The sequence below is a fragment of the Drosophila guanche genome, unplaced genomic scaffold (genome assembly GCF_900245975.1).
Source record: "Drosophila guanche unplaced genomic scaffold, DGUA_6, whole genome shotgun sequence".
NCBI lineage: Eukaryota > Metazoa > Arthropoda > Insecta > Diptera > Drosophilidae > Drosophila > Drosophila guanche.
In genome coordinates, this window is record NW_022995748.1 from 6,428,561 (window position 1) to 6,550,456 (window position 121,896).

General features: G+C 44.6%; 23 protein-coding genes across 31 annotated transcripts in view; 12 read left to right on the plus strand and 11 right to left on the minus strand.

The window, feature by feature from the left end:
• Positions 1-14,759, minus strand: part of LOC117584191 (carbohydrate sulfotransferase 4) — a 32,100-nt gene extending 17,341 nt beyond the window's left edge. The window contains exon 1 of the mRNA XM_034272958.1: positions 13,582-14,759. Within this exon, the coding sequence (XP_034128849.1) occupies positions 13,582-14,516 (935 nt within the window). The 5' untranslated portion in view covers positions 14,517-14,759. The remainder of the gene's footprint in view (positions 1-13,581) is intronic.
• A 3,798-nt stretch (positions 14,760-18,557) lies between these two features.
• Positions 18,558-20,006, minus strand: LOC117584519. Its single transcript, XM_034273464.1, has 3 exons — positions 19,290-20,006; positions 19,064-19,240; positions 18,558-19,006 (listed from the first exon to the last, which is right to left on the minus strand). The coding sequence occupies exons 1-3, from the start codon at positions 19,877-19,879 to the stop codon at positions 18,679-18,681; spliced, it is 1,095 nt and encodes a 364-aa protein (XP_034129355.1). The 5' UTR covers positions 19,880-20,006; the 3' UTR covers positions 18,558-18,678.
• Positions 20,007-20,486: 480 nt separating this feature from the next.
• LOC117584141 (coiled-coil domain-containing protein 102A) lies at positions 20,487-26,254 on the minus strand. Of its 3 annotated transcripts, XM_034272899.1 has the most exons (8): positions 25,932-26,084; positions 25,796-25,866; positions 25,693-25,732; positions 25,084-25,604; positions 24,485-25,025; positions 22,238-22,404; positions 21,446-22,091; positions 20,487-21,302 (listed from the first exon to the last, which is right to left on the minus strand). In XM_034272899.1, the coding sequence occupies exons 1-8, from the start codon at positions 26,082-26,084 to the stop codon at positions 21,294-21,296; spliced, it is 2,148 nt and encodes a 715-aa protein (XP_034128790.1). In that variant the 3' UTR covers positions 20,487-21,293. The 3 variants fall into 3 exon arrangements, with proteins under 3 accessions (XP_034128790.1, XP_034128791.1, XP_034128789.1); XM_034272900.1 differs by lacking the exon at positions 21,446-22,091; XM_034272898.1 differs by lacking the exon at positions 20,487-21,302 and having other exon boundaries at positions 21,389-22,091; positions 25,932-26,254.
• Positions 22,929-24,399, plus strand: LOC117584142 (glutaryl-CoA dehydrogenase, mitochondrial). Its single transcript, XM_034272901.1, has 2 exons — positions 22,929-23,459; positions 23,521-24,399. Exons 1-2 carry the CDS (start codon positions 22,997-22,999, stop codon positions 24,312-24,314), a joined length of 1,257 nt encoding a protein of 418 aa, XP_034128792.1. The 5' UTR covers positions 22,929-22,996; the 3' UTR covers positions 24,315-24,399.
• Positions 26,255-26,348: 94 nt separating the features above from the next.
• Positions 26,349-27,061, plus strand: LOC117584265 (PHD finger-like domain-containing protein 5A). The gene is made up of 4 exons (XM_034273076.1): positions 26,349-26,478; positions 26,544-26,734; positions 26,799-26,884; positions 26,946-27,061. Exons 1-4 carry the CDS (start codon positions 26,427-26,429, stop codon positions 26,950-26,952), a joined length of 336 nt encoding a protein of 111 aa, XP_034128967.1. The 5' UTR covers positions 26,349-26,426; the 3' UTR covers positions 26,953-27,061.
• On the minus strand, positions 26,983-28,060 carry LOC117584263 (coatomer subunit epsilon). The gene has a single exon (XM_034273072.1). The coding sequence runs from the start codon at positions 27,986-27,988 to the stop codon at positions 27,062-27,064; it is 927 nt and encodes a 308-aa protein (XP_034128963.1). The 5' UTR covers positions 27,989-28,060; the 3' UTR covers positions 26,983-27,061.
• A 268-nt stretch (positions 28,061-28,328) lies between these two features.
• LOC117584264 (ras-related protein Rab-30) lies at positions 28,329-29,690 on the plus strand. Of its 2 annotated transcripts, none has more exons than XM_034273073.1 (2): positions 28,329-28,719; positions 28,771-29,690. In XM_034273073.1, the coding sequence occupies exon 2, from the start codon at positions 28,814-28,816 to the stop codon at positions 29,498-29,500; it is 687 nt and encodes a 228-aa protein (XP_034128964.1). In that variant the 5' UTR covers positions 28,329-28,719; positions 28,771-28,813; the 3' UTR covers positions 29,501-29,690. The 2 variants fall into 2 exon arrangements, with proteins under 2 accessions (XP_034128964.1, XP_034128966.1); XM_034273075.1 differs by having other exon boundaries at positions 28,329-28,607.
• A 670-nt stretch (positions 29,691-30,360) lies between these two features.
• On the minus strand, positions 30,361-31,763 carry LOC117584252 (mitochondrial magnesium exporter 1). Its single transcript, XM_034273055.1, has 4 exons — positions 31,407-31,763; positions 30,920-31,352; positions 30,682-30,858; positions 30,361-30,603 (listed from the first exon to the last, which is right to left on the minus strand). Exons 1-4 carry the CDS (start codon positions 31,515-31,517, stop codon positions 30,434-30,436), a joined length of 891 nt encoding a protein of 296 aa, XP_034128946.1. The 5' UTR covers positions 31,518-31,763; the 3' UTR covers positions 30,361-30,433.
• Positions 31,764-32,063: 300 nt separating this feature from the next.
• LOC117584251 (putative mediator of RNA polymerase II transcription subunit 15) lies at positions 32,064-34,117 on the plus strand. The gene is made up of 3 exons (XM_034273053.1): positions 32,064-32,666; positions 32,741-33,150; positions 33,207-34,117. Exons 1-3 carry the CDS (start codon positions 32,613-32,615, stop codon positions 33,787-33,789), a joined length of 1,047 nt encoding a protein of 348 aa, XP_034128944.1. The 5' UTR covers positions 32,064-32,612; the 3' UTR covers positions 33,790-34,117.
• Positions 34,118-34,939: 822 nt separating this feature from the next.
• Positions 34,940-43,940, plus strand: LOC117583879 (trifunctional purine biosynthetic protein adenosine-3). The gene is made up of 7 exons (XM_034272531.1): positions 34,940-35,409; positions 39,628-39,875; positions 39,938-40,587; positions 40,645-40,870; positions 40,952-41,373; positions 41,431-42,486; positions 42,548-43,940. Exons 1-7 carry the CDS (start codon positions 35,233-35,235, stop codon positions 43,852-43,854), a joined length of 4,086 nt encoding a protein of 1,361 aa, XP_034128422.1. The 5' UTR covers positions 34,940-35,232; the 3' UTR covers positions 43,855-43,940.
• LOC117583881 (pupal cuticle protein) lies at positions 36,194-37,041 on the minus strand. Its single transcript, XM_034272534.1, has 2 exons — positions 36,931-37,041; positions 36,194-36,863 (listed from the first exon to the last, which is right to left on the minus strand). The coding sequence occupies exons 1-2, from the start codon at positions 36,940-36,942 to the stop codon at positions 36,342-36,344; spliced, it is 534 nt and encodes a 177-aa protein (XP_034128425.1). The 5' UTR covers positions 36,943-37,041; the 3' UTR covers positions 36,194-36,341.
• On the minus strand, positions 43,927-45,345 carry LOC117583880 (dnaJ homolog subfamily C member 28). The gene is made up of 2 exons (XM_034272532.1): positions 45,044-45,345; positions 43,927-44,982 (listed from the first exon to the last, which is right to left on the minus strand). Exons 1-2 carry the CDS (start codon positions 45,140-45,142, stop codon positions 43,993-43,995), a joined length of 1,089 nt encoding a protein of 362 aa, XP_034128423.1. The 5' UTR covers positions 45,143-45,345; the 3' UTR covers positions 43,927-43,992.
• Positions 45,346-51,597: 6,252 nt separating this feature from the next.
• Positions 51,598-83,759, plus strand: LOC117584780. Of its 2 annotated transcripts, XM_034273885.1 has the most exons (13): positions 51,598-51,851; positions 62,419-62,583; positions 69,751-69,832; positions 71,887-73,317; positions 73,382-73,584; positions 73,639-75,129; positions 75,190-80,511; positions 80,579-80,954; positions 81,015-81,140; positions 81,279-81,374; positions 81,802-83,189; positions 83,250-83,360; positions 83,432-83,759. In XM_034273885.1, the coding sequence occupies exons 2-13, from the start codon at positions 62,469-62,471 to the stop codon at positions 83,461-83,463; spliced, it is 10,773 nt and encodes a 3,590-aa protein (XP_034129776.1). In that variant the 5' UTR covers positions 51,598-51,851; positions 62,419-62,468; the 3' UTR covers positions 83,464-83,759. The 2 variants fall into 2 exon arrangements, with proteins under 2 accessions (XP_034129776.1, XP_034129777.1); XM_034273886.1 differs by lacking the exon at positions 81,279-81,374.
• A 1,141-nt stretch (positions 83,760-84,900) lies between these two features.
• On the plus strand, positions 84,901-87,764 carry LOC117584258 (DNA repair and recombination protein RAD54-like). The gene is made up of 6 exons (XM_034273063.1): positions 84,901-84,971; positions 85,027-86,332; positions 86,388-86,541; positions 86,604-87,012; positions 87,071-87,234; positions 87,297-87,764. Exons 1-6 carry the CDS (start codon positions 84,969-84,971, stop codon positions 87,601-87,603), a joined length of 2,343 nt encoding a protein of 780 aa, XP_034128954.1. The 5' UTR covers positions 84,901-84,968; the 3' UTR covers positions 87,604-87,764.
• Positions 87,765-87,907: 143 nt separating this feature from the next.
• Positions 87,908-89,347, minus strand: LOC117584259 (protein ABHD13). 3 transcript variants are annotated; one of them, XM_034273065.1, is made up of 4 exons: positions 89,124-89,347; positions 88,468-89,051; positions 88,226-88,377; positions 87,908-88,171 (listed from the first exon to the last, which is right to left on the minus strand). In XM_034273065.1, the coding sequence occupies exons 1-4, from the start codon at positions 89,260-89,262 to the stop codon at positions 88,045-88,047; spliced, it is 1,002 nt and encodes a 333-aa protein (XP_034128956.1). In that variant the 5' UTR covers positions 89,263-89,347; the 3' UTR covers positions 87,908-88,044. The 3 variants fall into 3 exon arrangements, with proteins under 3 accessions (XP_034128956.1, XP_034128955.1, XP_034128957.1); XM_034273064.1 differs by having other exon boundaries at positions 88,226-88,404; positions 89,124-89,345; XM_034273066.1 differs by having other exon boundaries at positions 88,226-88,404; positions 89,104-89,321.
• A 453-nt stretch (positions 89,348-89,800) lies between these two features.
• Positions 89,801-97,571, plus strand: LOC117583875 (chromodomain-helicase-DNA-binding protein 1). Of its 2 annotated transcripts, none has more exons than XM_034272525.1 (7): positions 89,801-89,995; positions 91,394-91,978; positions 92,070-92,182; positions 92,244-92,420; positions 92,494-97,095; positions 97,163-97,285; positions 97,343-97,571. In XM_034272525.1, exons 1-7 carry the CDS (start codon positions 89,987-89,989, stop codon positions 97,539-97,541), a joined length of 5,808 nt encoding a protein of 1,935 aa, XP_034128416.1. In that variant the 5' UTR covers positions 89,801-89,986; the 3' UTR covers positions 97,542-97,571. The 2 variants fall into 2 exon arrangements, with proteins under 2 accessions (XP_034128416.1, XP_034128415.1); XM_034272524.1 differs by lacking the exon at positions 89,801-89,995 and adding an exon at positions 90,050-90,124.
• A 960-nt stretch (positions 97,572-98,531) lies between these two features.
• Positions 98,532-99,398, plus strand: LOC117584588 (EEF1A lysine methyltransferase 2). The gene has a single exon (XM_034273565.1). The coding sequence runs from the start codon at positions 98,582-98,584 to the stop codon at positions 99,233-99,235; it is 654 nt and encodes a 217-aa protein (XP_034129456.1). The 5' UTR covers positions 98,532-98,581; the 3' UTR covers positions 99,236-99,398.
• Positions 99,362-100,728, minus strand: LOC117584580 (three-prime repair exonuclease 1). Its single transcript, XM_034273556.1, has 2 exons — positions 100,385-100,728; positions 99,362-100,323 (listed from the first exon to the last, which is right to left on the minus strand). The coding sequence occupies exons 1-2, from the start codon at positions 100,674-100,676 to the stop codon at positions 99,527-99,529; spliced, it is 1,089 nt and encodes a 362-aa protein (XP_034129447.1). The 5' UTR covers positions 100,677-100,728; the 3' UTR covers positions 99,362-99,526.
• A 420-nt stretch (positions 100,729-101,148) lies between these two features.
• Positions 101,149-103,020, plus strand: LOC117584576 (C-type lectin domain family 4 member M-like). Its single transcript, XM_034273549.1, has 2 exons — positions 101,149-101,272; positions 101,336-103,020. The coding sequence occupies exons 1-2, from the start codon at positions 101,207-101,209 to the stop codon at positions 102,944-102,946; spliced, it is 1,677 nt and encodes a 558-aa protein (XP_034129440.1). The 5' UTR covers positions 101,149-101,206; the 3' UTR covers positions 102,947-103,020.
• LOC117584578 (tubulin gamma-1 chain) lies at positions 103,016-104,927 on the minus strand. Its single transcript, XM_034273554.1, has 3 exons — positions 104,675-104,927; positions 104,420-104,622; positions 103,016-104,356 (listed from the first exon to the last, which is right to left on the minus strand). The coding sequence occupies exons 1-3, from the start codon at positions 104,721-104,723 to the stop codon at positions 103,193-103,195; spliced, it is 1,416 nt and encodes a 471-aa protein (XP_034129445.1). The 5' UTR covers positions 104,724-104,927; the 3' UTR covers positions 103,016-103,192.
• A 334-nt stretch (positions 104,928-105,261) lies between these two features.
• Positions 105,262-107,737, plus strand: LOC117584574 (recombination repair protein 1). 2 transcript variants are annotated; one of them, XM_034273545.1, is made up of 4 exons: positions 105,266-106,434; positions 106,499-106,570; positions 106,652-106,851; positions 106,920-107,736. In XM_034273545.1, the coding sequence occupies exons 1-4, from the start codon at positions 105,375-105,377 to the stop codon at positions 107,577-107,579; spliced, it is 1,992 nt and encodes a 663-aa protein (XP_034129436.1). In that variant the 5' UTR covers positions 105,266-105,374; the 3' UTR covers positions 107,580-107,736. The 2 variants fall into 2 exon arrangements, with proteins under 2 accessions (XP_034129435.1, XP_034129436.1); XM_034273544.1 differs by having other exon boundaries at positions 105,262-106,434; positions 106,499-106,851; positions 106,920-107,737.
• A 614-nt stretch (positions 107,738-108,351) lies between these two features.
• LOC117584582 (thymidylate synthase) lies at positions 108,352-109,513 on the plus strand. Its single transcript, XM_034273558.1, has one exon. The coding sequence runs from the start codon at positions 108,414-108,416 to the stop codon at positions 109,422-109,424; it is 1,011 nt and encodes a 336-aa protein (XP_034129449.1). The 5' UTR covers positions 108,352-108,413; the 3' UTR covers positions 109,425-109,513.
• Positions 109,514-114,832: 5,319 nt separating this feature from the next.
• On the minus strand, positions 114,833-120,566 carry LOC117584573 (ELAV-like protein 4). Its single transcript, XM_034273543.1, is given in 8 exon segments — positions 114,833-115,872; positions 115,933-116,110; positions 116,261-116,540; positions 117,279-117,536; positions 117,605-118,122; positions 118,258-118,288; positions 118,366-118,526; positions 120,115-120,566. Coding segments are annotated over 5 exon segments (2,229 nt in total). The 5' UTR covers positions 118,107-118,122; positions 118,258-118,288; positions 118,366-118,526; positions 120,115-120,566; the 3' UTR covers positions 114,833-114,861.
• Positions 120,567-121,896: the final 1,330 nt, after the last annotated feature.

A 121,896-nucleotide genomic window follows, 5' to 3' on the forward strand; every position in this document is an offset into this window, starting at 1 on the left:
TGCTGGAATTCAGGAGTTTCTCTGCTGTAATTGAAAGAGATTCGCTTGGAAGATATATGTAAACATTTCTCTTAAAGAATCAACTCTTTTTCCCCCTTTTTTCCCACTCTCTTTTGTCGTATCAAGATATCGATCAAATATTTCCGCTGACTACAGAGTATTTTTGTAAAATAATGAAATCACACACAGGAAAAAATAACACACCAGCGGAAAGCGTTAGACAAGTGTCCTGTCCCCTCTACCGCAACAAAAGGACGTGACTGGGAGGCGGCTGTGGGGAGCAACATCCACAGCGGCATTTGAGGATTTGGAGATACTCTCGGAGCGTAGGTCGTAGAAGGTGGAGCTGGGGAAGGAGGACAGGACGCAGTGCATATTGTGCGGCTGTGGCTGTGGCTGTGGCACTGACACGTACTAACGAGCTACGCCTGACAGAGCGTCATCGCACCGCTCGACGATGCTTAAAACTTAATTTGAAGCAACAAAAGACGGCAGGAGCAGGTCTAAGAGTTTTTGGGGCACGGGCACAGAAGCGCCATTATGCAATGCCATGTTGAAGGCTTATATAATGAGTGGCGGAACTAAGAGATATGAGACAGCGACCCCATATGAAATATCGCTGGAGAATCGTAGCCTGTCAGCAGCTCACACAGAGTGCAAATGAGACAAGTACAAGCCCCACCAAAAGTCCAAAGATGGTTCGCTCTCTCTCTCTCTCTCTCTCTCTCTCTGTCTGTGTGACCCATTTTTGGCCCAACTAATTATACACAAATATAGTATTTCATTATAGAAGCAATAGATGGAAAAGCCGCAGCAACCACACAACTATTTCTGTTTCTGCTAAGAAAAGAAAGAGAAGAGAATTGTAGCTGAATTCATGGCATGAGGCCCATACGTAAATTAACCCTATAAAATAATGCCATAAATACATGACTCTTATAAACAATGTGCTGTTATGAATGTGTATTAAAAGCAGGCGCTATAGAGCCAGACAAGGCCAAGACATGAAGAACTGAAGTTTTGATTGATGATTAATGGAAATAGTTCACGCCAGAAAATGTAGATTTTACAAGGAATATAAAGCCTACAAATAAAGTTATAATTATTGCTGATATTCCTGATTTGAATATCATTATATCATATCTCATTATTTTATGGATCACACATGTCTTTTGCATTATAAAGTGTGTTGCCCAACCTTCAACTGTTGTCTAAATTTGGTTTATATCTTTATTACAATATGATTTGTGGCACTATCTTTAAAGCATCATTGTCACTCCTTAAGACGTCTTGCATATAATCTATTATTCAGTTTTCACTGGGTTTAAGCAAATAATTGATAACTTTTTATGGAGAGAGGATAACATAATTATCATCATACACATTTTCACAATTCAACCATAAAGATATAAAAAGAACGATAAAAAGATGCACTAAAAAAACGTACACTAAAAATTGGACAAAATATATGTATGTATGTATGTATCCTTGATGCAAATCCCTTGTATCTTTTTTAATATTTAATAAACAAAAAGCGTAAAACTTTGCGACATGTGAGAACAGATGGAGAACACAAAACGGACTCACTGGCTGCTAATTCAGTTAACCGTGCGTAAAGGCAAATAAATTAGAGAACCGGCCTTGGGGTTAGGTCAGGTTCTACACACGTGCGATCGACAGATGTACATCCGAAAACCCCATACACACACACACACGAGCATATGGCGGGGGAGGCGAGCTTATAGTTATGGGAATTAGTTCCTGGAGTAGGCTGTGGCCCCATCCCTTACCTTCCTGCTTTGCGTGTGCCACAAAAAAGAAACACAAGAGAAGGAAAAAAACTAAAACGCAAACGAAATGAAATATGTATGGCATGGAATTCGGGGGCAGAGTTGTTCAAGTGCGGGTTTATAGACAGAGAGTAACGCAAATGTCCGTGTTAGCCACACACACACACACACACACACACACACACACACACAGTAAGACACCAAAGAAAGAGCAAAGAAATGAGGAAAAAGCGAGAAAACGTGTGGCAAAGACAACATTTTCTTTTTGGCCAAGAGCCAAAAAGCCGAGAAAAAATATAAAGGCCACGGCAGAGAGACGGGGGAGGCATACAACAACCCAGAAGACCCCCTCGGCATTTTTATTATTTTATAACAATATGTATTACCCACCGCCGGCGTTGACAAACCAAATTCCACGGAAACTAAAGCAAAGAATATTATGCCTTTTTTTACATCTTCCGAGGAAATGGAGCAGGTGCCACTCTGGAGAGAGTATCTGGAACAGGTAATCATTGGTCTCCACGTCTCTCCTGTTTGGAGGTTGAATGTTGACAATCTGTTCAACAAATCCGCCAGCTAAATGGAGAACAGCTTGTAAAGTACAACAGAAAAATCAATTTATTGCTTGGCTTGCCGGGATTGGGGAAGGTCAAGGATGATGTGAGCCGAAATGGAGAGTACTTTTGTAGAAGTTTGTAAGGAGCTTCTTGGTTTCGTATTGAACGACGAGTTTCAGAGTTATCAGAACAAGTTTAAGCAGAAGTCTGGTATAGTATTAAGTGTGAAGCAAAGTAGTTTAAAATGGGTTTGAAAGTCGAAACGTGCAGTAAAAACTACGAAAATGTACAGACAATGCATTGCAATGCTTGGAGTGAGTAAGGGGAATAAGTAACTCCAAAAAATTAATAGCTACCAAGCTTAATCTTCCCAACTATCTAAAGATATTATAACTCTACAAAAATACCGTAATTTAATGGGTTCCTTCAATTTTTAAATGGCATATCCCTTGCAGAGAGCTTCTTAAAAAGTAATCCAAATTAATTAAGTTATTTTACATTACAATAAAACTGTTTTGACAAAAGAGCAATGGAATTCGATGCTCTGGAGGAACGCAAAAACATAAAAGGCATTCTTTGTCTCAGTCCCAGGTGTTTCATCTCCCATTGGCACCCACCCACCCCCTGCGCTCATCCGTGAGCAAAGCACTTCCTTGAGAGCAGAGTTTCCATGCCATCCATCGCGTTCTGTTTTTTTGCCTTCTCTTCCGTCCGTCCGTCCGTCCGTTTGTCGTTTTTTGTCGTTTATTAATTTAACAAGTGCTTGCCCATTTGCATTTTAATGATCATGGCGACATACTTTTGTGTGTCACTGTGTCTGTATGTACATATAGGAGATGCCAAGCAGAGTGACGCGAACAGACTACAAACAAACAGAGCGCGCAGCGCCCCTACTTCCTCCGATGTTATTCTTCTATATCTGTATGCTTCTTGAGCGTAAGTACATGAATAGGGATCTATGTGCATGTGTATGCAAAGACACTGGCGCAGGGGTGGGTAAAGAAAAAATTAACAGCAAGCATAAAGAGGAATGGCATAAAAATATCTAGAGCCGTTACAACGGAAGTTTCTCAATGTATTTGTTGTGCTTTTTGCTATTGTGATTTTTTGAGTACCCAGCAACTGTTGAGGATATGCCAGGGTATGCTGTATTTGTCGTTTGAAAGATTTATGGAGAACACGAAGACGGAATCGAATGTGATCAAGGGATGCCCACAATAACTCAGACTTTTAATATTTAAGCCTGTACTATCTTCCCTATTGGATGTGCATTTTACATACATTTACACGTGTATTGTAACTTATTTTTGGTATATTCAAGAGTTACTTTTTAGATTATAATACTTTTCATAATTTAAATTCAACGATATATGTATAATTGCCAACTTTTCAATGGGTATCTCCATGATCGCAACATCAGCCAGAATATCGCTCTCATGATAGTTAAGTTCTGTTGTGTTTTGTTGTGTTGTGTGTTGTGCCCCTCCGTTTGATGCTCTTTGCTGTTTGATGTAAGCGGATACACACAACGAGAGTGCAAAAAGCATCTAAACAACAATGGAAAACGAGCGCGGCATGACAATCTTTAAAGTTGGTAATAGGAAAGCAACAGCAGCAGCACAAGCAACAGCTACATGGAAGATAAAAACGAACCGGACCACACATACCGCACTCTCTCGCGGCAATGGAAAATGGAAAAATTAAAAACAAAGACAGCCGCTGCCGGAGCAAAGAAGATTTCACATGGCTGCTGATGCTGTAGCTGGGGCTGCTACTCCTATCACCATAACCCAGTTTAAAGCTCGAGTTAAATTGTGATTAACTGCAGAGGAAAGACAACAGACATTTGACAGCAGGGCAGAAGGTAGAAGGCAGTCAGAAGTCGTACGAAGAGTACACGAGAGTGTGAACGGAATTTAATGAGCCCGGGCCTAAAACGAACAGCTCCAAAAGAGAAAGTCACGCTCCCTCACTCCCTCACTGTTTGACTGACTGACTGATTGGAGGGATAAGGTAACTGCAGTTGTAGGCAGAGGCAGCGGCAAAGGCAGAGTCAGAAATGCGTGTCATGACTAGAAACAATTTATAATGCGGCCTGTGCAGTTGGCCTGGCTTTCAATCGAAACTGGGGCCTTCTCCTCCGCCTTCCCTTAGTTTTTTCCCTTCACTACCTCAGACTCCACTCCACGCCACTCTACGATCCACACTCCCCACTCAATCATTAACAGTCATGGACGCTCAAATTGCCTAGCCATTGAGAGAGACTTGGGTCTCCCCTACCTGCCTCCCTCCCAACAACGGACGGAAAACTTTCGCGCATAAATTAGGCTAATATATCTCCCCCTGCCCAAAATGTACGAGAGCCAGAGCGGCAAAAATAGTGCAGCCAACAGATTACAGTCTTTAACAGCGGCTTTGCTGGGTGGCTGCAGGGGCATCTAGGGGGGTGGAGATGGTGGAGGCTGGCTGCTGCTGCCAGTGAGGGAGGTCAGGATCTATACCTTGTGCTAATGATAGCCACAAAGCTGTCAAAGAACAGAGAGCCACAAAGGCTGGAGAGACTGCAGAGCATCTGGGATTTGGTGGTAATTTAGATTGGTAGCTCTATGAAATGAGTGGCTCCAGGGGCCAGGCAGCTTTTAGAGCACCTATTCTTGCCTTTAATGTGTCTACGGAAAACCCAAGGAATTTGTTGGACGGCATAAAGAGCTTTCGGGGTCAGAGATAAGTGTATTAGCTCAAGAGCTTCAAAGAGAATGTTGCAAAAAAACAAGGTGATATACCATAACGATGATGTTTTAGGGAGAGAGAGAGATTACAGAGGTGGAGATACCTGAGTAAGAAATAGCTGCATTAATTTAGAGAAACAATAAAATGAAGCCACAGCACACCACTTTCAGACATTTCCCTATCAAAGTGTAGAGCTCTTAAATGAAAATGGTGCTCCACTGGCAGTTTATCCATAATCAAAGACCCTTGGAAGCACCTAAAGTCCATGCACAGTCTGGGCACACACATTGTTCAATTATTTCATTTAGTTTATGGCAAGAGTAAAATTCAGCCAGTGGGGCTATAAATCTTTGAGCAACTTTGCTCGACCTTTCCCTAGTTCCTGGCCCAACCTCTTTCCTGCTGCTGCTGCTGCAATTCTCTTGTTTTAACTATGGTCATAGGAAACGGAACAATTTACCCAAGGGAGGAAAACAGAGAAAATGTTCTTATGCAATCAAAGCACTTCACAACGCTTCACTTGCTTCGACTACGGCTCGACTCTTACTTACGTAAAATTCAGTCGGAAGCCTGCCACAGGAGACGCCCACAAGGCGGACAGGACATCCCATCCCAACCCATCCCTGCCCCCACTCAGACAATGCCGATTCGGATTTTTTTTTTGCGTCTTTTTCCCCTGACTGCAAGGATCATTTAAAAAGTGGAAGAGCGAGCAAAAACTTGCTCCACATGCATAAATAAATGGCCACAGACTCGACTTAAAATGGTCCAACAACAGAGGGGAGTGGCGTGGTGGCTGGCGGGGATGGGTTGTGGCTGTGTGTGTGTGTGTGTGGGTGGGTGTAACCCGAATGCAGCGGACTTCCGACGGAAGAACCTCCAGCACAACAGAACACAACCTCCGCCAACACTGGGCTTTAGTTACCAAAAAACGAAACTGAAGACAGGAAATTTGTTTCGCGTTTCGGCTCCTTAAAAAGTAAAACAGAGGAGAAAAATACTCGTGTAAAGGCATAAAACAACAACAAACCAACGAAAACTGGCGCTTAGCTAAAAAGTAACGGAAATATGGATAAAGTCACGGCAGGGCAAAGATTATATAAAGCCTGCCACCACCCGCCCACCAGAATAGAGTCAAGGAAAAAACAGAAATAGAAAATGTTTTCAATCGGTAAAAGTGCAAAAATATTTATGCAGCTGAAAATGTTTATTCCAATTGTTTTGTTTTCAATGTGTAAACAGAGAGGGTGGTGGTTGGACTGAGTTGATCGATGGGTAGAAATGAGTATAATCTATTGCTAATTGGTTGTTTAATTCCCAAGTAATACCCAAATTAGGCCACAGCATGATTTATATTCGCGTTTTTAAGCATATGGGGAAAGCCACATGGCAGGACACTAAAAACATTATTTATTAGCGTACGAAATTAGATAGTATTACAGCATGTAATAAATTCCAGTGTAACAACAAAAAATGATAAATTAAAATGGTACAAAAATGTTTTTAATGTCCCACAAAATGAAATTGTTGGTGGACACTGTTAAAGCTGCCTGCTATGCCACTGCTACAGCTGTCTGCTCTCGAACTCTAGTAGATTTTATATGACTCCAAGTCGAAGCCGTGTTTTAGTTACATGGCAATTAGACACTAATTTCCCTGCATACAAATCATCGTTAACTTTTGAATGCGTTTCTTTCTACTTTACCCACTTCACTTGCGAATCTTGAAAGGAACCGAAACAACAGTTCTGCTACTGTTTTTTTAATGGCCCATTAAATCTTACCTAACCGAAACCCAATTGAAAAACTTTCCCATAGGCCCCCCCACAGTTAACCGACTTTAAAAAACGAGAATAAAAACTGTCAATTTCCTCAAACAGAGAACCAGCGATAGACACCGTCCAATAGAGACAGAGAGAGAGAGAGCTGATAAACGATGCAAACAACTTTTGAGAGAGTGAAAATTGTTAGAGTTGCTGGCAGCAGCAGAAAGGTAGAAGAGTTCCGGCTTTGGCTTAGATAGATTTAAAAGAAAACTTTGCGAGACTCTCTGCGAAAACTCACACAATTATTAAAAGGAAAGATACCAACAAACAGAAAAAAAACAGAAAATAACAACACATCCAAAACAGAAAGAAAATCACAAGCTTGGTACACAATGACACTGACGATTGCAATTTTCCCGCTAAAAATTTCCACAGAAAAGAAATTAAAGACTTTCTACGGCGCTGAGTTCTCTCTCGCTCTCTATCTGCGATTAAAAGCAAGCGCTAGGTAAGATATTAAGCAGAAAAGTAAAACAGAGCTGCACAGAGCTTTTTCCCGGTCATTAAAAGTAAAACAAAATACTTTTACTATCCAGTGCATGGGTTGAAACTCACGTGTTTATAAATCGAATGTGGCAGCTGTGTAGCAGCCTCAGGGATAAAGGGAAAAGGAAACGGAAACGAAAAGGAAAACCAATGAAACTTTAGGAAATGAGGTTTAAGAGGAAATGTGTCCTGCAAGTTTATACGAGTCTAAGGATTGCAGTTGAAACTCCGATTAAAAAGTGCTTACACTAAGAGAAAGATTTAATTAAATATTTTAAAAAAATATTCGACTATGGAGAAAACCTTTCTAAAAGCTCACTTTAATGCACAATATTTAATTTAAACACAAAACACTTTAAAATTCATGAAAATAATATACTTGTAGGAAGAATTCTAATCTAAATATTTAATTTAAATTTTAATTTTGTTGTAATTTTAATAGTACATGCATTAAAACATCGAGGAAGAAACCCACTCGTAAATTCAATTTCCTATTCACGTTCAACAAAAATGCATTACAAATTCCACAAACAAACTTTGTAACAAAACAGAAACATGGTTGGTGTCCGTCTACTGTTTTTCCACCAAATTACAGATTTATAAAATCACACACAAACCCAGAAGCTGTGTGTCAGGGGGTAGATAATCCTAGGTGTGAAAATAGCATCGACACAGCTTTAGTGGCAAGGGCTAAGGTCACAAGCGACACAGTTTGTATAGAAGTTTTGTGGATTTACAATGAAATCACAGGAGCAACGAAAAAATTGTTAAATATCTGTTTATGGGTGGATTACAAAGTTTTTTTGGTTTTATTTCATTTAAGCCAAGGCCAGGGTGAAGAAGATGGTTCAAGGATGCTCCTTAGAATTAGGTTTTCCCCCAAAAGTTTACTTTAAACCTTTCCGCTCTTAAATCTTAGTTTTCTTAAGTTTCCTAATTGAAACACCTGTTAAACGCTTCTTGTTGTCCCCCATCAGTCATTTTGCAATCATTAATTGTTTGTCAAATATAGAAAACTTCTTTTTGTAGACCCATTAGATAATGTGCCAACATTTTTTTGTTGTTGTTTGGGGCATTACCACACTGCAAAAACAAACCAAACGCCGTTTGTTTGGTTATTTTTAAATGCTGACAGAAAAATAAAAACAATCTAAACGATACACACAGAGTGTGTGGCTAAAGAAGTATCTCTAAATATCTTTATTCATTCTGTAGTCTGTAAGCCAGAACTCCGATCAGCCTTGAGGAGAACTATTTGGTTTGCTGTTGGTTTTTTTCGGATTCCGTTTCTGTTTCTTGGCGGTTGTTTTTCTATTTTTTGCAGCACAATTACCAGGCAGAATTTATGGTCGGAGCGTTGCGGTGTAAATCTTTAAGTACTCATGGCAGTAGCCCATACCCATACCCGATGCCGCATACCCGATACCCCATAGACAAGGTTCGCATCGCCTAATGCGATTTGGCCCTCCACTTCTTCGGACGGTGGGGGGGGGACAGACCTCACTGCAGCTTTATGACATTCGTTTTGGTTGTGGTTTTGGGACTGGAGTGGAGTGGAGTGGAGTGCAGACTGTAGGCCCTCTTCCATCTATGGTTCATCAATTTGCGGTGCGTTTCGGGGCATCAGAGGCTGCCACTGCCACAGCGACTGCCACTGCGACTGCGGCATCGTTAGCTGCATTAGACGGATCGATGCCATTGATCGATGGGTCTGCTTTCAGCCACTAAATCATTGTAATTTTCACACGCTCCCAGAGCACAAGGGGGGAACCACTCGTACACAAAGATCACAGAGTTATTAGAAGAGTCTGCGGCTCCAGCTTCGACTCCGGTTCTGGCTCTGGCTCTGGCTCTGACTCCCCGAAGCGTTGAAGATTGGACTGTGCCTTTGCCTTTGTTCTGGTTTTTATGAGGGTAAATGTTTATGGCTGCACGAAAGCAGCAACACAGAATAAAGGCAAGAAAGGAGCAGCTTTAGATTGGAATTTGAGTTTCCTTTAAGAGTTTTCGACTTTAAAAAAATAAACAAATAATTTGTTAGCCATTTTAACAAATGCTTTCTATAATATTTGGTGTATTTTCAAAGAGTTTATTTGCCAAACTATTAAATGCACAACATTGTACCAGCCATGGCAGCGACTTTTTCGACTCGCAACTGGTTTTCTGGCTTAACTGGTTTCCAGCCAAATTTCTATACTTATTTATCATTATTATGCGCCATTATCATCCAACCAACGCCTCATCAAACTTCCACCCCGAGATCATAGAAACAAACCCAAAAGCCATGTTTTTAGAAATTATTTGTACGTCCAAACACCAAACAGCGAACAGCGAAAAAAAGCGAAACTTCAAGTACGAGCAGCAGCTGGTGTTTGCTGCTGCTGCAGAAAGAGCTACGAAAAAAAAAAATCAATCACTTTCACTGCCGGCTCAGCCAGGCCAAAGAGAGTTTTGTCATAGTCGTTGGAGGAGCCTATTCGGGGTTGGCTTTGCTCCTCTCTCTCTCTCTCTCGCAGTCTGGTCGCGCGCTGCCGACAATTTTTTATTGCTGCTTTTCACCCATTTACGCGATCACCCGAAGCGATCTCTAACACGTACCACAAACAGAAAACAAATAAAAATAAATAAATAATACAAATAAATAAAAGAAGGCCAATTTTTGGTAAACTCAACTTAAAGATGTATTCCAATTACTTGCTCAAATGAATAGTACCCTCACTGGTTAGGGTATTGCAACGTAAAAGAAGTTTAACTGAAGCCACAACCGAAACCAGTTTCGGTTTTTTATTTCGAATGCAAAAGGCAGACAAAGTCAGAGACACCCACCCGCACCCGGCGCTGGAAAATTATGCTACTTGAACGTTCACTGAACCCACGATCGCACTATCTACGAAAGCTATATACGAGCTCCTACTACTGGTATATCTCTGCTGCTTTCTGGTTTATTGTCAAAGCTGTCAAGTCAAAAGTTCACCAGCGAAAAAACAGTTAAACAGGCCACAGTCAGTCTATGCTGCAATAATCGCCTCAGAACGCTTCAAACGAAGTTTTTGGGGTGTAGGTCTCGACATCCAGCGGGTTAGTCTCTTTCTGGCAAACGCAGCTGAGAAAAGTTTTCGACTTAATGGCCACTTTGCTCATTATAAGCCAACTAACGGCCGACTGAGTCGGGGGCCAAATCTCTTTGTGGTTTCTGCGGTATTTACGGCCTTTGTCGCTGCAGTTTCTATGGCAAAAGGCAAAAGAAGGAGGAGCCCTGCCATTGTGTGGGTCTGCCGCCTGTGGGTGCCTTTCAATTTTCACAAATTGTAATCTACTTCAAGCCGGAAAAGCCGCTCAAAGTTAGCGGCCACAGAAACCAGAGCAGTGTCGCTGTGTCGGGAAAACTAAATGGAAAATAAGCCAGAGATACGATACAGTGCGGATTAGTTTTGATTAAAGCCGGAGGTTAAACAAACATAAAAACAGTGCAAAAATATTCCCCTAAATTAGGGGTTTCCATTAATAAAGTTCTGTTTGATTTTCTTTAATAAAATATATAAAAATAAAACATTGATTCCGCACATAGGCCAAAGGAAAAACCTTCTCCTTTTACCATTCCATTTAATTAGCCCACGCAAGTCGCTTCCTTATCGCCCCCATGAAAAATCACATAAAAATAATGTGTGATTTATAAATAAAATGCCTATTTGGCATTAAATTTAAGAGCCTGAACAGGGGATTTCTGTGGGCACACCCATCCAGAACCCAGAGCTAACAGAGCTGCCAGAGGCCGAGCGACCAATCGACAATTAGAGGCCCAGTTAGAGCGCCGAAGTGTTTGAGCGAGTGACTCAGCCAACACTCGGAGGTCCACCACAAAGCGCGCACTGACCCAAATTGTGGCCAAAAAGAGTGTGTAAAAGCACTGGGGCAGAGGCAGAGGAACGGTAGAACGGTAGTGGAGAAGTTAGGGCCATAAATCTAAAGTGCTGGACAACATTTCCGGAATTTTGATGCATTTCACTCTGAGGCTTGTGAAACTGTGGCAAAGACTTTGCGTTAATAGAGTGTGAAAGAATGTTGGCTGCTGACGTTGCTGCTGCTGTTGCAACCGGAGAAGAGCCAAGCTAACAATTAAGTGCCAGACGAAGCTTAAGTGCCCTTTCCAGAGCTACTTACTGGTCATCTCTTGTGAGAAAATGAGTCAAGAATAATGAGAAATGAGAACTAGATTTAAGTGGAATCAGCTGTGGAGAAATGGTTAGGAATTTAGGGTAAAGCAGTGCAAGCTTGGCATAAGGAAAGATATCATTAATTTTAGAGCAAATATTAGACATTTGCAGTACTGACATCCATGGCATAGGCTAAAAAGCCCACAAGAAAAAGAGAAGAGATTCCGCATGCTCTATTTTCCAGTGTCTGTTAATTGGCCTCCGTGTTAAGTTACTCTTATTCTGTACATGTTGATGATTTAGTGTGTTAAATGTTTCTCCACAAAAGTGAGAAAGGAAAGCACAAGCAAAACAAGCCCCGGGAAGGCACATATGCCCCATAAATGACATCTCCATCGTTTGGGGTTTCTATTTATTTATTGAAGCGAAATTCTGTGTACAAAAATGTCAGTTTGTGTCTCTCGATTTGATTGAATTTTGTTTAGTAGGGTAAATCTTTTGCATAACATTGACACAATCCACACGACAAGGCAAAGCCACAGAAGCCAAAACCAATACATAGTATTGGACCCTAATGTCCTTACAGAGAGAAAAAAGGCACAAAGAGGGAGCGCTGGAGGACCATTGACAGTTCTAAATGTAATCGAAACCACAGAGCCAGCAGCAGCTGGGCTGAGAGTAGGGGCTGGGGCATAGTAGGACCGAGCCACCATCACATCAATCAAATACATTTTCCTTTTTCTGTTTGCTTGGCCAGAGATTGTTCTTTCTATACACTAATTTTATCGATTTCTGCCGCAGTTCGTTGTGGTTCTTGTTGCTTGTTTGTTTGGCTTACATTTTAAATGGGAAATTATGTAAATGAAACTTTGGGTTGGATGGAATTCGATTTTGTCGACTATTGCCGGAGGATTTGCTTTGCTCTCTCTGTGTCTGTTTGCGTGTGTGTAAAAGGGTTTTCCGCTCTGCCAAATGTAAATAGCTTGTAGGGGGCTTGGTGATGCGATGAAACTTGATCCTTCAAATAATGAAGCCTCAAAATAACAAGTGTTTGAACAGCAATAAATGTGGCAAGTGATTTGCATGCAAACCCTACGATTCGGGTTTATTAATTCATTAATTTTTGTGCCTCAAACAATTACTTAATTACTGAAAAACTTATTTTGCCCCTGAAGCACCAGACAAACATTGGCTGTTTTCCCAAGTATTTTTTCGAGTGGAAATGGAAGCAAGAGTCTAAGCAGTCACTTGAGAGTAAACATACCGTTGATAACACAGTTTACGTCATACGTGTATATCCGCTTGGAGTAACCCAGTGAGCCAGTAGCCGTCGCATAATCTCTTACTGCCTCTAATTTATGTTGCCATCTGGTTTGAAAGCGTTCCACTAATCTCTAAGACCAATTGCGGCAATTAATTAAATAGATAAGCGAATGTGAAACTATTAAATGTCAGCAGAGACAGATACCAAACAATTTTATCAATCGATTCAGACTGAGAATAGTTGGTGATAATGAAATGAATTCATAATTGCATTAAAATCACTTTTAAAATCTTCTTTAAGTAACTTCTAAATTAGTTTCTGATAAATGATCAACAATTTATTTCAGTTTTAATAAAGTTCCGCAACATTCTTGATAAGCTTGCAAGGGTTCTTCCAAGTTCCCAGAAAATATTCGAACGATAAGCGAGAGTAATAATCCAACTAAAAGTTGAGCAAAGAAACGTAGAAAAGAAACACCACAACAATACGACGACTACGAGTACGAGTGTATGCCTCAGTAATTATCACAAAAGGCGAGAAGCCTTGGCCTGCTCCAAGATAAATGCAAATGAAATGTAGATGAGCAAAAAATACACAAAGAAAACTGTGAGGGCAATTGCTGACAATATGTTAAGATAAGTCAACCAAGCTATTGTTTCATTTATCACGAACTTGGACACCGCATAAACGCAGCACGACATTACACGCCTGCTTGTCTGTCGCCGCCGCCGCCTTTCACTTTCTACACCAACAAATGCATTCGTGGAGCACTCACCTTTGATCCTCCAGCAGTTTCTCGGCTTGTGCCAGGCGCAGGCGCACCGTCTTCATGCTCTGAATGGGGAAGAGGCGACAGAAGCGCGTGAGGAAGGTGGGACGCCAGCAGAAGCGCGGATATTCGCGACAAACGTCCCACAGTCTGGTGTTGTGCTCGAAGAGATATGTGTGCGTCTTCCCGAAATTCAGATAGTCCGTCATGTCGGCGTAGTCGCAGTTGAGGAGATTCTTGAGATTCTGCACGGCCAGATCCTGGTCGTCGGGATCGCGCACCTGCTTGATGCCAAAGTCGAGCAGCGGCTCGTAGTGGTAGTAGTTGCCCGGAATGGAGTTGAGTATGTCCCCCAGGAAGGTGGAGCCAGAACGCCAGGAGGTGACCACGACACTACGAACGGGCGTGCCGTTGGTGGCCGGCGTCATGTCGCTGAGACGCTCGGCACCGCCGCGAGGATACTCAAAGTTCTCCATCTCGGTGAGGATGCGCGACCGTTGAGCCGACAGGACATCCACTAGAGTAGCTGTCAGGTTGTAGATGACCGTCTGCGAGGGCTGCTGCTGCTGCATCTGCTGCTGCAGGCGCTCGTAGAAGGAGTTCCTGCCCAGGGAGTTCGAGGGACCGCCATCGATGCCATAGGCGGCCGCTTGGTTGAGAGCGGCAGCCGCTGCCGCCGGCCCACCGCCCGATCCCTGGTTGAAGGGCGTCGTGAGTGGTCGATGCTGGGTGGTGGCTATCAGCAGCAGGATGCACAGACTGCCCACGCCACAGATGCCAATGAGATTAGCCCGGCGCGACATTCGGGTGCGTCGACGCTTCGAGTTCAAACTGACGCGCTGCTTAGCGCGTGTCCTGCCAGGATCGACGGTGGTATCACCAGCGTTGCCGTTGAGTAGCGCACACGACTCCAAGTCCGCATCCACTTCCTCTGTGCTCATTTGTGGCTGTTAATGCTCCACTAATTGCTGGCAATGTAACACTTTGCACTGTTTTGCTTCCAAACGCTTTATACATTCCCCCTGACACGCTCGCACTCGCACATACCGCACCACCACTTAGCTGGAGGACATTGCAATTGTTATTGTTGCAGACGCTGACCGTGTTTTTCGCGTTTATTGTGTTTTTTACGCGCTATTGACAAAAGTTTCCGCAGTACGCGTCCGGCCGAGTCCAAAATTTGTTAGTGATGGTCACACGACGATGAAACCGCATTGACCAGGTACTTCTGTTCGATGACGGGGCTATCGATATTTTCTTGAAAAGGGTAAGTCATGAAGCAATTATATAAGGAGGTCTCGTCGACTGCGCGTCTTCGTTTGTTTTATATCCCGTATTTCAGTGCTTCTGTGCTTGTCGAAGAAAACTTAAACTCACCTGCAATTTGCAAATGTCAACCCCATTCCATCAAGGTGTTAATCAGCACACTTCATTGTCGTTCCACTCACATTTACAGCGCTCAGCCCTTTCACTCCCACTTATTGACACCATTGTTAGGGAAGAAATTTTGGCGTCGGGACATCCCTATATCATTGCTTCATGGGGTAAGTTCTTCGATATTTGTTGATTAGTGATGCTATCGATGATTGTTGTTGAGGGACTCTTAAATCATATTCCTCGACTCTGATGTTCTATTTGATATTACCGCTTGCAAAGACAATTTAACACTGCAAGAATAATATAATCCGATTGAAGAATCAATTTGGATTATTATAAATACTCCATTTTATTGGTTTGCATACTTTAAGACCTTATATTTTACAAATTTTTATTTCAGACACCTGTATGTTAACTGATATAATGAACATTTTTGAAAGATAGCGCGTGTAACAAAAAAGTAAAAGAAATTCTATTGTTTTCCTGTAAGGGAAAGTTTGGGGGAAGTTTTTCTATCTTTGCAATTAATTGGGGCTAGACTCCGGTTTCTATGTTGGAATTACTCCTTTATTTTGCTAAGGAACACCGGATAATGATATAAATATCATCCTTATCGTCTTACTAATCACCGATTTCTTTGATTTTATTTATTTTCTTTTATTTCTATATACTATCTTTATTTTCTATTTTCAAATATCAATATATTTAATTTTATATTTTGCTGTTCGACCTTTCAAACACAATTCGCAAAGCATATTACTAGCTTGCAAAGACTTTTAACTCTGAATTAATAATTTAATCCGATTGAAGAATCAATTCTGTTTACTCCTTTTTATTGGATTGCATTCCTTATAACCTTATATTTTACACATTTGTATTTGTTGATGGTCAGGGAAATTCTCTGCTGTGTCTAAACGGTCAGGGAAATTCACTCTACCCTGCCCTGCCTACACACCATGCGCTTCTGCAAAAATTTATCGATTCACCACTTCAAAAGTTAATAATAAACGAGAAGGGACTTGTGAGACGCTTCTTACGCGGTACAACTTTTTTTTTTTTTTTGGGGTTTTAAGTTACCGCACTACCCTTAGGTAGAGGGGAATTATTTGGCCACCCGCCTTTCAAGGGGGAAATCGCCACGTCGTAATATGTAACTTGTTACAGGTTTGCTCCAATACTTACCTGGCGTAGAGGTTATGTTCCCCACGTGCTTGCAGTGTGCCCAGACACACGCTTATTAAGTGTGCGGTACAACTTTTAAATTTTCGTCATTTGGTCGCTTCCTCGTTTTAAATTCATTATTTTTATTCAGTTTACATTCGTTTCTTTAGTTAACACAGCATTTAATATTCCAAATTGTTTTGCTGTGAGGCAAAATATTCCTACTGTGAGGAATTGAGCCATTGAAACAGAACAAACTCAAGTCACTGCTCTCAGCAAGGGCAATGAGGGAAAGACCGCAGACAAATCTACCGGTAATGTTCGCCGGCTCCCCAAGCGCCTCTGCTCGAAGAAGAATACCACTGCAGGAGGCGTCAATCGTCTCTCCCGCAAGGGAAAGCCCGCTGGAGAGGCCACTGGAGGAGTCTTAAAGCGCAACGCATCGCAGGGGAAGGCCACTACTGGTAGACTGGGAAGACCACTGGAGGAGACTCGAAGCGCCCCTGCCGCAAGGCAAAGGCTACTAAAACATGCCATCTTCCAGATTGTCCTGCGCAGCGCCAACTCCAACCAAGCCTTTGCCAAATTCTAGCTGAATGATCTGGCCGGCAGCGGATAACTTCAGTACGGACAGCCAGACCTGCCGGGATGCGGCGCTGATCATAAAGTTCCTGTTGGTCCTCAAGGAGTGCATCCGTGCGCTGGAACACAAGGAGGCTTCCATACCCTTTACCTGCTCGTTCATTGGAAAAATAAATTAAAGCCCTGCATGATAGCCACAATATCGCGGGTCTGCGCTCAAAATTAGATTTTGTTTATCTTGGCTAGTTAGTTACAACTTTAGTTACAATTTAGTTGGAAATATATCACGAAATTTTAATTGTAACTAAAAATTTTAATTTATGGAAATAAATGCCCTGACAGGCGACTACACGAAGGTTTGATTCAGACTGATTCTACCTACTACCAATAAATAGGATTTCAAGGAACAAAAACACAATGACTTAAAACTCGAAGCTCACTGGTCTCCAGTAACATACAAAATATTACATTTGGGATTTGTGGTATCAACCCACCTTTGAAATTGTCGTCAGTTGCTCGCTTCGTCGTTTTAAATTCATTTTCTATTTTCATTCAGTTTACATTTGTTTTTATAGTTGAACACATATTTAAATATTCCAAATTTTAGCTCCGCATTATTATTATTTTTTTTTTTTTAATCGCTATAGCATTGGCCTGGTACTTCACTTTATGTTGAATATTAGAAAAAACTCACTGAAAATTTTGAACTCATAAAAGAGTTGTTTGCCGAGCGAACACCAGAAATGGAATGGCTCCGTATTAAATTTCTTGTAAAATTTTGTTAAAATTTGTGTTGTAAAAATGGATTTGCTTCCATAGCGCAGACGGTGACCGTTCAGCGATCGAACGGAGAAACCCACATGGCGTCCACCATTAGGCTGAATGGAGAGGATGATCTCGACTTCGTGACCGTGCAGTGGACTGATTCGGATGGCGACAAGGGCAAGGACGAGCATCTGGACCAAAGAATTGAAATAAATCCCCAAATATTTGCTCGCACGGAGGCCGTTCCGCCCACAGCTTCAGATGCAACGTCAGACCCACAACACGCATGCTAACGGAAGGAAATCCTGAAGCGGTACTCCATCATGGACACAGCGACTTTGGTTTGCTTCTTTCCCTGGAGATCCGTTCGTGTCGCCGGGCGGGACCCATGAAGGCCAACGGCATTATGGTCTGTGTGCGGAAGCATCGTCTCAGCCCAAGAGAGCTGGTCAAGCGGCAGGTGGACGTGATCAGAATGCAGCCGCCAAATATGCTGGTGGCGCATGCGCCGCGCCACCACGTGTACCTGGAGCGCACTTTTTGACGAGGATTGCTCGAATGTCAGCGTCGTCCACTGATCCGCTATCGGCGGCTATGGGTAGACGGGCAGCGGCAATACTCACACCATGGGGGGAATGTTCGAGGGAGAGAATCAGAACGTAATGGGCTGCACCAATGACATGACCGCCAACGGGGTGTTTTCTTTCTGCAGGAGGCAGGTAGTACCCGACGGGACCTGCACTTCGCCTGCAGTTTCTTTTAAATCTACAATACGACCACGAATCCACGACCTGCTTGAGCTAGGCAAGAGGCAGCAGCTGTGCATCCAAGAAGTATTACATCAGCAGGACGAGGTGAAGGACCGAGGTCCCGCCCGCGCCCTGGGCAAGACCTCGGCCAACGCCAAGTCCTCCAGCTCGCGGCAACTCCAACCAAGCCTTTGGCAAATTCTAACTATAGTACGGACAGCCAGAGTTGCCAGGAGGCCGCGGAAATCATCAAGTTCCTGGTGGTCCTCAAGGAGTGCATCCGTGCGCTGGAACGTAGGGTGGTTTCCATACCCTTTCATTGCAAAAATAAATTAGCCACAATAAACATCCTAAACAAGTTCCTTTATTTTCCTATATAAATGCAAATACTTATTCCCATTTCGATACTACCGCCACAAAAGCTGATTCCCTCGATAACATTCTGGCGCGTAAATTTCCAGTTTTTAACTCAAGGATTGTCGAGCAACGGCTGAAAGGTCTCGGGCAAGAAGCCTTCAAAGTCTTGTACCAGACGATAGCGCCACATGCTCATGGCATCCTTGCAGACACTCTGAATGGCTTTGATGTCCTCCGTCTTCATTTTGTACATCCAATCGAACGCCGGCTCATTGGAATGTCGCCAGGGAAACTCCCAGCCATCGACATCACGGTGAGCGCTGCGTGGATGAACACCGCGTATCACCTCCTTGGAACGCTTCATTGGCAGGCCATAAAAGTTGAAAATTGTCTGCATGGTCTGCTCGGGTTTGCTGACGAGGTCCTCGTATCGTGCGACGCTGTTGGACATTCGGATGAGGAGATGCGTAGAAGAAATTGGAGAGTTATTAACATACCCAAATCGATGTGGAAAGAGCCTCATGAGACTCATAGCCGTCTTGTAATCACTGGCCATATCGCTGCATAAATTTACCGCCTGGCAGTCCGGGCTGCTGGCACACCAGGCGCTTTTGGCGCGTGAGTACATTATGCCGCGGGGATCACGAATCAGCAGCATGATCTTCACATTGAGACTGGAAGGGAAAAGAAATAATGAATGAAGAATGAGGAAAGAATACTTACTCTTTTCGCTCCAACAGGGCACTCAAATACTCCAGCCTCAGATTGTACACGGCCATGTTGAGGAATGGATGAATTTTGCAGATATCCGCCATAACTTGTGCGTCCCAGCAGACATTCTTTGGATAGATCAGGCTGTTCTTCCACTGCACGCCATAGAAGCGTTGGAAAGTGGACGATTTCATGCCCCAGCTGAGCATTGGCGCCGACTTGTTGTAGTCGCATTTGTACAGCGCCAGAATCTCCTCCAGCGCCTGCTCATGCCGCTGTGCCGCATTCATGCGGTTCAGGTAGGCAATCAGTGGGGCATAGTGCTGATAGCAGCCCGGCTGAAAGGACAAATTATCCAGCAGCTTCAGAGCACCCGATCCCCTGAATGTAACCAGCAGCGAGCGTATGGGCTCACCGCCCGTCTCCAGCGTGTACTTGGTCAGGTTGCCCAGGTGGCGGGTCTTATAGGCGAGCATCGACCGTTGCAGCGTCACCGGATCGGGCATCAGCAACGGCAACAGCAGGAATATGAACACCGCATACGACACATAGATGCCAAAGCAAATGCAGGTAAATTTTGTGCTACGCGATAGCTGAACCATGATCGAAAATTTCTATTGGAAGTTTTATTTCTGTGCTTAACTGAAAAATTTGGTGTAAATCTCAAACTGTTTGCTGGTTTTGTGTTCTCACGAATGATTTACGTAGAAAACTAAATGTAAGGAACGCCTGGATATGAGTCAACTGTCAACCCAGACATTTTTCTCAAAACTTATACATACAAGAAATGCAAACTGGAGAGCGGGAAGTGCCTGTCTAACGACCGCAGCAATGGGTAAATAAATCCTCAACCTCCTCAACCAAAAAAAAAATAATAACAAAATACCTTAGCCTGAAAAAAGCGTTACTCTGGCTTTAAGAATTAATTGAAATGTATAATTAATCTAAGGCTACAATTTGGCAATCAAAATAATATACCTGGATGACATATAAATTCTTCATTTAAACAACAATTAATATTGTTTAAAACTCCATGTAAATGTTGTAAATTAGCCAACCGAAGCTCAATAATCTAGCCTTACAGAATATACTTAATAAACTCTATAAAGGAGCTGCTTAAATCTAATTTTAGAATTAAGAAATTCCTGACATAAAATAATTAAATATGTAGATTCAATGTTAACATCCAAAACTTTATTGGAATATCAGTTGTAGCTCGTTATATATGTATATTTGTTATATGGTTAATTGTATAAATTGATATTAATAAAACACTAGAATACTAATATTGCTAAATTATAATACGTACATTATAATATTTTATCTCAAATATTTATTCACTATGAGATATTCCCAACATGCTGCTGCTGCTGCGAATCAGAGTGCAATCCTTTTTGGAAAAATAAACAAAAGGTAACTGGGGGACTAGAAAAGAGTACACAGATCTCGAGAATTGTAATAAATATTCAATTGATTTCGATTCGCAACCAGCAGGCAGCAGCATACTGGGACTTTGTTCCGAGTAAATTTTGTAAAATTTCTATGGGATTTCTGGCACTGCAGAAAAATCGAACCTGTATTATGAGTCAATCAATACGTATAACTGGTATTAAGTCTGTTAATGCGGTTTAGTCTGTGTCTTTTACGCAAGGCAAGGGATGATTATGCTCATAGAAATGGGGGCGATGCGAGATATGGCCAGCTAAAATGCCAGCTAATAATGCTTACTATAAATGGAATATTTTTGAAGATAAAAAGCTTATTAAATGACATAGTCTACTGCGATCTATGGGTATTCCCGAGTACTTAAGTAAACTTATGCATCAACTAAGGAACAAGTTGATGGTGGGCCCCTATGATCATGAACTGCTGTACCTTGGGACCCCTGGTGTTGGGTGAAATTAATACTAACTGTTAATACCATAAATCTTCAATTGAAATGATCCTCCAATCCTCAATGCTCAATCGCTATTGCCTTCGGTCTCATCGTCCAGCAGTAAGCTTGTCGAACCATAGCTACGGAGTCTGCAAACACACAAAATACAGAATATGAACTATTTTATTTGCACAATATCGAAATTCAGAATAAATACCACCAAAAATAATAATACCAGAAATGAAAATAGTTAGTAAAAGATGCGAAGAGAACTGGGTTCCGTGCGGCTCACCTCATCGTCGGATACCTTGAGACCATCCAGATTGATGCTGTTCCTGGCATAGCCCTGCTCCTTCTCGTGCGCCTCGTACAGCTGCCGGTTCATCTCGTCCTTGCCGGACCCCGACGAAGGATTCCCCCCATTGGTCATGCACTTGAGCGGCAGCACGAGATTCGAGCGATTGGCGCTGCTGCAATTGCTGCTGCTCCCGGCACTGCCGTATCGGCCGTGCCCGTTCCCCGACCGCTGCCTTTGGTGGTGGTGATGGTGCGATCCATGGGGATTGTCGAACTTTTGCTTGGCCCGCTCAAACTCCAGATTCCGCGACTTTGACTCGAAAATGTTCTCCTCCAGATGCGTTGGTTTGGCATCGTAGAAGGCCGCTGCTGCCGCCGCTGCAGCTGCTGCCGAGGCGGCTGCGCTGCTCTGTTGCTGCTGCAGCAGCGTGCGTTCCGTATGACTGGAACGCTTCACAGAAGCCGCATGATGGACAGCCGCATCGCTGCCGTTGTGGGAACTGCGCATGCCCGCCTGCGAATCATCAAAGATCTGGCGCAGGTCATTGATATTCGGCAGACAATCGTTGGGCAGCTCTACGGCTATTTTATTCCTCAACTGAACACCACCCATGCCGCGCAGCTGCGGACTGGGGGCTCGTCTGTGGTTTAGTTTCGAGGGGTTACGAAGGGGGTGAGTGGTTAGCAGTGGATTAGCAGGCACCAGCACCAATGAAAAGTTAGTTTTAGTAGTTGAGTTATAGAGTAAAGACTTACTAATATGTACATGGGCAAGTGCGAGTCTCACCTGTTTTGTAAATGTTGAATTTGCACCTGAAACCCCTCTGTCTGGCCGACTAGTTCATCGTTGGAGCGCTGCAGACGCCGCACCTGGTTCACCGCTGAATCCAGTTCATCTTCGGCACCCGCTAGTTCCCGTTTCAACTCCTCCACACGCTGGCGTAGACGCTTAACCTGGCAGAAGAAAAGAGATGGGTAATATTTGCCATTATAGTTTAATTTGCTTCCATCCAGTCTACACACACACACACACACACGCCCTCTATCACTCTTCCATTCATCCATTCCAAGATTCCCCCCGCTTGGAAATAAGCACAATGGGCGTGCGCAGATAAGCTGCCGACCCCCGCCAGGCAAGATGCGATAACAATTGGAAACTTTTCCAGCTCCACTTCATGTTTATGTTCTATCGTCAAGTCCAAAATAAAATGTGTGATAATGTGCGGAAATTTAGGGGCCGCAGATTATGATCCGCGAGAGGACAAAAACAATTTTTGTGAGGTAAACAAGCACCATGGTGACGGGGTGGCATACTTTAGTGTCACTCTCTCTCGATTTGTACCAAAAACAATATTCCACTATCGAGTGAGAGCACATTCTGGGCATGTCCCACCCTATATTAATACACGTTGAAAAACAAAAGAGAGTAAACCCGTTGCAGCTTTGGAGCTTCTTGGGAGCTTTTCTCATTTCTCTCACAAAAGCCAAACGGAGAACAGCTGTAACTGCGAATTTCGTACGAAAAAGAACGCAACACACACGAAAAATGATTGCGCAAAGTGTGATAAGCAAACTGGTGAGTCCTTGTGCTCGCCGCTTGGCCAGCAGCAAGGCAGCGGCGCCCAAATTCAACTGGCAGGATCCCCTCAACCTAGAGAGCCAGCTGACCGAAGAGGAAGTGGCCATTCGTGACGCCTTCCGCGGCTACTGCCAGGCGGAGCTGCTGCCCCGCGTGAAGATGGCCAATCGACTGGAACAGTTTGACAAGAAGATCATGGAGGAGATCGGCAGTCTGGGCGTGCTGGGCTGCACCCTGAAGGGCTACGGGTGTGCGGGAGTGTCCAGTGTGGCCTATGGCCTGCTCACCCGCGAAGTGGAGCGCGTGGATTCCGCCTACCGTTCGGCAGTGAGTGTCCAGAGTTCGCTGGCCATGGGCGCCATCTATGACTATGGTTCGGAAGAGCAGAAGCAAAGATATTTGCCCAGCATGGCGCAGGGCAAGCTGATAGGTGAGTGGGCCCAAACTGCAAGCATCTGTAGCACCACCTAAAATGTGGTTCCTCCCCCCAGGCGGCTTTGGCTTGACCGAGCCGAACCACGGCAGCGATCCGGCTGGCATGGAAACCAATGCCAAGTACGACAGCAAGACAAAGACGTACATCTTGAATGGATCCAAGACGTGGATCACCAGCGCACCCATTGCAGATGTTCTGGTTGTGTGGGCGAAGTGCGAGGATGGTAAGCTGCGCGGCTTCCTGGTGGATCGCAAGATATCCGGCAAGGGACTGGACACGCCCAAGATCGAGGGCAAGTTCTCGCTGCGTGCCTCGCCCACGGGCATGATCCTCATGGACGATGTACGTGTGCCCGAGGAGCAGCTGCTGCCCAATGCCATTGGCTTCAGTGGACCCTTCAACTGCCTGAACAATGCCCGCTATGGCATCGCCTGGGGTGCCCTGGGCGCCGCCGAGTCCTGTGTGGAGATAGCACGTCAGTACACACTCGATCGCAAGCAATTCGGACGCCCACTGGCAGCGAATCAGTTGATTCAGAAGAAGCTGGCCGATGCCACCACAGAGATTGCCTTGGGGCTGCAGGGCTGCCTGCAGGTGGGTCGCCTCAAGGACCAGAAGCTGCACACACCCGAGATGATCTCCCTGCTGAAGCGCAACAACACGGGCAAGTCCCTGGACATTGCCCGTCAAATGAGGGACATGCTGGGCGGCAATGGCATCAGCGATGAGTATCATGTGATCAGGCATGTAATGAACCTGGAGTCGGTCATCACCTACGAGGGCACCCACGACATTCACGCCCTGATTCTTGGACGTGCCATCACCGGACTGGCGGCCTTTGCCAATTGATTTTGGCCAGGCGCTTGGGGGGAGAATTGCATTTACAGAAAGTGTTGTGTCCTATGAAATAAATGTCTAAATCTTGGTCTAGAAAGGTTCTCTTGTTCCACCATCAAAGTTCTTGCCATTGATAAGCTGATATGCCTAATCTGCTGGTGGTACAGATAAGATCTACTCACCTCTGCCTCGTATTGCTCTGCCCGACGCACTGCGTGGCTCAGCTCTGTGTTTGTCTCCGCCAGCAGTTTCTTCAGTTTGGCATGCGACATTTTCACCTCGCTGATTTCCTTGTTGCGCTCCGAGAGCTCCTGCTGCAGCGCGCGCAACTCAACATCGTTGGCCTGCATGGGGCGACACTTGCGATCCGAACGCTCCTGATAGTCACGCAGTTCGGCGCGCAGCTTTTTGTTGTCACGCTCCAGGGCCAACTTCTCAGACTCCAGGCGCTCACGCTTGCCCCACTCGGAGGCATTCTCCGCCTGCAAATGCTCCAGTTCGGTGCGCAGTTCCGTGAGACGTCGCTCTAGATTCTCGCGTGCGGCTATCTCCTCCTGCAGTGAGTTGTTTACGATGCGCATCTCTGCGCGATGCTGCTCCTGCAGTGTCAAGAGCTCGCGCACTGCATCCTGCTTGGCTGAACGCATCTCCTCATGGCGTCCGCGCACATCCTGTATCTCCAGCGTCAGCTTCTCAATGCTCTTGTGGAGTTCGTGCTTCTCACTGTAAGAAATCAATAAATTTAGTAAACAAAAAGGAGGGAGAGAGACGTGGCACTCACTCCCTTTCGGCCTGCAATGTTTTCTGCGCTTCATCGAGTCGCAGCTGCAGCATGGATATTTTTTGCAATAAGTAATCCTCGTCAAAGTCATCCTTCGATAACTGCTGTATGAGACGCTTCTCCTCGTCAGCAGCGGCCTCATCCAGCTCCGTCAAGTGCTTGGGCATGGCTCCCTGCAGGGCAAACTCCTCAATGTCCAGATCTTTGACATCGTTGGTCAATTTCGTGACCAAACCATCCTCGCTGTTGATATTCTTCAGCCCGTCCGAAGAGATGTCCGGCGAGCAGTTGGCATCGCGACCATTGGCCTCGGCATCCTCATTGGTATCCGAGCGATGAAACTGGCCCGCATGCTTCATCATCAGCGTGTGCACCTTCTCCATTTCCTTCTTCAGCTGCGTGATCTGCACCTCGAGATCATTCTTCTCGCGCTTCAGCGAATGTGCCTCCTTCATGGCGACGTCCAGTTTAACGCTCAACTGTTTAGATTCCTCTCGAGCCTTGTTCCGCTCGTTGCGCACCTGACAAAGAGATGTTTTTGTTATCAAACAAAGGCAAATTCCTGCAGCAAATCGATTCAACTGTCGCCATGGCAACCTGCCAGCTTACCTTACTCCATTTCTCGCGCCAGTTGGCTGTGCAATCGGACCTGCAGAACAGAGTTTAGTGATTAACAGACGGTCGACTGGTAGCTCTCCTGCTCGCTACTTACCACCACTTCATGGTCTTCTCCATCTGCGCCGCCCTGGCACGCGCCTCATGTAGCTCGCGTTGGCGTTGCGACTTTTTCCATGAGAGAACGTAAACCATTAATATGGAGGAACTTGTTATTATTGAACTGTACTTACCTCTCGTGCCTCCCATTCAGTTTCACCGAATCGCGCCGACATAGTGGTCCCCATGACGCCAACGCCACCCACGCCATCGCTGGGCAGCCGTCGACTTCCGCCCCCCACCGGTGCAGCAGCTGCACTCTGCGTTGTGGACGCTGCCTGTGACATGTTCTAACTTTGTTGCAGCAAGTACTTTCAATGTCTCTTATTTAGCACACACGCCTAACTAAGCTGTTGCATTTTGAAGTTGTTTCTTGCACTTTTCATTTAATATCTTTTTCACTTTTTATAAATTCGGGAGGAAATCCGTGGTCTTTCTTCAATATATGCGTTTTCTGCATCAATAAAATATCCCGCAACACCCTCCAAAATATACCAAAATATACCTTTTTTGGTATTTGCTATTTAATAAATAACATAGAATTTTTGGTATATTTTGTAAATAAGTCCGCACTAACACTTATTTCAATTGTTTTAAAATTGTTTTATTCGGCAAAACTGAAATAAAAAATGGCCAAGCATCATCCCGACTTGATTTTCTGCCGCAAACAACCCGGCGTGGGTAAGTTCTATTACAAATACAGTGTTTTCCCAAGTAATTCCAATGTTTTGTGTCACACGCGGCAGCCATTGGACGCCTGTGCGAAAAGGATGATGGAAAATGTGTGATTTGCGACTCCTATGTGCGTCCATGCACTCTGGTGCGGATCTGCGATGAGTGCAACTACGGTTCCTATCAGGGACGATGCGTAATCTGCGGAGGACCAGGAGTGTCCGATGCGTACTACTGCAAGTCGTGCACCATGCAGGAGAAGGATGTGAGTAGCAGAGCTGCCATTTGTGGGATTTTAATTAATTTATTGCATGGTGTGTTCTTTCCAGCGTGATGGCTGCCCCAAAATCGTGAATCTGGGCAGCTCAAAGACTGACTTGTTCTATGAGCGCAAGAAATATGGCTTCAAACAAAAGTAATTATCCAAAACCACGAAAAACTGTTTTGATTTTAATTAAATTTCTTTCCTTTTGCAGCTACTAATGTGCTCCTACTCTGGACCCCTCCCTCATATACATTTCTAATCAATTTTTATTGTAATTTAATGAATATACATAGAAAGTATTGATATAAACATGGAATTGAAGACGTATTAGATGGCCAATAGCTTCTCCTCGCCACCACCCAGATCATACTGCAGGCAGAGGCGATCAAACTCTGTTGACTTCTTGTCCAGATCGGTGATAAAGTCGCTCTTTGGGTAGAACTGACGCAGCTGCTCCAGATAGCGCGTTATGTTCTCCGTGGGCTTGCCCGTCAAATGTGACAATACCATGAGATTTATCAGAGTGTCGTAGTCGTTGTGCTTCTTTATCAGCGACTCGCGCAGCACGGCATCGGCTTCTTCGTAGCGCTCCAGGCCCAGGTGTACCACCGCCTGGCCATTCAGCAGTGCTGGCGTCGGTTTGAACTTCTCACAGAACTCCTGGTAGATGTGGAATGCGTCTTGCATCTGCTCCGTGCCCTGTGCCAGAGCCACCCAGGCCTGCGCCAGCTGTGTTAGTGTGGCATCGTCGCTGATCTCTTGCATTTTGGCCACCAGCTGCTTGGCTAGATCGACACGCTGCAGGCGCAGCAGGCATTGCACAGAGAGAGCCATCGACTCGAGATTAGTGGAGCCGTGCAGGATTTTCAGAGCGTTCTCGAACTGCCCGTCGTAGCAGTACACAATGGCGGTGGCAATGTGCCAAAGATTGGTCTCATCCTCTTCGCCGGCCACCTTATCGGTCAGCTTCTCCAGCACTTCCTCGCACCGTGACGGCTGCTCAAAGGCTTCGTGGACAAGACGCAAAGCCTGCAGCGGTGTCGAGGCGCCTTCTTTGATGTCCGAGGCAATGATGCGGCCCGAGTCAATGGCCAGGTACGACAGGTACATGTAGGACAGCAGCTCGGCTCCAGCCGTTCCTTGCTCGGGCAGCACAAAGTTGATGGATCCCATAAAGTTGCCAATGTAGTACTCGTTTCGGGCATCGAACAGCACCGCATTGGTATCCTCATCGTTTTGCTGTCCACGGCTCATACTGATGAAGTTTCTTTTGATTTAATTTGACAGAAAATTCGACAAAAAATAAATATCAAAACCTCTGAGTTGGCTTTTAGAGGTGGGGTAAGAACGATATAAACATCGATACCAATTGCCATCCAGTGCTGGCACGAAATATAGAAATTGAAATTTCATAGATTCTAAGAAGCCAAAGTTTATTTTGGGAAAATTGTCATTGAAATCTTGCAAATGTTTGCCCCATACTCCATATTGAATAAAACTAGCCATGCACGCAAAAATATCGGTAAGCGCTGCCACCTGGGTTGCCTGTGCGATACCTGCCGATAACATACCTGTGTGTCGTCATCTAAATCGATTTGTTTATATTTATACAGCAGTAGCGGAATTTTTCTGAAAAACAAAGGACTGGCCATTAATGCAGCAGCATGCACACGGCTCATTTCAAGAGCGAATAGTTTAAAGCTAGCCAAAAAATCTTCAATGGATTTCCAGCCTCCGTGCAAAAGCAAGTGTACGGGGCCATCTAATTGTTGAGTCATCAACAATTAACAAAAAAAAACAATAGCAGCAGCTCAAGCAGAAGCAGTAGCAGCCTTGGGGGCGAGCATTAACACCACCAGCCAAGGTGCCACAGGTGAGACGAGACAAGGCGTAGTCTTTCGCCTTGATGGCGTAAGCTGATCCAACAAACAACCCCAACATCTTCGCCCATCAACCACACCAGGCGTTACGCGTCGTTGACTAAGGTGTGTCTAAACTGTGCTTTGAAGTCAACTAATGTCTGTCTACGTTTGCAGAGCACGCACACAGGCAGACACGCGCTCACCCAAAAAATACACTATGGAGGACTACAAATTTCTATTCAAAATCGTGCTCGTTGGCAACGCGGGCGTTGGCAAAACCTGCCTGGTGCGTCGCTTCACCCAGGGCCTTTTCCCACCCGGCCAGGGTGCCACCATTGGAGTGGACTTCATGATCAAGACAGTAGAGGTGGAGGGTGAGAAGATCAAGCTACAGATATGGGACACTGCCGGACAGGAGCGATTCCGATCGATCACCCAAAGCTACTATCGATCCGCTCACGCCCTGATCCTGGTGTACGACATCAGTTGCCAGCCCACGTTCGACTGCCTGCCCGACTGGCTGCGCGAGATACAGGAATACGCCAACTCCAAGGTCCTCAAGATACTCGTGGGCAACAAAACGGATCGTGATGACCGCGAGATTCCCACACAAATTGGCGAAGAGTTTGCCAAGCAACATGACATGTACTTCCTGGAGACATCCGCCAAAGAGGCGGAGAATGTGGAGCGTTTGTTCTACGAGATAGCCGCCGAACTGATTGGCCAGGCACGCAGCAAAGACGGCAGCAGTGCTGCAGCTGCGGCGGCCGCACAGCGGCAGTCGGACGGCAGTTCCATTGGATTAGCCAGCTTAGGTGCCAAAGCAGCGCAAAGCAATTGCTGTGGCGGTCTGGCCAATGCTGGCGGTGGATCAAGTGCTTCGAACACTAGTCAAGGCGGCTGAACAATGGATGGCCAAAACAAATAACTAGAAACTGAGCAGCTAAACTGAAATTTGTAACTAGTTTAAGGGCTTAATCGTGATATTCAATTTGATATTTTGATAGAAAATGAGACACACATTCAGCTGCAATCCCCTTGACTTCCCATGTATTTATTTTGGTTCAAATCACGATTAAGATCTATCAAAACTAGCCAACAACTTGACCATGGATGCTAAATATTTGTGTTAATTGAATGCGATTTTCTTGAATTAGTATTATACGTATACATATAGATATTGTAACAAGTGAGCATCACATCACAGCCCTTAATTTATGATACATCAATATTGCAATGCACATAACTTCGGAGTATTTTGTATATTTTATACATTAATTCTAAACCCAATCCTTTTTTACAAGCCTGCAATATGCGTATCTATTTATTTGAAATTATTTTTGTAATGTGCAATCATTTGAAATGCAATTTTTAAACTGGTAACTCGTATTTTAGTGTTTAAGGTGATTTTATGACATTCCAAAAATTAAATATGTAGTCGACAAAATATGAGATAAATGGAGGAAATGCTGGATAAAAGAAACTAAATAAATAATAAATACATTTGTAATTAAACTGCTGCTTATAAAAACATCAAGAATTAATGTGCAGATTATGAAACAGCAGCGCCAATTGATGAAACTCCTACATGAGGAGCAATTATTTCAGCTAAAGAACCCAATCTTTGAACCATGGTGAAATTACAAGCAAGGTGACGTTATCCGCTAAGCGAGGACCACTAACTTATTCACCACGCTCAAAATTAGAAGCACTGGAAAGGGATAGAGAAAGAGTAGTGGCCTCCCATCGCAAAACCCACACACATTCACTTTGTTACAATTATTTATTAACTACTAACAATAGCCTCTCTCTCTTAATAACTAATATCATTTGCCTATTAATTCAAGAAATCGTTGGCTAATTCCACGCCAAAGAAAACCGCTGCTGTGGCTGGAAAGGCACGCAGGAGTATGGGCAGGACACCACGAAATAGCGCTGTAGGACCTTCGGTGGCCATGAGATCCCTGAAAACACTGCGTATGCCGTGCTTATAGGTGCCCTCCGGTGCTGTAAAATGCATCAATAATTTATAATTAATTGCCGATACTTGGCAAATCGATGAGGTTGATGATGATGATGACTCACCCGACTGTAGACGGCTCTTGAGTACATCGAAGGGCACGGCCAAAGTCCAAAACACAATGCCAGACGTGCCGCCAGCTAAAATGGTTGAGGTGGTGCTAATTTGTCCTGTTTTTGATTTACGTCTTGCCAAATCCTGAAGGAATTCGTAGGTCACGAAATAGAAGCCAGTGGGGGAATCTAATGGAACACAAATTAGATTTAATTCCCACTTTATGGCTGTCTGAGACTGAACACTAACCTCTCAAAATGCAGGCACATGTTCCCTTGAAGAGACTCCTGAATCCGCCCTGCCGGTACAGCTTCACAGCTGTGTCCAGCGTCCCATTGTACAGCAGAGGACCACCACCCACAGTCTGCGTCTGCAGCAGGACCTTAATCCGATCCGTGGGCACCGTAACCAAGGCGGAACACACACCAGCAAAGGCTCCGGCGGCAAATATTTGTGGATAGGTGAGGCGTATATGGTCATCCGTTTGGAACAGACGCTTGCCCGCCGCATAGACAGCAAAGTCCACGGCGTAAATGGGAGTAACTCCAACAAGGGGTGCGGAAATTCCTCTGTAGAAGCCACGGAGTCCCTCCTGGCGAAACGTTTTCACGGCACAGTCGATGACGCCCTTGTATCTGGGCGACTGGCCAGGCGCCGCCAGTGGCATTGTCTGGAGACGAACCTGCCGATAAGAAAACATAAGAAACACTTTCCAAGTGGAATTTTTGTGACAAACCTTAATTGTGTCGAGTGGATGGCCGGTGATGACATTGCACATGCCGCCAAAGCCTCCGGCAATGAAGGATTTCACGGGATTGGCCTTCTGCTGTGTTACGAGCTCCGTCATGGCGTGTTTGCAACTATTTACGTAAACGAAACCAGGAAAGTCGTCAGCTCTTGGCCGGTTCGAACGCACGTGCGGTTTTGAAGCGTGTGTCTGGGTTGCGTTATGTTATCTGCAAAATTTGGGGCTGCTGACCTATGCTAATATTGTAGATTTTTGTAGTGGGTGCGAATTCCATCTCCAAATGCTGATAGGCCTTATCTAATTTAAATATTTCATTTGATTTTGAGAAATTGCAGTAGTGTGACCGCGGATTTATCGATTCATCGCCTGACCCTCAGAACTATACCGAAATATAGCTTATATCGTATAACATTATCCTCGATTTTGTATTCTACTTAAAAAGCTATTTTTGTTAATTTCAGTTAAACATTTATAATCATTTTGAATGGTGGGAGGGCGAACCACAAAGGCTTGTGAGTAAAATGACTTATGCACACTGCAGAGAGATTTTGTTTGGTATATTTTGAAAATGCAATGGTATATTTTATTTTATTTATGAGGGTCATGAGGGATATTTGATCGATACCTCCGCGGTCACACTGCTTTCGATACACTTTCAATAAAAAAATGTTTAAATAATTGTTATTTATTTTGATAAATTACTCAAAAACGATTAATAGACGCAAACACGGCACTTTTGAAACGTATGTTGGTCATAACAGCTTTCTCGTCAACTCACAGCTGCTGTAAATAGCAGCCATTTGCTGCTGCTGACACAACAAGAAGAAGCAGAGGCTGGCAGGCAGGCAGGCAGCAACAACAACGACAACAGCATTTCGACAGAAAATTGTTGCGTATCGTCTTTTTTAATTTCTTTTGGCAGCAGCAGAAGACACCGTACCATTTTCGTACAATCAGAGTGAACAAATCATATGTATAACTTATGTCTGATAAAAGTGCTAAGGAATCCTGTATCAGTCGTAGTGCGAGCTGCAGCAGCAGGCGAAAGAGAAGAAAGTGAATTCGAGCAGCAGGGAGGAGTCGTCACCCCAAGAAAGCAACAAAAATCTATTTCCCATCGGCCTTAGGTGCGCGCAACGTGTTCCGCTCTGCGATTCCACAAAAGAGAAGTCAAATAATCAGCTGTGTTAAACAATGTCCCATGGCGAGGATGTGCTAGACAATTGGGAAGAACTTGACGAGGCGGGGGTACGTAGTCCAACTTACCTAGAGTCTACACATATCTAATTACATTTTCACCCCACTTGCTCTGTCCTGGCCAGCTCTCGATGACTCTGCAAACCAAGCTGCAGACGAGCGAGGAGAAGCCTGTTATCAAAATGAAACTTCTACAGCGTCCGCAGAGCCTGCAGGACAGCCCTGGCAATGCTGCACCCAAGCAAATCACCATTGCCAAGAAGCCCTCGCCGCCCGAGGCCCAGCCTGAGGGCGAACCAGTCATGATGGTGCTGCACAAGTCGACAAATGACTATGATCCGGCTACCTATGCCACGCCCACCATCAATCAGACCGTGAAAATTCTGCGACGCCCCGCCCAGGCCGAGGAGCGACGAGATACGAATGGCATGAAACCCAAGCAGCCCATCAAGACACTAAAGCAGCGCGAACAGGAGTATGCAGAGGCCAGATTGCGTATCCTGGGTGCGGCCAAGAATCCCGAGGATGATAAGCCGTAAGCATGACAATGGAACTTTCTTCTCCAAAATGAAATATTTAATCCTTTTGCAGACCAACGCCCCCAACACCAACTGGTGGCAGCCTTTTGGCCACGCCACAGCAGGCTACACCTGCGGGAAACCACTCAACTCTACCTGCTGTCAGCCACAACAATAACAACAACAATAACATTAGTAATCCTGGTCCTGGTGCTGGCATGCATCGCTCTAGTTCGGCCCCAAAGATGTCCCAAGTGTCGGCCATGTACAATAACTACAACAGCTACTTCCAAGGGCCTCACAATCCGGGCCTGAACTATTATTACCAGCATGCCGGACCCCTGCCACCACAGCAGCAGCCGCCAAACATGCCGCCGCATTTCAACCAACGCATGCCACCGTATGTGGGTGGAGGCATGGGCATGGGTGGAATGCCATCCCAACCTCCGCCACAGTCGGCGGTCAATCAGCAGCAGAGCTGGTCGCCCGTGGTCGGAGGCAGTGTTTCCGCTGCCCTGTTGCGCCAGCAGTCAATGCAGCAGTCACCGCAGCAGCACCAGCATCAGCCACCACCGCAAGCCTACAATGACAACGTCTTGCGCCTGCCGAGGGGACCCTGTCCGAATGGCTCTGTTGGCTTTCAGATGCGCCGGTAACAGATTGCATGAGCAGCAGCCGAAGCAGATGGAACGATGGGATGTGGTTTAAATATATTTCAATAAATTCTACTCATCCTGGTGTATAGATTCCGAAAGTTTGTAAAAAGAAATTCAAATGCGAGCGTGTCCCATCTGAGATTTATGTGTCGTCATGCATGTGCGGACTCTGTGGTTCGTCCGCAGGCGAAGCAAGCATCAAACAAAAACAAAACAAAATTATATAAAACAAATTTTATGACAAAGTATGGAAGATATTTTCTAAACTTACAACTCCCCCCAACCCCCAATTTTTGTATAATGTCATACTAATAAAAGGAAATCCTTATTTTAAAGTGCGTGCGATGCAATTGTGAGGGCTGGGAATGGGAAATTACAAAATGGGGAATGATTGCCAATATATATACCCAATATACTGGCGGAGAGTGCAATGATCGCTCAACAACTGACCTCAAAAGATGATCTTGTTTATCGGTTAGCCAGCTTTCTGGAATCGAATTAATCAGCCAGCAGTCCCTTGTTCTCAAAAAGTACATCGAGTACATGAAATTCGAGCCGTATACAAACAAAGCTCACTTTATCGATATATAAATAATTAGCAAAAGAGTTAACCGAAACCATATTTTCATTTATAAACAGCTGAATTATACGTAACGTCCACTATTCCACTTTAGACTGGTAGACCATAAATATTCTATGAACAGCAACATTTATTCAGTTGTTTGTTTGTTGTTTGTTTTCTCCATTGTGAATCCATTTCGTCTTAGGACGATGTCCAGTGTGTACCTATCATAACATTTATCTAATTTATTCAGGAGAAACAGCTGTTCTCTCTCACTCTCTCATTTGCGACTGATTTATATTCACTTTGGATCATTTGACGGAATAACAAATACAACTGATAAGAAGTGCAATTTGAGTTACAGTTACATTTACCCCCAGCAGGGGTCTTGAAAGGCTATCGCCAACGTGTTTGTGTTATTTATTCGAGCCAAAAAAAGCAATTACCGGCAAAGCGAAAAAAAAGTGCAATGAGATCGGCTTCTGCCGCCGCCTAGCTACGCGTCCCACGGAGGTTTCCTTATCGCAGTTGCGGACGTCATAGTTGATTTTACCTAGGCCTAGGGCCCCACACATTAAATATTTAATTCAAATTCAAGATTTCAGTTGAAAACGAGGCGTCGTGCGGTGCGGTTTAACGAATCTGATCAGACAAATAAAAAATAAACATAAAACACAAAGCATAGAGCGCAAACCTGGCTCTCTTTCTACCTCTCTCAAGCTCTCAAAAAGTGCTGTCTGTCGCGTCATCTAAACATATTGTGCTCTCACTCTCACCTCTCTGGAAACGCTGCTGCTGCTCAACACGTGGGCGAGAAAACAGAGAAAGAATTCTAAATTCTCGAAAAACGTGATTAGTTTTTGTTCTTATCGGCCAGAAATATGTCACACAGCGTCTTGGTCATTGGCAGCGGCGGGCGGGAGCATGCTATCTGCTGGAAATTATCGCAGTCGCCACTGGTGAAGCAGATCTACGCCCTGCCTGGTAGCTTTGGCATCCAGCAGGTGGAAAAGTGCCGTAATTTGGAGGCCAAAGTCTTGGATCCAAAGGATTTTGAGGTGAGTTGAATGATTCCCGCAGCGACCTTGAGTTAACCTTCGCGAGTGGCTTACAGTGACAGCGAGTTTATTTGCATGTGTGCGTGCAGTCCATTTGGGGTGCAGCTTAAGCGTAATTATTTTTGGTTATTTTTATTGCTCTCTGTGATACATTTTTATGGCTTCTTGAAGATCTCTGGAATCCCAATGTACATACATATACTTTTATGATGCCCCAGAACGTTTTATATTAATCGCAATCGAAAACGATCTTAAAGCGGATCATTCAGTGCACTACGATCGCAGCTAATCGGTTTAACTTTAACCCTTGTGCGCTCCTTGGGGCTGCCATTTGGCGCTGACGAAAATCGTGGCAAATATTGCAATTTGAGATTATTATTTGTGTGTAATGCGAAACTGTCAATAAGTTATCAATTGCAGCTTGGCTCTGCATGTATTAGTCGAGGTCTAGCAGCTTAACATATTTGTATTGCCTCTAATTGGATTTCAATCATATTCGTGGCTGCCTTGCTGTGTGGTAGACTGATAGATTAAGTTTAATTAACACTGTTGCTTGATGTGTTGATTATATTCTGGGATTGTTTACAAGCTCTAAAGCCATTATTCTACTCCAACATTTCAATATCTCTCTTGAAAACTACACCCAAGGCCATCGCGATGCCTTTTGTAGGAATTACCATATCTAATGGTAAATTAAACAAAGACTAAAATAGCAACAGATTACTCCAGCATGCCCAGACATTGCCCAACTTAGCGCCTTCTTTTGCGACAGAAAATTGTGTCCTTTGTTTTCAGTTTCTAACTTACGTTGTTTCTATATTTATTGTTTTTGTGGCTTAATTAATTGTTAAGTTTGAAATTCACAGATTTTTGCATTGTGTTCTATTGAGACCTGCTCCCCCATTACCGATCACCAATCACCGATCCACGTATCACCGTCGCTGTCGCAGAGGTTGGGTGGTGGGTGGATGGGTCAGATAAATGGTCTTTGGTGTGGAACTTGGCCGGGAACGTGGTGTCGTCTGTTCGTGAATGTTTCTGCTGTAGACATTGAAAGCGGCAGCATCGTGGGCCACTGGCCTTAGCTCGCCCGTGTAGTAATCCTTCACCTGATACGGATGCGTGCGAATGTACTCCAGGGCGCGCAAAATGTAGTCCGGCACTTTGGGTATGTGATCGCCAACAGGATGATAGCCAGTCTCATCGGCCACATAGCTAACACTGAACACAGATCCTTCGGGAGAGGTGTAACTGGAGCCGCCCTGAACGGACACACCGCCTAGGCCGCCCTGGGAGGCGGAAATGCCATTGGATGTTTCGTATGAATAGCGATAATTGCCATCCCGCTCCACCTGCAGATCGTTCTGTAGAGTTTTCGTGTTCCTATCCGAATCTGGGATGTATGCAGCCTCCAGCTGCTGCTGCATCACCGCCAACACTCCAAAGAGACTCATCTGCGGGGTGGAAGATTGATCGATTATAATCCATTCTGGGTTCTGGGTTCGCCTGCCGTTGACTTACAAGCAAATACATGATGGGACTTGAAGCACTTCTCTCTCTGGGTTCTATCGCCTGGCGAGTATCAAGTGGAACTGTTTGTCTGCTTCTCGTACGCTTTCGTTTTTATATCCATCCGCCGCGCCAGCTTGGATTTTGTATTTTTTTTTTGGCAATATTTTTTCGTCTCGGAAACCCAGTTCCGAAACATCAACGGCGCGACGTTGCTCGTCATCATCGGCGGGGCTGCTGCTGCCTTAGTCAGTCATAAATAAAATGATTTTATTTCTTATAAGTATTATTTTATATAGGTATCAACGATGTTATTTGTCGCTGCTGCAATTCCCAAAGTGTGGGATGGTATAAAATACATATAGACAATATTCGTGAATGGCTGTGCCGAAGGTTGGGGCACTTGCACTTGCATTTTGTGGCTGATCTTGAAATACTTACAGTCTCAGGAAACACACGAAAATACCACGGCGATCGTTGACATTGCATGTGTCCTCAAGCGGGGGCTCCATTGTGTAGGAAAGTACTCCTACGATCGAGTGTATAGATCATCAAAGAGTGTAGGATAAGACCCACCTTATGGCTTCCTTCTTTCTTCCCATTTGTCTATGCTACTTTCGGCTCAAAAGCTGTAATAAAAGATGCACAGGAAATGGCATTCCAATTAAAGAAAAATCTCTACAACAGTCCATTTATAGAACACCCCCCAGACAACCCATAATCTTGCTCAATTAATTTAATCAGACAAAGTTATTCTTAGAAAATTGCATAGCACCATAGCACAAATGATGAATGAAGTGTTTGGCAAGTATTTAAGCATAGATTTTGATCATTAGACACGAACTTTATCAACATTACTCTCAACTCTACGATATTTTGATGTGATTTTTTTTGCTTGCTTATTCCCAAAATAAAAACCCGTCCAACGTTCGACTAATTCACCAAAGCGTATCTAATTCCCTCACCAAACTTTTATCCGCAAACAAATGTATCAGCATTCTTTAGCCATCCCCCCACAGTTCCCTCTCGTTTCCCGATTCGCTGGCTTCATTTGCATATAATACAGTAAATCATGAGCGCACTCTTTAAAGCATTAAGACGAAAACGTTCTAACCAAATTTGGCAAGTAGTTCGGGACGCTCGCTCAGGTCAGAGATTCCAAAAGGTCTTCCAAGACTTCTCTTGCTAGGTTTATGCGGCGTCGATTTAATGAAAAGCTGCCCAGTCCGTACTTGAAACCAAGTGGCAACTCCAAAAACAGCTGATCAGCTGTTAAAAACGCATAGATATAGATCGGGTATGGGATATATATGGAAATGGCTAGTCAGTTTGGAGGGAAAACATTTCAAAAATAAATTATAATTATTTAAAATAATCATTGCTGTCTCTATCAACTTCTATATCATAATTATCATGAATTCAGCCACGCATAAACATATCTGAGTCTGTCTGTCATATGCCTTCATCTTCATCAACGAGCTAGATGGTGTTTAGATGTTGCCCCTGCCTTTCGCTTCATTCTTCTTGTTTCGCCGCTTAACCTTCGTTACGGGAAATTAAAGCCTTGACCAGCTTCGCTCTTAATTTGGAAAGCCAAAATAGCTCTTAAAAGACTTCATATTTAGAGCTGGAGCCGCAGTCGTGTGAACGTTCTTGAACTCTCAGGAGAGGATGATTCTTTTGCCAAGTGCTAAATGGTCTGGAACGCAGACGACTGCAATTTCGACTCTCTGGTGATTGTGGGGGTAAACCGAAAGTTCTGCGTTGGCGCCAATTCAAATTAGAACTGAGAAAACCGGACGAGAACAGCCAGCACCGGGATTACTGTGGTTGCTTGACATAGCTGGCCCCTTAGTCAGTCGGAGTCGTTGGATTTTGCTCGCTCACGTTTGCCCGATCGAAAGACAATGCACCCGAACCAGTGAGAGACCCAGTTTAATGGCAAAACAATTAGGAAGGCATTTAGTATTTTGGCGACAAATTGGCGAATGGAACCGGTTGAGTACTTAGAGGAGTGTTATCTTCCAATTTTGTGGAATGTTGTTACAAAAAGAAGAGAGCGAATCCCCCACCAAAGAAGCTGCAATGTGATCATGACCCGGTTATATGTTAGATGGGGAAAATCCAATTATGATCTCTGTTGATTGGGGGAGATTGTTTTTTTAAATGCAAATTCTGAGATTCTTTGAGGGGAGATGCAGCTGAAGGTATTTTTTATCTAAACAAATCTACAGAAACAAATTTCGCAAGAGAAAGATGTCACATTTTTCATCAGTGTATCGTTTTATAAAGCGTAAAGCCGATGTCTAATAAATAACTCGATTTAGTGTTAAATTCAAATTCCAATCGAACGAATTCCACGATTATAATCATCACACCAAAAATGTGTATTGCAACTTAATTAATTTGTAATTTTAAATTGCATTATTGCGTCGTGGATAATGAATAACTGGAAATATTTTAAATCAGTTGAAAGAATTAAATAGAACGAAAATGTGCTGATGATTTTTCAAATATAAATTTAGAATCTGCAAATGTAATATTCGATTGCGTTGTATTAAGATGCTGTCTAAATGGATTGACAATTTAAACATATTTTTAGATGAGGTAGCCTTAACTACAGCGTTTTCACAGATCATCAATAGATCTTTTACTCCATATTTAAATCCAATATAATCCTCATTTATTTATTCCGTTTTCTGCCCGTAGGCCATTGCCAAATGGAGCAAGCAAAATGAAATCTCTTTGGTGGTCGTTGGACCCGAAGATCCCTTGGCCTTGGGTCTGGGCGATGTGCTGCAAAAGGAGGGCATACCCTGCTTTGGACCCGGCAAGCAGGGCGCTCAAATCGAGGCAGACAAGAAGTGGGCCAAGGACTTTATGCTGCGCCATGGCATACCAACGGCGCGTTATGAGAGCTTTACGGACACGAACAAGGCCAAGGCGTTTATCAAGAGGTGAGCAATGAAACGAATCCTGGTGGAAAATAAAGCTATAACTTCTTTCTTCTCTTTGCCAGCGCACCCTATCAAGCTCTGGTGGTGAAGGCCGCTGGTTTGGCTGCCGGCAAGGGTGTTGTGGTGGCTGCCAATGTGGAGGAAGCCTGCCAAGCGGTGGATGAGATACTGGGAGACTTGAAGTACGGACAAGCTGGCGCCACGCTGGTCGTAGAGGAGCTACTCGAGGGCGAGGAAATCTCAGTTCTTGCCTTCACCGATGGCCAGAGTGTGCGGGCCATGCTGCCTGCCCAGGATCACAAGCGTTTGGGCAATGGAGACACAGGACCCAATACGGGAGGCATGGGCGCCTACTGCCCGTGTCCTTTGATCAGTCAGCCCGCATTGGAGCTGGTGCAGCGTGCCGTGCTGGAGCGAGCCGTTCAGGGTCTGATCAAGGAGCGCATCACCTATCAGGGTGTGCTCTATGCGGGACTCATGCTGACACGCGATGGTCCACGCGTGCTCGAGTTCAACTGTCGCTTTGGTGATCCCGAAACGCAGGTCATACTGCCGCTCCTCGAAACGGATCTGTTTGAGGTGATGCAGGCCTGCTGCAGTGGACAGCTGGAGCGGCAGCCCCTCCAGTGGCGCAGCGGTGTGAGTGCTGTGGGTGTGATCCTCGCAAGTGCTGGCTATCCAGAGACCTCCACCAAGGGTTGCCTCATCACGGGTAAGGTTTGGCCTCTGCTCTTTTCTGATGGAAATATAAATTTCACCTTTTTTCCAGGCCTTCCTGATGTCAACACGCCCACTCAGCTGGTTTTCCACAGCGGTTTGTCGATTAACAAACAAAACGAAGCCCTCACCAATGGCGGACGTGTGCTCATTGCCATTGCTTTGGATGCCAGTCTCAAGGAGGCGGCTGCCAAGGCCACAAAACTCGCGGGTACAATCACTTTTGCCGGCACTGGTGCTCAATATCGCACGGACATTGCACAGAAAGCATTTAAAATGTAAATTGAAAAGAGGCTTTGGCTTCCATGCCTCAAATAAAATACTTTCTATGCACACAACTAATATATATTCTGTTCTAGTGCCACTGCCACGGCGCCTGGCCTCAGCTACAAAGACAGCGGCGTGGACATTGATGCGGGCGATGCACTGGTGCAACGCATTAAGCCTCTGTCGCGTGGCACACAGCGGCCTGGTGTGCTCGGCGGTTTGGGTGGCTTTGGTGGTTTGTTTCGCTTGAAGGATCTCAGCTACAAGGAGCCCGTGATTGCCGAAGCCACGCAGGGCGTGGGCGCCAAGATTCAGTTGGCGCTGCAGAATGAATTGTATGAGAACATTGGCTACGATCTGTTTGCCATGGCTGCCAATGATCTGCTGGAGTTGGGCGCCGAACCGGTGGCATTTCTGGATTACATAGCCTGTGGCAAGCTGCATGTGCCGCTGGCCGCGCAGCTGGTCAAGGGCATGGCCGATGGCTGTCGTGATGCCAAGTGTGCTTTGGTGGGTGCGTAACTGATTGATTGAATTGTGGATTGTTCTTCACTAAATCTGTTTCTTTCAGGTGGTGAAACCGCGGAGATGCCCTCGCTCTATGCACCGGGACAGCATGATATGGCTGGCTATTGTGTGGGCGTCGTGGAGATGTCTCGTGTCCTGCCACGCTTTGATCTGTTTGAAGAAGAGGATCTGCTTGTGGGTCTGCCCTCCTCGGGCCTGCACTGTGCTGGTTTCAACGAGCTGCTTACCCAGTTGGCCGCCTCGAATGTGAATCTCAAGGAATGCTCGCCGGTTGGCGGTGGCAAGCATGGCCTTAGCTTGGCCCAGGTCTTGGGCACACCGACACGCCTGTACGTGCAGCAGCTGCTGCCTCATTTGCAGGCTGGCAATCAGATCAAAGCTGTGGCCCATGTCACGCATGGCCTGCTGCACGATGTCCAGCGAGTGCTGCCCGAGGGCTTTGAGGTCACACTGGACTTTGGGGCAGTGCCCGTGCCGGAGGTCTTTGGCTGGCTGGCGGGCAAGCTGCAGCTGAGTGCCCAGACCTTGCTGGAGCGGCACAACTGTGGCATTGGCATGGTGCTGGTCCTGCCGCAGAGTAGCCTGCTGTGGCGCACATCCCTCCCGGGTGCCAAGGTGCTCGGCGTGTTGAATCGCCAAGCTAAATCCGCCGGCGATGCTACACGCGTTAAAGTTCGAAACTTTGTGGAGCAGCTGCAGAAATTGGCCGCACCCTTTGGTGGATTGGGGGAGTCCCAGCTGCCGCAGGAAGTCAGGCAACTGCCCGCAACGGAGGTGAAGCTTACGCCTCGTGAGGAATGCTTTGAGAATGCCGTGGGACGTCGCCTGACACGCGTGCCGAACCATTACCACGATCCCATACTCATTTTGGGCACCGATGGCGTTGGCACAAAGCTGAAGATCGCCCAGCAAACGAACCGAAACGATAGCGTGGGCATCGATCTGGTGGCCATGTGCGTCAACGATATACTCTGCAATGGCGCCGAACCCTTTAGCTTTTCCAGCTATTATGCCTGCGGCAAGTGGCAGTCGGATTTGGCTGCGGCAGTCAACGCTGGCGTTCAGGAGGGTGCCAGTCAGGCCAACAGCAGTTTTGTGTGTAAGTTGCGAGGGGATTTCTCTGCTGCAAATACTAATTCCAATCTCTATTCTATTGACAGCCTCACACAGCGCTGCCCTGCCACTGCTGTACGAACCGCAGGTCTATGATTTGGCTGGCTTTGCTTTGGGCATAGCCGAACGCTCGGGCATACTGCCGCGGTTGGAGGAGATTCAACCCGGAGATGTGCTCATTGGCCTGCCCTCGTCGGGTGTGCACAGCAATGGCTTCAGTCTTGTTCATGCTGTACTCAAGCGTGCTGGCTTGGGCCTCAACGATCGTGCGCCATTCAGCGAGAAGACATTGGGCGAGGAGCTGCTGGTGCCCACCAAGATCTATGTGAAGGCATTGTCCTCGCTGCTTTCGCGACCCAACCATGGGGTTAAAGCCCTAGCACACATCACTGGCGGTGGCCTAAGCGAGAATATACCCCGCGTGCTGCGCAAGGAATTGGCCGTGCGATTGGATGCCAACAAGTACCCGTTGCCCCCGGTGTTTGCCTGGCTGGCTGCTGCTGGCAACATCAGTTCCACGGAGCTGCAGCGCACCTACAACTGCGGACTGGGTTTGGTCTTGGTGGTGGGCGCAACGGAAGTGGATGGCGTGCTCCGGGAACTTCGCTATCCACAGCGCGCGACTGTTGTGGGCGAGGTGGTGGCCCGAAAGGATCCGAAGAAGCCGCAGGTGGTGGTCCAGAACTTTGAGGCATCGCTGGCGAGAACCCAGCGGATTCTAGCTCAGCCACGTCGACGTGTGGCCGTGCTCATCTCGGGAACAGGCAGCAATCTCCAAGCCCTTATAGATGCCACACGTGACTCGGCTCAGGGCGTGCACGCGGAAATTGTACTCGTGATCAGCAACAAGGCGGGTGTCTTGGGTCTGGAGAGGGCCGCCACGGCGGGCATACCCTCGATGGTCATCTCGCACAAGGATTTCCCCAGTCGCGAGGTCTACGATACGGAATTAACGCGCCATCTGAAGGCCGCTCGCGTGGAGTTGATCTGCCTGGCGGGCTTCATGCGCATCCTCAGCGTTCCCTTTGTGCGCGAGTGGCGTGGCCGTCTGATCAACATTCATCCCTCGCTGCTGCCCAAGTATCCGGGTCTGCATGTCCAACGACAGGCGCTGGAGGCAGGCGAAACAGTTTCCGGCTGCACGGTTCACTTTGTGGACGAGGGCGTCGACACGGGCGCCATACTCGTGCAGGCAGCTGTGCCCATTCTGCCCGGGGATGATGAGGCGACGCTCACCCAGCGCATACATCATGCCGAACATTGGGCTTTTCCACGCGCATTGGCGCTGTTGGCCAGCGGTGCTCTGCGTCGTGTGTCCGAGGTGAAGAAGGAAGCGCCCAAGGAGGGCCAATGAACCCATTTAACCATTTAGTTTGATAAGTTTTGATGCCCTGCAAGGGATTATTATTATTAGATCACATAACAAAATTATTCCAAGTATTTCAACGATTTTCTACACACTAATATCACGGGTTGGGGGGTTCCTTTAGTATCACAAGAGACGCGCAAAAAGTTCGGATATCAAGCTCTTCAATGGCTTTTCCGACTGCTCATCCTTCGCTTTGTATTCGACTGCAGGGCGCTGTTGGTTCCGCTTCAAAGTTGCCTCCTTAAACACAACTGGCGCCTCGCGATCCAGCCGATAGCGAAAGAATTGATTCTTGAGTATGGGCACAATCAGATTGTATTTGTCAATCAGCTTGTTCAGCTCCTGCACTTCATGCTCTAGGTTCAGGCTGAACCTTTGCCAGGCGTCCTGCTCGTCGGGACGCTGAAGTGGCCAATCGCCGTAGTAGATGCGCTCCAGGCGCACTTTCTGCAACAGCTGCTGCCGGGCATCGCGTATCTCCTTGCTGAGCGTGATCCATTCTGGCATGAAGCCATTGTCGAGCATTATACTATTCAGTTTGTGTGTGGTAAAGTCAAGGTAGGGATTTTGCGACTGAGCAGAGGACAGCGGCTTGCCGGAGCCATTCAGATTGTTGAAATCGCCCTTGGACATGGACTCCTGAATGAGATCCTCCACCACACGATCGATGCCGTATTTGGTTTTAATGGCGTGCTTTCGAAAGTGATTTCCCTCCTTGGACATAAGCGTGCTGTCGCCGGCGGCCGCCTTATCAATGCGATGCTCGAGCACACGCTCCTGGGCCTTCATGGCGCGCACCTGCTGGTACTGCTTCTGGCGCTGAAAGGGTGTGCCCACGCCAATGCCCTCGTTGGACAGAAACTGTCGGTGCTGTGGCGCCGTGTGCTCGATGTCAAACTCCATGGCCTGCTCCTCGTCCTCCTGGATGTTGCGGCGACCCTTGGCGAACTTCTCCTGCAGCGTCTTGAAGGCCTCGTCCACCTGCTGGAAGCGTTCGGCACTGGCCTCCTCGCACCCAGAGTCCGGATGGACGCGTTTCACCAAATCCAAGTACGCCTGACGCACGGTGTTCTGGTCCGCACCCTCGCACACTCCCAGGATGCGAAAACATTGCTAAAATTGATTATTATATAAGTTAATGCAAATAACATGGAAAATGCAGCCAAATAAATACCAAATAGACTTCACGGCGTTTCAGGTGCACTCCCCGCAGGCAGCTTCGTCCACTCAGGGATCCAATGTAGCTTCCAAATATTTTGCCAGCATTCAACATTTTGTAGCTGTGAAAAGCAGTTTCCCAGCTGTAGCTTTGTCGTTGTGACTTTTGTAAGCAACTTTTCTGCCAACTCTCTGACGGTTAATTCAATCATACTATTTATTCCATTTATTTGCGTGATGTGTGCAGTACAACTTGGCCACACATACACCAACCTGCCGCTTCATTTCTGTGTAAGCGAATTTCATGAAAAAGTAACGACTGTACAGAGATTTTACCCTTAAATCGACCAAATTTTAATATTTAAATATTAGCTTTTGCAGAGTGTGACCGCGCAATTATCGATAAAATGTACCGACAGACCCTCAAAAATATACCGAAATATACAGTTTAATTTTTTAAATACACTACAAATATACCATAAATCATAAATCATTTTCATCGACTTTGATCTTCTGTTTAATATTACCAGCTGGTTAGGACTCTCAGCTTAAAAAATGTAATTTAATTCAAACCACCATTTTATTATCCCAAGATTGGTTAGCCTTAATGACTTCTCTTTCTTGGAATTTTTTTTTAATTTGGTTGAAAAATAGCTTGTCAAATTAAAGACGCATATAAAAATACCGAGAAATATCGATAAATGTCGTGGTGTTTTGCAAGACTGATTTTCATTTTTACTCTGAGCACGTGTGGTAACACTTTGTGGGCGCAAAAGGTGAGTGAATTTTAACTAAATCTATTTTACACAGAAATAATTGCAATTTGCACGAATAAGTTAAGTGTATGTTAGGTAATAAGTCAAATGTGAATGATATGGTATGAAATGAATGCAAATTCGAAGGGTTTGTCTGTGCCAAACGCAGACCAGGCCAGCCATTTACACAGATGCCCGTATGTAAATTTGTACACACGAAACCGTATTTATCTCGACGACATTATTAACATTCTGAATATAATATGGTGTGAAATGCCATGGAAACTATACGCAAATATACGCAATCTATGATTTTCAAAACTAATTTGTGTTTTTTTTGCAGAGCGGACAATGTTTGGCAGTCACTACACGGACAATGTTTACCGTTGGAACGGACATCCATGTGTGCATATGTAAGTATGAACATTAACGTAAATTCGCAAGGCGCATTTTTATTGATGAAAGATAATACTAAATGTGACAGAGGATTAATATATGATATTATTTACATTATTTGCAACCAATTACTACACATCTTGCAGATATTACCCCCCTGCCCATTAATCAAAAGAAATGTTACACAGTTTACTGTGCAGAATGTGTGTGCGCATACAGAATGGAATGAAGAAGAAATGTGGAAATGACTGGAATCGAAGCTCCAAATTCCAGTCCAGCACGTGGCAAGGCGGACCAAATGGAGACTGCAGGCGCCTACAAGCTGTTAGAGCTATAAAAAAAGGGAATCTTCCAGCCTAAAAACGCAGTGGTACGTATAAAATGGCATACAAATCAGACAGCAAATCAAAGGCCCCTGCTAAATAGCTAAATGTTGTACGTTCTGAAGCGCGAAGAAGAATTCATTGAAAGAAATAATTGTGGCAATATGAATGAGGCACTTTTTACATGAATATAAGCTCACCAATACTCAATCATATTGTTACTTTGCTCGTTTTGGAAGAAAATTGTATTTGTAATTGTAATAATACTCTCTGTAAGAGTACAATCATATTGAAGCGTGTGTGCCTCAGTTTTGTAATGCGTGTCTGCCCCCAATCAATGCACAACCCACAACCCACATGCATAGCGAAGCGGTCTTTCGATGCATTCATAGCTATGAACAACAATCTACTCCTAAACCCCATTGCCGTGGAGCTAAATCTAAAAATGAGCGAAACTCATCTGCAATTAAAAGTACCCTTTCATGCTCTATATCGATTGGAAAATGAAATTAGTTCTCGCTCATAAATGCAGCATAAATATTTATATTTTCCAAGCCAAATAAATCAAAACAGAACTAATTTCAGAGTCCAATTAGCGCCCAAAGAATTGTTCTAAATATGAAATCAGAAAATGTGAAATCTTACGACTTCCTTAGAACTAATTGAATAGATTTTCCACACTAATTTGTTTAGAGCCAAAGTCCGGTCTGGTTTGCTCTGGTCTGGTCTGCAAGCATCCTGTTTGGCTAGTTTCGTGGATGTGGCACATTAGCATATATTCTTTGCATACACGAACAGGATATGGGGCACACATTCAGGCTGAGACTGAGGCGGAGATCTGCTCCAAATTCTCGTTGTTCAATCTGTGCCTCAGATTCTGGTCGTTCTGGTCTACTCATCATCGTCGTCTTCCAGTAGATCGGGCGCAAAGAGATCACTGACTTCCAGAAAATATGCTAACTTCTTTGCAGCATAAATGCCCAACATTACTCCTGGTACAACATTCACCAGTATAAGGACCAGCGCCTTTGGTTCCTGTTCTGGCTTCGGTTTCACCCCGCCGTTTCTGTAGTAGGACCGAGACACGTCTTTGGGCCTACCTCTGAAGGCAGGATTTCGAAGACGATGCAGTAGCTGTAGCATTCCCGACTTCAACAATTTCAACATTTAAATCCGATGTAAATACAAATTTTGAATTTTTATAGCAAACATTTCTGATGGAAATATCAAAAACTTTCACCAAACCAAAATGGTTCGAAGTCACTCAAGAACCTCCTCCTCATTGGGCATGCGCGGCGTTGTCGTCGTCGTTGGAATACTTATTTGAGTGCGTGTACCCAATATGGCACTTCCGTTCTGTTGGCCGCAACCAACAACCAACAATTGGATTTGGTCAACCTCTCGCTCGCTGTCTGATTGTCACTTCTACACTTGGCCTACGTTTACCTCTTTTCGAGGGATGGCTGTGTTTCCAAATTTGGGTTCCAATTTTACCTCAAGAAGTATATTTTTATGATAGTTGTTTGTCAGAGCGTAGAAAGGATGAGTTCCTGTGGGGGTCTGTTAAGTTTCCCAGGGTTAAAAGTATTTTAAATGTAATTATTACACTTAAACTGTTGTACATTTTCACAGAAACTTTTTTCTAATAATCTATTCTTAAGTGTCTTCAATTATTCATACAATATTTTCAGAGGAATTCCTTGCCCTGCTCTAGCAGTAGCATGTCCGAGTTGAGGGAACATTAAAGTCGGCTGGGGGTGGCGATGGAGGCATTCTGGTGATGGCTAATTGTAAGTATGCACATCAGAAATTCATCATCCAGTACCTCTAATCATCTGGAAAAACATCCTCTTTTTAGGCACTCTCCCACATATGATGTATTGCTGTCGATCTGAAGCTGCTACCAGAAGCAGATATCCATCTAAAACACCTAAATTATACCCTAAAACCCTCTTTTAGGCACTCACCCATGACAAATTATGATGAGCATCTGTGCCAGAAGAACCCTAAATCAAAGGAAGTGGAACCCTAAGATCCCACATTCAACTAGAGATTGATTGATGGGCAGGGTTTCTAATGGAATGTTATGCATATGAACCTATAATTTGGAACGGCTAGAATAACCCGAGATTAAAGAGGGATAAACAGCACACAAAGTGCACCGAAATGAGTATAAAATATGTGCTAGCACCTCTTTTTAGGCACTCAGCCTTAACAAATGGTTATGAGCAATGGCAAAGGAAAACTAAATCGAAGGAAGTTTAATCGTAACGCCTATCACATTCAAAAGAGATTGATTGATGAAATCTTGAGCCTTAAGTTGCAGTAACAGACAGGAACTAGAAAGGGAACACACAGAGGATACACAAAGTGCCGTTAAATGCTTTTAGAATATATTCCATAATAATTATCGTGCTTAATAGGTGCCCTAAAACCTCGTTATAGATGTCTTCTCATCAAGAGTTGTGTAATGGAAATGAAAACAAAATATTTGATTGTTGGAAGGTTACGACCCGAAGGCCCTATAATTTCCCCTGGCGTCAGAACACTCTATCTTCTGAAGGACACAAAAGGAATAACAAACAGCCAGAGTGCTCGGAAAGGTATCCCGCTATGAGTAAGTGTAACATTCCTGCTTTTATGATCGCTACTTTTATTACTTGCTGCCGCAAACCCTTTTCGGCAAGGGTGCGTTGGCCAAACCCTTTTAAAAGTTTGTTGCTTAAGTCTTTCGCTTTGGTGCCCTAAGTAGATTCCGCTTCCGTTTGCCATTTCGCACATTTTGCGCCGCTTTATGGCCACTCGGGGTCTTCGGTGTAGTAAATATTTGAAAACAGCAACAGGCTGGCCGAAGTAGGAGGGTAAAACCCCGGATCAAAGGCACATGTGCCATCCGTGCAATTAGCTGAAAATTTCTCAAGAAAGAAAAGGACATCTAATCCTCTGTCCGCTTTTGAGCCCACGTACAGACGTACTCAGACGTTCGTTTGGCATTATTTGCGGCGAATTCGCCGGCATTTCCAGGCCGTGTTTTTGAGCCAACGATCGGCATGCCGGTTTGCTGCTATACTACGAGAAATCGGAAGCTTTTTCAGTATGCTTTCAACTGTGGCGCGTTGTGGACCGACGTTTGAGGCGCTGCGGATCGGCACAGTAAAAACGATTTAGACAAGTGTATGTATCCCTTATGTGTGTGTGTGTGTGTGTGTGTGTGTGCGTGAAAGCCGTTAAGAAGTCTGAGAAGGCCAAAAGAAAATCTGTAAAACGGGCGAGGGGGCAGGCACTGTTTTATTTTCCTTTCTTGTCTTACATTTCTACCTATCGGCTGCTTCTACTCCTCCTTCTTCGCTGTCTTCTTATTTATTTTGCTGTCGTGTCTTGTGGTAGTTGTGTCTGTGTGCGTGCGTGGTCTGAAACTTCAGGTGCAGGCGGTGGCCCGTCGTTGATTTTTCTTGAACAAGTTTCAGTCTGAGTCTGGCCTTCGTGTGGCATGGTACAGTAAACGGAATTTCTTTACGGATACATAGATCTCTCTCTCTCTTTGTCTTACTCTCTGTCTCTTAAGAATCTCTCAGTGTTTGTGCATTTTGTGAATGTATTCAACCTCGAAACTGGATTTTATTCAATTGTTTTCTTGCAATTTCCTCGTCTGTGTGCATGGGCAAAAAAAATGCAAGGATTTTTAATGGAAACGCGTGCTGGGATCTTGTGTGCTCTATGATCTTTAAATTTCCAACGTTTAAAAAAAAAACGAGCAATTTAAATGGATTTAGTGATTTATTGACGGATTAATAGTGTTTATAATTAAGGAACAGAATGAAACGTGAACCAAAATAAATCTACGAGGATTCTTATGAATACAATTTAATACAACCAAACAAAAACAAATTTACAGAGATTAAAAACTTTAAAACATAAATAGTTCCATCAGAAACTAGTTTAATAAATTTAAAAAATAAATATTTTGTAGTAAAAGATTTTAGACTTTAAGACTTTAGAAACTTTTAAAAGTTTGAAGTTATAAATTCCATTCCAGATGATGGCTACAGGTTCAATGGTGTAGGAATATCTGCAATAAAACGAACAGCTAGATCCTCCATATCAACTAAAATATATGCATAATTTTATATATGTAAAAACATAATCACATAGGAAGACAAATTCCAAGTGGCACAATATTTCTTTCATAAACCGTTGCTGGCTACCGTGTGGCGTATTTTCTGTGGTGTTTAGCCATCGCAAGTTAGTTGAACTTGTCTTGTAGTAATTTTGCCATCTTCTTTTTTTGCGCTCTCTCTCCATATGCTTCAGCATACGATATTGTTGCTCGGTTTTTACCACTCCATTAACTTGTCCGTGCCTTTTGCACTTTACTTTTTTTTTTGCTTTTTTACTGGCATTAGAATAGCGGCAGCCAAGAAACAGACACAAACATAAGGAGAGACTTGTATGTGAGACACCACTCCTGGTACTTGTACTCTTGTGGTACTTCTTCTCATGCCAGCTGCGCATTTACGCTCCCATTAACCGGGGTAGAAACAACCGACATACGGTTGAACAACAACAACAAATAATAAGAAGAAGGCAACATTAAACGCCAGCGCAGGCCAGCAAGTGTTTTGCGCAATGGCCAAAAGAAATGGAGCTGCCACAAAAAAAAAAAACAATAAAATAAGTGCCCAAAAAGTAACAGCGTTGGTTTAAAAAAAGTGCAATAAATCGTTGCTTTAACTTAAACTCTTTTGTGGCTTAAGTCATTTGTTTTGGAATTCTATCTAGCCCTCCTTTTCATTAGCATAAATATTCCCCAAAGCCAAAAACTTAAATGTTCCCCACACATTTCGTAGACGTGCTCGGATTTCTTAAATAGAATTATTTCTGGTTTCTTTTACCATCGCATGCATAATTAAACAGAGACCCAACCCCATTAGAGAAACCTATAGATAGATAGATAGTCGAACCATAGCCGAAGAACCAAACTGAACCGATCATAAATTATGTTTATGGTGACGCGCTTCAGCTTTGCTCCTTCTTTTCTTTTCTTATTTTGGGACTCTTTTTTTTAAATTATCTTTTGAATATGTATCTCTCTTTAGTGCAACGTTGGCCTTGTCCATATAGTTTTATAAATAAAAACCAAAAAAAGTTGCCATAAAAACAAAAAACAAAAGCTAAAGAAACGACACCGCAGTTGTCCGGGAAAAAAAGGGAAAGAAACGTTGTGGAAGCCCCAAGGATAACCAGCTGACATGCCACATAAATTGGATTATTAAAACACTCGCGAAAACAATATATAAAACGATACATAACTATACATACAGATATATCTACATATCTGCATCAACACGAGGTGAGTTGCATATTGAAATGGCCACAGAAAGAGTGGAGAAGCGGAGAATGACTAATAAACGAAACTGGTAAATTGAAGGGGCAAAAAAAGATAAATAAACATGTGGAAGCAAGGAATTGTATATATAAATGTGGCATAAATTGTAACCCATTTTTATCCGCTGTCAGCTTCGATTTACCTGGTAGCTTATTAAAAGAAAATAATTAGATCTTCGCTGCGTGTCGTGTCTGGCAATCATTAAATAATTACAAGCAAATCCGATATTGGAGCCATCATTTTCTAATCAACAACTCTTTCTTCAAAATAAACTTTCATTCACGTTTTTATTTTCTTAAAATTCTGAGCATCCGTCCGAGTGGAAGGGAAAGTGGTTTAAGAAGATTAGTGTAGAGGGTTTCTTTCCATAGATATTAATGAAGCTTATGATACACTCGACTCCAACCAACGATGACGATATGTCTACGCTAGCTGGCTGACATCATTATTCGCCATCACATCAATCAATAAATAATTCAATAAACACTCAATATGTTGCCACGCCCCAGTCATTGCGCAAATATTCGATATAAAAACAATGGCAAGCTTTCGTTTTAGCCATACAATTTACAATTAAAAACTTTGTTTAAATAATTGATTGAGCAGACAATTGCTGGTTATGCTGCGGGCCATGCACGATGCCCCTTTACTCTCCATAAACTGGCACACAGAACACAATTTCTTTTACTTTCTATTAAACAAAACAAAAAACACAACACAAAAAATAACTCAAAAGACGAAAGACTGTGTCTGACGCACCTTTGTTGTCGCATTTCATTCAATAAAGGCCAAGTCTAGTGGAGGAGGGGTCGCCCCTGACGATCCCCCATATAAAGCTGTGGTCTCCCCCTCTCTATCTCTCACACGAAAAGCGAGAGCTACCAAAACAGTTAACCTCAATTTCAAAACGCACTCTCCCGCGCGTTCTCCCCCGAGACATACCAGACAGAAGTAGAAAGAAATTTCACTGAAACTTCAAGTGAAAAGCAGAACAAATGACGTACCCAAGAGGCCTCACAGAAACCCGCACAAAAATCCCACTCATCCGATTTGTCTGTTTGCCCTTTTTTTTGGCAAAGCTACTTGCTAAATACTAAAACAAACTCGTTTCTTTATGGAATTTTGTGCCATGATTAAAGAATTCATCTCTAAAGAGTGGAGAGTTTTGGTTCTACTAAATTCATTTCCATAAGAATTTTAAAAACGTGTAAAACTTGTTTGAAGCGCGTGCTTTATGGTTCAGGATGGGCCATGGCTTATGACTTAGTCATAAATTGTATATTGATGATCAGCCAAACGGAAGTAGAGGGTCGCTAAGCTAGCAAAAATGATTGCTGCTCAAGTTTTTACATCAAGTTTGTTGGCTAAGTCTTTGGATTTGAATGGTTTTTGCAGTCAAATGAAATGAGTCATGAGCTAGGAAATAGTTGAGTGATTGATTGGAATGTTTACGAGCATTATTAGTGTTGTTTTTTGCTGTAGAAATTGTGTGGTTTTGTACAGAAATTCAACAGTAAGGAGTATATATTTGAAATGTGATCACAAATTCTATACTTTTAAACATAATCCTAAGGAAATTCTCGGTCTTCATATTACCCTCAAACTATTCTGTCTGTTATCCTCTTAAACATGTGATACTTTGTTCTCTAAAAGATTACACAATATCCCACAAAAGGTAGAATTAAATCCTTCATTCTTGGCCACTTTTGCCGTACACATAGATTCCATTATATTAGGCACGCATATTCCAACTCGATTTCAATAGAGAAAACTAAGTTTCGGGTTTCTGGAAACTGTTGCGCTTAGATCATCTATAATCCCTACATTTCAAAGGAATTAAGCAACAGAAAAAAGTCATCTAGGAGTTACCTTTTTTGTCCAAGGTTGGATGGATAATTGCCAGCCGCAGGTAGAGCGTCAGACACACAAACAAACCCTCAGGAGCCTAACAAAATATCTAGAATCAATTCAAAAATTTCACAGGTAACACACACATCGAATCCGAGATACTCTAATACCTGCACTGAAAGTGCGAGAAGTCAGTGGAAAAATCGGATACACCTTTTTGGAGCCAGAATCCTGGACCCAATAAACAGGAATGACAAATCTCTGGCCACATATAAAATGTCAGTTGTACCATAAAAAGAGAAAAGTAAATTGAAGGGCGTGTCTGAGTTGATCTTTAGAGGCATCCATCAAAGTGTTGATGCCAAAGGAATGTCCATTGTTAAGGTTAAGATCTCTACCGACGAAAATGTAATGTTTTAGTGCGGATTAATATTATATTATATGATATAGTACAAGATTTACTCGTACTATTTATGTAATTATAATTTTGAGTTGGTCTAGTCCTACTTCCCCAGATCTTTCTCGTTATTTTACGTTTCTCCTTTCCATTCTGCTGCCTTCTATCAGGTTCATTTTGACATAGAAACTGGTGTTCATTCATGTATGACATTAGTCTAGGCGGCTGCAGATGTGGCATTGTGAGAATTATAATTATTATTATTGTTTTTCAAGTGGTGTATGTATGGAGTGTCAACTGTTGGGATTGTATTTGTACGTAGAGGAAATCAAGCGGCCTGTCTGGTTTTTATTTTCCTCTCAAACTCTTTGCTTTCAACGAAAGTGTCTTTTTGGATTTTGATTTCAAACTATTGTAAATTCTCAACTTCCGTCTCAGTGGCGCAGTGAAAGTGTTTAACAATTTCCAAACTCATTCTAAAAGCGAATTAATGGACATCTTTTCTCTGTCTCTATGGGAAAAAAAGCAGCCTAATCATGTTGAAAAGCAGTTGACAATTTCATAAGTTTTCCAAGGTGGGCGCTTTCACGGCGCCATCTGGCAGCTGTCTGTCCGTTCGTCGATTAGTTACAATTGCCACACATTTTCTTTATTTTTCTACGAGTACTATCTCTCTCTCTATTTCTACTTTTCACCATCTTTGTGTGCGTTTTTCCGTTTTCTTCTTATAAATATAATTGTGAGAATTGTATGGAAAAGTGGAGCTGAAAAAATGAAAGAAACATTTGACGCTGTCATTGTCGACAATTGTTGCAGCGTAAAAGAAAAATGATTAAGCTTTGTGCGACGAAGGGAGACACGAGAGAGGTAAAGCCAAGAAAAGAAAACAAAGTGATGCAGACTGGATTTGATCAGAATGTGTCTATTTATAAGTCGATTTTCTGTGAATATTTTAAGCACCTTTTCGCGAGTCGCACTGAGAGAGATCATACGTAAGAGGCAGTGACTTTTGCTGCTCTACCACACTGGAAGAGAGAGTTTCATTTTAATGATTGCCAAAAATATGGACTAAAAAGTTATTATTTTTCAAACCATTTGGTGTTGTATATTGTGTTTGCATTTTTGGAATATTTCCTAGTACACATCAGTTACCTCGCAGCATAGTTTTCTGCTACCTTAGTTCATTCTGAAGCCATCGTTTCTTAACCAACAACTTTATCCACAAACTTTGGCATTTTCACATTTTTCCGCTCAGCTCCGTCGCCCTCCAGCATTCACTTTCAAGATTATCTTTAGGTTTTTTTCATCCAAACAAATACTGTCTCAAAAAATATAATTCACATGACTGCTTCACACACGAATACTAATAGGAACCCAGCGAGCGAATACAATGATCTCTCGCCTAACTCTTGAGCAGACTGTCTGACTCTTGACTCTGTCTTCGTCTGTCTCTCATCTCTACGGTGTGCATATTTTTGTGTTAACCTGTTTTTGGGCCTTCTCTTACTTGTTGTTTTTGCCTTTTTGGCTGCATTCTTGACGGCTTGAGCCACGCAGCAGTCATCATCTTCAATTTCAAAAGTCACTAACAAACAAAAAAGAATACCTTGGTGGTGTGTCTGTGTGATATTGATACTCTCTGTGTTTGTTTTGGGTCTTCTTTTTTAGGGCAGCAGTTGGAAGATTTTTCCATGCAGTTATAGAGTAGAAAATGGAAGCACTTTAATTAAATATATTTTATTAGCTAATTTCTTGGCATGGAACGTTGAGACTTTGATTGGGCTTTTAAGAAATATTCTACCATTTCTTTATGAACCTTTGCCTTGTAGTAATTTTTTGTTGGCAAAAGTTGCATTTATGTGTAGCCCTTGGTTTAATCATTCAAAACTCTGCCTTTCAGCTGTACTCTAGCGCTTTCTTAGAGCCTTTCCACTTGGCAGCTTTCTGATGATATAATTTCGGCGCCGCCGCTCATTGTTTTGAATGATGTCTCTTTCAAATATTGCGGGCGTGTCTTCAATTCACTTCTCAGTGTTTTAACTGTGTGTATTTCGGTTTGACAAGAGCCGCTGACTTCATTTTGGCCACTCGACTGTTAAGGTGCGGCCCGGGCCAATGCATATTTTAGCATTTCAGCGGCATCTTCTTCTGCTTCGTTTTTATTTTTCAGTTACAAAATCTCCAACTTGAGACAAAAGAAAAACATACACAAAACTTTTTCCAAGTCCATTTGGGATTTAATATTAATTGCAGTCGAGCGGGGGGCACCCACTGCCCCTACTTTTGCTTCGCATTTTGCAGCTCGTGAAAGTGTTGGCCAGTAGAAATCACTTGAGCAGCTTTCGACGGGTTTTGCTGTTCGTTCGAGTACACGAAAAACAAATGAATGTTGTATGTGGCAGTGGCAAGTTACCCAAAACAAAACGAAATATAAATACTCGTACAAATATGAGTTTTGGCTTGGCCATTGCTTGCTCGAGGAAAACAGTTTCCAGTGAATGAATTGCTTAAAAGGAAAATCAACCAAGTAGCTGTTATGGCTTACACTTGGAGTATATATATGTTTTAGTGGGTTTTCTGACCATATAAAATATAAACGTATTTATGGATTGAGAGCTTTCAGTTCAGGCATTAATTGTGGACTTATTTCTACCCATAAAATAAGTGTTTCCATAACTCGTAAGTGGCCTGCAAACCGCACGACAACCTTCATAGCTCATTAGGCCCTTTTATTTTGCTGCCCTATTGAAAGCCCATTATCCAGCCGCAAAACTTTTGGCCACAAACAATTCATGTAACCCAAATACCAAAAGCATTCACAAGAAAACTTACATGCCACAAGCCCGAAACTAGTTCAATGGGTCTCTCCGCTGAGCGGGCAGCTGCCCCAGCTGGTTTTGCTCTCCACACTCCGCTCTCAGTGCTCCCCGTGGCTGCTGCAGCAGGCTGCCTACCTGACCATCGAAATTAAAGACCCAAATTTGCTGCTTCAAACCCCAAAGATCAATAGCAAACAGCCCAAAGGGGGGAGAAAAGAAATCACGAAGCCTCCAAGAAAGAACATAAATTTACATATAAATCTGGTTTTGGTTTCTGTCTCTCCCCACTGGAGGGAGACTCATAACGGAATGGATACGTTTGGATTATGCTGGAGCGGGAGTGAGAGTGAGTCTGATGCGAGAACAAAGCAAAGCCGACCCCTGAAAGAGTCGCTCTATCTCCCTGGGGTTCTTCTTATTATTCGATATTATTGGGATTTTTGGAGCACTGAAAGAGCCATTGAATTGATTAGAGATTAATTAGTAGAAATAGTGATAGATCTACCAAGAACAGCTCATTGAACATTTATTATAATTCCGAGAGAAACCTCAGTCAATCAATGAATGAATTCGATTGATCTAGACAACAAAATGATAAAATTGCCCATGATTTCTCCATAAGATTCAATTAAGTTAAAAGCAAATCTCAGCTGTCTAAGTGGCTTAGATTGTAACGATCTGAATGTGAGTGCTTTGCCACAATTTAAATACTTCTTTAAGTGATCTTTAACTGATCCTGAAACTCAAAGAAATTTCTCTTAACCATTTGATCTTCAAACTACTCAATACTCCATGGGTGGTGTCCCAGTTTCTCTTGCAATAAAAACTTCCTCGCCACTCTCCACACTCGACTCTCTCGATTCGATCTCCACCAATCGACTGACACCAAAAAATTAACTCAATTTGTGAGAAATCCCATAAAAAGCAATTGACCTTCAGGCCAAGAAAAACACAACAAATAATCAAAGTAAAATAATATTTGGTCATTAGTTGGGCAGACACTAAACATAAAGAAAAAAGTGGAAACGTGTTGGCTTGCTGTTTATGTTGTGTGTTGGTTGTGTGGCCAAAGAAAACACGCCAAAAGAAAACACACACCAAAGGCTGGAGGGAAAAACAAGCACTGGAAATGCTCCCCAGCAAGACAAGTGCACAAGTGAAAGTCTCCTCTGGAAAACTGTGGGATGGAATGAAAATGGAAAACTGAACGCAGTCCGTAAATGGCAAGCCGGCAGGCAGCAGCAGCTGCATTTCCAATCACCAAAATCGACAACAACAAACAACAAAAACCCAGCAGCAGAAGTTAAAGTCGAAGCAACAACAAGAAGTTCAACAGAAATTATGTACCCCCGTTTGACTTTTACCATTTTGTGCGGCGGGTTAGTCATCTCTCTATAAGGTTTTGATTTTGATTTTGCTTTTCTTTGCTTTGCTGCTGGCTAAATGTCGAAGGTGTCATCAATAACGTAGAGCTCTTGGAAGCATACAGAGGAGTTAGGGTAAACCGGTTCCACGTTCCGCTTTGCATACAGGAAAATATTTGAATTTTGATTGCAGTTTTTCAATTCCGATTGCGAAACTTTCAGCCGCCGATGCAAAATGGAAAAAGGTTTTTTCGTTTCGTCGTTGCACAAGTCTTTTGTTGTCTTTTGTTCTGTTTGAAGGCTCTGATCATTATGCAGATGGTGCTGATGATGATGCCCCAGCTGGTGCTGCTGATGATGAGAGGTTCGTGGTTCGTTCTCTTGTCTGCCGCGCTGTTAAGTTTCGTTGCAAAGTGTTGACTGTGCCACTGGTTGTGCGGTTTGTGATTGGAAGATTTATTGCCATTTGAATGGGCATAATAAAATCAACTTGAGCAATAATTTAGCAAATGTTCTGGCCATAAATGAAGGCATAATTAAGCTTTGGGGGGGGGGGGTGTTTGGTGATATTTAAATAGAAGAACGCCTGCAACTGCTTTAACTTTTAAGGTTTTAGTTACTGTAACGAATTTGTCTTGGTTTCGTGTATTATTAGATCCATAAATAAAACCTTAATCAACGTTTTAAATGGTGTCAGTCTTGGGAATTACGAAAATCCACTGCGCCTGCCTTTCTGCCGTTGGCGCTGGCTTCCCATGCCGCCCATTTTCATGCAAATTAATTTTGTGAATCTTTTGAAATGTTTGCTTAACCATTCGATGGGTGTCTGTCTCTGCATAATGAAGATACATAATCAAAAGTCGAATCAATGGCCAATAAACCGAAGCCACTAAATCAACACACACCCAAGAGACGATCGCTGATCGGTTGGACCTTTCACTCTCGTCACTGGCTTACATTTTATTTACATGCTAAATAGCTTTTAATTTTCCTTCCATTTTGTATTTATTTATTGGCCAACGCTCAAAACATATTTGCATATTGTGCAGTATGCATTCATCGCTTGCATTTCTCGACTTTCAGTAGAGAATTCGAAATTGTTTTGTTGGCCAATTTTTGTGAGCCTCTTGGCTTGGTTCGTGCTTGAATCGATTTTTGGTTGTTTTGTCATGCTGTCGGCTGTCAGTCTCTCAAAATGCTCATTAGCTGTGATTATATAATGCCCTGTCAGCCGAATATTCGCCAGGGTGTTGACTTCCAACTGTTTTTGGCCAAATTAATAGGGCAACGCTGGCGGCAATCAATCAAGAAAATTAGAGAAAATTCTCTGGTATTAACGGTTGTGAACAGGGAAAGGAAAGTGAAATAAGTGGAAGAACAGTTTATAATTGTATAGAAAATATAATTGTGTGAATTTAAATTATTTATTCTATAATTAAATGCTAGCTTATTTTTCTATGTTTTTTAATATATTTTAAAACCCAAATTTAAATTAATTTGTACCAAAAGCTTATTTGTGACTGCAGATGCCATCTGACCTTCAATGAATTCACAAATTCACAGATTTCACAGTCAACTTATGGGGCTAATGACAATGCTGTCTACGGGTCTATGGTTTTGGGTAGGTCATAGCCTCCACAACGCCCACCACACCATCCACGCCCCCCCCTTTTCCGGTGTGCTCCGGCGGCGCTTCATTAAACAGCAAAGTAAATACATTTTGCAGGCAAAATGTGTATAATTTTTGGCGCCTTTCCGCCGACTACTGTCAAGAGTTTCGACTTGACTTCGCTACGGGCTTGACTTGACTCTATTTGTGTAGAGTTTATCCGACTTTACACCAGACTTTACTTTGGCGTTTTGCCTAAACAATGCTTTGGGTACACATCCCACACAACCCACACGAATATTTCTGCGGTCGGGGACAGGTAGATAACACACAAACGCAGGTGTCAGGGGGGGGAAACAGTTAGGTATCGAACATGTTTGTTGTTTGACGGCTGCTTTGGCTTCGACTTCAGCTGCTGCTGTTGCTGCTGCAAGTTGCTTTCTGGGCCAAACCGCATAGCCAGCTAATTGCACAAAAAATGCGGCTGGCTCTAAGCCTGCGGCTTTGCAACTTGTGGCAGCTGCAACAAGAGTTTCAACCATAATATAAACTGAGAAAATTCCACGCCAAAGAAAAGAGCAAACAACACAAACGCATTGCATAACTCAATGCCCTTTTTGCCTCAATTTCAAATAAAAAATTTACTAAAAACAAGGGGAGGTCAAAGATTTAGATGCTCTAACAGGTGCAGGTATTTTTTATTAATTAATTAATTATGTAAAATAATATTTTAAGTGTAATCTGCAATACTTCCTCAGGCTATCCGTTCTGAAACTCTTTTTTATATGTTACCAAGCTTTTTTTCACTGCACTACAAATATTTCTTAAAAATCCTAATACCCTCTTAAAGGGTATGCCTTAAGTAGACAGGAGCTCTGGCCTGGCATCTCTCTATTTTTCTTAATTAGCGCTGAGTGCCAGTGCTGCTGGTGCGTGCGTGCAGGCGCTGGGCTCCCTTGCAAATTATTTTTCCCTCAATAAAAAGCCGCCAAGACCAGATTAAGGCCCCGGGCCAAAGCCGCTTTATTCATTTATTTTCATATACATATTGTATGTTTATTTTTTGTTGCGGGCTTGAGCCTTTGGGTGTTCGCATGCAACAAAGTTATCTAACAATTTGCTTGAGAGCTGGCGGGTATCCCATTGCAAATGAAACATGTGGCAGGCAGGGCGTTTGCCTTCGCGTTTGACTAAATTTTAAGCTGGGATTGAAATTTCTTACAAACTCAATTTTCGGAAGTTGGAATGGACAGTGTCAGATTTGTTGTCCGACTTACTGTTTGGATTGCTTTGAAGGTTTTGCATTACAAATAAAGTGGGAAAGAAAAACTTTACACAAAAAACTGTAACGAAAGAAGGGAAATTTAGTGTAGAAAATTATTCAGTGGCAATGAAAATTCAAATACGAAATTTAGTGAAGAAAAACCTAAAAAAATTAGACTTAGAGTCTACATTCTACCGCCCAAAAAATGCCTTGACTTAAGCCAAAAACAAATTCAAATGCAAACTTTAACAAACTGGCAGGTAGGAGGCGGCACTCGTAACAGTGCATCTTGTGTGTTGGCCAGGCTATAATTACTTGACAATAACGGCAACCTTGCGCCTCGATCTCCGTTTACAAAAAACGGTAGAAGGTGCCAGGGGCAAGCCGCACGAACAGACCCCGCCCCAGGCAGACAGACAGACATTATTTAGTGTAGCTTTGGATATGAATGAAAAGAGACTCACACAGTCAGACAGACACAGTGACTGCAAAAAAGTTCAGACACACAAACACAAATAAACAGAGAAGAAAAAACCTTAAACTTTGTCATATCTTAGCCACATTTTGACTCTTGACTTTTGTTGTTAATATATTTTTGTGTGTTTGTTGAGTGTTAAACAAGTTCATGATGAAGCTGGCAATTGAATTAATTCATTATGACTCATTAGTGTTCAAAGAATTTAATTTAATGCCGATTTTCAAGTGGAATAAATATAAAATAAAACAAATTAATCTACAGCTAAGCTATTCCCGGCAATGCCACGACACAAAATTCCCCAATAGCAAATTTTCACTCGCCTGAAAGTCATCGCTCAGAAACTGCATACATAAAACGAACATTAGTTAAATTAATGGCTCACCTTCAACCGAAGAGTAAGCTAAAATATAGTATGCAAAATTCTTTGCGCAAACTGCGGTCTAAAACTTTCTAAAACCGCATTCAGCAAACGCGACGACAGGCCGCAGAGAAACACGTGCTCTCAGAGAAGAGACTCAGGCTCAGAAGTGGACTGAGTCAGTGGGGGGAATAAATTTGCTAATCATTTATGTTGTGTGTGTGTGTGTGTGTGTGTGTGTGTGAGAGGTGTGAATGAAGCAACCAGTTTTTTAATTTTGGCCTCGCCCATAAACAAATTTCCACTCGATTATTGTCTGTTCGATTTGGGAGCAGAAATCGAACGAAAAATGTGAACCCAACTGACATTACTTTTCACTTTTATTTTTTTGCAGATTGTTGAGCAAACTTTGGGCGGCTCAATTGGTCATTTAATCGGGCCAACATGAAACATTCGACGGCAGCCAATTCGCATTGGCTGGCCGCTTTGCTGTTGTCGCTACTGCTGTGCCAATTGCTGCAAACAATCACAGCCGACGAGGCGTTCTCCTGTCCAAATGGTAAGTCAAATCCCAAGCCAAAAATTACCTAAATTCCGTATTGCATGGCGGACACGTGTGCGTGGTTATAAGCGGACGCAGGTGTGGCATAGAAACCAAAGCCAGATCTTAGCGCATAAATCAAAAGCGAATATAATTATACCAAATGGCAAGTGGGTACCAATTGGTTTTGGTTTGTGCGGCGTTTGTAATTGGCATTTGTGGAGCGAAGAAATATGTAGCAGGTAGAAAAAGGATAAAGAAGAAATGGTGTCCAGGGTTTCAGAAATATAAGACAGAATATAAGGTATCTCTTAGTCGATATTTCTTAGTCGTCTTGGCTGTTTGGGTGTGCCTGAACTTGGCCTGCCAATTATGTCTTTAATTCTCGTATCTCTCTGCAGTTCTAAGAGTTTCTAATTGTACAATTAATTGTCTTTGGACGGCCATTAATGATTTCCGGTTGTTGAATACTCAAGACTTAAAAAAAGAACACTTCAAAGCATGCAATCCGAATCTCGTCGCTGACCCAAATTTAGAATAAAAATTAATGAAAAATCTTCCTAAATCTTGTGAACCATGAAAAATGTGTTCCAATTTGTTTCATCTACTTTTTCAACCAATTAATGTGGATTTCATGGTGTTTAACAGGCGCTTAAATGCAAGAAATGATCAAACGATGATGACTGGGAGTATTTCTTTCCAATTTCCTGAATGATAAGCCAAGAAAAGGCTGCACAGATCAATCAAAAGTAGATCATTAGGCATGTAGGAAATCATGTTCATTGATGACTTGTAAAGCTAAGAATTTCGATGATCTATGCCGATTTCAATGTAATTTTCATCATTTATCAAGCTTCGGGGCTAAGTAAAATGCATATTTCATGTTCATATTCTCACTGCCAGCTCTTTCAGTCATTAAAACTTGTGTCATAAACACAGCCCCACACCCGACCATAAAATAAAAATTCTTTAGCTAATGACAAAATCCACAAAAACCAATAAGCAACCTGCTAAACGAGTTGGCACGCAAAAAAACGACTCAAACTGAAATGAAATACAATTGAGGGAAGGCTGAAAAGTGTGCAGAAACTGGAGAATATGACGGAAGTTATGACAAAAGTTAATCAATCATCATGCAGGAGAGTAATACATATAATATAAACATATATAGCAGCCCTTCACTTGAGTCTTTTGCCACCTACAACCATCTATCTATTTGTATGTGTGGAAGAGTGCCAGAGACCGATAACGGTTATTACATATGCCAAAACTTGTTTAAGCCTTCCTCCATTACCATTCTCTCCCTGCTCCATAGAATTCCATGCCATGACAGCATATAGAATACTCGCTGGGTAGGGGCATGTGCGGGGTACTCCATAAAAAGAATTTCCAACTCCAGACATGGGGCTTTGGAAACGAGATTTCTTAACGGTTATTTGGCGTTGCTGTATTTATTGTGCGCTGACTGACTGACTGACTGACGAGCTCCTGCCTTTTGCCACTGGATCTACCTACTGGCTCTACCCGCTGTGTGCCACTTGCGGCGGATTCCACGCGTCCATCCATCTCCTAACTAGCTGCAGGTACTGTGTGTGTGTGTGTGCGGTGCTGATTAACACTTGCACACCATAAAGACACACCACGCACACACTCAGACCCTGGCCAGCAAACAAGTTCGTTGCCTAAGTCTTTTATTTTGATACCCTAGAAGAGGGTATTTTGGGGACTTGCTTGGTTTAATATTAAAGTGGTAATTTAATTGTATTTGTATATCTTTAAAACGTGTACAAAATGTGCAGCGAGGCTGTAATAAAATTCAATTTATAGATTTCATACAGAAATATCGATAGGGTATCTATTACTTCATTCCTTTTCATTAAGCCTTCCTTTCGTTTGTTTTTTCATAAACACAAATGCTTTTTTTCTTCTGCTGTGCATTGCATTAAAGCTTTTACCATATGCAGGTGTCTGTCGGTGTGTCGATGACTTGTTTTAGGTGCAGTCTTTCGCTTTGGGTTTGGTTACAGACACACGCTCACACTCGGGCTCAACAAAATAGGCCAAAGTGTTGCCAGTTATTGCAGTTTTTACCCGCTTTTCCCCCTCAGTTTTCCCTTCTATTGATGAATGTTAATAAACCAAAAACCACGACACAGATATGGGCCAAAAATATGTAGAAATCTTTATCATTTTTATTTTATTTCTTCTTTTTTTTTTTGGTCTTTTATGACTCAACTAATGGCACTGTGATGCTCAGACATTAGCTTAGCTGTCACACAGAGATGTCAGAGATCTTAGAAGCAAGTATTTTTGGTGTCAAACCAAATGGTGATGAGGATGGGGCTATGAGGGTAAACCAAGGCTAGATGGGTTTGGGTTTGGTTTAATTAAAGTCGATTTCATGGATGTGTTCGTTAAGATAACTTTACAAGAACAAAACTGAATAAGAGATTAAGAGAATTTATTCTTTTTGGGGAATTTTCGGTCTCTAAAAAATGTAAATAATAATTGTTACATTAATTCATACAAATTTCACAAACATTCCAGACCAAACGAATCAATTTTCCTTGCGTGTCATGCAACATTTCCAGTAAATACAGCCACAACCCAAAGATAGAGCTACAGCAGCGCAGACCCAAGAGTCAGTCAAAAGTTGTACCGCCACTGGCGTCCACTTAGGAATCACGCGCCTGCGCCTGCCCCTAACTGTAAATGTCTCAAATTGATGAACCAAACGATGAACAAACAACCCGACTTTGACAGACTGACACAAACACAGATAGAAGAGTTCTGTGAGTTCTGAGAGCTGAAGAAGACCTAGAACAGCAACTTACACATTTTTGGACACGCTTGAGTAAAGAGCGTCGAAGAGGAGGCAACAGCTAATTAAATGAGCAACTCTCTTGGACAGTTCTTTGGGGCTTCCTTTGGCTTCTACTCAAGCAAGAAACTGCAAGAAAAGTGGAAGTATTTTAAAGGGGTAGATACAACTTTCTGGGTCGTCAAGCACCACACGTGGTATGCTCATGTGATTTATGAATCAAAAAATAAAACATTAAAACATCTTTGGTGTTTTTTGTGTATGATAAATATTATGTATGTTATAGAGGCATTTAGTTAATCACAAAGCGTGAAATGCGCGTGTGTTTATAACGAATTAAACAAATTTTTGTACATTTTCCGGTGGCTCATGTGATGGTTGAGGGAAGTCAACACTTTGCCACTTGACTGTTTTCTGTGTGAACAGAAACCAAGAAAAAAATCAGCTAGACTAAACACTAATAAATGCTTGATACAAGCACTAATTCCCAGAAACTTCAAAGAACTTTTGTACTTGATTTTGGTCTTGCTTTCAAGCTTTCTACGCACTCGCCAGCAAATTGAGTTCTCTGAGCGAAGGCCTCTGCTTTCAGCTTCTTTTTCGAGAAAGATTTTATGCTCAAGATACGAGTAAAACATCGCTGGAAATGCACAACGAATGGGGTTAATGAAATGAGCACAAAAGTAAAGAAGATTTATGGCAAACCGCAAGCAAGTTTTCACTTTTTCTTCAAGCCAAAGAACTAAAGGGAAAAAATATACAAAATGAAGATTTTGAAACAGGGCTTGGGCTTGAGTTTGTTTTTGAGGGAAGTGGGTAATTTTTTTGAGGTTGAGCAGAGATAATTATGTGCCAAGAGTATTACGAAATTGGGCTACAAAATTGGGCTAGTGGTGGAACCACAATCTAATACGTGACTTGTTAGCGTTTGTGGAAGATTTTTTGAAGGCGATTAGAGTTCATTTCAGGCAATTGAAGCAGGGAATAAGTTGTAAGTTCATTTTTTATGGATTTATACTTTATTTTAGATTATTTCAATGAAATTTCATTCCCACCATACCCGCAAATGTAAGACTTTTCTACCATAATGCATATATTCATTGCAAAATGTATTCCCATGTCCAATAACTCGCAAAGACAAGCTCAGATTGTTGTGGTAACCAGCTAATAAACCAATTAAAAGTTCTCACATGTTAACTTGACATTTCAAACATCTAGTTCAAGTCATTCAAGCCAGAAAACTCTACACAAACCATTAACTTTGACAAAGTGTAAAAATACATGGAAATAAATGCAACCGCATATGCATATATATTTTATATACTTTGGCTTAAGACTCCTCCACCGATACATAGTTTGTTTTTACGTAAGAAATTCTCACATTTTTAATGAATTAATTAATGTATTGTATTCACACACAAGATCTTTTCGTTTGTAGTAAATATGCTGCAATCGCTGTGAGTGTGAGCTTCGCCCTGCAAATTATATAGACAATGATCAGGCAGACAAACAGCTCTGCAGCTGGCAGCAGTCTTATATACCTATCAGAGTATATTCGAAGACAAAGATACGGAGCAACACTTGGCCAAGTCACGCAGTAAAAACATTTGCATAGCGTCAAGAAAGCTTCCTGGCAAAGAATTTCAAAAATCTGGCACACAATTCAATAAAAGTCGAGGCAACAGGGAGAACACAGACAGAAAAAGTAAAGCCAAAGCTTAAGCTAAAGCCAGTACAGAAAACCGGCTAACCTTGTCGGATTTGTGACTCTGTGACTTTGTGGCTGCACCCAAGTCGAAGAGCAAAAGAATTTCCAAAGCCAATTGGCAGTTACGTGGCTTTAATTGCTCTCCTCTCCCAACGTTCAGACTGAGATTGAGGCTGGGTTCTCTCTTGTGACTGTCATGGTGACATGGCCATCGGTAGGTGGAGTAGAACTCTTGAAAAAGTAACAGAGGGAATAAATCACCACGCATTAAAATCAATTACTTGAGACCTCTTCTTGTAACTCCAATTTCAATTGTTGCCTATGTGTGTTGGGTAACTCCAAGACTTTCTTTCCTGCTGTTAAAGTAGAACATCTTACAGTTAACTTTGTGTCTGTGCGGGGCTTATTTCGGGCATTGAAGCATAAATTGTGCGGTAAATGGTCAAACAATAAATAAATTCGAACAAATTGTGTGGCAAATAGCGGTTCACTTAGCCACAGTCTGCACAGTCCACCAGTCGACCAGTTAGGTAAGCAAATAAGCCGCGAACAGAACGTTAGCTAACTGTACCCCTGTAGCTTGGGTGGGGTTTTATTTTTGCTTGGTGGATTCTTCATTCTAGCAAATGGAATGGGGCTACGACTGGCCATGGATTGAAAGATGCAATTATAGATTGGGTTCCGGTCCAGGAATTGGGCTAAGAGAAAATAACAAGATTGGGAAAGAGTTTAATGGGGGAAAACCCAGAGAAAATTATAGACTCTTTTGCTTGCTGAACTATTAAAAAGTATTCCCTTAAAATCCTTAATAAAAAGAGTTTTAATGGGTAGGGAAAATAATAATATATTTAAATAAAATGCTTAAAATTATGTAAAGTTTGTGTGAAAGGTGTGAGTAATGTCACCTTTAAAAGTTCACTTTTGCTGCACTTTAATATTATTATATAAACTTTATGTGAGTCTTGTGTCATTCTTATACAACACCTTCATCAAATTGTATGCAGTAACCAGGGCGAAAGGCTAAAAAATGAATTTAATGCCAAGGTGTTGGGTTCAGGTTGCAAATCAGAGTTGAAAGTTCAAGGAGAATGTGTAGACAAGCCTTGTCCGGCTCAAGCCCCCTATGACACCTTAATTGAAATAGGAAATCTTGAACTTTTCATCTCTCAAATAACGAAAGCCATTTCCAGTACATATCCCCAACGCCTTATCGGCAGGATGCAGTGTGCCATCTATCAGCATGAAAATGCAATGCATTTTAAGGCCATAATTGCAGTTGTCTCTCAATCGAATTTGAGTCTCAAATTGGACACGGAAATCGTGAAAGTCCATGACCAAGCAACACCCATACTTATCGGGTTGGATTGTTTTTGGATCAACTTTACCCGCTCCGACCCACAAGACAGCGAGCGCATTTGTGTCTCTTTCTGACTTTGAAATGTTTGCGCGTGCTTTGAGCAGAAAAATGGTTGAAATACTTTTGCTTTTTGTTTCGATTTCGATACACACACACACACAAGGAGTGCAGCAGCAGCAGCAGCATATTTGAGTCGATTTGATTTTAAATGAAAGCCGTCAATCAAGCTGCCACGAGACAGCACAAGACACAAGGCGGTGCTGCTTATTTTTTCGCCCGGCAACTTTCCCATTTTACCAGGAAAACTTTTAGCAGGCGGCGGAAAATGAAAGCGCCACAGATCCAAACACGGATCATCTCTAAATACCAGTCACAGGGTCACATCTGTATCTCAATTAGCTTAGCTACCTCTTGATGTTCTTGTTCTGAAAGTTTGCCAAGATCTTGGGCCATAAATTATGCAAAACGAGTTAAATTGTTCGATTGGGGTCACATCTCAGCGCTGTCTCTCTGCCTCTCCGGGGTGGAATATTTACAGCTTAAGACAAACCACAACATTAATTTCCATGAAACTTCCATGTCTCCGGCGGTTTTTTTGTAAGCGGCTTAAGCTATACAGCAGCGCATTTACATATGTAGAAATGTTTAATTAAATTATGGAAATAGGCGAAAGAAATTCAAGAGATTTATTTAGTAAGTTTCTTAGGAGAACATTTTCCTCAAATCAAAGTAAACTTATTTATGTTTGACAGGCATTCAGTTGTTGTGGCATTTAATCCATTCAGTATTATATATTTAAAAATTCAACGACGAAACAGTTTAGATAAATTATAACAAACAATTCTATGGTTCCATTTAGCGAAGTGTTGCCCAAACAGAGCTAAAGAATGTTCTTTCAATGTCTGTAAAGTCGGGCTTTATAAAGCAAAGACTAGGCCATTATTGTGCTGCCACAGAAGTGACTTCCGCAAATGAAACGGTTCAAGTTCGTCAGAGGAGGAGGAATCAACTAGTAATCAATCATTAAGTAGGGATATCTCTGGCAGAAACTGGTGATTCTGGAACGAAACCTTCAATTTGGGCTGCATTTTTATTACAATTATGTTCAGAGTTACTTAAATAAATGTGCACTATATATTATATATATTGCAAGCCAAAATGTTATATTTTTTTAGTGTTAAAGAACACTCCAAACTTCTAATTATATGCCCAATTCTTATGCTACTTTAATTATAATTAAAAATCTTATATCTAAACCATCTCTGACCTTGTGTAATGTGTTTTAAATTTGTATTTCAGGTTGGGAACTGCGCGGCTTAAATTGTTATAAATATTTCAATATCAAACATTCGTGGGAGAAAAGCGCCGAACTGTGTCGAAGGTGAGTGGGAATCATAAGACCATAACCACATGCATATTTATATTAATTTCTAGAACCCATGCCCCGCTCTCTATATGTCTGTGATGCTACGATTTTTGAGAGATTTTTCTCTCGCTCGCTCTCTGTCTTGTGAGCGATTGAACCGAGAAACTAATCAAGTTTTTGCCAGCTCTACGCTTGAGCGAAGCTGCTACCTGTTGTTCTTGATGGATAGAGAGAGAGAGAGAGAGAGCCGGTTGGGTTGTGTTTGGTTTTGCAGCTAGAGAGATAAATATGTACTGATTCCCCATCAATTGCCGTTACAGCACCGCATTGCATTTCCGTTCGCCGACAGTTAACTGTCAATGCCAAAGTGGTCTTCAGTCAAAAATGTAAACCAAAGAAAAGAAAAAAACAAGTTACCAGCCAGCTATGGCTTATGTCTATGGGTGGCACTGTCCAAGTTTGTAAATTACTTTTGCAGTTGCCGACAGGGCGGGGCAGAGCCGAATCGATACGCGAATGATTCATACAATAATTTCTTATGCGCCGCGAAGCGAAAAGAAAGTCGCGCTGGAACGCTTCCGGCAGAGTTATTCCCGACTCCGACTTGTTTTTTGGGTGTTAACCTGTGCTGATGACCCAAATACCAAATGGTATAGCAATCACCTGACCAACAGGAGGAATAACTTGAAAAAATTGAGAGTGTTTTGATAAGAGAAAGAGAGAGAGAGATGGAGTCGGAGTCGAAGCTCCTCTTTGGGTCTTTGTTTTAATGAACGTGAGAATCACGAGACACCGCTGACCCACAGGGCATGCAGAGGTGAAAGTTTCTGCTCGCTGTGTGTTTGTTTCGGTTGAACTGAAAAATATTAATAATGTTATTGGCTGTACGATTAGCTACTGAATGAACCGCTGAATGTCAATGCCCTACGCAGCAATTTCTCTTTGCCAGCCAGCAGCGGCGTTAAATGCCACTTAAATATGCCCGGCACATGGTCAACTATCCGCTACGACTGCTGCTGTTGCTGCTGCTCCTAATGTGTGCGTCCAAGTAATTTACATGCCATAGACCTCGCCCCAGAGTCAGTCAGCCAGAGTCCCATTTGAATATGCCTGAAACGTGTCTTTCAATGGCTGGAGGAGGAGCCACTCAGTTCAACAATTGTTTCACTATTTTGTTCGTTGCCAAAAAATAAAATAACACATGCGTTGACAGGTGTCGTTGCCCATCAACAGACAGAGACAGAGACTGTAAAATATTTCTCGATTTTATTTGTTTCCCTCTTTCTTTTTTTTGTTTTGGTGAAATTTCTTTTTTGGCAGCGTGTGCAGCATGCGAAATGTGGTAGAATGAAGCAAAGCCCTCCCCTGACAAGGCGTTGACACTTTCAAGTTAACAAAGTTGTTAACAAAAATTGCAACAAAAAACCAAAACAAGTTTAACATTTTTAGCTTGAGGGAAAAGTCTAGAAAATGAAGCAACGTTTGGGAAATTTAATTTTTTTTGGGGTTTGTATTGGCTTTGCTTGCAGCTTGCGAAAAAAATATTTGATAAGTTTTTGAAGCTTTTTTTTTATTCCCCAAACTTTTACATAAACCCAAAAAAAATTGAAGACAAAATATTCATGTCGTTGCGTTTGTAGTTTTCACTCTTGTGTGTGGCATGCCGCACGTTACATGCACTCTCAAGGGAGTGTCTCTCATGCATGTATAATTTTCTACGATTTTTTTGGCATATGCCACAGCTGCAAGACAGCCAGGGCCCACGCGTTGTATGCGTAATGCAATGGCTTGGGGCTGGGGAAAAACTTGTTTTTCACACTGAAATAATGGCAGAACTCCGAAAGAGATGTGGAGAGATAAGAAATCAAAAGAGAGCTAACGATTGGAAATGAAAGTTTCATGGAATAATCGAACTCAGAGTCTGGTAATTGAGGTAGAAACATGGAAAAAAATAGAAAGTAAAGCGCAGTAGCATTAACGAGTAATAATTGAAACTGCATCAAAACGGAAGTAGCCGTTTGCCATTTGTGATAATTAGCTACATCCTTTTCTCTATTCTTTTCTTGCAGATACGGCGCCGAGCTGGTGGCCATCGATAGTTATGCGGAAAACAATGATACGCTGTCTATTGCGCGTGCCAGTGATCCCAATCAAAGGGCCTCAGACAAGTACTGGCTGGGCCTGGCCTCACTCGATGACTTGAGAACAAATACGCTGGAGTCTGCTTCGGGTGCGCTGATCTCTCAGTACTCGGGCTTCTGGTCACTGCATCAGCCCAGTGCTGAATCCGGGGAATGTGTGGCCGCTGCCTTTGCTGGCAAATCACAGAGCTGGGATCTGGGCACCTGCGAGTCGCTGCTGCCCTTCATGTGCCGCTCGCCAGCGTGTCCCCAGGGAGCTTTGCATTGTGCCAATGGCAAGTGCATCAATCAGGCCTTCAAGTGCGATGGCAGCGATGATTGTGGCGATGGCACGGATGAGCTGGACTGTCCCGCACAGTGCCACTTCCACATGCAGTCGGGTGGAGATGTGATCGAGACGCCCAACTATCCGCACAAATACGGAGCGCTGAGCAAGTGCAAGTGGACGCTGGAGGGGCCGCTGGGCAGCAACATCATCCTACAGTTCCAGGACTTTGAAACGGAGAAGACTTTCGATACAGTTCAGATTTTGGTGGGCGGCCGCACCGAGGATAAGTCCGTGTCGCTGGCCACACTCAGTGGCAAACAGGATCTGACCACGCAGCCATTTGTTTCCGCCTCGAACTTTATGATTGTCAAATTCACCACCGATGGCAGCGTGGAGCGCAAGGGTTTCCGTGCCACCTGGAAGACGGAGGCCAAGAATTGTGGCGGCACGCTGAAGGCCACGCTGCAGCGGCAAATCCTCACCAGTCCCAACTACCCCAAGCAATATCCCGGCGGCCTGGAGTGTTTGTATGTGATCAAGGCCCAACCCGGACGCATTATCTCCATTGAAATGGACGATTTGGATGTGGCCGAGGGACGGGACTATCTGCTAATTCGCGATGGGGATACGCCCATGAGTCGCACCATTGCCAAGCTTACCGGCAAGACAATGCAGAACGAACGTGTAATCATCTCCACGGGCAATGCGCTGTATCTCTACTTCAAGTCGAGTTTAGGGGAGGCAGGCAAGGGCTTTAGCTTGCGTTACATTCAAGGCTGCAAGGCCACCATCTCGGCAAGGAATGGCACGGTTACCTCGCCCGCCTTCAGTCTGGCAGACTACCCAAAGAATCAGGAATGTTACTTTACCATAAGGAACAGCGCTCGTGCGCCTTTGTCACTGAAATTTGATAAGTTCACAGTCCACAAGAGCGACAATGTGCAGGTGTTTGATGGCTCCTCAACCTCCGGTTTGCGTTTGCATTCCGGCAATGGGTTTACGGGCACAGCGGCACCCAAATTGACTCTGACAGCTTCATCCGGTGAGATGCTCATTAAATTTACATCGGATGCGCTGCACAATGCTGCGGGGTAAGATATTCCCTCCAATATTTGAAGGTTTTTCCACTCATTTTTGCTGTTTTTCTATTGCCAGTTGGTCGGCTACATTCTCCGCTGATTGCCCGGAACTGCAGCCTGGCATTGGCGCCTTGGCCTCCAGTCGCGACACCGCTTTCGGTACGCTGGTCAGCTTTACATGTCCCATTGGACAGGAGTTTGCCACCGGCAAGACGCGTCTGGTAACAGAATGTTTACGCGGTGGCAACTGGAGTGTCTCCTACATACCAAAGTGTCAGGGTGAGTGCCACAAAACAGCTCCTTAAATGCCTTACTAATGTTCGCTTTTTGCAGAGGTCTACTGCGGTCCTGTGCCACAAATCGACAACGGATTCTCCATTGGCTCCTCGAATGTGACTTATCGCGGCATTGCCATGTATCAGTGCTATGCGGGCTTTGCCTTTGCCTCGAGTGCGCCCATTGAGAAGATTTCCTGCCTGCCCGATGGCCGCTGGGAGCGTCAGCCCCACTGCATGGCCTCGCAGTGTGCGCCACTCACAGAGGTGGCACATGCCAATGTCACCCTGCTGAATGGCGGCGGACGCAGCTATGGCACCATTGTGCAGTACGAGTGTGAGCCGGGATACGAGAGGAATGGACATCCAGTGCTGACGTGCATGTCGAATGGCACCTGGAGCGGGGATGTGCCCAAGTGCACGCGCAAACGTTGCCACGAGTTCCCAGAGATTGGAAATGGTTTTGTGGTGGATGCTTCTCGCACTTATTTGTTCGGAGATGAAGCCAGGGTGCAGTGCTACAAGGGCTACAAGCTGATTGGCAGCAACATAATGCGCTGCAGCGAGGCCCAGCGCTTTGAGCAGCCACCAACCTGTGAGGACATCAACGAGTGCAGCTCCTCGCAATGTGATCTGACCACAACCGAATGCCTGAACACGAATGGCTCGTTCCATTGCCAGTGCCGCGCGGGATTCACAGCCACCACAGAGTGCCGTCCAGTGGCAGATTTGGGTCTGGGCAATGGCGGCATACCCGATGACAGCATCAGCACTTCGATCAGCGAGCCGGGCTACAGCAAAACTCAACTAAGATTGAACACAATGGGCTGGTGCGGTGGCTCCTCGGAGCCGGGCGCCAATTGGATATTGATTGACCTCAAAGCACCCACCATACTGCGTGGATTCCGCACCATGTCCGTGCAGCGACCCGATGGCAATGTGGCCTTCAGCTCGGCCGTGCGTCTGCAGTACACCAACGATTTGACGGATGTGTTCAAGGATTATGCCAATCCCGATGGCACTGCTGTGGAGTTTAGAATCTTAGAGCCAACTCTTTCCATATTGAATCTCCCCCTGCCCATTGAGGCGCGTTATATACGCTTCCGCATTCAGGACTACGTGGGTGCTCCGTGTCTGCGCATGGAACTGATGGGCTGCACGCGCCTCGACTGCGTGGACATCAATGAGTGCAGCAAGAACAATGGCGGCTGCGATCAGAAGTGCATAAATTCCCCTGGTGGCTATGCCTGTGGCTGCAACACGGGCTACCAGCTGTACACATCGAACGGCACCGCCGGCTATCACATTGAGCGCTCGGAAACGGGCGAGCGGGATGGCGACTCCTATCAGCGCAACAAAACTTGTGTGCCGCTCATGTGTCCCGAGCTGGAGGCACCCGAAAATGGACAATTGCTGAGCGAAAGGAATGAGTATCACTTTGGAGATGTTGTGCGTTTCCAGTGTCATTTTGGATACATTATGAGCGGCAGCTCGGCGGCTGTGTGCCTGTCCAGCGGTCAATGGAATGCCACGGTGCCCGAGTGTAATTGTAAGTAGCAAAAGGAGGAGCTCTCTTTAACTCTCACTAATTCCCTTTCTTTTTTTGCAGATGCCAAGTGCGTCTCTCTGCCCGATGACAAGCTGGAGGGTCTGACTGTGGCCCGTCCTGATCCCGAGTCCGTGCTGGTGCCCTTCCGCGATAATGTGACTATTACGTGTGGCTCGGCGGGTCGTCAGTTGCGTGCCACCGCCTCCTCGGGCTTCAGGCAGTGTGTGTACGATCCCAAGCCTGGTCTACCAGACTACTGGCTGTCCGGCATGCAGCCCTCTTGCCCGCGTGTCGACTGCTACACGCCCATGCCCACGCCTGGCGCTGAGTACGGACAATTTGTGGACACACGCTTCCAGAGCAGCTTCTTCTTTGGCTGCCAGAACACGTTCAAGCTGGCGGGACAGACGGGCCGCCACGATAATGTTGTGCGCTGCGGTGCCGAGGGCATTTGGGACTTTGGCGATCTGCGCTGCGAGGGACCTGTGTGCGAGGATCCAGGCAGACCGGCCGACGGACGGCAGATAGCACGCAGCTACGAGCAGTCTTCGGAGGTTTACTTTGGCTGCAATCGTCCTGGCTATATCCTCATCAATCCACGACCCATAACCTGCATACGCGAGCCAGAGTGCAAGGTGATTAAACCCCTCGGATTGAGCTCTGGCAGGATACCCGACTCAGCCATTAATGCCACTTCGGAACGCCCCAACTACGAGGCCAAAAATATTCGCTTGAACTCTGCCACTGGTTGGTGCGGCAAGCAGGAGGCCTTCACTTATGTGAGCGTTGATCTGGGACAGATCTACCGTGTCAAGGCCATCCTCGTGAAGGGTGTTGTGACCAACGACATTGTGGGTCGACCCACAGAGATACGTTTCTTCTACAAGCAATCCGAGAGCGAGAATTATGTGGTGTACTTCCCCAACTTTAATCTAACAATGCGGGATCCAGGCAACTACGGAGAACTGGCCATGATCACGCTGCCCAAGTACGTTCAAGCGCGATTTGTGATCCTCGGCATTGTCAGCTACATGGACAATGCGTGCCTGAAGTTCGAGCTGATGGGCTGCGAGGAGCCAAAGAATGAGCCCCTGTTGGGCTATGACTATGGGTATTCCCCCTGTGTGGACAATGAGCCGCCGATCTTCCAGAATTGCCCCCAGCAACCGATTGTAGTGCGTCGCGATGAGAATGGCGGTGTGCTGCCGGTGAACTTTACCGAACCCACAGCTGTGGATAACTCTGGATCGATAGCCAGGCTGGAGATTAAGCCACAGAACTTCCGCTCACCCAGCTACATCTTCAAGGACACGGTGGTCAAGTATGTGGCCTTTGATTACGATGGCAATGTGGCCATTTGTGAGATCAACATCACAGTGCCCGATGTAACGCCACCGCTGCTGCAGTGCCCACAGAGTTATGTCATCGAGCTGGTGGATCGTCAGGATAGTTACAATGTGAACTTCAATGATACACGCAAGCGGATCAAGGTCTCGGATGACACGGGTGAAGTGCGTCTGCAGTTTATCCCGGAGCGGGCGCTCATCAAAATTGGAAACTTTGAGAATGTGACAGTGACGGCCACAGACAAGTACAACAATCGTGCCAGCTGCCATTTCCAAGTGTCGGTGAAGGCTTCGCCCTGCGTTGACTGGGAGCTACAGCCACCGGCGAATGGAGCCATCAATTGTTTGCCTGGGGATCGTGGACTCGAGTGCATTGCCACCTGCAAGCCAGGTTTCCGCTTCACGGACGGAGAGCCCCTGAAGACCTTCTCCTGTGAGACTTCACGCCTGTGGCGGCCCACCTCGGTGGTGCCCGATTGTGTGTCAGAGAACACCGAACAGGCTGCGTATCATGTCACCGCGACCATAACCTACCGCGCCAATGGAGCTGTGGCACAGTCATGCCTTGGCCAGTATCAGGATGTGCTCTCGCAGCATTACTCCGGGCTGAATGCTTTGCTATCGCAGCGTTGTTCGGCGGTGAATGTGAACATGAATGTGACATTCATCAAGTCGGTGCCGATGCTGCTGGAGGAGAATGTGGTCAAAATGGACTTTATACTCTCCATTCTCCCCGCTGTGCGACAGCCGCAACTGTACGATCTTTGTGGCTCCACGCTGAACCTCATCTTCGACCTAAGCGTGCCCTATGCCAGTGCTGTGATCGATTCGCTGCTGAACATCTCGAACATAGGCAACCAATGTCCACCGCTGCGTGCTCTGAAGTCGCAAATCACTCGAGGATTCAACTGCAATGTCGGAGAAGTGCTGAACATGGACACCAGCGATGTGCCGCGCTGTCTGCACTGCCCAGCGGGCACTTACGTGTCCGAGGGACAGAACAGCTGCACCTACTGCCCAAGGGGCTACTACCAGAATCGCGATCGACAGGGCACATGTCTGCGCTGTCCGGCGGGCACCTACACCAAGGAGGAAGGCACCAAGTCGCTGAATGATTGCATTCCCGTCTGCGGTTATGGCACCTACTCACCCACTGGCCTCGTGCCGTGCCTGGAGTGTCCGCGCAACTCTTTCACCGCTGAACCACCAACGGGTGGCTTCAAGGACTGTCAGGCGTGTCCTGCGCAGAGCTTCACGTACCAGCCAGCCGCCTCAAATAAGGATTTGTGCCGTGCCAAGTGTGCAGCCGGCACTTACTCTGCCACAGGTCTGGCGCCATGCTCGGCGTGTCCTCTCCATCACTACCAGAGCGCACCAGGATCACAGAGCTGCAACGAGTGCCCGAGCAACATGCGAACGGACACCGCCGGCTCCAAGGGCAGGGAACAGTGCAAACCCGTCGTCTGTGGCGAGGGAGCCTGCCAGCACGGAGGATTGTGTGTGCCCATGGGCCATGACATTCAGTGCTTCTGCCCCGCCGGTTTCTCGGGCCGTCGCTGCGAACAGGATATTGATGAGTGCGCCTCACAGCCTTGCTTCAACGGTGGTCAGTGCAAGGATCTGCCGCAAGGATATCGCTGCGAGTGCCCCGCCGGCTATTCGGGCATCAATTGCCAAGAGGAGGCCAGCGACTGTGGCAACGACACCTGCCCCGCCCGTGCCATGTGCAAGAATGAGCCTGGCTACAAAAATGTGACCTGCCTGTGCCGCAGCGGCTACACGGGCGACCAGTGCGACGTCACCATCGACCCTTGTACGGCAAATGGAAATCCTTGTGGCAACGGAGCCAGCTGCCAGGCGCTGCAACAGGGACGCTACAAGTGCGAGTGTCTGCCCGGTTGGGAGGGACTCCATTGTGAGCAGAACATCAATGATTGTGCTGAGAATCCCTGCCTGCTGGGTGCCAACTGCACGGATCTGGTCAACGATTTCCAGTGCGCCTGTCCGCCTGGCTTCACGGGCAAACGCTGTGAGCAAAAGATCGATTTATGCCTCTCGGAGCCCTGCAAGCACGGCACCTGCGTGGATCGACTGTTCGACCATGAGTGCGTCTGCCATCCCGGCTGGACGGGTGACGCTTGCGAGGTGAATATCGACGACTGCGAGAACCGACCCTGCGCCAATGATGGCATCTGCGTGGACCTCGTCGATGGCTACAGCTGCAACTGCGAGCCGGGTTACACGGGCAAGAACTGTCAGCACACGATCGATGATTGCGCCTCGAATCCCTGCCAGCATGGAGCCACCTGTGTGGATCAGATTGATGGCTTTACGTGCAAGTGCCGGCCTGGCTATGTGGGCCTCAGCTGTGAGGCGGAGATCGATGAGTGCCTCAGCGATCCTTGCAATCCCGTGGGTACCGAACGCTGCCTGGATCTGGACAACAAGTACGAGTGCGTCTGCCGGGATGGCTTCAAGGGCATTCTCTGCGAAACGGACATCGATGACTGCGAGGCACAGCCCTGCCTTAACAATGGCATTTGCCGCGATCGTGTCGGTGGCTTTGAGTGCGGCTGTGAGCCCGGCTGGAGCGGCATGCGCTGCGAGCAGCAGGTGACGACTTGCAGCCTGCAGGCTCCATGCCAGAACGATGCCAGCTGCATTGATCTGTTCCAGGACTACTTCTGCGTGTGCCCCAGCGGCACCGATGGCAAGAACTGTGAGACAGCGCCCGAGCGCTGCATCGGCGATCCGTGCATGCACGGCGGCAAGTGCCAGGACTTTGGCTCCGGCCTCAACTGCAGCTGTCCGGCGGATTACGCGGGCATTGGCTGCCAGTACGAGTACGATGCGTGCGAGGAGCATGTCTGCCAAAATGGTGCCACCTGTGTGGACAATGGCGCTGGCTACAGCTGCCAGTGTCCCGCTGGTTTCACGGGCCGCAACTGCGAACAGGACATTGCCGACTGCAAGGACAACTCATGTCCGCCCGGTGCCAATTGTGTGGATCTGACGAACGGCTTCTACTGCCAGTGCCCCTTCAACATGACCGGCGATGACTGCCGCAAGGCCATACAAGTGGACTACGATCTGTACTTCAGCGATCCCTCACGCTCAACAGCAGCGCAGGTGGTGCCGTTTGCCACGGGCGAAGCCAACAGCTTGACGGTGGCCATGTGGGTGCAATTTGCCCAGAAGGATGATCCCGGCATCTTCTTTTCGCTGTACGGCGTGGAATCTGCGCGCATGACCCAGCGACGTCGTCTCCTGCTGCAGGCACACTCCAGTGGCGTGCAAGTCTCCCTGTTTGAAGATCAATCAGATGCATTCCTCAGCTTCGGGGAGTACACCTCCGTTAACGATGGACAGTGGCATCATGTGGCTGTTGTGTGGGATGGTATCAGCGGACAGTTGCAGCTCATCACCGAAGGTTTGATTGCCAGCAAAATGGAGTACGGTGCAGGTGGCAGTCTCCCAGGATATCTCTGGTCAGTGCTGGGTCGCCCGCAACCCTATGGCGGTGTCAGCCATGAGCTGGCCTACTCGGATGCCGGCTTCCAGGGCACCGTGACCAAGACCCAAGTGTGGGCGCGTGCGCTCGACATCACCTCGGAGATTCAGAAGCAAGTGCGCGACTGTCGCTCGGAGCCTGTGCTCTATCCCGGACTCATTCTTAACTGGGCTGGCTATGAGGTCACCACTGGCGGTGTCGAGCGAAATGTACCCTCGCTGTGCGGACAACGCAAGTGTCCTGTGGGCTATACCGGTGGAAATTGCCAGCAGCTGGTGGTCGACAAGGAGCCACCAGTAGTCGAGCACTGTCCGGGTGATCTGTGGGTCATTGCCAAGAACGGTTCGGCCGTTGTCACCTGGGATGAGCCGCACTTTAGCGATAACATCGGAGTGACAAAGATCTACGAACGCAATGGACATCGCTCGGGCACGACACTCCTCTGGGGCACCTATGATATCACCTACATAGCCTCGGATGCCGCTGGCAACACGGCCTCCTGCAGCTTTAAAGTTTCTCTATTGAGTGAGTCTCGGAATCCTTCCTTCCTTTTGGGAAATCATTTCTAAATCTGTCCAATTTCTTCTTCCAGCCGACTTCTGCCCTGCGCTGGCTGATCCCGTGGGTGGCTCTCAGGTCTGCAAGGACTGGGGCGCTGGCGGACAGTTCAAGGTGTGTGAAATTGCCTGCAATGCGGGTCTACGATTCTCCGAGCAGGTGCCTGAGTTCTACACCTGCGGTGCCGAGGGCTTCTGGCGTCCCACTCGCGAACCCTCCATGCCTCTGGTCTATCCATCCTGCTCACCCTCGAAGCCCGCACAGCGTGTGTTCCGCATCAAGATGCTCTTCCCCTCGGATGTGCTGTGCAACAAGGCGGGACAGGCGGTGCTCCGGCAAAAGGTTACAAACTCTGTGAATGGATTGAACAGGGACTGGAACTTCTGCTCGTACGCCATTGAGGGAACGAGGTTTGTTTTTGGGATACACTTTAAAGCTTTAAACAGTGTTTAATCCTCATTTTTCCTCAGGGAGTGCAAGGATATTCAGATCGATGTCAAGTGCGATCATTATCGTGGATCGCAGAACAATCGCGTGCGGCGCCAGGCCAAGGATGGTGGTGTCTATGTGATGGAAGCGGAACTGCCAGTTGTCAAGTGAGTCCAGAGTCAAGAAGTCCTAAAAAGTAGAGTAGAAAGTTCATAAATAGCATGTCGTGTACCCATGTGTTTTATGTATATTTTATGTATGTTTTATGTATTGTTTGTATCCGTTAACCCCACACAAATTTACAGCGAGGCTGATGACGATCTGGCATTGACGGGTCGCCAGGGACGCCAACAAACTGGCGGTGATACATACACCCTGGAAATAGCCTTCCCGGCTGTAAAGTATGTCCAATAATGCACTTAGCATTCCATTCGTTTTGCCGTTCATGCACCCTCGATATCGATATACATATTTATCGATACATATCTGCCCAGCACCAATCCACCAATATCCAAACCAATCGCCATGCCAAAACCACTTTCTAATGCTTTAGCTAACACCATAATTTACATGTCTATGCGTGCTAACCCCCAATTTTAATGGAGATTTACAGTTATATTTAAGGTTTAGAGGATACCTCTTGCTTGCACAACGATATCTGAAGGAAAAGCTTGTCGATCCGACAGATAGCTGCGTACAAGCGATAGTTTTGTCTCTTAAACTTTTAAATAGAAACAGAGATGATCCTTAATTAACATTAATTTGATTGACAAAAAAATGAAACGTAAACATAAATAATTTTAACCAATTTTCCTGCTCATTCTTTAGCGATCCTGTGGTGCATACATCGACGGGCGAACGCTCCAGTGTTAAGCAACTGCTGGAAAAGCTCATACTTGAGGATGATCAGTTTGCCGTGCAGGAGATCCTGCCCAACACAGTACCCGATCCGGCCTCCCTGGAACTCGGCTCGGAATATGCCTGCCCCGTGGGCCAGGTGGTAATGATACCCGACTGTGTGCCCTGTGCCATTGGCACCTTCTACGACAGTGCCAACAAGACGTGCATTGCCTGTGCCCGAGGAACCTACCAGTCTGAGGCGGGACAGCAGCAATGCAGCAAGTGTCCGGTGATTGCGGGACGTCCCGGTGTGACAGCCGGACCTGGCGCTAGGTCGGCGGCCGACTGCAAGGAACGCTGCCCGGCTGGCAAGTACTTTGATGCGGACACGGGTCTGTGCCGCTCCTGCGGTCATGGATTCTATCAGTCGAACGAGGGAGCCTTTGGCTGCGATCTGTGCGGCCTGGGACAGACCACACGTTCCACGGAGGCCACCTCGCGCAAGGAGTGCCGCGACGAGTGCAGCTCTGGCCAGCAACTCGGAGCCGATGGTCGTTGCGAGCCCTGCCCGCGCGGAACCTACCGCCTGCAGGGCGTACAGCCCTCATGCGCCGCCTGTCCACTGGGACGCACAACGCCCAAGGTGGGTGCCAGCTCCGTGGAGGAGTGCACTCTGCCTGTTTGCTCGCCTGGCACCTATCTGAATGCCACCCTCAACATGTGCATTGAGTGCAGGAAGGGCTTTTATCAGTCCGAATCTCAGCAGACCGCCTGCATCCAGTGCCCGCCCAACCACAGCACCAAGATCACCGGCGCCACCTCCAAGAGCGAGTGCACCAATCCCTGCGAGCACATAGCCGAGGGAAAGCCACACTGCGATGCGAATGCCTACTGCATCATGGTGCCAGAGACCTCGGACTTCAAGTGCGAGTGCAAGCCCGGCTTCAATGGCACGGGCATGGCCTGCACGGACGTGTGCGATGGCTTCTGCGAGAACTCTGGTGCCTGTGTCAAGGATCTGAAGGGTACACCATCCTGCCGGTGCGTTGGCTCCTTCACCGGACCCCATTGCGCCGAGCGTTCAGAGTTTGCGTACATTGCTGGCGGCATTGCCGGTGCAGTGATCTTCATCATCATTATTGTGCTGCTCATCTGGATGATTTGTGTGCGCTCAACCAAGCGCCGCGATCCCAAGAAGATGCTCACACCCGCCATTGACCAAACGGGCTCGCAGGTGAACTTCTACTACGGCGCCCACACACCCTATGCGGAGTCCATAGCGCCCTCGCACCACAGCACCTATGCACACTACTACGACGACGAGGAGGATGGCTGGGAAATGCCCAATTTCTACAACGAAACATACATGAAGGATGGTAAGCATTGAAACGTTTTTGAGTTAGATTTATTTGTCTAATTTACATTTGATTTTGTAGGTCTGCATGGTGGCAAGATGAGCACACTAGCTAGGTCGAATGCCTCGCTGTATGGAACTAAAGAAGACTTATACGATCGACTGAAACGTCATGCCTACACGGGCAAGAAGGGTGTGTTTTAGCTTGTGGCTTATGTGGTCTTTAGCCTTATTCATTGTTTTCTTTTATTTATTGTATTGCAGAAAAGAGTGATAGTGATAGCGAAGTGCAGTAAACAATAAACAACGAACAAGGAAGACGCATATTTATGTAATTAAAAGCTGCTTTAATGTAAAATGTGGTCATACAAAATACAACACTTAGATCAAGGGAATTTTCCAACACTGCCCATCCCGAAATACTCATTGGAGGAGAGCCCCAGAGCCTTGCATTGAATCAACGTAATTGCTGGTGAAAAAATCATCCACGAGTATCTTTCCGAATCCAAATGTCAGCCACGGCAACAATTACGTAGCTTAATGCCGGGCTTTAAAAGCTAGAGAGCTGCTCGAAACGAAACAAAGCAAAAAAGATAAATCTAAAATCTTGACTAAGTAAACTCCAATATGTGCTCTTTAGGTATGCAACTAAATGAAATTAAGTCGAACTTATATGCATAATATAATAATAATAATAATATAATAAAGAAATTATATTGTTTTAATGTTAAGTATTATTTACCTATACCACAACTCGAATCGAAATCATCTTTGCTTGACAGACAAGCCACCAGATTGCAATACATACTATAATATACTTTACTTATACACTTAAACATAGATTTTTCCAACCAATATTGATTGTGTGTCCAAACTTGTTGAACAAATTCCGCGAGTGTAAAGCTGCAACAAGCAAATCAAATATAGTCGTTATTTTGTAATTTAATAAAAACAAAAATCAATTTAATTATTATGTATTGTATGTATGACAATTAATTTTACAAATTCTCGTGTATAAAATAAAAAAAACAACATCAAAACTAATTAAAATCTGTGCAATTTATTTGCATTTCCTTACTATAAACCAACAATGACATCTCTTGAAATCAGTTCGATTGCTATTGGAGTGATTCATGCATAAGATATGAACAACGTGGAATCCTGAATTCTTCCAGTCGATTCTTCCATCCTAAAGAAAGTTAGCTCTCGTGGTTCGGAGCACTGTTGTGTAGATGAGAAAACAACTTACGCAAGAAGATGAGTCCAAACAACACAAATCGTACCAAGAAGACTTCAGAAAAGTCAGTTCCAGGTGATCCTATTTCATTTCAGTCGTTGACCAGCGTGACAAATGGCTTACAGTTAGCCGGAGCTGTCCCTTGCGTTGCGTAGCCATCACTGTCTCCGGTCAGTTTGTGTTCTGTGTGCATATTGTACAGACATTCAGCAGCCCATACTTCTAATGAAGATCCCCTGAAAAAGTGTAAACACTCGATCGAGGATCGGCAAGCCAGAAAGCGAAGGTGCCAACGAAGAAACGCTCTAAAAGAGCGTATATAAACCATATATTAGTTATTAGTTTAGCTACATATGTGTGTATACAAAAACGATATTTCTGAATTTATGAATCAGGCGGGAGAAGTATGTAAACACGGAATGTCCAATTTAGCACAATCTACACGTCAAGTACACAGGGATGATGCTGACACAGAGACACCTGCAGCTGATGTAAAAGTAAAGTAAAACACAATGTAGAATACGCAGCTGATCTGTTCGCGCTGCAACCTTTAAACATCTGAAAATGGTAATAATGAAAATGGAAGAAACAAATGCATTTTTAACCCGTTTTTCAATTGTAGCGTCGCAGCCTGGCTCCCAGTCAACGGGTGGGACAACGACCCGACTCCCGGAATGATTTTACGCCACCACTGCTCAAGAAAAACAAACGCGCTTGCCAACAGCAGCTGGAACAGGATCGCATACGCCAGAGCGCCTTGCGGGATGCCACCAACACATCGGACATACCACTGCCCATACGCTTCACAGCCAATAGCGAGTATGAAAGGGCGATTGCCAAAGTGTTGGCCAGGAAATTCCAAGTGCCCATTGACAACTATGTGCCAGACTACGGCGGGAATCGTTGTCTCGGCGTGCGTCGCTGCATCGTGAGACGACCTCTGCACGACCCGCTGGCCTGCAATGCCTTAGTTTTGTACCATGCACCCAACTACACCGAGAACGAACGGTTGTCGATGGATCCTACATCAATTAAGGTACACGTCGTGGTGGATCCCCTGCTGAGCAATGTTTTGCGTCCCCATCAGCGCGAGGGCGTTCGCTTCATGTACGAGTGTGTGGAGGGAAAGCGAGGCAACTTCAATGGCTGCATAATGGCCGATGAAATGGGCCTGGGCAAGACCCTACAGTGCGTGACCCTTGTGTGGACGCTGCTGAAGCAGAGCGCTGATTGCAAGCCCACTATCAACAAGTGCATCATTGTGTCGCCCTCGTCGCTGGTTAAGAACTGGGAGAAGGAGTTCACCAAGTGGCTGCACGGCCGAATGCACTGCCTGGCCATGGAGGGTGGCTCCAAGGAGAACACCGTGCGAGCCCTCGAACAATTCTCAATGAATGCCTCTACGCGACTCGGAACGCCCGTTCTTCTCATCAGTTATGAGACCTTCAGAATCTACGCAGAAATCCTCTGCAAGTACGAGGTGGGCATGGTCATCTGCGATGAGGGACATCGGCTGAAGAACAGCGACAATCTCACCTACCAGGCCCTAATGGGCCTCAAGACAAAGCGACGCGTCCTGCTCTCTGGCACGCCCATACAGAACGATCTCACGGAGTACTTCAGTTTGGTGAACTTTGTCAATCCGGAGATGCTTGGCACGGCAGCGGACTTCAAGCGCAGTTTTGAAAACTGCATTCTGCGTGGCCAGAACGCTGACTCCACGGACAAGGAGCGGGAACGGGCCTTAGCGAAAACCCAGGAGCTGATCAAGCTTGTCGATCAGTGCATCATTCGGCGCACCAATCAAATACTCACCAAATATCTGCCCGTCAAGTTTGAGATGGTAATCTGTGCCACGCTGACGTCCATCCAGCTGCAGCTCTACACGAATTTTCTCAAATCAGATAAAGTTCGGCGTAGCCTGGCAGGTAGGTGGTTACCTTCAGTAGCACTTTCGCTTTATTTCTCTGACTTTCCTTATAGATTGCAATGAGAAGGCTTCTCTCACGGCTTTGGCAGACATCACAACCCTCAAGAAAATATGCAGCCATCCAGATCTGATCGCAGAAAAGATTGCAGCAGGAGAAAAAGGCTTTGAGAACTCGCAGAATATACTTCCCAGCAACTACAAGACCAAGTATGATTATTTTTGATATATATAGAGGTGCTAGCTAATGCCCTTCCATTTTCCATTCACAGAGGAGATATCAATCCAGCGCTGAGTGGAAAGTTCATGCTGCTTGACTTTATGCTTGCCGCCATACGTGCCAGTGGCAACGACAAGGTCGTGCTCATTTCAAACTACACACAGACTCTGGATCTATTTGAGCAACTGGCGCGCAAGCGCAGGTATGGATTTGTGCGGCTAGACGGCACAATGTCCATAAAGAAACGCTCGAAAGTTGTGGACAGATTCAATGACCCGGACTCTGATTGTTTCCTCTTCATGCTGAGCAGCAAGGCGGGCGGCTGCGGACTGAATTTGATAGGAGCCAATCGCCTGTTCATGTTCGATCCGGACTGGAATCCGGCAAACGATGAGCAGGCCATGGCCAGAGTGTGGCGTGATGGACAAAAGAAACCCTGCTACATCTATCGTCTGGTGGCGGTAAGTAGCTGAAATATTTTCCCAAGAATTATAAATGGATAACTGATGATATTTTCAGAGCGGCTCCATAGAGGAGAAAATTTTGCAGCGGCAGACCCACAAGAAATCTCTGTCCAGCACGATCATCGACAACAACGAATCGTCCGAGAAGCATTTCACGCGCGACGACCTCAAGGATTTGTTTAGTTTTGATCCAAACATTCTGTCCGACACGCACGACAAGTGAGTAGGAACAAGCTGAAGCCTTCTGCATCGTTTCACCGCGCAATCTTTGTTCTTTGCAGACTTAAATGCAAACGCTGTGTTGGCAATGTACAAACTAAGCCGCCGCCGGAGGACACGGACTGCACCTCGCATTTGTCGCAGTGGTATCATTGTTCCAATAACCGCGGCCTGCCAGACGACATACTCGCCCAAGCCTGGACGGACAGTAAATGCGTTTCGTTTGTGTTTCATCATCGATCACAGTCGCAGGCAGTTGCAGCGGAATCACCAGTGGAGGCAGAGGTGAAGCCGGAGAGCCAGCGACGAAAGCGTTCAGCGACGCCACTGAGCGATGACAGTGCTGATGAGGATTTTGTTGGTTTCTAGCGATTGTTTCACATTTATTTGTTTCTCTCAATCTGCTGCTCCTCGTTCTTAACAATTAAAATTACAATAGTTTTAACATTAAAAAATGTGGAGCTGCCGCAAAAGTTCAAACGTGCTAGGGATAAACCTTCTGCCAGAACAATCAGTCAGGAAAATTTGTATTGTTCTTTTGTTAAAATACTGATTCTTGTACTTTGGATAACTGAATTTTGTTTATGGATGTGGCAGACTGTTTTCTGTATGCAACTATCCGCCAGCACGTTCTGGCATATTCAGCAAACATACAACATAGATTAAAGCAAAGTTTTAGATTAAAATCTTGTTATATAAAGACATATATAGTAGACTATATAATAAGATGTATAAGTATTAAACCATTCGCAGTGCTAACACAGTCAATAGAACACGTTGTTTGTGCTCCAGGAGTGGCCAAGGAGCCGCCTACACATCAATGATTTTATGCTCCTGCTCTAGCTCGACCCACACATTGCTCTTCTCAGGAGGTTTCTGCAGTGGCAATGGCACCTCTTGTAACTCGGACAAATATTGCCCAATTGCTTGATAGTACCTGGGAAACGAAAGCAATTAGGATTTACAAATATTCGTTCTTCCCTCGCCATACCCATCCACTATCCAGGTGTCGTTGTGCGAGCCTCCAGGGAACTCGAGCAAACGCTTCAGGTCACTGCCACATTTGGTATACAAGGCACGCATCATACGCGGTGGCACTAGGTTATCCGCAAGGCCCGATATAAACAGAAATGGTACCGAACACTTGCCAATCTTATTCAGAGAGTTATACTAAGGAAGAAACAAGAATTGAGAAGTCAATGACCATTTTGTAGGCACGAAAAATGAACCCACCTTATTCTTATAGAGTAAATTTGGTATGTACTTCACAGACGGATGCACCAGCTCCACAGCCATTTCCGGTATGCTGCTGAATGTGTTCTCCACAATGGCGCACATCAACTTCTGGCCATAGACAGCATCGGCGGCCACATCGACAACGACGGCGCCGCCTAGAGAGCGCCCAAAGAGGATAAGTTGCGAGTGATCCAGATCGTGGCGTGTGTGGAGATAGTCAATGGCAGCACGCGCATCGGTGACCAGGCCGCGTTCCGTGGGTACGCCAGTGGACAGGCCATAGCCCCGATACTCTACCATCAGAATGTTACAATGGAGATGGTGATAAATGCCCCAAACATTTTGCATGCGATGTCCCATGTTGCCAGCATTGCCGTGAAAGTAAAGCAATGTGGGAACGGACTTGCAGCGCTCCTCTGGTTGGCTTATCCAAAACGCGTGCAACGTAACATCGTCGGGCGTTTTGATGCTGACTGTGATGTGCGGCAAGTTGTGAATCGTCGGAATGGGTATGTAAATGCGAGAATGGGTTGGCAAGTCCGGATGATACAGTAGCAAGTCTTGGGCGTAGTAGAATATTACTGCAAGAGAAACAAAACTGTTAGTCGTTGACTATCTTTTAACATTACTTACTTGTATATTTGTGTACGCACACAGGAGAATGGAAGCAAAGAGCAAAAAAGTCATGTAACCGCCATAAAAGTAGTAGAAAATGAAGCATAACAAGAGCGCAGCGACTATTCCTACACCCACGCCTCGAGACTTGGGCAGAGATATGCCCACTTCTTTCATATTGCGTTTTTTGTCCAGCTTCGCTACATGTCAAAAAGATAAAGAAATTAGTTGACTTTTTGTATGTGGCTAACTCCAGCACAGCTGACTGGCACCACTAGAGATGTTGAATTTACCTATCGATACACGAGTATTGAATTTAATTTTAAACTCTTGTGAACGGGTTCACGATAGTTTTAAAATTAATTTATTTTACTTTTTAATTTTATTATATATTTTTAATTGCTATGTGCTATAGGATATGCGAGCTTTGTATTAAATTTACAAGGAGAATAGGTGAATAGTATTTTAAATGTACTGAGAAAATGTCATGATCAGAGTATGTAACAGGTGTCTCTGAAGAAATGCAGGGAAGTCACCACAGGAAAACAAAATCGTACTAAATATAATGGCTTTTATGTAGTTTTTTGTTGTAAGTAATTATTAATTATAAATTGAACCAATTGAACCGATATATTCTATGCGATATAGAAGGAAGCCTGAACGAGTGCAAATGCAACTCTAAAATCGCAATTTTGCCAGCCCTTAAAACAAAATGGCGTATTTTTTATTGAAAGAAAGACGAAGACGACGTGATATTTTATGTGTTGAAAAAACTGCATTTAAAAACAAGTGGCTTGCTGCAAGGACCACATAAACATTTGCCCAGCTAAACGTATAAAAGTGTATTGCATGTATTTAATGAGCGCTGCACGGCAACTCTGTGTGCTACCACAAAAATATAATGAGCCAGGTAAGTAGGCCTTGAAAAAGTAGTGACAGTGAACGTCGGTGTGTGTTTGAAAAGTGGGAAATCGAAAATATGAATTTGGTACATTATTCTCAGCAAGGCGGTTCAAGTCAGTGTAAATCCGGTCGTCTAGTGAGTATTAACTAAAACAAAAGTGAGATTTTCAAAAAATATGCTCCGTGCTGTGGGTGTGGCTACACGCCTGGCCTGGGAGTCGGCCCCCGTAGGAGCCCCCTCGTTCCGAGACACCCTCACTTTGCTGTCGATTTATGTGGCTGCAAGTTGGACATTTGGTGAAAATTCACTTTTTAACCATTATACCGTCAATGTTTCACAATTTTGACGATGCCAAACCCTTCTTGAGGCTTTGACGTGGCAGTGAGAGTGGATTTTATGCGAATCCATTGGGTACCCATTTTCGCAAATTTTGTTTAAATTTTACCATTTCGGTTTGTTTTCATCGAATCCGGCTATCAAAATCCTTCAAAATGTCTGCATTTGATTGTTTTTCGCATTAAATTGAAAATTTTCATCGATTACGTAATCAAAATTTGTTGGGTGCAAAGTTGTTCCAACTGGATCTCTGGCCAAATTCCTTGGGTTTTCACCCCGCCAAAAGGTAGCCGGCTAATGAATTCCTCAAATTTCATCCAAATTTGTTTAAAAAAAATAGATTCGAATTTATTTTACTGGAATAAAATCCATTTTTCGGACATTTGGAAGGTTTCTGTTGGGAAAGATCGTGCCATGAGTACCAAAACCCGCTGATTTTGCAAGGATTTCCCCGTTTTTCCTACAAGGATTTGTGTCTGCTTGGCACTGTCGCGTTTTCCTGTGCATAACCCATAAGAGATCTGCTTAAACCTCCAAGGAACCCTCACAGTTTGTTGCTATTTTGCTGTATTCCTTACAAATCGAACGTCTAAGCAGTTTGAAGATTTCTGGACAGGATTAGGTGCACTAATGCAAGTAGAATACCCCCTAACCGACCTGTGTTCACTCGGTTTAGGCTAGCTACAGGCTATATCTAGCTGGATAAACAAAAATTCTGTAGAACTTTCTGCATTTTAGATCGGTTTTTGGCATTACAAGCTTGGGCCGAGTTCTGAAGAGGATTTGGGTGGGTGTCGAGCGCAAGTAAGGCAGTAAAGTGTAGCTGGAGAGTGGACTGTGGGCTAGAAGTGCACTTTGGTCTGCTGCTTTCCAATCTCAAATAGTTTCAAGTACAAATTGCATAGAAACGAATCTTCCCAGTGTAATTCTGGGCAGGATTAGCGGTTGCAGTTTGCGTGTCCTTGCTCAATTCATTACTTTTTAGTTTCCCGAATGTATGTCGTGTCGTGTCGTGTCGGTTGATTTGCTAACTATTTTGTGTGCTTTTGTTCCTGCTTGTTCCTTCAGGCACTCAATGAATCGGCGAATAGTATTGGCTCAGACGAACACGATGAACCACGTGATGAGGCAAACGGCACGGACAACAGTGACAGTGGCAGCGGCAGTGGCTCCTCCGGATCAGACTCAGATACGGATAGTTCCTCGGGAAATTCCAGCGATGGACGAAGCTCTCCGGAGCCGGATGTCAACAAATCAACAAGTACATCGGTGGCGGGTTTTCCACCAACAGCAGCTGCTGCACAGGCGGACAGTAAGACAAATGGCTTCACAGACGATCAGGAGGAGAGTTCCAGTGGCGGCTCAAGTGGCAGCGACTCCGATTCGGAGCCGGAGGAAAACAGAGCACGCGGAGACCAGACAGCAACTGGCGGCAAGCTCAGCGCGAACACGAGCACGAGCACCAACAGCAGCAGCAGCAGCTCCACAAAGCCGCCGCAGCAGAACGAAGAGGAGGAGAACGACGATGACGATGAAGAGACTGAAACTGTACAGCAACAGCAGGAGCAGGAGCAAGCGGATGCCTCTGCCGATGATGATGATGCCAGTGATAGTTCTGCCAATGCATCGCCCACATCCTCAAGCAGCAGCAGCGTAAGTCGGGGCCTGCAATACACACAAACACACACACAGAATGTTGACTCTGTAGTTTCTTGAATATTTCTCTTGGCCTTAATCCGCACAGGAGGATGAGGAGGAGGACTATAGACCCAAGCGTACGCGCCAGGCGCGCAAGCCACCAACCGCCGCACCCGACAAATCGAAGCGAGCGCCGCCACCCAAGAAGAAAAAGAAAACGTACGGCTTTTTGCTTGTGGATTGCGGAGCCTTTTGTGATATTTTGGTTTGTCGTTTTTAGCTGGGACTCGGACGAAAGCGATGAGAGCGACGACAGCGATGATGAGTCCGCCCATAAGCGCAAGCCGGCGCCAGCCACTACCTCGAGGAGTAAATCAGTGCCACAGCTGCAGCCACAGCGACGTCGTGTAAAGTCCTTCAGCTCTGAGGACAGCGACGATGATGACGCCAGCAAGCGGTACACCAATTTGCAGTTGCAGTTGCCTTTGCAGCATTAAAACTAATATTTCCCTTCCCCGTTTTTTGTGCAGCTGTGCCACACGTCGCACAGGTGCCGCGGTTAGCTACAAGGAGGCGTCTGAAGACGAGGCCACCGACTCGGAGGATCTGCTGGAGTGCGAATACGATGAGACACAGGCGGCAGCATCCGCCGCAGCTGCCGTGGAAGATGAGAAATGTGAGACCATTGAACGGATCCTGGCACAGCGCATGGGCAGAAGGGGCTGCACGGGTAACAAGACGACAATCTATGCCATCGAAGAACCCCAAGCAAAGGCAGAAGAGGTGGAAAAGGTGGCTGAAACGGACGCCGATGAACAGGAGGAAGAGGAGCAATTCCTGATCAAATGGAAAGGCTGGTCGTATATCCACAACACATGGGAATCGGAGCGCACGCTGCGCGACATGAAGGCCAAGGGCATGAAAAAGTTGGACAACTTCATCAAGAAGGAACAGGAGCAGGCCTACTGGCGACGCTACGCTGGCCCCGAGGACATTGACTACTTTGAGTGCCAGATGGAGCTGCAGCACGAGCTTCTCAAGTCGTACAACAATGTGGACAGGATCATTGCGAAGGGATCGAAGCCGGATGTCGGCACCGATGAGTTCCTTTGCAAGTGGCAATCGCTGCCGTATGCCGAGGCCACCTGGGAGGATGCCACGCTGGTGCTGCGCAAGTGGCAGCGCTGTGCCGAGCAGTTCCACGACAGGGAGTCCTCCAAGTGCACACCCTCGCGTCACTGTCGCGTCCTCAAGTATCGTCCGAAGTTCTCGCGCATCAAGAATCAGCCAGACTACTTGGTAGCGGGCCTGGTGCTCAGGGATTATCAAATGGACGGCCTCAATTGGCTGTTGCACTCATGGGCCAAGGAGAACTCTGTCATACTAGCCGATGAGATGGGCCTGGGCAAGACAATACAGACCATATGCTTCCTCTACTCCCTGTTCAAGGTGCACCACCTGTACGGGCCCTTCCTCTGTGTGGTGCCCCTCAGCACGATGACTGCCTGGCAGCGGGAGTTCGATCTGTGGGCGCCGGACATGAATGTGGTCACCTATCTGGGCGACATCAAGTCCCGCGAGATGATCCAGCAGTACGAGTGGCAATTTGAGGGCTCCAAAAGACTGAAATTTAACTGCATCCTCACCACCTATGAGATTGTACTCAAGGACAAGCAGTTTCTGGGCACACTGCAGTGGGCAGCGCTGCTGGTGGACGAGGCGCATCGCCTCAAGAACGATGATTCCCTGCTGTACAAGTCGCTCAAGGAATTTGACACAAACCATCGACTGCTGATCACGGGCACACCGCTGCAGAACTCCCTCAAGGAGCTGTGGGCTCTGCTGCACTTCATCATGCCCGAGAAGTTCGACACGTGGGACAACTTTGAGCTGCAGCACGGCAATGCCGAGGACAAGGGTTACACGCGACTGCACCAGCAGCTGGAGCCGTACATCCTGCGGCGTGTGAAGAAGGATGTGGAGAAGTCACTGCCCGCCAAAGTGGAACAGATACTGAGGGTGGAGATGACCTCGTTGCAGAAGCAATACTACAAATGGATTCTCACCAAGAACTTTGATGCGTTGCGCAAGGGCAAGAAGGGCTCCACCTCCACCTTCCTGAACATAGTCATCGAGCTGAAGAAGTGCTGCAATCATGCGGCACTGATCCGGCCCTCGGAGTTTGAGCTGATGGGCCTGCAGCAGGACGAGGCACTGCAGACGCTGCTCAAGGGTTCCGGCAAGCTGGTGCTGTTGGACAAGCTGCTGTGTCGACTTAAGGAGACGGGTCATCGGGTGCTCATATTCTCACAAATGGTCCGCATGCTGGACGTCCTGGCCGACTACCTGCAGAAGCGTCACTTTCCCTTTCAGCGCCTCGATGGCAGCATCAAGGGGGAGATGCGTCGCCAGGCGCTCGATCATTTCAATGCCGAGGGCAGCCAAGACTTTTGCTTTCTCCTATCCACCAGAGCCGGCGGTCTGGGCATCAATCTGGCCACAGCCGACACGGTCATTATTTTCGATTCTGACTGGAATCCACAGAACGATCTGCAGGCCCAGGCTCGGGCACATCGCATTGGGCAAAAGAATCAAGTGAATATCTATCGTCTGGTCACGGCCAGATCTGTCGAGGAGCAAATTGTGGAGCGGGCCAAGCAGAAGATGGTCCTGGATCACCTTGTCATTCAGCGGATGGACACCACGGGTCGCACGGTTCTGGATAAAAGTGGCAACGGTCACTCATCGAACTCCAATCCATTCAACAAGGATGATCTCTCTGCCATACTGAAGTTTGGCGCCGAGGAACTCTTCAAGGACGAGCCGGAGCACGACGAACACGAGCTGGTCTGCGACATTGATGAGATTCTGCGTAGGGCAGAGACCCGCAACGATGATCCAGAGATGCCGGGCGATGATCTTCTGTCCGCGTTCAAGGTGGCCAGCATAGCGACCTTCGAGGAGGAGCCAAGCGAATCGAACAAACAAGATACGGACGCTGGGGATGATGCGGAGGACGACAGCAAAGACTGGGATGACATTATTCCTGAGGGCTTTCGCAAGGTCATCGAGGATCAGGAGAAGGCCAAAGAAATGGAAGATCTCTATCTGCCGCCCAGAAGGAAGACGGCGGCGGCAAATCAAAACGAAACGAAGCGCGGCGGCGGTAAAGGTGGGCGTGCCAAGCAGGCCGACGACTCTGGCGACTCCGAGTATGAGCTGGGCTCCGATGCCAGCGGTGATGAAGGTCGTCCACGCAAGCGCGGACGTCCGACAATGAAGGAGAAGATCACCGGCTTCACCGATGCCGAGCTGCGTCGCTTCATACGCAGCTACAAGAAGTTCCCCGCCCCGCTGCACCGCCTGGAGGCGATTGCGTGCGATGCCGAGCTGCAGGAGAAGCCACTGGCCGAGCTGAAGAGACTCGGCGAAATGCTGCACGATCGGTGCGTCCAGTTCCTGGAGGAGCACAAGGAGGAAGAGCTAAAGACTGTGCCGGACGACACTCCGGGGGCCAAGCAGCGGCGCGCACGTGCCACCTACTCTGTGAAGCTCGGGGGCGTATCCTTCAATGCCAAAAAGCTGCTGACCTCCGAGCAAGAGCTGCAGCCCCTCAACGAGATCATACCCAGTGCAGCGGCGGAAAGGCAGCAGTGGACATTCAACATTAAGACGCGTGCGCCCGTCTTCGATGTGGAATGGGGCAACGAAGAGGACACCAAACTACTGTGCGGCATTTACCAGTACGGCATCGGTTCGTGGGAGCAGATGAAGCTGGATCCCACTCTTAAGCTTACCGACAAGATTCTGCTGAACGACACGCGCAAGCCGCAGGCCAAACAGCTGCAGACCCGGGCCGAGTACCTGCTCAAGATCATCAAGAAGAACGTGGAGCTGACGAAGAAGGGCGGACAGAAGCGCCAGCGTCGGCCCAGAGCTGCGCGAATCAACGCAGAATCGAAGGCAGGCAGCAACAACACCGCGTCTGGCGCTACGGCCGAGGGCAAAGCTCTGGCCGAGGCCGAGGAAACAGCCGACGGCGGTCGTGGGGCACTGGATAATAGTTCCAGCCATCTGGATCCCTCCTATACAGCTTCCCCGCATCAGACTGCTGGCTCAGAAGGAGCCGTCACTGCACAGAAGACTAAAAAGTCCAAAACCAGATCAAAGAAGACGAGCGCTTCGGACAACAATGGCAACAAGCCGATGCACTTTACGGCCAATAATGAGCCGCGAGCCTTGGAGGTGCTGGGCGATTTAGATCCGAGCATTTTCAACGAATGCAAGGAGAAAATGCGTCCAGTGAAGAAGGCCTTGAAGGCATTGGATCAGCCCGACTTGAGTCTGTCCGATCAGGATCAGATGCAGCACACGCGGGATTGCCTGCTGCAGATCGGCCGTCAGATCGATGTGTGTCTGCAGCCGTATGGCGATTCGGAGAAGAAGGAATGGCGCAGCAATCTGTGGTACTTTGTGTCCAAGTTCACGGAGCTGGATGCCAAGCATCTGTTCAAGATCTACAAGCATGCGCTCAAGCAGCAGCATGGTCGGGAGTCGGGTGGCAAGTCGGCCAAGAGCAGAGCTGGCTCCAAGGAGGATTCGGTGAGTCCCAGCAAGAATCGACGCAGCAACGGTCTTCCAGCGGAAGCAAAGGACAAAGACAGGGAGAGGGAGCGGGACAAGAGCGGCAAGAAGAAGCGGAAAGATAAGGATAAGGAGCGTGCGGGACAGTCGCGTTACTCGGATGGCGGAACGCCCTCTTCGGGTCGCTTTGCCAACGATTCGCCGCTGAAGAGAAAGCGAGACGAGAACGATGTTGATGGCGGCGGAGGTAGCGTGGCGATTGTTGGCGCCGGAATCAGCGACCAACTCAAGTCCATGTCCTTTAAGCGTCAGAACATGGAGCGTCACGAGGAGCGTAAGAAGCATCATCGCAGCAGCGAATACTACGGCAGCAGTGGAGCTCCACCGCCGGGTAGCTATGAAGGCAGCAGTAGCAATGCACGCCGCGCGGGCCTGAACTCTCCTTCGACGCCGAATAGCCGCAGTGCTCGAGGCGGTGGTAGCTACGAGACACTGCCTGCTCCATCGGGCTACACGCCGGACCTGGAGCGTTGGCATGCCAGAGAACGGTAACACACCCAGACTGATGATGCCCACAGAATTGTTCTAATATCAATATTTTCGCCTACACTGCAGGTACAGCTTGGAGTATAAACGCGATCGCTATGAAGTTGGCTATCCACGCAGCGGCGGACCTCCCGGAGGCTACCATCGGGATCATCGCGAGCGTGAACGCGACCGTCGTCCCGACAAGCGAAGGTATGACCGCCACGCTATACTTAAGGACATTTCTCGTTATAAGTTTGTTCTTTGCAGATATCCGCCACACCTGCCGCCTCATGCCTACCCGAGCCACTATCTGCCAACGAACTATTACATGCCGAATGGGATTGTGCCAGGGATCGTACCTCCACCGCCAGGATACCGCAGCGATCCGCGTGGGTATCCCATGATGCCACGCGAATATCCAGCCGACTATCGACGCAGCGACTACGAGCGACGTACGCAGACGTGAGAAGCGCCAAAGCGTCATCAACTGTACATAGAACTAAAACTAAAAGTAGAATTAAGCCTCTGTGGACACAGCAACACAAGTAACAATCACATCAGAGGAGGAATGAAAGGAGGCCTGCATACAATACAGGTGGTAGCATAGCGTACTACTGATATGTAAAAGTAATGTCTATCTATCAGTTAATCAATTTATGAGTTAAGTGTATATTGTAAACAAATAACCAATCAACCAACCGACGTGCATCGCACAGTGCATCAGCCACTATTGTCATGCATGGGGCAGTATACCTACCCTACCTACATATTAATTCTGTGTGTAATCATAGGCTTTAATTTAATTATGCATTATTAATTGTATTCTATTTTATTCGACTGTGTACAGCTGCTTGTGGCAGAAGCTTTGCTTGACAGCTGTGTGGTGCGGTGCGAGGTGTGGCGTGTCCCTTTAAGCGAAAAAACAAACCAAGTCTTTTGAAAGCTTTTAAAACAACAAATAAGAAATTCTCACTATATTTATATATCAATATATGTAACATAAACACAACAAGCAATTGGACAGGAAGCGTTGATGGAAATGCGATCGTTAAGTTTAAAGTGAAGATAAGAATACAAAACAAACAAAAGGGATTTGTTTTATGTGCATAGTGCATTATAACTTTTATATATACATAACTATAGCGATACGAAACTATAGAGAGATACTGATTGAATATTTGAATGAGACAGAAAATGTAATTTAGTTAACTTTAAAGCTATTAATATTAATAATGTATTAATACACAAATTACATTGTAGTTGTCTGAGAAATCGATTATCATGTAAATCAATAAATTATAAACTATATAAATTAAATGACGTTTATTCTATTTAAATAACAAATTGAAATTCCGAACAGGTAGTAAGAAAATTGCTAGTGTGACCAAATCAAATTACAACATTTAGCACTGAACACTGGGAATGCTGTGCAACACTGCATCCGTGAACAGCTGAACAGTAAAGTAAACCCAATCAAAATAAAACAATTATCATTCTTTATCTACGATGGAAGACGCTGAACTAGATGGATCGGAATTGGGCACCAAAGAATATTGGGAATCGAGCTATACACGTGAAATTGGAAACTACAAAAGCCACGGAGACGTGGGTGAGATATGGTTTGACGAGGATTCACAGCAACGTGTTGTGGACTGGCTGCTAAAGCAAGAGCAAATTGACAAGCAAACTGCACGTGTCCTGGACCTGGGTTGCGGCAATGGGATGTTTCTCGTGGCGCTGGCAAATGAAGGTTACGCCCAGCTAACTGGTGTGGACTATTCCCCAAAGGCAATTGAGTTGGCCAAAAGCATTGCCAAGGACCATGATCTAACCATCAGCTATAATGTGGCGGACTTGACTCTACCCCAGACAAACCTGGGCAGCTACAAAGTTGTGCACGATAAGGGCACCTATGATGCCGTCAGCCTCTGTCCCGACAACGCCAAGGAGAAGCGTTCACTATATCTTGCCACGGTGGAGCACTTGCTGCACGACAGCGACAGTCTCTTTATAATTACATCCTGCAATTGGACAGAGGATGAGTTGGTTCAGAGCTTTGCTGACAAATTCATCAAACACCACACTATACCAACACCGACATTCAAATTTGGTGGCAAGGTAGGCAGTGTGGTAACATCTGTGGTGTTTAGGAAGCGCTGAAAGGTTAATACATTTCTCAATAAGATTATCTTACGAACAGTTTTTTTATGCACTTTTGATTAGATTAAGATTAATAGTTTAAATGCTCGTAAATTTTGAGTCATATCTACAGCTGCAAAAGGCGTATTTGTAATATACAACTTTATTCCAGGTCCCAAAGTCACACAAATATAAACCAAATGCATGTTAAAAAATATACAATATAAAAAACGAATTCATAAATTCATTCTGCAATGGCTCGACGACTCTACATGCCATGCCTTATAAAATATTGAATTCCACAGCTGCTAGCTAGCATTTACGTCGTAGGGGTGAGCCAAGTGGAGTGATTTGGCTGAATGGAATGGCTTGCTCCTCCGCAAAGGCCAGGAAATCCATGCCGTAATGTTGGATAAGCGACGTGAGCATGGCTACATCCGCCTCAGCTTGATGTGCATTAGTTGCTGGCTGTTTGAATGTTCTTTCAAACAGTGATCCCAAACTGTACTTGCCCTTGGGTGGAAAACGCTTTCTATCAGCACACTTTAGGCCGCTGAATAGTTTCCGACGAGAGCCCAGTGTTCGCTTAGCTGGTGGCGACGCCTCCAGTTCATCATCCTCGCTCTCTGACATTTGTCTACGCTTTGAAGCAGCTTCTATGGGGGTCAGAATTGGACGTTTTGGAGTGGTTTCATTCAGCAATCGCCAGTCAATTTTCTTTGTGGGCTCAGTTTCCTCCAGTTGGTCACTCACGGACACCACCAGAGGTTCATCAACGTCCTCCCCTTCGATTTTCAGAAAATAATTCAGAGGTTCAGGTTCCTCCACCTTCACGGACAAGCTTTGGGGAATTTTCATAAGTCCTTCTTCACGGGAATGCTTGTCATCGATCTCCAAAAAGGCACGAAGTGAGTCCAGGCAAGTCACAGTAGGTGGGAATTCCTGATTTAGATTAGCAAATGCTTTCCTTACGATAGGAAAATCAAAATGCCAGCCATTGTGAGCCACCAGGCACACCGGAGACGGCAAATGCTTCACAAAGTTAAGGATCATCTGAGCAGAGTTATCGTCTAACTTCGATTCGCGTTCGAGTATGTAGTTGTTTAGCCCTGAAACCGGTGTTAGTGAATCATCATCAAAGGGGAAAGGGAATGCACTTGAGACACAAACCTGTATGTCTTTCTGCATCCGGATGCACCATCTGAGACGCCTGAAATAGCACATTTAGCTTGTGCAACACACGGGGCAGCGGGGGTAAAGACGGTGCCGGAACCTCATTCTCCCCTTGTCCTTCTGTTTCTTCAACATGTTCCTTCAGAAGGGCTGCCTCAAACGCGTAGATGCACAGCTCTGTGATTCCCACCTTGTTGTGGTTATGCGCAGGCAAATTGGTTGTCTCCAAATCCAATACTGCGAATGTCGAAATTTTCGGCTGATCTTCCTGGCCATCGTTTTGCGGCATTGTACAATTTAAAACATTTTCATTTTTTTTCTATTTCAAAACATTTTATGTGTGCGACGTTTACAAACACTGAACATTTATCAGATATAGTGTGGCCATTTGAGCAGTCTAGGATTGAACAACATTCATTAATTATATGTTGTAGCGAAACATTTTCAGTTGCAACAATTTTTTGAAAATGTTCCAAATGTTTGTTTTCTGATTTCATTAAAAATAATAATAGGTATTATTACCCCCCATCCTTGAGGCCGACTCGAACAACATCAAACCGTGCCAGGAGAAGTTATCAAAGCTGAACGCTTAGTTATCTTTCTCGAACGTGATTATTTGAGAGTTTTTCAAAGATACAACAAATTTAATTCTTAAATAAAATCGCAACTCTGCTGACGGTGCTGCAAAATCGGACAAAATCTCCACTTTGCCTGGTCACACTCTGCAGCTTGCAGTTTGCTCGACAAACATTTCAACGAACTTCGTCAGATCCCAGAACTTCTTGGGCGGCAAACGCAACTGTTGTGTGTTCTGTGGAAATGTGTTGCATTGCTCTATTAATTCTGTTGGGGCTATTTGCGCAGATAGCTCTGTCGAAAAGTTTGGTGAGTATTACTGTGTAAAAGCAATATAAGACATGCGAAAATGGCCAATAATCCTAATCACAGATGGAACCAAATAGTGGCTGCACGGACTTCTGCATCAAAACCATAAAATCAGTGTTGGATCAGCAGCTCATGATACAACTGCAGATGAAAAACATTGAAAACAAGTTGAAAACCCAACAGGAATGGGCTGAGACTCAAATGAATCATCAAGATAAACTGGAGACCAAACAAAAACTAGAGGCAGTCGAATCGAGACTAAAAACAGCGGAAGATTCCTCATCGATGCAATTGAGAAGACTGGACAGTGTAGAGCATAAGTTAATTGAACACCAAAAGGCGGATAATTCTGGAGAAAATGGTCTGTTGGAAATGATCGAAAGAGTGAAGCAAAACTTGTCTGATCAGCAGGAAAAAAACGATTCTGACATGGGCAGGCTAAGCGAAGGACTGCGCGGACTAGAGAAACAGATTACTGGGCATCAGGAGAGGGAAAGCTTAGCCACGGAGAGAATTGGAAGATTAGAGGACAAACAGCGACAGCTAGTTTTGGGTGCACAGCAGGTGCTCGAGAGACTGGCACAAATAGAAAAGCAAATCGCAGTCGAACATGCAAAGGGACAGCTCGAAAGAGTGCAGCGAGTGTTGGCACATCAAGGGAAGAGTGGCTCCCATCTAGACAAGTATCGGGAGAGACTCTCCCTGATAGAGCAACAGTTCTCGGGTAAAGAGAATGAAACGCTTGTCACGAAGAGACTCGACAGCTTGGAGAAAATGCAAGGCAATATCACTACAAATATTACTCTATTCGCTGAGAGTCTTAGTGGCATAAAGGCACAATTGTCTGGCCAACAATTAGCCGACAAACGGCAAAAGATAGAGTCGGAGGTGAGCAAGGTAAAAAATCAATTAGCAGACCATCAAACGAAGCTAGAAAATGATGAAAAGAGATTGTTGGACTCACAGAATAGGCTGGCCAAGCTGCAGGATCAATTGACGAATCAACAGAAAAAGGTCACTAACCACGAGGCAGCCATGAAGGAATCAGAGTCCAAAGTAAAGAGAATATTCGCCACGGTACAGAAACATGGCTCTGAGGGAAATAAACTGACAGAGGTGGTGAATGCACTTAAAAATCAGTTGTCAGGGCAACAAACGAAGCTCGAAAATGATGACAGAAGACTGATCGAGCTACAGGAGCAATTAACGAGCCAACAGAATAAGATGTCCACCCATGAGGCAGCCATTAAGGAGTCAGAATCCAGGTTAAGAACACTGTGGCAGAAACGTCTCGTAACATTTCAAAAGCTGGGCTCAAAGTTTTATTACTTTGAGAGAAACGAGAAACTAAACTGGACAGATGCGCGGGATAGATGCCAAGAGCTGGGCAGCCACCTGGCCAGCCTGCAGGACCAGCAGGAGTTTGATTTAGTGACAAAAGATCTATACGACGTCTACTACTACTGGATTGATGTTAATGATATTGAAACAGAAGGCGTTTACATGTCCAGCACCACTGGAAAGCAGGCAAATTTCTTGAAATGGAGACAAATCCCAGACGACTGGAAGGGCAATGAAGATTGCGTTGAGCTGGCCTACGAGAGTAAAGCAAATGCAATGGGAATGAACGATGTACATTGCTCCGAAAAACACATGTACATTTGCGAGAAGTAGTTCGAAGGCTTTGTGCCAAATGTTTTCCCTGAAGTGCGTTGAATTTATCTCAAAAATGTAATCATCCAATTGTGGTTTTTGTCGTTTTATTTGTCACAAGAACAATTGTTAATGAAGTACAGACTCAGCTGTACAAAACAAAGAATTCTGTAGCTGGTTAATACTTGAAGGATTTGAAATGCCTTCTTGTCAAGCAATATTTCTTTGTGGGTTTCATGGCACGCGTATGTCACGAGGGTGCTAATTTTAATGATCGCCCGCAGCCTTTGCTTCCTCTGACTTGGCCTCGCCTGGGGCACGTTTGAATGAGAATTGCATGTAGTCACTGCGCGTGGCTGCCTCGTACTCCTGCACGAGGTTGTCGACTGTCTCACGGGACTCATCCAGCTCGTTGAGATCATCCTTGAAGATATCTTCGCGTCGAAATTGATCGAGAAAAGCGCCACGTTTGCGTAGCTTGTCGTATTGATTGAGAGCACGCTCGAAAAGAGAACAGATGCTGGTGTGGTTGGCCAACATCAGGCCAGAGACTCGATGGTTGCTTTGCACGTAGGGCGAAGAGCGGGACAGGGCCACCTGGATGGAGGTGGGTCCCCAGGGTATAAACTGTGCCATCTTCCGATCACGAATGCGCTGCAGCGACTTGTGCACCTGGCTTGGATCCACCTCGCCCTGTATAATGTTCAGTATGGAAATGTAGCAATGATGATTTGTCTTGTCTGGGCCAGTGGAGACCATCATGTTCTTGGGCTGCAGTAGGCGACGCATTACATCCAATACTGTCGTTTTGCGAATGTTCACCGCTTGCTGATTGTTCACATCCGAGTCAGAGGTCAGTGGCGTGTAGCCCGTCATAAGGAAGTGCAGCTGGGGTGTGGGTATCAGTGGGGCCATCAGCCCAATGAGATTGTTGTTCATATACGAAGGGTAACGCAGAGTGGTTGTGCTCACGCTCATAATGGTGGACACGAGATTGTTGATTTGCGAGAAGCTGGGATTCTGGATGTGCAAACGATCGCAAGCTATGCGATTGAGGGCCGTGTTGTCTAGGACTACGACACTATCCGCAGCACTGGTTAGACGCCTCAGTGTCAGCAATGAGTTGTATGGCTGAACGACAACGTCGCTGATCTCATCCTGATTGGGAAACACACTGAAGGTCTGTATAAGTTTCTTGGGATAGCGATCGGCCAGGCGTTCCATGATAAAGGAACCCATGCCAGAGCCCGTACCACCGGCAATGGAATGACAGAGTATGAATCCCTCAAGGGAATCACTTCCATCCGCTTCTCTGTCGATTATATCAAATATTTCCTCCTGTAGCTTATCGCCCTGACTATAGCCAGATGCCCAATTATTGCCAGCGCCACCACCATGCTTTGATAAGTAAACGTTCTCTGGATTGTACAGCTGCGGGATAAAAATAAACTTATTCAGCTTCCGACTTTTAATTTCCTTTTTGGCTCATTTTACCTTTGCATATGGCGAGCCCATTATTGTATTTATCACCCTGGGCTCCAAGTCAAGCAGCACCGCACGCGGTATGTAGTGATCATCATCAGCCTGGTAGAAGAAAACATCTTTGCGGTCCATCCCATCGGTGGCGAAGTCCTCTAGAACGCCGCTTGGGGAAATGCCATGTTCCAGGCATAAACGTTTCCAAAACTCGAACCCAACTGTGCAGCGAGTTTATTTAGCAATTATTTTACATATTTAATTGTTACTCACTTTGATTGCCGCATTGGCCCAGCTGCAGAGTAATTATTTCGCTTGGCATTTTTAAATGCAAATCGTACAAGTCGCAATCGCAGTTAATTCTTCCCTTTATAAAATGTCCCTACTGTATCCACGTCTCGCCCCAGTTCTATGCACGTATTGCGAATTTGTTGCTCTTTTAAACTACAACATAAAGAAACACACAAGTAAGGACATAAAGACAATTATTTAAACAAATTCGCACAGCCGGGCTAAAGCAAATATTTTTTATTAATTAGTGTTGGGCATCGCTGAAACTAAGCATCTTTAGAAAACCTAAACAAGGTAAGGTGACGAAATTGCGCAGGTTGGTTAATATGAAAAGATATGAAATATTGCCTTTTATGAAAACTAGGCCGCAATTACTCAGTCGAATTGAACTAAGCTTGGTCTGTTAATAAGTTTAATTAACTGTTCACCCTGTTCACAACTGTTTCACCCCTTGTGACGTCACACACAGCACTGCTCATCAAAAATCGCACCACCCTGTTTTACCTCACCTTCGCGACTTGAGTCTTTGAAGTATCTTTCAACACTATTGCCGGCTTCTTGAAGAAATTGTAGCGTCGTTGCCCGCGCAGAGTTGTTTTGTGTTTTGTGTGTCCGCACACAATCAAGATATAAATTTTTCATTTTAAAGCGTGCCAAAATATTACCTATAAAATAAAATACAATGCCCCGCGCCAAGGCCACAAAAAAACAAGTAGAGGAGCCTCTAGCTGTAGCTGCCGCTACGACAAATGGAAGTGCCGAGAATGAAAACGCCGGTAGTAAAGATGCTGATGATGCCAAGGTGCTGACGAAGGGGAAGCCACGCGCTAAAAAAACAACCAAAAAGACAACCGCAGCAGCAAACCCGGAGCCAGACCAAGTGGAAAACTCACAGCCCCCCGCTGCACGTGGCGGCAGGAAGAAGCAGTACAAGGAGGAAGAGGAGAATGTCGAAAAAGTTCCGAAGGCTCCAAAAGGACGTAAGCAGATGGCAAGTACCGAGCCGGATGTAATTGAGGAAGCTGCTCCAAAAGCTAGCAAAGCAGTCAAGTCTCGGGCCAAAAAAGAAAAACAGCCTGAAGAGGAAGTAGAGGAAGAACCAGCTGCAGCACCAGCACCACCCCAGGGACGCGCCAAGAGAGGAAAAGCGACAGCTGTCGTGGAATCGGCTCCAAAGGAAACAAACGCGCGGGGACGCAAGAGGAAAGACCCCTCAGAAGACGCTGATGCAGTGGTGGAAGAAGCAGAACCGACAAAACAAAGAGCGAAAAAAGATCACCCACCCTTGATCGCGCCAGAGCCAGCGCAGAAGGCAAAGGAGGATACAACCGAGACAACAACCAAGCGGGCGCGAGTTAACAAGCGTCTGGCAGATTCGGAAATTGCTGAGGTTCTTGAGGAAGATGATGTGCCTCCAGAGCCACCAAAGGCTACCAATAAGCGTACAAAGAAAGCGGCGAAAGCTGGGGAAAACGGTGTACAAGCTGAGCCTGTGACTCTAGGGGATTCCACGGAGGAAGCTAAAGCCGATTCAGTGCCCACAAAGGCCACCAACAAGCGAACTAAAAAAGTAACAGAACCCGAAGCTGTGCCCACAGTGGCAGCAAAGCCCACTAAGCAGCGAGCCAAAAAGGAAGCCAAGGAGGAACCCGAACCAGCTGCCAGAAAAAAACGGGAGCAGAAGGCCTCCGCCAAAAAGGAGAGCGAGGTGGAGCTGCCAGAGCCGGCTGAAAGCAAGCCGGGTAAGCGTGAACCAAAAATATGCAATTTTGCACAAATTGCTAAACAGATTTAACTTAATTTCAGTTCGCGGTCGGAAAAAAGCCGCCACAAAAACGGAAGAAGCTATTGAAGATGATGCGATTGATGGGTCGAAAAGTATGTTGGTTGAGTCGTCCGGTTGCGGTGGCGGTGCAGTATTGAAAAGCTTGCACAACATGCTTAACTTTTGTTTTCCAGCATCCAAGGAGAAGGCCAAGAAGGCGGAGAAGGCTGTAGAAGCAAAAGTAAATTTGGATAAAGCTGACTTCGCACTGCCAGCTGAAAAGGCATTCAATTTAAAAATCTGCAGCTGGAACGTGGCTGGCCTTAGAGCATGGCTGAAGAAGGACGGTCTGCAGGTTTTGACTCTTGAGGAGCCAGATATATTTTGTCTGCAAGTAAGTCCGCTTCGAACGTCACAACACAACACAGAACATTAGTAACCACTTTTTTTTTGTCGTTTAAGGAAACAAAATGCTCAAACGAGCAACTGCCCGACGAAATGACCAATGTGCCGGGCTATCACCCGTATTGGTTGTGCATGCCAGGCGGCTATGCTGGGGTGGCCATATACAGCAAGATTATGCCCATTAATGTCGAGTACGGCATTGGAAACGAGGAGTTTGATGATGTGGGACGCATGATAACCGCAGAGTATGAGAAGTTCTATTTGATAAATGTTTATGTTCCGAATTCGGGTCGCAAGCTGGTTAACTTGGAGGCCCGCATGCGATGGGAGAAGCTGTTCCAGTCCTATGTGCAGAAGCTTGACGCTTTGAAGGCGGTCGTTATCTGTGGCGATATGAATGTGTCCCATAGCGAAATCGATTTGGAAAACCCGAAGACAAACACCAAAAATGCAGGCTTCACCAAAGAGGAGCGGGATAAGATGACGGAGCTGCTTGGCCTAGGATTCGTGGATACCTTCAGGCATTTGTATCCCGACAAGAAAGGCGCCTACACATTCTGGACCTACATGGCCAACGCACGGGCTCGCAATGTAGGCTGGCGTCTCGACTATTGCATTGTCTCGGAGCGATTTGTTTCGCGTGTAGTGGACCATGTGATGCGAAAGCAACTCCTTGGCAGCGATCATTGCCCAATTACTGTATTCTTTAATATTTAAAGTTCATTCCATCTTCTTTTGTTTTATGTTTTTTAATTTGTATGTTTACGTCTATTTTTCCTTCATATAATTGTACCGCCTGTTGCATTTTGTAACATGCGGCATACACCTACGAATACATTTTGTTGTAGATCGACCAAGCTCGGTATTTAAATATAATTAAACTTAATAAATTCCTCGTACAAAGTGAAAGTGTATTTATTCGAAAGAAGATTTGAAAATAGCGAACATATCGTATCGATAGGCAGCAACAATCGATGAATGGGCGTTTTATTTGTAGCCGGTGATTCTGTTTAAAAAAAGTATGCTGTTATGACCTTTTTAATTTTGTATTAACTTAAATAAATGTTAGTCTTGCCAAAGTTAATAATTGAACTGAATGTTGCATATGCCTAACTTTCCCTCTCTATGTCACACACATTTCATCTTGGTCATGAGCGTATTTTGTATCGGTATTGATGACGTTCAGATATATTTGCAGTGTATGGACGCACCTTGTTGTGCTAATACACCATGTAGAAATGACATATAGCGTACATTTTGGTTTACCCATTTCATGTTTAAACACTTTTTCATAAACAATCCTATAGAAGGGAGAGCCTAATGTTAGTCAATCTTGTGGAAAATTGGTTAATTTATCGGATAAAATTATATATTAAGTGATAAAGGTGCTATCTAGCTAGAAACTTTAAACCGAATATCAAAACCAAGAAATGTAATTTTCTTTGGCGGGAAAGAAGCGCTGAAGTCATCTGTAGAGTGCATCCCTTGACGTTTTTCCCGCCTAAAATAAAAATTGCACAAGATATTTGTTAAATATTTGAAGTTAATGTAATGATGGATACAGCTGTAAAACCCAACTTGTCCTCGGACAATGCCGGTCCAGTCAATGGCAATATTGGAGTGGAAAAGGAGAACTTGCATGTCAATGGGCAGCTGGCGGAATTAGAGAAGAGCAACGATCGAGCGGACACCAATCAAGATGAGCAGAATTATTTGGAATTGATTTGGCATATCATAAAGGTTGGTGAGCGCCGTATGGATCGCACCCAGGTAGGCACACTGTCAGTATTCGGCAGTCAGTTGCGGTTTGACATGCGGAAGTCGTTTCCCCTGCTGACCACCAAGCGGGTGTTCTTTCGGGCGGTCGTGGAGGAGCTGCTTTGGTTTGTTGCCGGAAAGACAGATGCGAAGCTCTTGCAGTCGAAGAATGTGCACATTTGGGATGGCAACAGCACCAGAGAGTTCCTAGACAAACTCGGCCACACGGACCGCGCCGTGGGAGATCTGGGTCCTGTCTATGGCTTTCAGTGGCGTCACTTTGGTGCCGAGTATGGCACCTGCGACGATGATTACAGTGGCAAGGGCATCGATCAATTGCAACAAGTAATTAACACCATCAGGGACAATCCATCCGATCGTCGCATCATCATGTCCGCCTGGAATCCCCTGGACATACCCAAAATGGCACTGCCGCCCTGCCACTGCCTGGCACAGTTCTACGTCTCGCAAACTCGCGGCGAACTCTCCTGTCAGCTGTATCAGCGCAGCGCCGACATGGGCCTAGGCGTGCCCTTCAACATCGCCTCCTATGCCCTGCTTACCTACATGATAGCCCATGTAACGGGCTTAAAGACGGGCGATTTTGTCCACACCATGGGCGACGCTCATGTCTACCTTAACCATGTTGAGCCACTAAAGGAGCAGCTGGAACGCAAGCCGCGACCATTTCCAAAGCTGCACATCAAGCGAAAGGTGGGCAACATTGAAGATTTTCGCTACGAAGACTTTGAGGTCATTGGCTACGATCCATACCCTAAGATAAAAATGGACATGGCAGTCTAAAAGTGCTCCTTACTGTATTATTACCTGAAATATGAACCTATTTCCTTAAATCTTTTAATCTCAGTTTAATCAATAAATAAATTACGAAATAAACTTCAGTATCAGTGAATTGGTATTGCCTGCAACATTGATTTTTTAGTCCACATCTGTGCGTTGCATTCTGGATTGACGTGCGGACTATAAAGTAAGTGAGAAGTGCTGGAAATAATTGGGCATAGGGCATTCGCATACCATACATACATAGTCTTTAAACACATCTTTCATAGCTTTATTGGAATAAATTGTTGGTTTTCATTCATCGTGTGTGTGTCGCGTGTGTGTTTGGTTTGTGTGTTTGTAAATTCTCAGAGTAATCCATAATGAAGTTAATTGATTCTTAATAAATCTTGCACAGAGTATACCATAAATATGCTATATAAATTTTTGCTTGACTTTATCGCACACAATATTGTGATTGTTTTTTTTTGGTTTCTTGGTTTTGGTTTCTTGGTTTCGTCTTTAAGTTTAATTAATAATGAAAATTCGAAGAAAATCGCTTAAGGTCTTGTGTCCATATGAGAGAACTCGACTCGACTTGACAATAATTCAATATATAATTTATGCACGTTAATTAAATTGGAATAATTCGTTTTGCTTTCGTTTTCGTTTCGTTTTCGGTTTTTGTCTGTGATGATTAAAGATAAATACATATTTGCTACTACAATACGATACGGTCCACCAATATTTTGACTATATTTATAACGACGAGAAAGAAACTTGCATAGTTTTTCATAAATACATATATGGTAATACATATGTGGCATAATACATATACATATACACATAATATATATTGTATAAGCTAACCCATAGACAAATATAAATTAGATGGAATTATTATAATCTCTTATGTGAAATTCAATATGTTATTTAAACTTATGTTTTGAGCTTGAAAGAGCGAATGCCACTAAGGTTCTGAGTTGAGTTTAGATTTTTCCATATATTCCATACAACATCTTTCTCTTGCGTTTTCCGTTTTTTTGGCTAATGTGATTTCTCTTCGTCTTCGTCTTCGTCATCGTCTTCCTGCAGCTTAGTGCCGCTTAATGCTTTGCCCTTTGCCTTGCCTTCAACTTGCGTTTAACAATAGTGCTTAAAATTAGTACCTTTGACTAAGTTCTTTTCGACTAAGATTTGGTTTTTAATTAATTTATAATATACCTTTAGATTTATTTTTTGTATTTCTTTAACATTTAAACATATAGAGAGAGCTTTTTCCCACCTTTACCTTTACCAATCGCATCCATAAAATGGTTTGGTTTGCTTCATGTGTGTGTGTGTGTGTGTGTGTGTTTGTTTTTTATCTAATCTGTTTGATAGTTGGATCTTGAGGGAGCAGAAACCAAGATTTGATCTGGACTTATGAGTGAATCCTGAAGCAACAGAAGAAATTACACAAAAACGAAAAACCAAAAAAAAATTAATTGAATAATATTTCAGCAGGATGCTTCCACTACAAGTTATGTTGCTTTTCCAATCGAATTCTAACCACAGTCTTATAAATTTATCTAGCAACCTTCCTTTCCATGCAACAGTTCGTGTAGGGATCGATCCTGGAAAGGATTAGAGAGGGGCGAATTATTGTAGCTAATTGCTATCGATATTTAGCACATTTCTCGAATAGATCTGTAATATTTGGGTGTGGCTTTTTGCTATTCAACATTTATTTAAGTGAGATTACAACAGTAGAGAAAAGAGTATGTGTGTGTGTGTAAGTATGTGAGAGGAACAGACATTTAAAGAGAGATAGAGAGAGCGCTGCAGGCATTCCGTTACCGCTCCAACTAGCGGCAGCCCGAAGCCTGCAGGCATTTGCACAACCTTATTGGCTCCAAAACGCGAATGTGCCTCTAGAAACGACAAAACAGATCAATCAATCAATCAATCATGCATTATCTTTACATACTCGTACATCTTTGGTTTTTGTTTTTGCTTTTGTTTTCGTTTGGTTTGGTTTTGGTGTAAAAGTATAAAAGTGTACCATTTATAAGCCTTTCTCACTTTGTTTGTTAGTTAAAATTTGTGGTAACTTTTCGTTTGTTTTTTGCTTTTTTGGTTTTCGATTTCGTTCTCTTTGGTGAGACTCTTCTCTGCTCTTCTCGTTCTTCGTTTCTCAAGATATGCGCTTTGTTTTCTATTTATTCTTCTTTAAATGTTAACATTATTGCGTTTTCATGTAAAAATTATAAATTTGCTCGTTCCATTTGTGGTTTTTGTATTTGGGTTTGGTTTTTTTGTTGTTTTTTTTTTTTTAGTATTTTCTCGATTCCTTAGTCTTTTTCTGCATTTAGTTAAACGTTCTGTTATCAGTGATCCTCAACGGACTTTGTTCTTTACGTATGTTTCCTCATGACGTTGCTCCATATCCATTTATCCTCCGATTTGCTTTGTTTTGTATATTATTGTGCGGTGTTTTTGTTCGTTACCATACCCATTAAGTATATAATATGTATATATAATATAATATATTGTATATATAGTACTCATGTATATATTTAAATTTTTAAAATACTTTCTTGGTTTTGTTTCGGGCTTCCACCTGCTCTACTTCTTACGTCCGTCCTCCATCTTCGGCTTACTATAAAACATTTCCTCTTAAAAAATGTATATAATCGATTGCTTTTGTTGTTGTTCGGGGTTTTTTCTTTTACAATACTTTTATATCTTAATTGCATTACGCACACAGAGATCTCCTGTTACACAGATCCGGCGTGCGGCGCATGGAATCCCATACAAAATGCACAAAAAACGGTGCCTCGATTTCTACATTTTGTATAAAAACTTTTCATTTGGTGTTTTTCTCTTGTAGTGTTTTCATTTCTTGGGCTCGCCTAGAAATTGTTTGCTGGAAGGTATTCATTCTTTCTTTCTTATTACCGCTTAAAAGCAAGAATTCTATTTTATTTTTTTACTTTTGTCAGTCAAGCATTTTGCGCATGAGTATGAGTGTCTGTTTGTTTGCGTGTGTGTATATGGGTGTGTATCTGTGTGTGTCTAGGAGAATATTCTTATAGTTTAGTTGTTAATTGGTTTTGTCGATGTGGGAAGAGGAGAGTAAAGTGAAGGAGTAGTGGATACTATAGCCGTTGAGAGCTCTACAAATCTGGAGGCTTGGCATTTTGCTGCTTTGCTTTGCTGCTACGCACTACACACGCACATACCTACATAATATATTCATAACCGTAATCGTAACTATGTATGTATGCATATATATATATTCTATATATATAATTTCTGGTAATAAGTTTAAATAGTACGCAATTAATTTACTGACGTATACATGAAAATCGCTTCTCTCCTCTTTGCCTTGCTTTGCTTTTGCCTCTATGCATGCCATGACTTAGTAATTCGTAATAATTTCCTTGGTATGTATGTAGATGTATAAACATTTAAAATTTGCAATACACAACATCAATATATTGTTAATCATACATATATAATAATTGTTTCATAAATAGTTATAGATTTTTGTTCATGTAGTGCCATAGCATAGTTTTTATGTCTCTTAACATTGCAAATTTTACGTTTTACAGGCAAGGGATTCGAGGGATATAAATTATATTCAATGGAAAATATAAATACCAATAAATAGTAAATGATCTCCTACCTTTCCCAAGCCATTTAGTTATTTTCTACAACTAAATTCAAATTTTGTTTATCGGTTTTCGGTATTCTAATTCTTTAGGGACACAATTTGTATTTGCATTTGCAGTTTGCAAGGAAATCTGTCAAGCACCATGATTTCATTTCATCGATACACTTTCCCATATCTCTATCTCCTCGACTCTCGGAAGCATCCCAGCTATCCTTTCCCATCTCTCTGTTAATGCCAGTTTTCCCCAGTCTCGTATTTAAAAATGTATTATACTTAGTTTGGCAATTTGTTCAACTTGTTCAATTAATTTCTTTCATGTTTACTTTCTTTTTTCATTGTCTGTTTTGTATTCGCTTGCTTCGATATTGCTGTTGAGTTGGGTAAAAACAAATTCGTTATGCTGAAACGCGTTTTTTGTCAATCTACATAAGTTACGTTGCTCTCGCTCTGGCTTTCCATTTCCATTTTATTTTCTTCTATGCTTGTTTTGTCTAGGGAGGGACTGTTCTGATCTTTTTTCTAAAGTTACATTTTTAGCTTTTAGTTTTTTGGAATGGCGTGCTTAGATTTTGTAGCTGGATTTGTTGTAGCTTCACAATCGTTGATTAGTTTATAACTATTATGGTCTCACTTTGCTTGTATTATTTATTTATGATTTTTATCCTTTATCCGTTTGCCAGTTTGCTGTTTTCGATTTTTCTTAAACATTTATTCGTTGTATTCGAAAAATTCTCAATTAGCACTTGCTGCCATTTTATGTGTGTTCAGATGTGTTTCTGTGCTGACTGACACCAGAGATTCAGGGGCAGGGATGGGGCAGTATGACTTTATGACGAGTAGGAGATTAGTTTGGTAGGCTCGAACAAATTGAACATTATGTGTTGTTATGGGTTGGGGGTATAGAATAAAGGGCTGATCTATATATACGTATATTATGCATACATCGTTTATTTTAGAAAAAGTTATACATTTAATATAAAACATAAACATATGCATGTCTTGTTTGGTTGCTTCATCTTGCATCTTTTATCTAGCTTTCCCTTCGCATTTCTCTGCATTGTCTATTAGCAAAAACGGTCTGGTCTGGTCTGGTCTGACTATATGCCAAACCAAACGCCCGCCTCTACGTGTATCTGTTTACGCATTCAGTTCTGTTTTTTCGTATCTCGTTTATACATTTATTTATAGCTTAAATATTTGTCATGTTTGTTTCTCATTCTTTGGTGGATTGTGGGCCTCATTGCCATCGAAAATGTTCCTCCTCTTATTATACTCTGCTCTCGTTTAAAAATATGTCTAGAGTAGAGTAGAGTAGAGTGGAGTACACATCCCAAACAAAAACTTAACTAGAGCTTTACTTCTCTCCGTTTCTCTCAGTTTATACCCAGTTCTGGAAGCCATTCTGTAAGATGTTTTTCTTTAAAAGTGCATTAACAAATCAAATATAATGGTAAAGTTGTACTTATTTTGCTAGTACTATTTAAGCACGGGCCCGATTGATCTGCTGCCCCCCGATTAGAGTCAAACAATTAATGTGTGAAGAATAAGATACAAAACGAAAGGCGAATTCATAATTCATCGAAAAGAAGTAATCAACTTAAACTAGGATTTGTTTTAGGTAATGCTTTGGTTCAAGCTATCAAATGGGTAAAAAATAATCGCTTTGGCTTGAGCGAAGGAGTTGGCCCATGTGTTTGCCAGCTCTTAGCCAGCTTACAAATTAATTTGAAGTAAATCGAAGGTAATCAATTAATGAGGTGTGACTTGAGTAACTAAAGGATAACATAATATAACAAAGTTTCTTTAAAAGAACCAATTCGACCAGGAGGGCATATTCTTGTTGCCAGAACCAGCACCCGATGACGATCCATTGGCTGCCATTCCCAGTCCCATGCCCATGCCCATGCCCATGCCCAGGCCCAGTGCTCCTCCTCCTCCGCCTCCTCCGTTCCTCCGGCTTTCACCCAGGGAGCCGGCAGCTCCTGCTGATGTGCTGGCTCCACTGCTGGATCCGGATCCTACTGCACTGCTGGCCACGTTGGTCAGAAACTGAGCGAACTCCTGCTGCAGCTGCAGCTGTTGCTGCAGCAACTCAAATTGATTTTGTGGCTTGTTGTAAATGAATTTCGTGGATGTTTTCAATATGTTGCTCGACGACGAAGCCGATGAGGAAGAGGCGGCAGCGCCATTGTTTGCACTGGCTCCAGCATCGCCATTGGAGGACACTGCGTGACTGTGGCTGCTGTTGCTGCTGCTGCTGTTGCTGGTACTATTGTTTGTTGCTGTGGCTGCAGCTGCTGTTGCTGCTGCGACTGCTGCAGTGTTGTTTCCTGATGATCTCTTAGGTGGCGGCATTGATTGTTGCTTGTTGCTTTGAGTCGTTGATTGGAGCCTCTGCTGCTGTGGCTGCTGCAGCTGCTTGCTCGTGTTGCTGCTGCTACTGTTGTGTGTGTTGTGCTGTCTGTTGCTGCTAGTAACGCTAGTAACGTTGTTGTGATTAGCATATTTGCCATGTGGATGGTTCGAATTGCTGATGCCACTACTGATGTTGTTCTGATTGTTCTGACGATGGTTGTGGAGCACCAGACCATTGGCCGCCAAGGCCGCCGCCGCCGCATTGGCATTGACAACAGCAGCCAACTTGGATAGTAATTACGTTTGCTTGTTCTTGTTGGTCTTGAAGCTGACCTGGAGCACCCGGTTGCCCAGCGTGTAGCCATTGAGCGACTGTATGGCCAGCACCGCCTCCTCGTAGTTGGTCATCGTCACAAACCCAAAGCCCTTGCACTTGTTGCTCTGCAGATCGCGAATCACCTGGGGGGTATAACAATCAGTTGATGCAAAACCACAAAATTGGTTTGTCCCGCGCCTCACCTTGACCGACTGCACAGCACCGAAGGGTCCAAACAGCTGCCACAGCACATTCTCCTCGGTCTCTGGTGCCAGATTGTAGACGAAAATGCACCACCCAGAGCTGGCAATGGTGTTGCCCTGAATCATTCCATTGGTGATCAGATCGCTGGTCAGCGGCGAGTATCGAGAGATAACCGAGCTGCAGAAGAGTTGCAAACAAATGGGAGACATTCTAGATGCTGCACATAGTTCGTCTTATTATCTAGTATATCTAGGTAAAGGCATGCAAATAATTCTTATTTTCTAACAACCACAGCTGCTCCCCCTCGCTATCTCTCTCAATCCTGACCTGTAACGGCCCGCGTTGGGATGTATAGCAGCGGCTGCTGCTGCCGCTGCAGCTCCCGCAGCGGCATTCGCCGGGAATGCCCGACCGCCTCTTGTGTTCTGTGGCGCTATGTACGCGGCCAGTGGCTGCATGCTGTTCTTGTTACTGCTGGGATTGTTGGCAAACTTGACGGTTATCGGTTCGGTGGAGTTCTTGGGTGTGGTGCCGTTCAGCTCCTTGATGGCTCGATCAGCCTCAAAGCGCTGATCGAAGCGAATAAAGCCAACGCCCTTGGAGAGACCTGCAAAATGATCCAGAATGGTTAGTAGTCAGTAGAGATACAGTAAAGGCAGAGGCAAAGTTACAGTTTTACAAGCAAAAGCAAGCGGCGATGGATTTGTCATGCATTTAACGAAGGATGAACTGAGAGAGTTGAAAACAATGCAACTGATAGATGAATCTATTGTAACATGTTGCGTAAAATGCATAAATGATTATAAATATTATTGGATTTTTGTATTCTTAATATGCGATTGGATGAACAGCATGGAAATAAAAGGGAAAATGATGAAATCAAAATGATTAAAAGAAAAAACATACCCGGCGCATGTTCATCTTATTTGGTTCGATTATTACATGTAAAAAAATATAATTGTACACAAAAATTTGCATTAATTAATAAGTATCAATATATCAATAATAAAGAAAACACAAGGCAGGGGTTTATAATTCGATTTTTGTGGAGAGAGCGCCAGCCAGATTCGAAATCAAATTGTGTGCGCGCTATGGGCTAGAAGGCTACAAATGAATCGAAGAATAGTATAAAGAACGAGTATATATATGTAGATATGTTGTATATAGAAATATTTAAATATACTGGATACTGGGACATGCTTTAAGTGATCAAGGAGAATATTCCTCTAAGATCTAAGATCTGAGTTGTGGGTTCTTCGTCTGATATTCCTTTCGAATTAAATATTTAACTTCTCCTCTCACTCTCACTCTTTCTCTGGATATTTAGGCCTCCTCCAGGACTCACCGGTGATGTTATCACAAAGTATGCGCGAAGTGATGATCTTGCCGTATGGACTGAACAATGATTCGAGGTCCGACTGTGTCATATTCTTTGGAAGACCCGATACATAGAGATTCGCGCCCTTGATGCTCTCCGAGCTGGGCCGTGCAATGGATACCTTGATGGTTTTGTTCTGCAGCCGCAGACCGTTCAGTGCGTTGATTGCCTTTTCGGCATCCTCCTGCTTGACGTAGTTCACAAAGCCATAGCCCAGGCTTTGGCCTAAAACGGGAAAAGAACAAAAAGGGATTAGTCGATGAATAAACTTTGATTGTGTCTATCGATCTCACCTGTCACCTTGTCGCGTATCAATTTGCAGCTCTCCACCTCGCCGAAGCTAACGAACAGCGAACGTATCTCATCCTGCGACATTGTCTGTGGCAAGTAATTAACAATCAGATTAGTTTTTGGATCTGGTTCGTTGTTGTTGTTATTATTATTGTTGTTGTTGTTGTTGTTTGCAGTGGTGTTGTTGTTGTTTTTATTATTATTCGCTGTTGAATTGTTGGCATTGGATGCCTGGCCAGTGGCATTCGATCCAGTTGTCGCCGATCCTGAACCCGAACCAGAACCGGCAGCTGCTGGCGACGTTGAGGCAGTTCCACCGTTTGTCTGTGCCTGGCTATTGGTCGTCACATTTCCCGTAGATCCTGTAGATCCGCCGCCTGCGCCACCGCCTGCTCCTGTGGTGGCGGTGGTGGTGCTGCTGCTGCTGCTGGCAGTGTTGGCAGCTCCCCCAGTTGGTGGCTGCTGTTGGGGCTGCTGTTGCACGGCTGTCTGACCCTCGACCATAATGTGGCTGCTGCTGCTGAAAGAACGATTCCCAATTAGCAAACAAATTTCATCAATTATGCATTTTATCGTATTATGAACTTTACTGATTTCTCTTTTCGGTAAAACTTGATCAAGAGACAGAAGTGGAGTGAGGCTGGAGAGTTTACACAGTTGATATTGAGATAATACTGCAGGGGGATCTGCAAGGGAACGCAACAATAAATTAGCAACAGTTTTCGTTATGGCAACCATAATACTCGTATCTTTTAACACTCACCCTATCCTGAGGCGCACGCGGATTGAATCAACCGAAGTGGAACACAAAAGTCTTTCTGTCTATGGACTGATCTCGGGCGTATTCTATAGCCTAGTTAGGAGCGCGTATACCCCGTATAGGCGTATGGGTACGTATGGGTTGCTTGTGTGCCCGAAAGTTTACTGAAAACCCAAACAAAGTTGCAATAAAAATCAATTATTTTAATTCAATTTAAATGAAATGCGGGCTGGTCCCACTCTCCCCACTTTGCCTGTGGAAATACGCGAATGGTGAACCTTTTTTGTTTTGTTTGATGAAGCCGTAGAAATTGCCGAGACGAGAGCTCTATGTTGCTGTGGCTGGCACACATTTGCTGGTTGACTGCATGACCCAACGGGAGGTGGGGGCGGATACGGCAAGATCCGCCGGTAGGAATGATGGAAAAATCGATGCAATTAAAATGGGACTAGAAAATGTCGCGACTATCGATTTGTGGCTAATGTCCACCTGTTTTACACCTAGTCCTGATAATCTTTTCTTTTTTGTTGGAAATGGAAGGGAAGAAATATTTTAGGGGACATGAAAGGGTCTTCCGAGAGACCTCTTCATGTAATGTTTTTAACACTTTTCCACAACTAAAACACAAATATTGTTCATTCTCCAGCTACGACGACAACGCATGCGCCTCACTCTGCCTCTGTCACTCGCTCTCTCTCTCTCTATTCACGGACCGCTCTAAGAGATCTCTTCAGTTTTCATAAAGAGAGGTGGGGTGCTGTTTTCTTTTCGTTGAAAGACATTGAAATACACAATAAATAAACAAATAAATACATTCAATATGGGAAATGGTGCTTTACTTTTGAATATATATGTACTTATTTACATACGTTGTACGTAAAAAATGTTATCCGAATTGTCGGATTGATGGCTGATGTGTTATCTCTTCTATCCATTCTCTTATAGTAGATTGGAAAAATATCAAAATAGTATTTTTAGCAAATGCTCAAATTGGCCTTTATGACGATTGCGGCCGGCAATAAATATATTTCTGTGCACTCTCCGTGTGTACTTTCCATTATAAGTGAAAAAAGTACGGAAATTTGTATTATACGAATGAAAAAACAATTTATAACATAAAAATAAATATTCAGTTGGGCCATACATCATATTCTATGAGGTGAAGAAAGCATATCCCATCTATTATAATATAAACTTCACTTTTGTGTGCTCTTTTAATTCTGCAATTCAAAATCTGATCATTCAAGACTTTCTTTGAGTTTTTCGGGGGTAAATTGTGATTCAATCTGAATCACACACAGTTTGATTCATTTGATTGTAAATCATTTTTAAGATTGATGACTGCCTGCATTCGTACGTTTTAGATAGCACCAAAGTCATATTGCGCTGGCAGTTTTGTTGCATTTGCCAGCGTAAATCGTGCGAGAAACTAGTATTTTAAAAATAAACAAACAAGTTCTGGGATGTACGAAATAGGAGAGCAGATCCCAGCTACTTATGCTGTGCTGCGTAGCCGGCACAAATTATAATTGTATTTTCGAAAATAATTTGAAAGCAACAAAAGCATCGCAGCTGATGTGATGACGTCGAATATGCTGCTGCTGCTCGACGCATATTTGAGGTTAAGTGCTAGCAGAGTTGTCCTCTCAATCCCCTGGCTGAAGGAAACACTGTTGCATTGAAATAATTTTCCGAATTACTTATATAAATTCTCGAGTGATGCCCCACTGACACAGGCACTGGCTTTGTTACCTTTTCTTCCTGTTGGATGTTGAATGTTGGACGGATCTGATCTCAGATCGTGGAAAACTTGTTGCTGGTTCGCACGATTTCGATTTCAGTGCGATTACGAAACAATTTTCTGGTGGGATGGATGTTTGCTTTTACGAGTATGTATATTTATTTTAATAATAACCGAGACACAAACCGAACCGAAGCGAAACCGAATTGAAAGAAAGCAAAACCATAACAAAGCGACAACCGAAAGTAAGGAGAAGATTTTTAGTTAGTTAGAGGGATTATTATTATATTGTTAAAATTTAATTTGTTGCCGTGGCTGTTGGAATAAGGAGAAACCGAACTAAACAGAACAGAACCGAACCGAAACGTGCAACTAATTCGTAATAACAATAATAGCAATAATAATAATAATAAGGAAATAAAATCGAACGGAAAGTAGAAAAGAACGCGTTCCTGCAACTCAACAGAACAGAAATAAATGATTTGGCGAGAGGCGTGGAAAGTATTTTTATGCCCCCGAGAACGGAACGGGAGAGCGACGAGAGAGTAAGAGAGAGAGAGAAAGACTATTGACTGTTGTGCAGTTGGCCAACTTGTCGAATGTTTGCTCTTTGTCGACGCAAGGGAAGAGAAATCCATTTGGAATGGATCACCCACCTATGTATGTATATGTGTACATACAAATACATACATTTGAGTGCGTATGTATCTATTTACATATGATTGTATATTAGAGGCTGCGGAGAAAGGTAATTTATAATTGGATTCACCATAATTACTTGAAATTCCTTAATGGTAACCCATTTGATATGACCATTCGAAATCAAATAAGAATTCTTAGCACTAAACAGCTGAAAATATTTGCAGTTGGTGTTCAAATCTGGGGTAACAAAACAGTTGCTTCTTTATTACATATTGACTTAAGCACAAATTGGCTGTCTTCCGGAAAATTAAACATCCATTCGATACTGAAGAGCTATATTTCCAATATAAAACATACATATGTATGTATGTTTATAATAATGTTCTTGATTTAATGGCTTTTAAATTCACTGTTAGAAAACTGACTGCAATTTATAAATGAAATACCTGCTCGTAATGGCAAAAATGTGTAAAATCTATCATATAATAATATTGCATATTATCAGTGCTTTTATCATATGAAGTTTGTACCGTCCATCCAACAACTGTCTTCTAGCCACTTTTCCATATAAAAACACGCCCACGCATAATGGAACACAAACCAATAATTTTCTTGAAAAAATTGCTAAAAATTCCTGCAGTCTAATTAATGGATTCACGGCCGGGTTAGAGCCGTACCTGGATGCGGAACTAAAGAGAATTGCATACATATTGTATTTACATACATATGTAAATATGTTTGCATGCATTTGCCAGCCAGGGAAAAAGGGCCATTAAAAATGCAAGAACAAAACAAAAAAGTGACACACCTTGCCAAATCCTCAGTTTAGATAGGAAGAGAGAAACAGTGAGAGAGAGCGAGACAGAGGGAGCGGAAGGACTAGTAAAGTAGAAGAACGTCCAAAGCTGAATAGTGGAGGCCGCTTCGCATTTGGGTGCGGCAAAAATAAACAGGAGAGAGAGCAAAAACGAAAAAACTGCAGCAGAAGCGCAGGCAGCGCAGTCAGCTGTCAGCTGAGCGCGCCACAAGATATGCAAGTCCCAAGCGGTAGGGAGAGCCTGCACCAGAGAGTGCGAGAGCAGGAACACACAAGCTCAGAGAGCAAGCTTAGCTGCAAGCTGACGTTGACTTTGACGCTAACGTCAGCGCCA

What these genes read in the sequence shown, in the direction of transcription:
- LOC117584258 (XM_034273063.1), top strand. An exon ending in AGTTCGGCGTAGCCTGGCAG is followed by an intron (nt 86,333 to 86,387) that starts GTAGGTGGTTAC and finishes CTTTCCTTATAG; the next exon opens with ATTGCAATGAGAAGGCTTCT. An exon ending in CTGTCCGACACGCACGACAA is followed by an intron (nt 87,235 to 87,296) that starts GTGAGTAGGAAC and finishes TGTTCTTTGCAG; the next exon opens with ACTTAAATGCAAACGCTGTG.
- LOC117583875 (XM_034272524.1), top strand. Translation starts at nt 90,065, where the DNA reads ATGAATTTGGTACATTATTCTCAGCAAGGCGGTTCAAGTCAGTGTAAA. An exon ending in AGTGTAAATCCGGTCGTCTA is followed by an intron (nt 90,125 to 91,393) that starts GTGAGTATTAAC and finishes TTGTTCCTTCAG; the next exon opens with GCACTCAATGAATCGGCGAA. An exon ending in CGTTGGCATGCCAGAGAACG is followed by an intron (nt 97,096 to 97,162) that starts GTAACACACCCA and finishes CCTACACTGCAG; the next exon opens with GTACAGCTTGGAGTATAAAC.
- LOC117584574 (XM_034273544.1), top strand. Translation starts at nt 105,375, where the DNA reads ATGCCCCGCGCCAAGGCCACAAAAAAACAAGTAGAGGAGCCTCTAGCT. An exon ending in GCCGGCTGAAAGCAAGCCGG is followed by an intron (nt 106,435 to 106,498) that starts GTAAGCGTGAAC and finishes ACTTAATTTCAG; the next exon opens with TTCGCGGTCGGAAAAAAGCC. An exon ending in CAGATATATTTTGTCTGCAA is followed by an intron (nt 106,852 to 106,919) that starts GTAAGTCCGCTT and finishes TTGTCGTTTAAG; the next exon opens with GAAACAAAATGCTCAAACGA.
- LOC117584141 (XM_034272898.1), bottom strand. Translation starts at nt 26,084, where the DNA reads ATGTCACAGGCAGCGTCCACAACGCAGAGTGCAGCTGCTGCACCGGTG. An exon ending in CTGAATGGGAGGCACGAGAG is followed by an intron (nt 25,867 to 25,931) that starts GTAAGTACAGTT and finishes TCATGGAAAAAG; the next exon opens with TCGCAACGCCAACGCGAGCT. An exon ending in ATTCAACATTTACAAAACAG is followed by an intron (nt 22,092 to 22,237) that starts GTGAGACTCGCA and finishes ACTAAACCACAG; the next exon opens with ACGAGCCCCCAGTCCGCAGC.
- LOC117584580 (XM_034273556.1), bottom strand. Translation starts at nt 100,676, where the DNA reads ATGCCGCAAAACGATGGCCAGGAAGATCAGCCGAAAATTTCGACATTC. An exon ending in GGATGCAGAAAGACATACAG is followed by an intron (nt 100,324 to 100,384) that starts GTTTGTGTCTCA and finishes CACCGGTTTCAG; the next exon opens with GGCTAAACAACTACATACTC.
- LOC117584264 (XM_034273073.1), top strand. Translation starts at nt 28,814, where the DNA reads ATGGAGGACTACAAATTTCTATTCAAAATCGTGCTCGTTGGCAACGCG.
- LOC117583879 (XM_034272531.1), top strand. Translation starts at nt 35,233, where the DNA reads ATGTCACACAGCGTCTTGGTCATTGGCAGCGGCGGGCGGGAGCATGCT. An exon ending in TGGATCCAAAGGATTTTGAG is followed by an intron (nt 35,410 to 39,627) that starts GTGAGTTGAATG and finishes TTCTGCCCGTAG; the next exon opens with GCCATTGCCAAATGGAGCAA. An exon ending in CAAGGGTTGCCTCATCACGG is followed by an intron (nt 40,588 to 40,644) that starts GTAAGGTTTGGC and finishes CCTTTTTTCCAG; the next exon opens with GCCTTCCTGATGTCAACACG.
- LOC117584582 (XM_034273558.1), top strand. Translation starts at nt 108,414, where the DNA reads ATGATGGATACAGCTGTAAAACCCAACTTGTCCTCGGACAATGCCGGT.
- LOC117584259 (XM_034273064.1), bottom strand. Translation starts at nt 89,262, where the DNA reads ATGAAAGAAGTGGGCATATCTCTGCCCAAGTCTCGAGGCGTGGGTGTA. An exon ending in CTTTGCTTCCATTCTCCTGT is followed by an intron (nt 89,052 to 89,123) that starts GTGCGTACACAA and finishes TTTCTCTTGCAG; the next exon opens with TAATATTCTACTACGCCCAA. An exon ending in GACACCTGGATAGTGGATGG is followed by an intron (nt 88,172 to 88,225) that starts GTATGGCGAGGG and finishes TTCGTTTCCCAG; the next exon opens with GTACTATCAAGCAATTGGGC.
- LOC117584576 (XM_034273549.1), top strand. Translation starts at nt 101,207, where the DNA reads ATGTGTTGCATTGCTCTATTAATTCTGTTGGGGCTATTTGCGCAGATA. An exon ending in TAGCTCTGTCGAAAAGTTTG is followed by an intron (nt 101,273 to 101,335) that starts GTGAGTATTACT and finishes TCCTAATCACAG; the next exon opens with ATGGAACCAAATAGTGGCTG.
- LOC117584252 (XM_034273055.1), bottom strand. Translation starts at nt 31,517, where the DNA reads ATGACGGAGCTCGTAACACAGCAGAAGGCCAATCCCGTGAAATCCTTC. An exon ending in ATCCACTCGACACAATTAAG is followed by an intron (nt 31,353 to 31,406) that starts GTTTGTCACAAA and finishes TCTTATCGGCAG; the next exon opens with GTTCGTCTCCAGACAATGCC. An exon ending in CAAGAGCCGTCTACAGTCGG is followed by an intron (nt 30,604 to 30,681) that starts GTGAGTCATCAT and finishes TGCATTTTACAG; the next exon opens with CACCGGAGGGCACCTATAAG.
- LOC117584251 (XM_034273053.1), top strand. Translation starts at nt 32,613, where the DNA reads ATGTCCCATGGCGAGGATGTGCTAGACAATTGGGAAGAACTTGACGAG. An exon ending in AAGAACTTGACGAGGCGGGG is followed by an intron (nt 32,667 to 32,740) that starts GTACGTAGTCCA and finishes TGTCCTGGCCAG; the next exon opens with CTCTCGATGACTCTGCAAAC. An exon ending in AATCCCGAGGATGATAAGCC is followed by an intron (nt 33,151 to 33,206) that starts GTAAGCATGACA and finishes ATCCTTTTGCAG; the next exon opens with ACCAACGCCCCCAACACCAA.
- LOC117584588 (XM_034273565.1), top strand. Translation starts at nt 98,582, where the DNA reads ATGGAAGACGCTGAACTAGATGGATCGGAATTGGGCACCAAAGAATAT.
- LOC117583880 (XM_034272532.1), bottom strand. Translation starts at nt 45,142, where the DNA reads ATGTTGAATGCTGGCAAAATATTTGGAAGCTACATTGGATCCCTGAGT. An exon ending in AACGCCGTGAAGTCTATTTG is followed by an intron (nt 44,983 to 45,043) that starts GTATTTATTTGG and finishes AATCAATTTTAG; the next exon opens with CAATGTTTTCGCATCCTGGG.
- LOC117584780 (XM_034273885.1), top strand. Translation starts at nt 62,469, where the DNA reads ATGAAACATTCGACGGCAGCCAATTCGCATTGGCTGGCCGCTTTGCTG. An exon ending in CTACATACCAAAGTGTCAGG is followed by an intron (nt 73,585 to 73,638) that starts GTGAGTGCCACA and finishes CGCTTTTTGCAG; the next exon opens with AGGTCTACTGCGGTCCTGTG. An exon ending in CACGGTGCCCGAGTGTAATT is followed by an intron (nt 75,130 to 75,189) that starts GTAAGTAGCAAA and finishes CTTTTTTTGCAG; the next exon opens with ATGCCAAGTGCGTCTCTCTG.
- LOC117584142 (XM_034272901.1), top strand. Translation starts at nt 22,997, where the DNA reads ATGATTGCGCAAAGTGTGATAAGCAAACTGGTGAGTCCTTGTGCTCGC. An exon ending in GGCGCAGGGCAAGCTGATAG is followed by an intron (nt 23,460 to 23,520) that starts GTGAGTGGGCCC and finishes TCCTCCCCCCAG; the next exon opens with GCGGCTTTGGCTTGACCGAG.
- LOC117584519 (XM_034273464.1), bottom strand. Translation starts at nt 19,879, where the DNA reads ATGGTTCAGCTATCGCGTAGCACAAAATTTACCTGCATTTGCTTTGGC. An exon ending in GCCCTGTTGGAGCGAAAAGA is followed by an intron (nt 19,241 to 19,289) that starts GTAAGTATTCTT and finishes TTTCCCTTCCAG; the next exon opens with TCTCAATGTGAAGATCATGC. An exon ending in CTCTTTCCACATCGATTTGG is followed by an intron (nt 19,007 to 19,063) that starts GTATGTTAATAA and finishes AATGTCCAACAG; the next exon opens with CGTCGCACGATACGAGGACC.
- LOC117584265 (XM_034273076.1), top strand. Translation starts at nt 26,427, where the DNA reads ATGGCCAAGCATCATCCCGACTTGATTTTCTGCCGCAAACAACCCGGC. An exon ending in CCGCAAACAACCCGGCGTGG is followed by an intron (nt 26,479 to 26,543) that starts GTAAGTTCTATT and finishes CACACGCGGCAG; the next exon opens with CCATTGGACGCCTGTGCGAA. An exon ending in GCACCATGCAGGAGAAGGAT is followed by an intron (nt 26,735 to 26,798) that starts GTGAGTAGCAGA and finishes TGTTCTTTCCAG; the next exon opens with CGTGATGGCTGCCCCAAAAT.
- LOC117584263 (XM_034273072.1), bottom strand. Translation starts at nt 27,988, where the DNA reads ATGAGCCGTGGACAGCAAAACGATGAGGATACCAATGCGGTGCTGTTC.
- LOC117584578 (XM_034273554.1), bottom strand. Translation starts at nt 104,723, where the DNA reads ATGCCAAGCGAAATAATTACTCTGCAGCTGGGCCAATGCGGCAATCAA. An exon ending in GGGCCAATGCGGCAATCAAA is followed by an intron (nt 104,623 to 104,674) that starts GTGAGTAACAAT and finishes CTCGCTGCACAG; the next exon opens with TTGGGTTCGAGTTTTGGAAA. An exon ending in TGGGCTCGCCATATGCAAAG is followed by an intron (nt 104,357 to 104,419) that starts GTAAAATGAGCC and finishes TTTATCCCGCAG; the next exon opens with CTGTACAATCCAGAGAACGT.